The sequence below is a fragment of the Epinephelus lanceolatus genome, chromosome 18 (genome assembly GCF_041903045.1).
Source record: "Epinephelus lanceolatus isolate andai-2023 chromosome 18, ASM4190304v1, whole genome shotgun sequence".
Taxonomy (NCBI): domain Eukaryota; kingdom Metazoa; phylum Chordata; class Actinopteri; order Perciformes; family Serranidae; genus Epinephelus; species Epinephelus lanceolatus.
The window spans coordinates 3212974-3357152 of record NC_135751.1 but is presented as its reverse complement, the minus strand read 5'-3'; the positions used below and the strand labels follow the sequence as shown (position 1 = coordinate 3357152).

Below are 144179 nucleotides of genomic sequence, written 5' to 3'. Positions count from 1 at the left end.
GCTGTGATGTGGAAACGGGTGACGGTTAATAAAGGCTAAAACAATATGGTACCACATTCTCAAATCAAATGAGATGGTTAATAGCCTAATTATGATGTGTTTTGGTAGTTTTAAAATGTTCCCAAAGACACTGCTGAAGCTCAGCTGGGACAGAGAGAACAGCAGAAAACGAATGCAGCACGGCGGTATGGAAGTTAAATCTCTTGACTTAATGACAGCTGATCACTTGTCCATACTGAGAGAAAGCATTTAGGAAAAAATTATGTGAAGAGAGGTGAACTGTGATAGGCGTAATGAAACATTGTTAATTAACCCAAACTGTCTTCACGAAAGCTAAAAGGTGAGAAGTAATTCGGACAACGAAAATATTAAATTAGCGTACTTAATCATCACGGAAAATGTGAACACTAAAATTCTAAATGAGAATAATAATTTAGAAAAAGGAAATAGTGACAGTATTTTGCAAATAACATGCCAATTTTTTCCCATCCTATTTTTTAGTCATGATCGGCCTTTTATTTTGTGATATGGAGAAAAGAACATTTTTAAATCAAATTTGTTGCAAGACAGCTGGTACAGAAATAGCAAAACTAAAGCTCAGCCTTTGAAAACGATATTTTTCTCACAGAAAAGGTAGAACCTGATAATAAAAACAGAAATACTAAATAAGACCAAAAAAAAAAAAAAACAATCAAAAAACGTGTCGTTAAAGGGCCAAAACTTTTCAATGGAATCAGTTAAAACACCAACAAATTATTTCAAATTCGATTCAACACCATTTTTGTTCAATATATATATATAATAAAAATCAAATGTTTTCAAGACTGAGACAAAGTAAACATTATTACAGGAATTAGTTATAAGTTTGTCACAATTGTTAGACTTTAGTTCACTCACAAGTAACAAAGACATTTTAGTAAAACGCATGTAAAGCTGAAAATGACTCATAAATATTCCCAAAATGAAATTAATATTTATGAAAATGTAAAGTGATTTTCACTTAAGCTAAGAGTTTCTGACGTATGCTCAGGCTAATTTGTTGGAGTAACAAAACAAAAAAAACATAAGAGAACATTAATAACAATGTAATCATGCGCATTTGATATTCATGTAACTTCACAAATTAAATGATGAAATGTGATTTTTTTCTAAATATTTGAATTTTTCTCTGTCTCTATCTGTTAAAAAAGTCAGAAATTCAAAGCCAGCCATCTTTGTGCTGTTTAAACTAAGACAGAATGTATGCAGACCTCGTTTGACGGGCTCAGAGCTCAGGCAGTTTGCTTTGTTCTCTACACAAAAAATAGTTTCCAGTGAGAAGCAGAAGTGGCATCGTCTAAACAGCCAGTAGCCTGTACAGTGAACGGATTACTAACTGGCCTATTTGCAATATAACAACAAGCCCTAACTTGGTCAAATAGTGGACTGATAATGTTTCTGCCATCAAGAAAATTACATTTGAATTAAGTCAGAACAACAGAAGTGTAATAATTCTCTCCACAATACTGAGGCAGATTCTGCACAGTGAAAACGGTATAAATCTTGACAAACAACTGATCTTTATTAATGTAACAAAATTCATTCTAATTCACATTTTATATAGATTTCCTGACAGTCAGAAATTAATATTAAAAAGGGGAAAATTCTGTTGGATTTCTTAATTAGGCTACACAAAATCAGAAACACACAAACTCCTTAACAGCAGCACAGGCGCTGTCATTTCCTGACAGACAAGCTGCTCATATGAAAACAATTAAACAGGTTTGCATTGTTCTCCTTTCTTTCTTCCCAACTAAGTAGAATTCCTGGGACCGGCCTCCGAGCTCCTTAAAAAACAAAATGGGGGAGAAGGAAGACAACGGGAGAGAGGGAGGGAGTTCCTGCTTTGTCTAAATGAGAGCGAGTGTGTGACGTCACCCTCCACTTTGTTTTGAATCGCCAAAGAAAAGGGCGGGACCAGCAACAGCCAATAGAGAAGCAGTAAGGAAAGGGGCCCGTCTCTTGTACCCCCCCCCCCCCCCCCCCCCACACACACACACACACACACTGAGCTCCCTCCTTGCATTTCATTCTTGTTTGCTGCTTTGAACAGCAGAGGGCCAACCGAGTCATTCTGTCCTCTCTGCTCCAGCCTGCTGCTTTAACTTCAGCACAACACACACTGACACACTTCATTCACATCAGCAAGCCAGTGACTAAATAACTAGTCCTATCAGTTTAAGGATGACAATAATAACACAATAAAATATATTAATAATTGAGTGTTTCTGACATCAACCGCAGCAGCTCACTTCAAACATTTATGAGGGTTCTTTGGAAGATTTCAGTGTCACTGTAAATAAGTCCTATAATCATTTATACAGCCATAACAAGACCAATCTACAAACAAAAAGTAACAGTGTTAACACAAAAAATATAGGCCTAGCCTACGTCATATCTGCTTACTAGTTTTTTCCACAGCTTTTAACCAGTTTTCTTCAGTGAGTAGAGTCAGCTTGCCTGTACCGAAAAGAATGTCTAAGCTAATTTTTGGGTGATAGATAGGCTAGGAAAAAACTAGAACAGTACTTCCCCAATTCATTTTCTGGTGACACTCAGATTCTCCCATCCATTCCAATGGACAGATATTTTGTAAAAAAATCCTGAATAAAAGCTGTATACATCTTTCAAATGATGTTTTGACATGTATGAGTAATATAACATCTCATGTTTACTTTAAACAGATTATATAAAAAATATGTATTTCAAGAATATGATTAATAGACCTAAACATGCTTTGGCTTCCTCCTTGCCTCATGGTCGGCCATGCTTGTTTAAGAAGGGGGCATGCTCTACTGCACTCCATTTTAGATGATGTGGAACACTGTGATTGGCTTATGAACATCCCATCAAATAAGTCTGTGCACTTGGAATGAGACAGATAACAGTAATGATAGATCTAGACATCCTGGAAATGTTATATCCATTGACATGGAAGGGGGATCTGAACAGGTTAAGACATATAATAATATTTTTTTCTGGTGTTTTGTTTCACAAACATTTCTCATAATAGTTAAAAAAAATGAAATACATCTACATCTTCACTCCTCATTAAGAAACCCAGACTCTATATGTAAATAATTTGTATTTTAGTCTCAGACACAGGAATGAACAGTTCATTCTCAGTGTGTGTGACCTGGAGATTCATCTGTGTGTATAAGAGGCATACTGAACCATGATTAGTTATTATAAATCCTGCAGGTATTAATCTGAGAAGGTGAACTCAGAGAAACTTTGCCTCTAAGAAGATGAAATAAACTCTGCACAGACATCACTCAGCACAGTGGAGCTCAAACATCCAAATAACAATAAGAAGGTCTAAAACACATTTTGGACTAATGGGAGACTTTAAATAAAGATCATATTCTATTTAAAATAATTTTCTTTGGATTAAAATTTATGCACAAACCTGATTAGCATTCAATTGACAGATAATTGCTGCCACAGATAATTCTATCTGCTGTGCGAATGTTCAACCCGTTGACTCAAATTGCATGAGATGGGGTGTCTTCACTTCTTTAGACATTCTGTGAATAATGAGTACTTTTATAAGTTTTAAGCTGCATCGTCTAAGCCTACAGCGGTTGTAACTTCAAAGGTGTACTTTAAAAAGTAACATTAGAAAGCAAACAAGTTGTTCAAAAGTTCCAATTAACTATTTCAAAATCAATCTTGAAATGAGCAAATATGTCAAAAAACTACAATTAAAATAACTAAAAGAAATGGAAAATAAATTAACTTTGTGTTGTGCAACATCTGTTCAGTAGAAACTCCTTTTACAGAAATGAAACTGTTCATTAAATAAATGAAAAGTATTTGTCACATTACGATAAAAGTCTCCTATCACTCAATTCAAACAAGAACAAAGAAACACAAATGAGAAAAGTTTTTCATCATCAATGACATTTAGAACCTATGACAGTAAAGCTATTTTCAGCAGCAAGTGGGTCTGAGGTGCTGAGAGGAGCTCCAGCTCACTACTGGCACACTAAAGTTTTACCTTCACTGCTATAAAATCCCAACATTTCTTCAGCGTTATCATTTAGGATTTCATCAGTAAATTGCTGTCATTTTGTCAATCAGGGACTTGAGCTTCTTAGTGGCCTAAAAATACATTTATGGTAGCTGTCGGTCATCTTGTAAGAGTAGGTGGTGTTTGTTTCTTTCCATACTGTTAGAACAAGTCTTTCATTTTCATCTGGCCTGAGAGCCCATCAACCCGTCACACACTCACATACACTCACACACAAAGCTCCAGACCACGTGAGCGAGTGCAGTGGATGTAATATGGCACACCCCCTGCTTACACACACCCACTTTGGAGAGAGGGGAGGAGAGGCAGTGTGCGAGGGGGAGGTCCTGGGGGAGGCGACTCTCTCTCTATGCAGCTACATGTCTGCTGTGTGTGTGAGTGCATCTGTATGCGGGGGGCTGCAGCACATGCCTGTGTGTCAGACATGTGACTGGCAGGCATCGCCTCCATTTTAACTCTTTGAGAATAGGATGAGGAAGAGAGAGCAAAGGATCATGGGAAAAACAATAAGCTGCTGTGATTTACTGTCATGGAGGTACAGGGATTCACCATTAAAGCAAGTACTGAGATTGCTGCTCAAGTCTACCACCAACTACAACCAATTTCAAGTGTTCACACTAAGGGCCTCAGTGTGTGGCCCCTACACATCCACAAGGTCCACATAAGGCTCTGTTCACATCTAGTATTAACATGTGTCCTGGGTGACTGGATCACAAGTAGACAGCTCTAGTGCAGGTGTGAATGCACCAAATGCATCCTCAGTGTGTCTTGAGATCTGACTACACAGACCATATTTAAAAGAAGTCTGGGCTGCATATAGCCACATTCTTTAAACAGTGTGAATATTCATGTGTCCTGGGCCTCACAGAAGGATCCGCCTTGGTCCATGCTCATGTGACGCCCCACCTGGTAAGCAAACTTCCTGTTGCTGCCATTAAACAGACACAGTGCTGAAGGACTGTCTCAAGAGTTGTACTCCTCCTGAATGGTCAGTTTGACATCTGCCCAGTTAGCATGAGCCACCACAGCAGCAGCTGTTCAACAGTCCCAACAAACTCATACCGACACCAAAATGGCCCAACTGATAATCTTTTAAGGGGCATTCAAACAACACATGCCTTAACTGGCAGTGTGGAATTAATGAGTCACAAACAAATCACTCATTCAATTTTCTGTCAAAAGAAACATAACAATATGTAAATGAGAATGTCTATATTGTGAATTCAGATGTATTTAATATACTGTACTTTTAATTTATAAAAGAGAGCAGGAGGGAGCTGTTTATTCTACTCCAGACAAGATGCTGGCTGACCAGAGGAGGAAGATGAGATTTAGATTTTGTTCTATTGTTGGACATTTTAGAGTCCACAGAGATCTTTACAAAATAACCTCAAAGCCCTGCTGTAGATTCACTGCATTTCACAATAAAATAATCAGAATCATAACATCAGCTTCATTCAGCTTTCCTTGTCCACTCCCAATGTAGCATCTCTCAGTAAATACATGGACCATACACAATGGTGTAGTGGAGGGTATACCCGCCAAAAAGCCACTGGAATATATAGGAGGATAAAACCATTTCCACCTACTGAACCTATGGTAACCTACCCATCTACCTAGTGATACACCCATCTCATCAACTACCTCTACAGCACTGAGCATACATATGTTGCTGCAGTGCTCTCTGCTTTCTGCACCTGCAGATATACTGTAGAACTGATCTCTTTCCTCTTTGGCTGCTGTATGTCATTTCCAAATGGAAACATGACTCATGACTTCCATGAAATGTCAAATGTGTTTTCTCTCAGTGGATAACACACATTCTGTTCTCCTCTTCCGTCTTGTAAATCTGAAGGTGATGAAGCTCATGCTCCTGCAGACTCTCAGCAGTGGAAACATGCTGGAGACAAGGCACACACATAGCCAGCCAGCCAGACAGACAGTCATGGTGAAACCATGTTGGAGCAGACAGGCTTGATCGGTCAGTCATCTGAAAACACAGGCCTCCAAAACACTACACATTATTTTTGGAGTAAAACACATTATTCTGTGTCTAAATATAGAGCATCCAGTCTGTCAAATCAAGGACACAACTTACCTACCACTACGTTATGTTTCTTTTGTCCAAAGAGAGACTTTCTATTTCCTTCTCCTACGTGCACACACTGGGAGTTCAATGACTTGCTCAACAGCAATTCAACCAGTGGACAGGAAGCACCGGAGCTCCCACTACCAACCAGCTTCACCTAACTGCTGCAAGAAAAGACCAGTTTTCTCTGTTTGTAACTGACCTGGCAGAGTCACAAAAAATAGGAAGTGCACTGTTAGCAACAGTCTCTGCTCAAAATGTGTTCATCATATGGAGATCACACTATGGACGCAGTGTTTTGCTTTAAAGGGCCAGTGTGTAAAATGGGTTGAAAACAGTGACATCAGTGGTCAAATTCTAGATTGCAGGGCTCACTCGCTCACCCCTCCCGTCGGGTAAATGACGGTGGCCTCGTAGGGACAAAAAGCCTTGCGCTTGAGTTTTTCAGGAGTAGGTCTATCTAGCGATGAGGTGAATATTTATTTAGAAATCTAAACCATGTTACGATATTGTAATGAATCCCTCACGAGCAGGAGACCAGTGGAGCGTTTGGGAAAAAGGCCCGTTTATTTGAGCACTCCAAAAACTCCAGTAACACTCCAGGGGGTAAAAGACTCTGTCCCAAACTCTGACTCTTCTAGCATAACACACACACTTCACACATACATACTCACTTACAGTACCCAGTGGGGCAGCCCTCCCCTCTCTGCTCCACCAACCTCCAGCCCGCACACTGACTGACAGCGTAGCCTGTAAACAGAGCTCAGCTGTTTATTTAGCCTAGCAATATCTCCGGACTATAGTAGCTGCAATGGACGACTTTGAACGCGATTTTGAAGAGTTTCTTGTAGCAGACACAGACCCAGAGCCATACCTGTTTGAGCCTGAGCATACAGATGAGGAACTCCATATGTTTGATGCTGAGCGGGCGAGAAGAGAGGCTGAATCCTCCGCTCACATTTTGCTGCACAGAATGGGATTTGGTGCTACCATCGTTGGGGAGATATATCATCAGGAGGAAAAGCGCCGCAGAGAGTGCATCACAAGGAGTGAAGTTGCGCCTTCTTTTCCTCGCAGATGACGGTTCGGGTTCATTCTCTCCTGTTGCGTGGTAAGTGTGGTCCATTCGCAAACTTTATAACTAAAACAACTTTTCACTACTCCCTATCGACGAACTACTAACACTCTCTGCTGTTTCCTCCTCCTTCTTCCTTAATTCCGCTGTCTTCGTTGGTTCATTTATACACGCGAAACGCGTTCTCTGGCTGGCTGGATTGTCCGCTCAGTCTGTGTACATACATGGCGGCGCAAGATGGCGACCTCTCTAAAGCAAGGCCCTTGCTATATATATATATATATATAAAAGCATAATTATAAGAATACGAAAACCAAACGAATTTTATTTTATAATGATTATACACTTGTATAAACATATTAATGGGTAGAATATTCAGATTCAGATTCAGATTCAGATTGACAATAAACCATGCCAAATATTACACACTGGCCCTTTAAAAACACAATAAAAGGAAATAATTTGGGTTCATTTTTGAGGTTGTTTATTTGTAGATGATTTTCTTTGCATTTAAAAAAGCAATAAACCACTTGTACTGTTAAACACACAATCCCACAGTGTTATCTGAACAAAGCAGTCATTTAGGATCCTTCGAGCTATCAGGCAGGAGATCGCTGCAACATGTGATCCAGAAAAAAATGCAGAAGAACATGACAAACTGCATATCTTTATGTCTTTATGTCCTGCAGGACCTCTGTAAACAGTTATCATTCTAATAACCATTTCTGCCTTCAAAGCAACAAAATACACTGACAGAATGACAAAACACTTCTCATCACCTTTCTTTGTGGATTTGGAAGATTAGATGACTTTTCACAGAGGATGGTGGTAGTTTTCAGTGATCAACTTTTGGCCTGGGTTTGGCCTAAGGTTAAACAGAGGCTGATGTGATCTGATTGGTGGAGCTTGTTTAGGGCTGTCCTGGAATGATAATGTTTTGGTTTTGTTTGCACTTCTTTTTTTTGTCTTTAAAATTTTATTCAATGGATTTCAACAACATAACCACTGTAAAATATCCAGAATGGAATACCAAAATACAAACATTTGTATGTTGTCCATTTTTTTATACCCCCATCCCCCCACCTCCACTGACAATGGAAAAAAGGTTGTATAAGACTAAAATGAAAACTAAAACAGCAGTATACATACATGTATACATGGGAGGATATAAATTTCAGACATACATAAGCAGACAGCCACCACACAATCATACAAATATATTTATACATCAGTCACAGTTGTCTAAGTAAGAATCAATTATGAAACATCACACAGTGCATAGGCATTTCTAGCCCATTTTTTTCAATTTTTTGTTTTACTGTATGTCCTTTTTTAACAAGCTAGAAAAAAATCTACATACTGTAGCCCCCCCCCCCCCCCCTTGCCTCAAAACTGGTTTGATCCATCCCATCCCTCCCACCTTTCCCGACCCGGGCTCTGAGCGCTCTATCTGCACAGAGCAATGCGCTGCCTTCTAGAGTGGGTGATATGCAATAGTGGTGTAAGTACCTGGCTTAAACCAGGATATGCGGCACATTTCTTAACTTCTACCACTCAATACCAACACATTATTATCATTACCAGTCCTCATTTTTGCTGCATTTAATCGTAGGTCACTCTTTATGTTGTTAGGTAGGAGTTAGCTGACGTTTTTTCTAGCTAGGAAATGTTACAGGTGGTCAGTACCACTGTCCTCTGTTTGAATTGGAATGAGAGAAGCTAGCTGTTGTGTCATGTGCATGTGTTAATATTAAAGCCAAGGTGCTACTGACTAGCTAACTGACTGGATGCCCATTTACATTATAACTCCTATTGTGTGTATTTATTATTATTATTTTGTAGATTTCAAGCACTTTTCTTTTTTGAAGTGTATTTTTATTTATGTATTTGTATTATATAATACAGACAAGAAGGAAAAAGGCAGAGACAAACACTGAAAAAGTCAATAACTGTTAATGTGTTAATGTTACATGTTGTGCATTGCATTTCAAATAAAAGTCCAAAAAATAAGTCCAAGGTCCATTTTTGGTATTTTTGGTATTTTTGTTACTCACTATAGGGGGCTGGTTTACTCCAGAAACATACTGTTTATGTGTATGTTGAGGAGCTGCTGTATCAAAATGAGTTATCCTCCCCCAGAAATTAGGGTTATGATATGTTTGATTTATGATTCCAATCCAGTCCTCTTTTGCTGTGGCTCAGCATTTAAATAACCTTTATCAGATTTGATGGTTTAGTCACAGACTTTCCCAAAAAGTGTTGTGCTTTTCTTTAACAAATGTGGGAATGAAATTGAGTTAAAATGTACAATACAGTAAAATTTATCTTGCCTGGCCGGGCAGCTCTCTGGGTGCTCAGCACCCCTAAACCTCTGATCCTAGAATCGCCCCTGACACAGTGTTTTCATATGTTAGAAATGGTTGCCATGTCCCTGTAAAATTCACCTGTAGAGCCACCCAGCGTACACCTTATTTTCTCCAAGTGTAGAAAACTCATAAGATCACCAGCCCATTGGGCTTATGTGGCAGATGCCTTCTGCTTCCACTTAGAAAGTATAAGGCATCTAGCAATTAAGGAGGCAAAGGCAATAGCATTTGTGTAGTGTCTAGGAAGAGGTATGTTCTCTGGAACTAATCTGAAAAATGCAACTAGTGGGGAGGAGGTAAATCTGACTCCAAAAATCACAGAAAATGTATTAAGTATCAATGTCCAATAATTATTAAGATTTGGACAAGTCCAGAAAGCATGAATGAGGGATCCTGTTACTGTTCTACACCTGTTGAATAACGGATCTGGATAAATCTTGGCTAACTTTTCTTTGGAAAGATGAAAGCGGTGCAAGATCTTGAACTGTAGGAGGCCATGTCTGGCACAAATTGAAGAAGAATGAACTCTTTGAAGAATGGACTGCCAATTGTGATCTGTGATTTTGGAAGCCAAATCATCCTCCCACTGGGATCTAATAGTGGAGAGAGAGGGAGAATGTAGAGTTGATAATATAGTATCACTTTAATTACTCCCCTGTTTGCACATTAATGTCGAGAATTTTATCTAAAGTCGTTTCATCTGGTAAATTGGGGAACTGGGGATACCTGCTTCACATGAAATTTCTAATTTGTAAGTAACAGAAGAAATGGGTTCTCTGTAGGATATTACACGTTTGAGTCAATTGAGTAAATGAGGCAAATACCTTTTCTACATACATGTCCTTAAAATTATGTATACCATTACTGTTCCAAATCTTAAAGGCAGACTCTTTTAAAGTGGGTGGAAACATAATGATTGGAGTAAACTGGTGCCAGGATTGACATTGAATGTAATCCAAACCTTTTCCTACACTCCACCCAGATTCTGAGAGAATGATATACCAAAGGGTTGCACTCCTAAGTGTTCAATTCTAATGGAAGAGCTGACCCAAGCAAAGCAGGTGGTTTTACCATAGTATGATGATTCAATATGGAGCGATGTTGATACCTCTAAAGATTAAACACCCAGCCAGTAAAGCATATTTTGTACATTCACTGCCCAATAGTAGAACTGAAAATTGGGTAAAGCTAGCCCCCCTGATTGTCTTGTTCTTTAGGCTAGAGCCTATCCCAGCTGACACTGGGCGAGAGGCAGGGTACACCCTGGACAGGTCGCCAGACTATCACAGGGCTAACAAATAAATACCACACACATAAACATAGCTCCTACATCCACAAACCTCTCATGTATTTTAAAACTACTTTGGCACCGTGTCATTAACACAGCTGATGGAGGATGCCAGAGGATGCCAAACATTTCCATTAACATTGTAAAGTCTAAAAGTGAAAATGAATTGAAAAAAAGATAATGTAATCATTTCCAAAATTCGTAACATGATTTTATCGAATTAAATATTCTGCTTCCGTCCATATTTGATGGTGTTTGATGGTGACACCTGTACTGACAAACATGCTCATTTTATACAAACTTCCTGCATTTATTGTATTCACTATTTGTGTTAATAATATAGTTTATCAGTTGTTATGTGCTGTTATTGTTATGCAATGAATGTAATATATAACATCCATAAAATATGCCATCAACGTCAGGGGTTGCCAGTTTACTCAGTGATAGAAAAGGGGTCCCCAAAGGAAAAAAGGTTGGGAACCATTGCTGTATTGCACCGTTGGAAATATAATAAATAAATAAATAAATAAATAAATAAATGATGGGGTAATGGCTGCTGGCAGGTGAAATAAGACCAGGGGGCAGTCTAAATTAAGACAAAAAAAGATAACAATAATAAAAAAAAGCAAGAAACAAGCAGAAGTGACAGCAACAGGCTGCATGCACAGTTGGCACATGTGCACAAAAAAGGCACAAGATTTATTCAGATTCATTATTGTATGTTTCTGTTGGAGGTACAACATATTTTTTTAGAGTAAAGGAAGGCATTTTTCTTTTTGGTTGATGTCATCAGTAAGGTGAAACAACATCCTCAAGAATCATGAGAGCAAACAAATAAAAAAACAAACATCCAAACTCACTCACCACCTAAACATATTCATCAGTGTCACCCACATATCCACACTCCTACACAAAGACACACACACACACACACACACACACACACCTGTTCATACAGCTTTGCAATGTACTTGTTATGTACTAATGTACTTGTCTACTGCTTGTTCCTTTTATATTGTTTTATTTTGTTCTGCATTTAGTTGCTCTTTATTTTTATTGTAGGTCTCTCTCACTTTATGTAATCTTCTTTCTTACAGTAACTGTTCATATGTCTCTACACCTGTTTTCACGTACTCTGTTATCGCTGCATTACACACACAAAAAAAAAAAAAGAATCATGAGAGCAAAAATAAACAAAGACCGTCAAACAGACAAACTGCTGGAAGGCTGACACACAAACAGAAACCAAGAAGACAACGGGCCAGGACGTTTGATATGTGAAAGAGTGACTATAGAACTCCTCCCAGCCAATCAGAGCTCAGCGCAGTACACCAGCACAAACTCTCTATAGGCTCCTTAATCTCCATTTTCTTTCTCATTACTGCTGAAAAATGTCAAGAATTTAGGTCCAAGATGCAATGTCTCTCTCTCTCTCTCTCTCTGTCTCTCTCTCTCTCTCTCTCTCACACACACACACACACACACACACACACACACACACACACACACCTTGCTGGTAGTTCAGCTACTTTCATATTTACAGTGATCCAAGTGGTTAAATTCTTTTTTTCCTTTTTCTTTTTTTGTGTAGTTAACAAGTGAAACTACCATAATTTAGGGCCATAAAAGGAAAGGTAAGGTTTAGGGTTGATGGACTTGCAAATGTTTAACACCTGTCTAGTCTTCCAGCTGCACTACGAGTCACATTCATACACTTCACAGTTTTTCCCAATCATTTTGACATGTTTCCTGAAACTAAGCTCAGTTTCTCAAATGTCTTGACACAAAACTGAAAGAGTTAACCATTTTGTCAAAACTTCACAAATCTCTTGCAAATAAAATACTGCACTCTTAAACATGTTCTCTCCTCTCACAACTGATTCTTATATAATTATTATTATTATATAAACAGTAAAACTGGTGAGATCAATTTAAAGTACTACCAAAAAAATACAGTTTACGTTTTGGCTTCATAAGGCCATGTTACATATACAAATGTATAAACCTGTGTAGAAAAGTTGTTTTTTTTTCGTCCCAAAATATGCTACCTTTTTGGCACATACAGTATAAAGAATGATGCCATATTGTAATACAATACTGTGAAAAAATTATAAAAAATATTACATTGACAAAATCATTATCACATTTTTGTGTGTGTGTACAATGGAAAATAACGGAAACACACTGGTTGCTGAGGCTACCAGAAAAGGTGCCACCTGCTACTCAGTTTAAAAAATATCACACACACACACCAACAACACAGCCATCAGGAGCAACTTGATGTTTAGTAACTTCAGTAAAAGGATACCTCTTTATGCAGACTGGAGGAGCCAGGGATTGAACCACTCTGCATCCCAAGCCACAGCTGCAATAAAGGAATTCATTCTATTTTATTTTACTTTTGATTTTCTACTGTCATTGAACCCCCTTTGATCACAACTTGTCCTAAATATTGATAATTGCTATTTATTAATAAATGTTAAGAGAACATGTTGCATGCTATATTGGAGGTTACCTGAGTCATCCTGCTTGGTCCAAGCCCCCAGTGACTAATAGACACTGGATACGAAACCAAAGCTGACACTGTCCCATTAACAGGGGCGCAGCACCAAATTCTGGGTCCTATGCGTAAGCAGTTCCTAGTGCAGGAGTGGACTAAACCATTTTGCTCCTTTAAGCATTGAGAGGGGCTTCACAGACCTTCCACTAATTTTTGTTGTACAAAGTTCAGTCTTTCAACCAATTTATTCAGTCAATTTTTAATTTTGTTATATCAATTAATATTTTTTTAACTAACAATTGCAAACAAAACCAAAATCCAGGCTTATCGAGGGCCTTATTCTCATTAAGGCCCAGGGTAATCAGTCCCACTTTTCCCTCCACTACATTGCCCCTGCCCATGAAGAATGGGCAATTTTAATTTTTTGGTTTATGACCTGTGAACAAGTGGACACTTTCTGCAATCAGCTTAATTAGGTAGCATGTTTTGCTGGCATTACTTTTAGTATAATATTCTGTTATTTCATGATCATTTTCTACCAAGTAGTCTGAACTCCTTTTTCTAAGAAGCTTTAGTAAACTAGATTTCACTGTGGGGTAGCTTTGCTGTAGTTCAACTTCTTCTGATTTGAAGTAACTGGTAGCTTGCAAAGTTTGACTTTCAAAGTGGCAACAGCCGAAATGCCGAACTCAAGCTTCAGAACGAGAATCAACAAACCAGTGGGTGATGTCACTAAATCTATGTCCATTATTCATACAGTCTGTGGTCCAGTGTCATTCAGAGTGTTTCAGTGTGACACATTTGACTTCCATCAACAGAAATACTGCCCAAACATGATTGTGAGTTGTAAATAAATAGCAAAAAGTTGTAAGTGAGGACCAGTCCAGAGTGGAGCCACCTCTCAGTGATCTGTTGAATGAGTCACATGAAAAGAACTGTAGGGAATACATGATTCATTCTTCAAACGTGCTCCTCTAATACGTCTGCTGTCTCTCTTCACATTCATTAAAGCTAAAAGGCTTTCATCTTCTTGATTTCATATTTCCACTCATTTCAATGATATATGTAGTTGCTGAGGTGAAGGTGTGTGACTCAGGACACCAGGACACACCAGGGGAATAGTTCTGAATCTCGTTCCTTCATCTGCTTGATATCAATGACTTTACAACCCATAACATCAAATCAAACCGTTTTCTCTTCTTGACTGATATCCTATTGGTTCATAATTCTGACTGGTTCCTCCATGCTTGTTTCTCACCCCAACCCTGTCTCCTGGATTACAGTGGTGCACAGGAACATGACTTCATTACAATTTTAAACATGTAAAAGTTACAACATGTTCATAGTTGTCAGTGAGTGAGGGATCATATCCCTGTTTCCTCCCCCAACTCACTACACTACAATAAAGAACTGTTAACATTTTCTGAATGCATTTAGAGCAGCATTACACCAATACATGCATGTGTTGCCATGCATAGTAGTGCAGTGTGAATGTAAAGACGGGGGGTTGGTATACTGCTTCTGCTACATGCAGAAATGACTTTCTGTGTACAACACAAGCAAACTTTGATGATAAAACTGTTGTGAGACAGTCCTTGAAGCGGGACCTGTGGCACTTCTTACTTCAGGGCTTCTGCATGACCAAGACATATTCTAGTGTGGAATTCATTTGAACTGAAGCCGATGGGGTTAAATTCATGTGTTATTAAATATCAAGCATCAGTCAGTCATATCAATTCAGTTCAGTTCAATTCAATTCAATTTTATTTATAAAGCCCAATATCACAAATCACAATTTGCCTCACAGGGCTTTACAGCATACAACATCCCTCTGTCCTTATGACTCTCACAGCGGATAAGGAAAAACTCCACAAAAAAACCTTTAACAGGGGAAAAAATGGTAGAAACCACAGGAAGAGCAGGGGAGGAGGGATCCCTCTTCCAGGACGGACAGACGTGCAAGCAAAAGATGTCGTACAGAACAGATCAACATAATAAATTTGCAATAATCCATATGACAAAATGAGACATAAAGAGAGACAGAGATAGAGAGAGAAATTGAGACATAGAGAGATGCAGGGCAGACAGTAATGACAATAGCTACAATAACATTAATTTAAGTAAAAAATATTATAATAATAATAACAGTAACTGTGGTAGTATATGTTGTAAGTATATATAAATATATGATAGTATATGTATGTGATAATAATAATCTATGTGTATAATAGTAGAAGTATGACTAATAATAACAGCAGTACTGGGAGGCACCAGGCAGGACCTGATAGACTCCAAGTTCACGGTGTTTGTCCCAACTGCCCAGAAAAATATTTTGTTTCATTTTTTATTTTACAAATGAGACTTTGTTCAATTGCTTCTTTATGTAAAGCAGGAGAGCTGTAAGAGCTTCCCTTACACAATGTCACAGTCCACAAGCTCATTCTCAACGGTAAAGTCATCAACAGTAAATATTCCATTTTAATAAACTCAACCAGATGTTTTTAGTTATTAACACATAATTTTTGGGATTAAATTTGATGTAATGATTTTGGTTAAAGATGGTTCTGGCATTGTTTCATTTAATACAAAGCTGTCAGGCTGGAGCCCGCTCAAGCCTTTTTTGTTCACTCCTATCAGGCTAAATCATATTTTTGTACAGTTAAGTGGAAATGTACTGAGAGATCAGACTGCCACTTTATAGCTATGTTTGTGGCATAACTGTTAAAGACATAAATGATGACACCAGTCATTCTGACAATATCAGCTCAATATAGTAAAAATTCACACTCACATCATTGATGGAGTCTTTCCAGGAAAAAAGCTTCTATTCATTCAGATCAGTGCACAAGACCTCAGTTATCCACTTCAGCAATAAGAACATAAATGAAAGATATTGTAATCCTTTCAGAATGATTGTTGGTATAAAAGGGAACAGAAGAGAAAAGTATATTTCATTTGTTTATTTCAAGATCTCATTAACAAAATGGTACAGTGTCACGTAGTGCAGATGTGGTGCCATAAAGTTTTACTTTAAATCACCAAATTCCTATTTTGAAAGAAAAATCTTACCTCCAAGGATTTCAAGTATTTTCACTCTAAGTTTGCAATAACAACAGAAACACATTGATAGTTCATGTAAAAAAAAGTGATGAGTCCAAAGTCTAGAAGCTGATGCTGATTTACTAAGGATATACTAAGAAAGATACAACTTAGAAATTTAACACACATAGACACACAGACACACACTTTACAATGTAACGTCTCTCATGTGCACACACATTCTGTCTTGACATACCCAATTGCACAAGGAGCCCCCCCCACCCCACCCACCCACCACCCCCCACCCTGTGTCTCTTTTTTGCTGTCTTTCTTCAATTCTCGGTCCTTCCTTTTACCCCTCACTGCTCAGATTTTTTCATGAATTCAGCAGTGTGGCATGCATGTACCCAGATGTGCCTGTGTGTGTACGTGTATGTGTGTGCGTGCAGTTTATTTTTAGTGAGCCATGAGAGACGGCCAGAATGAAGGAGGAAAAAAAGCAAGAGACACAGAGGAAGAGTAAGAGATGGAAAAAGAGAGGACAGATGGTCTGAACCAGAGAGAAGAAACAATCAGAAAGATGGGGCGGAGGAGGGAGAGGAGGGGTTTGGAGGGGTCTTTTAAAGAGACAGCACTCACTTACCCCTTCACCTACATAAGATTATTGGTGAGGGTGTCATTCGTTGTCCATTTATCTCCTTTTACCCTTGATGTTGTAATTTGCCTATGGCTCTAGCATAACGGGCCTTTGTCATCACATCCTTCCTTCATATTTGTCTTAGATTACGTTGAATTGTCTGTCATTTTTCTTTGTGGCCACCACTGCTTACGCTGACTGCCACTTCTTAATTTTAGGTCATTATTATTATTATTATTATTATTAGCATTATTAGAATTATTATTAGCATTATTATCATCATTATTTAAGAAAAGCAACTTGAACCATTTATTGGATTTAATGGTTAAAGGCAAACTTCAGCAACTAAGTATTACTCTTAAGGTTGGGAAACTTAATTAAGACACAAATCAACAAAAGAATTTTTAAAAATGGAAGCAGTAGGGATATCCTTTTAGTCCCTGATATTTGCCAAGCTTGAAAACCTACTAAATAAATTCAAGTAAAAATAAACCTTAGTCCTTAGTTTGTAATGCAGGCTTCCTGTTATAGTGATAATACTAATAATTCACAGTGGCGTCATTAGGCCTGAGCGTCCAAGGCTTCATTATTAATAGCCCTGGATCTAAATACGTAAGCTATGTATATATTTCATAAAGAAGAATAGGCCTAGTGATAATAAGAAAAAGCCCTCGATCTGATAATCTGTCATTCAGTTCAAGCTCTCAAAAATAGTATGAAACTGTTGGACAAGTCATTCAAGCAGCACTTTTTGTGTGCCTGCACATGCAGCTGGTAAAGATGGAGCTCATTTTATCATGCTATATATTGCTGCTGGGTAGTTTAATCTATAATTATATATCACAATTTCTTGGTTGATTATATTTTGGATTTTTAATCTGAATCTTATAGGCAAATAAAGCAGAGACAAATAAACGCAATCCCACAGGGATCCATTCTGTGACATCTTCTATTCCTTATTTACATCAACAACCTGGCTGCAGCATCACTCTACATGTTACAGGTACTTTTTGACAACACTACCAATTTATTTCTCTCACAATCTAATTTTTCTGTACTTATGGCCAAAGTTAACTCAGATTTAGCAAAAATTTGGTTCAAATTAAACAAATTATCTCTAAATGTTATAAAATCCAATGCATATTTACATAAACAAACAAGAAATAATACTGTTAATCTTGCTCTGATCGCTCCATTGGGAATGACCCAATTACCCAGGTCTTACCTACAAGTTTCCTCAGAATACTAACTGATGAAACTCTAAGCTGGAAGCGTCTCATTCAGTTTGTTTGCAATGAAATGTCTAAATGAAATGTAGCTACTTTTCCCACTCACCTTTCCAAACTTTCTATTCTACAAAAAGACTTGTATAAAACTGTCACATTTGGCAGTAGGGCAGAACACTCAGCTAGTCTCTTGAATCACCTGAATCTTCTATCAGTTTTTAACATAAATAAATATCAGCTTGTATTTTCATTTATAAAATTTTCATCAGCCTTCTACACTTCTCATACCTTGTTAAGTAGCCTATTTTTCCAGCCTGATTGTGACGTACAGAACTATAACACCAGACATGCCACCAGACATGCCACATGCCATTGTTCTATATTGGCCTCTATCATTTCTTTAAAAGACATAAACATGCTTTATTCAGACCTGTTATTATAACTAACAAAACTAAACATACAGACATAGAATATACTCAAATTGCATTGCTGTCCCCCTCAAATGATTAAATATAGGCTTAGGTCCTGTCTGATGAGCCAAACTATAGAGGCGATTATATCTGACTATAAATAACTCTCTACCATGCACACACACACACACACACCTATGCAAATGCACACACTGACTCACAACATAATTTTAATTATTTTATGTTTTTGCCCAACTTATGTTGCTTAATGTAATGTTTGCTCTTTGATTCTATGTCTGTTTGCTAGTTCACTTTTGGTGATATCATCGTTGTTGAAATTACTCACAGCTGTTATTGAGGTGAGACTCCTTCTATAAGCCATGAGAGGTTTTTTTTAAATCTCCTCTGCACAACTTGCTTCTTCTTTTGTTGTTGTATTTTAATGTTTTACTTCATTATGCAAAGAAACAAATCAACAAAACAAATCCTTTATTATTATAATAATAATTATTATTATTATCATTATCATTATTATTATTAATAACAAGTTTATTTACAGAGCACTTTTCAAAAACGAATTGAGTTAATTAGCAGAGGTTGTATTGAGTGAAACAGGATGATTTATTCATTGTAACACGTCTACCTTGCAAACAAACTTCTTTGTAAATTGTACATTTTTGTCAGTGTTGCATTGCTGCTTAGTTTTGAAACTTTGGTAAACTATGCAATCCTTGTTTTAATCTTTTTTTTCTGTTGTAAGTGTGACTATAATTTATAGGGACATAAGATCATAACCTCTCCTGCATAATGTCCTGCAGATTTTTTTTATATATATATATATATGTGTATATGCAAATAAACTAAACCAAAATATCTAATTCTGCCTAAGACACAAGTCATACAAACTCCCATTACAGAAAATCACTGCCATTACAGAAAATCCTAAGATAAATCATAAAAATCATACTGTAAGAAATATGACAAAATCCACAGTCCCTGTGTTCTGTGCAAAAATACACAGTAAAGTCAAAAAAAGTGGTGGAAGCAGTACAATAAATAAATGTAGCAATACCATAAACCAAAAAATACTAGCTAACTATTATTACTCCTAGTACTAGTATAATTCATTCCATAAAGTACAATACGCTTTAAAAAAGATGTGATGGAGTAGAAAGTAGAATACCAATTGGCTATACAATATAAAAATACTTACAATTTTTACTAAAAGCCCAATTGAGTCAACTTTTGACACTGGCAAAAGCCAATACCGTAAGGAGTGCAGCTAATAATTACTTTTACTATTAATAATCAATTGATTATTTTCTCAATGCCCACTACAGTTAGTCACAGCCCAAGGTGATGGATTCAACCAACTGTCTCATAACTTTTACATTGGCATTATAAGGATCCTACGCACGTAGCCTTCGCATGTCGCCTACACCGTTGGAAGCATTAATACTTGTGTGGACGTTTGTCTGTGTCACTCTACAGTTACACCTCCAAAACGCTAGTCATCAGCAGAGGTTTCTGTGAAGTGGTGTAATGTTTAGTTGATTCAAAACACACCCATAACACACATTAAACACACATTAAATATGGCTTAATAGAGACAATTTCAAACACAAGTACACAAATTGGCTTCACTATAACTCGAAGCATTCACAAAAAAACACCTGTCTTTATCTGGACACATCTTCCTCATAAATATAACATGCTATCGTTATTAGCACAAGTCTATGGCATTTTACATTGTATAAATTAGCCTAGCAGCTGGCGATCTTTTCCTCTTCTCTTATAATACCAGGAACAACAGCAGCATTTAACAAAGGTAACGGTACATGCTAAGGTTATTAGCACAAGCCTTTGGCATTTTACACTGTATAAATTAGCCTGGCGACGAGCAGAGATTTCCTCTGCTCATATTAAGCCAGGATAAATCCCGAAGTATACATCCCTGAAGGATAAATCACACACAAGACTTAAAATGCTATTGTTGTTGAGGCTTTATTGTCTCCGCAAATTATAGTTTGTTATATGTGAAATAAAAGTAAATAAATGCCTTGTTTTCACTGAGGGAAATTATTTCAGCTTGCAAAAATAGACAATAGGTCTGCGTCGCTGCGACCTGTAGTTACATTTCTGGGGAGGTGCACGTCAGGTTACGGTGTAGGCTCTATGTCATTGTGGAGCCTATGCCATAGCTATGGCGTCCATTCAATGCAGAAGTATAAATTCCCTATAACCCATAGCTTTACAGTAATGTAGTTAGACTGACTTCAAAATCAGTTGATGACACCGCCGCTCAGTACACATGCTGCAAAAGAGAGATCCTCTACAACAGCTGAAACAGTCCACCATGTCCTTTTCACTGAATCTCACAACTGCAACCACTTGTGTCTCTGTGTTCTGAAACAAATGCTGCTTTCATGCAAACCAAAGCACTGAATATATTCACTGGCCCCAGACCTGCATGAGACAAACATGGAGAGCAGCAGAAGGCTGTATAATCTGGTTAAAAACAGTTTGTGCAAGACACTCAGCTGACATTAAATTTCAAACACATGCATCCATGTTTCAGTCACTCCCACTGGATACCTTTATTCTGCCTTTACTTCTATCAGTCATTCTCCACAGAACATGGCAACACACTGAATGAGAGACAGTGAGAGAAGGGAGGAATAAGAAAAGAAAGGGAGAAAGAGACATTAACATACTGTAACAGAGGGAGGGAGAGAAGAGGCGAGAGAAAGAGAGACAAATAGAGAGAGAGAGGTAGGATAAAATAAGAGCATGCGTTTGGGCAGGAAGGGAGAACCTATCGGCTGCTCTGTGTGTGCGCAGAGCGACCGCCTCCCTCACAGCTTGCAGGTGCTGCCACCAGACGATTGGTCGCACCCCCCTTGCTCCCTCCGCCCACCGTCACCTCCCTCCCCCCTCCTGCCAGCAAGGAGAGGAGTGGAAGACACACCATGGTGTGCTGCTTCTTCTGCTGCTGCTGCTGCGAGAAAATCACAGCTCCACTCTCATGCATCATACAGTTTGAATGCATCTAAAGTCACAGCACACTTCATCATAGAATTGAATAAAATAGAAGAGGCTTAGTTACAAAAAGGCTACAAATACAAAGTAAAATTGGAGAGAATAGAGAAATCTAACAAATGCACAGTAAAAGATTTGCGGTTTGATCCCCGGCTCCTCCAGTCTGCATCGGCTCGGCTACCACTGTATGAATGTGTGGATGAATGGGTGAATGTCACTCGTAGTGTAAAAAGTGCTTTGAGTGGTCGGATGACTAGAAAGGCGCTTTACAAATGCAGATCCATTTACCATTTACCAAATGAGCAAGTTCACAAAGTAGCACAGCCATGCATTCATTACTTTGTAAAGTTAAGGCCCACACACCAAACCCACATCAAACAACTTGTACTGTCGAAGGCCGTCTGTGCGTCACCAGACGTCACGTCACCTGTGTCTCAGCCAGAAAGTTGTGCTTGAACACATTGCAAAGACTACAGCCAACAACCAACCAGCAGGAGGTGGTACATTGTATTAGTTATTCTAGAAGAAAATCAGGAAAACCAACAGGACAGATTCAAGCTACTAGTTCACCAGTTAGCACAACCTGATATTGAAAAAATAAGTGATATTTACCATCTGCTAGCAAACACTGACTGTCAGCCTGGTGTGTCAGGGCCTTAAGGCTGAGTGTGAGTGAGGCCGCTAGTTAGAGATCCTATGGAAGGTAACAAAACTCCTTTTACACAGAAATTTGGTGAGAGGGCCATAAGAGGACTCTTTGTTGCCAAACAATGGCAGCATCATGCTGCTCCAGTCTGTGATTTTAGACAGCACGCTGGCATTCCAGAAGCAAAGGAAGTGTGATAGGCATGACATGTAACACAGCAGGGTCGGTCTCTAGTGTGACATACAACATACACATCAGCAGCATAAACAACAACAATGACATTAACATGACAATAACAATCATTTATTGTCCCTGTTATATGGTGGCTGATCTCATCCTCTGCTTGGAGGGTAAAGAGCTTGCGGACCGTGTTTGCAGATATTTACAGCTACTGTTCTTTTTTGAGTTAGTCGCTAACTGCTAACAGCTACTTTTTAAATCTCCAGCAGTGGGTTGCATGCATATCATGTTGTCAAAACATCATGCCCGTGCTGCTCATCATCCCATCCTGCCACCAGGCACCATTTCAGTGCTGTAACTATCTCCCGTGGTGAATTAAAGGCGAGACCCCTCGGCCCCCCATTTCTTGGTCAAACCGTATACAAATAATAGTGAGGTGGGATAACTGTGCAACTTTACTACCCTGAACAGACAGTGTAAAAGGGGCTATTGTCTTCACAATCTTTGGACATTTTCAGCTGCTGCCCCTATTTTGAGTTAGCTGCTAACTGCGAGCTGCTTTATTAAATTTCCTGGAACTAAATTGCACATTTCATACATCATCAAACGTCACACCTGTCGCATCCTGCCAGCTGTCTCTTTTACACAGATGTTGATTTAGCACCATTACTGCCTCCATTACCGGCTTCAAGACGAGACTACTTCATCCCCCATTCCATGATTGTACTTTTTATACGGAACAGTGAGGTGCAATAAGAGGTTTACATTCCCACCTTGCAGGGGCACCTCCAGAAATTTTTCATAGGGGTGGCCAGATGGGGCCACTTAAAATCTTGGGGTGGCACACACGTAACACGTTAGGTTACTCGTTACTGCAAAAAGTAATCAAAGTACTCTAACGCGTTACTTTGTAATGCGTTATACCCAACTCTGATGGGGAATACCAGGATGTGTTATCCAAATAAGGGCATGTAGGTCACATATAGCAGATGATGTGATTTCCCGTCAATGAGATAAACGCAACTGTCCTCATAGTAACATTAAATGTAACACAATAAACCAAAGTATGTCAGTAGGTGTTTCCTTAAGTCTTAAGTACTTTTGAGTATTCTACATTTCCTATTGGGCAATGGACCACAGGGCGCTAAGCCAACATTTTTTTGTCTCCAAAATTAAAGTTATGGACCACTTGCCCTTCACTGAGATCCAATTCTCCCATCACAGACGTCACTTTGACCAGTAGAAACACAGAACGATCTGCTGCCGTAGACAACTGTATGACAACAACACCCAAGTGTTTTTAATATTTCCTCTAGGGATGTTACCACACAGAGTAAAGGAGGAAATGATGGTGTGAAACAGCAGAGGCACTTTGTCAACCTGCTGAGTTAACGTTACTGTCATTAGCATCAAGCTAGCAAACAATAGGCCCGTTTCCACCGCAGGAACTTCGGGGTAATTTTACGGGGCCGGGGCCGTTGGTGCGTGTCTCCACCACAGGAACCACCCCCGAAGGACAGAGTTCCGGAACTTTTACAGGGGCTAAACAAGTCCCTGCCTCAGGGTAGGTACTCAGAACGGCCCCGAAAGACTCCTGGCTGGGGCTTGGGGATTACTTGGTGCTGATTGGATAGAGGGATGTGACGTGAACAGAAAGCTACAAAATAGCCGGCATTTTTAAAACTCAGCAGACGAGGGTTAGCTCGTTCATATAGCTTCTGCCGCCATGTAAAAAAAAACTCACTAAATGGCCCGTGAAAAAAAATATTTTTTCCAGCGGATATCTTAGTTACAACATGATTGAGCTAGCAAAGCAGTTTTATGTTGATGTGTGTAGTATGTATTCAGTTTCGGGAAATCACAATGTCTAGAAAGCATCAGTGGCTGCAGCTGACAGGGACAGCTCACAACAGCATCTGTTAAAAGCCTCCCGTTGTCAGATACGACATGAAACTACTCCAGTTAGCTCAATCATGTTGTAACTAAGACATCCGCTGGAAAAAATATTTTTTTCACGGGCCATTTACTGAGTTATTACAGACACTGCTATCGGCTAACAGCTAACAACGTCCCTACGTTGCCCCAGTCAAAATGGTCGCGCAACAATTACGTCACATCCACAGCCCGTAATTTTACAGGAACCTTCCTCGTACTCCGCTCTCTCAGTGGAGACACGGCGGTTGAGAGAGCCGAGTGAGAGGACGTTCCTGTAGTAGTTCCTGCCCCCCAAATAGTACCAGGAACTTCTTCAGTGGAAACGGGCCTAATGGTACATCCCCACGGTCGGACATAAAGTAATAACATTAAAGGTAGGATCTGGAGGATTTTCAAACAAAACAAAATATAGACATATACAAATGAAATCCTGCTTAATCATCACCTATGGGCTTCTACTCATGCGTGGTGGTGACTCTGTTTGCAGAGCTCCTGCCCTTTAACTGTATTTGATGTTTTTGTGAGCTCGGACTGCTTCTGGGTGGAGATTTCCCCAGCCAATGAGAGAGCGCAGATGCCGTGCCCGAGCGTGTCCGAGCGTGTCCAAGCGTGCACCAGCGCGAGCCTTGCCTGAACCTCTTCTGTGAAGCCTTCTTCCGTACCTCCGGGCTCCCTACACCCGGGAGAGTTGAGCCTGATAGGAGGGGCCGAATTTGAATGTGTGTTTACAAACAGCAACTGGAAAATCCTCCAGACCCTACCTTTAACAAATAGCGGCGGGGCTTTTACTCACCACAACTGCAGAGGCTCCCAGCTTCATTTGAAACAGACTACATTATAGCAGTCCATTATTCATTAATCCCTCTGTGTGTTTATATATTTACTTTTTATCCACTCCGTTGTCTTTATAAAGTTAACATATCGCACCATCATTTCAAACTCAACACTTGTTTCAAATTAAAAGCCCCTTATAACCGCGGCTGAGAGAATGCCTCCATTTTCTAAATAGGCTTTTATTCTGAAACATTTGTCAGAACTTCCTGTGGAAGATACAGTAGCTTGAGAGTTTACGTATGGCGCTTCAAATGTAGCTCCTGCCATCTGCTGATGCTTTTAGGTGACTACAACAACATTTCGGCTGGCACATGAGCAGACACAGTGACTCAAATAATAGTAAAAGTGATAAAAATAAAAAGAATAACCTGATGACATCACACACGCCGTGAAAGACGACCGGGGATAATTGGTGAGTGCCAGCGTGTAGCGTGTAGCAGGCATAATGCAAGTCCTGAGTCTGAAATATGTCTGTCAGCGAGTCCTACTCCACCTATTTAGACTCCACCATAGACAACGGCAGCATTTCTCCGACCACGTAGTGAGCCACAAGCTCCGTGGCTTCTTTCAGACTGATAGGTTTAACGTTATCTCCGTTATTAGAACCAAACCAAACCCGTTATACCCAACTCTGGTTGGCACACAATAAGCTTCAGAGCAGGCTAAAAAAAGTGACTTTGCTTGCACTGAACATAAGGGTTAAGGGCTCCGAGCAGACATGACTTTGTATTAGAAGCCAGAGGTTGGAAGCCACTGGTGTGTTGGCTTGTCTTATCATCAAATAAACAGCTTTGCAGTATGATGTAGTAGTAGTGATGTATAGTCTACACTTTGGGCAGAGCTATCAAGCTATATACTGTGTGATACTGTTTGACATGTGGATTTGTAGGTGCAACACTGGTACCAGAGTTGATAGTTGGTCCGTGTGTCATTCGTTCATTCCATTTTCAATTTAAAATGAAAAAAACAACAACGAAAAAACAGTTTGTTTTTTCATTATTCGTTTAATAATCAAATTCTAAAATACAAAAAACGGTTTGTTTTTCTCATTTTTGATTTTATGCTCACATCAAAAAAAGCAAATCGAAAAATGGGCCATGATTGAAATTTGATTTTTCATTTGATCCAACTTGCGTGATCCAGAACTATTTTCTACGGAAGTGCATTGCATTCACTGGATAAAAAGAAAATTAGACACCTTTTCTCTGAATTACGAGCTAAGGATCTTGTAATTACGAGAAAAGATCTCGTAATTACGAGATCAGGATCTCGTAATTATGAGATCAGGATCTCGTAATTATGAGAAAAGATCTTGTAAATTTTGAGATTAAGAAAGGTGCCACATTGGCCACTGCTTCGCTCAGAACCACATACTGCACATCCACGAAGGGAGGTCGGAACTACTGTAACCACCTGCCACTCAGGTGGTGCCATCTTGACTATATCCCATATCTTTATTATAATGTGTATATATTGTAAATTACGATGGAGTATTACACTAAGCAAGGAGATGTTACAACAGTGCACACCGTATATATGTTGATCTATTTCATACTTCAGATTTATATTGTTTAGCATTAATTGGTGACAGAAAAAAAAGAATTTCATTCTGCAGGGAAACACGTGTCTGTACTGTACATACTGAATCTTTAATCTATGTTTTATGAATACCCTATGTGCGGTCAGAGCTGTAGCAAAAGTTACACACCGAAATTTGGCGGAAGAAAAATAATAATAAGATGAAAAATAAGTATGTGTGTGACTTATGTGCTGATTAAGTGGTGGGTAATCAATTTGCCTGACATCGATTGATTTAGTTTCAGCACCACAGTAGTGGCCAGCTCCTGTTAAGATATAAACAGAATAAAAACAGACAAGGTAAGTACAGAACTTGTTGAATCAGAGATTAAATGCATTTTCAATAGAGGCAACTTTTTAAATTAGGCTATTGCTTTCTTTTCACTTTCTGCATCCATGTAAGATTTTACTTGAGATCGCTCTTTAAAAAACTCTTAACAGGAGCTGGCCACTATCGCGACGCTGAAACTAAATCAATCGATGTCAGGCACATCGATCACCCACCATTTCATCAGCGCATGTCACACACACACAGCCTACTTATTTTTCGTCTTATTATTATTTTTCTTCCCCAAGATTTCGGTGTGTAACTTGTGCCACAGCTTGGAGTGCACACGGGTCTTCATAAAACATATAGATTCAAGATTCAATATGCACAGTAAGGACACGCATTTCCCTGCAGAATGAAATTCGTTCTTTTCTGTCACCAATTAATGCTAAACAATATAAATCTGAAGTATAAAATAGATCAAAATATATACGGTGCGCACTGTTTTGACATCTCCTTGCTTAGTGTAATATTAATGTGCCAGCCACGGCTAGATGTGTGAGCATTTGGTCGCTAAGAAGACTGTTAAGAGTGGGTCAGCTCAATCTTACAACTCCTTCTTAGTGAAAGATCTTCTTAAGCTAAGAGCGATCTGGGAAACGCGGCCATTATCATGTCAACATACAGGGAACATGTGTCCAGAGTTTATGACATTTACCGGGAGAACTTGAGCCATTTGACTAAAGCTGACGTTATTACTGCTGTAGCATGATGTTATTAGGCTAAATACTAGCCTACATTTCTAACAGTGTCTGAGCTGATTTATTGACACAGTATGCTTGTAGGCTGCTGTAACGTTAGGTTTACAGAGGAAATTATGGGATGTGACTTAATCGGGTGAAAATATCGTTAGTGAAACAGAAACAAGTGTTAGTTAGGGGACAAGAGTCAAGAGTCACAAAGACTCATGTATGTTAAAAGTTACTTACAACCGGTGTATTTAGGCTACTGTATGTGTCCGGGGTCCTTCGCCTGTGGAACAAGTAATGTGACCACTAACTTGTCCCCAAACGAATGCATATTTCTGTTAGGCCTATGTGTTTCACTAACGTTCTATATGAATTATGAAGAATGTCAGACTGGCCAATCAGTGGCAGAGGTGGGCCCAGAGTCACAAACAGCGCATTTTGACTGACACAGAACCGGCACGGTGCCAGTTCCCGAACCTAATTAAAGCTCCAGTAGGCAACATTGTTTTGGTATAATTGAGTAAAAATTTTATAATATCCTCTAAGTATAATGTGAATCAAGTGGTCTGAGACAAACAATAGGTTTCTGCACCTCACCATGGCTTTGTGTTCAGCCTCTAAAGAATCAGTATCGTGCCGATGTGCATCAACCAATCAAAGGTCAGCTCAGACCACTGCGTTCCTATTGGCTGTTCTACTGCATATGTGCGTTCCGTGCCACCGGCAGAAGGGGAGAGCATGCGGCAATGGCAAACAGTGCACCAGGTAAAATAGCTATTCCAGCATTGGCTACAACTGCCTACACGGCTAAACAACCCAAAAAAAGGGAGGGAGAGCCAAGGCTCGGGAGTATGTGCAGGTAATTACGAGATCAGGATCTCATAATTACGAGATCTTTTCTCATAATTACAAGATCTTTTCTCGTAATTACAAGATCCTTATCTTGTAATTACGAGATAAGGTGTCTAATTTTTTTTTATCCAGTGAATGTAATGCGCTTCCGTAGAAAATAGTTCTGGGTCATGCAAGTTGGATCAAATGAAAAATCAGAATCAAATTTTAATCATGGCCCATTTTTCGAGTTGCTATTTTTGATGTGAGCATAAAATCAAAAATAAGAAAAACAAACCTTTTTTTGTATTTTTGAATTTTATTATTAAACAAATAATGAAAAACAAACCGTTTCTTCATTTTTTAATTTTTGATTTTAAATTGAAAATGGAATGAACGAATGATACATGGACCACGGTTGCCTCCTTGTGATAAAAAAAAAGTTTTCTAGTTGACTTGGAGAAAACCAGTGACAACTCTGAAGCATTTCAGATGAGAAGGCCAGGGTGGGGAAGGTTTGATATTGCTAGTATTCATGGTGTTGAAAACTGAAGTTCAACAAAATATCTATCAAAATATCTTAATTTGATTTCAAGAGTTACATGTAACAGGAATAAGAAGCAGAAATAAGTAAGATGATGGGAAACTGTTGTCAGCATGAATGTGTCAGGATCTATCAAACTAATGGGCTGGAAATGATGGAGGACAGAGGGAATGACTCACTAAACCAAGTAGAGATGCTTCAGTTTGTGATGAACTTTGATGGATGGATGACTGGGAGGTGGGAGGCCTATTTCAACCTTTCAGTCTGTTCCCATCTGGCAGTGGAATGTTTCTCCACATGCGTCTTGAGTGACCTCAAGTGAGGTTTGTCGTGCTATAGACACTCTTACAGTCATAACTATTTAAAATGAGTAAAACCTTTTTTATTGTCAGGTTGTGCATAGTGTACTGATTAGCAGCTCTCTCTCTGTTTATCATGAGACAAGCACCGTTAAGAGACTACTGCTGTGTCAAACTACTGTGAGTCTGCCTAAACACACACACTGACAGGGCTAACTGTAAGCATCACACAACTAGCATAGCCTTAACAGGTTTAACAAAAGTGTTGAGCCATTTTGATGTCTGAGTTTGTTGAGACCATTTACCAGCTGCAGCTGTGTTAGGTCATGCAAATTGGGCAGTCACTGAACTGACCATTCGCTGAGAGGAGAGTGGCTCCTGAGACGGTCCTTCAGCCCTCAGCTGTGTAACTGCACCAACCAACCGTGGTCTGAGTGATCAGATCTCAAGACACACTTGGAATGCATTTTGTGTGTTCACACCTGTACCAAAGGCTGCCCACATGTGATGCAACCACCCAGGACACATGGCAATACCAGATGTGAAAAGAGCCTATGAAGGTATGTAGGGAACAAGTGAGATATAAGAGGGAGAGGTTTGGATGAATTCTGTCTTTTGAATACACATACAGAGAGTCATGGGAAGCTGTTAGTGACATTCAGCGGGCTGCAGGGTTGCTTGGCAATGTATACTCAAGCACCTTGAATTTACTTGGGATTTTTTAAATAGAATGTGTTTTTGTCTGAGTGTACTGAAAGTGATAACTACAACAGATGATGTAGTTATCACAAGACAACTGTTGCATGAGGCAGCTACATAAGAGAAAATATTCAGTCCAAAAGCAAATTTTTTTTAAAGCAAGATTCTCCATGATTATTTCTTATCAAGCTCTGAAGCAATAAAACTACATTTAACTGTTTTTAAATTTTTGTCATTTTTGAATTTGATCTGTGGTAGAATAAGTATTAGCTCCTTTTTGGCTCCAAATGCTACAGTCAGTGGCAACTGACTGTGGCAGAGGTCTGTCCATCACTGTCCTACACAAGAAGTTGGAAGTAAGGAATTGATGTTGCAAATAATCCAAACTGAAGACAGGATGAGCTCTGTCTGTGCTATCAGTTGCAGCTAATGAATCAGGGGGAGGAGAATGCTAATGAAACCTGGGAAAACAAGAGAAAGGAAGATGGTGTCTTTCTTCTATGAACCAAACACAGAGATGACTAGTCTCTGCAGTATGGATGAGGGGGGGGTAAACTGGTACGGTTGATAGTTAAAAAGATGCTCAATCTGATCATGATCAAAAATAAATTAATAATAATAATCAACTCTGTGTCAGTCATATCATTACACAAGAAATGTATTTCAAATGCTATGTTGTGGTGTATCTTGTGTACAAAACACACTTTGTATACACACAAAACTTCTTTGAGTCCTTTTTCCCTTACCCTTGTGCTTTATTAAGATTGGCCTTACTTCCTCTTTGTGCAGGGTCCCACTGACCCCACTGTTGCATATCTCAAAATAATAGTAATAACTAGAAAATTTCCCCATATTTCAAGAAATTTTAATTGGGTGCCTGAAAAGCATCATTAAATGTAAACTGTGATTCTGTCAAAACCATACAAGTTATCATAATGCCCAGCAGGCCTACAGTCCCAAGTCTCATGAGCCATTTAAGCTTTTAATCAGTTTCTATGTCAAAGTATGGTGATCTCTTATGCCCCCAAAGTGGAGTGGTTTTGAGCTCTGTTCACATCCATTTCTCATTGTTTTCTATGGGAAAATTGACACCAGCGTTTTGCAGTTTTCCTGCAAATGGCTTGTCGAATCTTTGAGGAAAGTCACAGCACACCATTCCCAATCATTCTTTATGTTTTGATTTTTTTTTTTTTTTTTAACGACTGTTTACAAGTAACATAAGTAGCATGCCAAAGAATTACCATTAAGGACTAAAAAATATTAAGAAATAATCCAGACGAATTTTGCACATCAGGCATCTTAAATATTATTGTCTTTATTACTATTATTATTATTATTAGTAGTAGCAGTAGTAGTATTGTTATTATTATTATTATTATTATTAATAACAATAGCAAAAACAATGAAAAGTTTTACTTTAAATATTTTTGTTGGGGGGATGTATTTAGTTTTATTCTAAGAAATAGAGAAATTAATCACCATATTGATTTTGTTAGAGTGATGTTACCTGTGTTTGGGGTCAGTTACCCCTAACCAGTCAGCCCCCGTTTTAGACCTCTGGATGAACAAACTGTCTTTAAACTCCAATCCAACATAAGACAAGGAGATTTATTTGAGATTAGGGAGGTTATTGCTGTAAACACTGATCCCAGATATTGACAGCATATATAGCATGTCTCAGCTGGTGCAAAAGTACAGGTATGAAGAAGATCTTAAGTTTAGTATGTAGGAAAAAAACTGTCATTACTACTTGTAAAGCAGTGTTGGTGAAAATGAAGCTGTACAAGGTGTCCAACAGTCTTGATAGATCCTTAAGAACCTCAATATACTTCATATAGAGAATGGATGTCTTTTTAAGTGAAATGTCATCGATTTATCTTAAGCCCCTTTTACACTGCCAGATTTTCGGCGAATATTGGGCCATTTTGCAGGCAAGCTGCAAGTGTTTATACACACAGAGCCGGATAGGCGAGTTAATCCGAGGTGCCCAATTTTCTTCGCTGCACTCCCCGATTTTGTTTTTATACAGCCAATGCTGAAAGAAGACTTATTGGGCTTTCCTGCAAATTTGCCCAATTCCTATTTAAAAAGTGCTTTAGTAACCTATCTCAATCCGACCATCTATCCAACATTGGGTAAACTAGGAACAAGAACAACAAAACAACACATGATATAATTAACAAAATTATTACATTTCTGGAGTCCTTTGTGGGCATTTGAACAAAAAATCTGACTTAATACTGGAGCCAATATGCCGTTTTTTATTTTTCAGAGCATACTACCAGCTAAACATACGAAGTAGGCTATAGATGTCAAAGATGAAACCTTGCCACAATCGCTCAAAGCACTGGTAGCAATCCCTGTTCACAAAGCAGCTCCTCTGAACAGTACACACACTAGCATATACACACCGAAAGCACAGAGTGAGTGCATGTTGGCAAGCAAAACTCTGGAAATATCCAATAAGTTTGGAGGGGGGAAAGCAAAAATACCGGTTAAGCAGTCAGAATTCTAATTGCATCAAATCAGATGTAAAATAGGTGGAAAAATATAAAAATAATTTCACTGAAAATAATTCTAATTATTATTTTCTGTGAGTGTTGGTTGTGTTGCATTTACAGGGAAAAGGTGCTATTATTTTGGGACACCAACCCTTACTTGAATTACAATACAAGATACTTATATATGCCTGTTACTGTAACAAAATATGCTTTTGCAGACTGAATAGGATTTCAGTTTTTTATTAAATTAAAATACTTTAAACAAACTTCAGATGGACAGTTTTCAGCGTCACACACTTAAGAAGTTATCAAGGATTTTGGTGGGTGTTACTGTTTGTGTTAGGTTTACTTTACCCTCACACTCAAACTCACTACAAGCATTCTATACATTTTTTCTCTCCGGAGAGGATAGCTTGCTCCCTTTGAATACCCACTCCCTGCCCCACAACACAAACAAGATTCAGCACCCCACTGCTAAACCCCTCCCGACTATTGCATCTACTCCTCCACCACTCCTGCTGACCTCCAACTGACACAAATTTCAGTCAGCTTCATGGTGAATATTATGGCTGCCTCTGAAATTTAAAACCCCTCCATCTCACAGCAGTCATATCTGTCACATACAGACGTACATGCATAGTGGATGTCAACAACATAAGGGACAGCCATGGGCAGCGCCCCCTGCAGCCTATAAGGGGTTCTGCACAAACACTTAAAGAACAGAAAGAAGGGACTGAAGCCTGGTGGAAGTTCCCGTTACAGCACAGACCCCTTCCCCCTCATTCACAGGGTACCCAATACCCCCCCCCCCCCCCCCCCCCCCCCCCCCCCCCCCCACACACACACACACACACACACACACACACAACACACACAACAAAAAATACTTTCAGAGTGTGATGAAAGGGAAAAGATTCAAATTACATGAAACAGGAGCCGCTTATGGGGAAAAGTCATCAAAAACAAGAAAGCTGTTTGCGCTATGTGTTAAACAAAAGGGATGTGAAGCACTGACTGAATGATTTTGTGAATTTGTGGTAACTCAAACATCACACGGAGGAGCGGAGATGTTAGGCGTGAAAATTGGAACACATTTGTGGCATAATTAGCTTATTGCTGGCTGTGTAGGCTATATGAACAGCCATTTTAACAATGAATGAATGAATCCACTCCTGCTGCATCCGCTCCTATACTGAACTACTAGAAGGAATGAAAAAGACCAGTTGTGCTCGTACAGGGCGAGCCGATTACACACGGTGGAGAAAGCTGCAGCCTGCACAGTTGCGCTCCTTTCAGAGCTTCGCCATTTTGCCCCCACTGCCTGACGTTACTCCTCTATGCGTGGACGCACCACGTGTTGTGGAGCCACCGAAGGCCCTAGCTCGCCCATGGTGGCCCCCTTTTCACAAATCACCTTTATCATTATGGTTCTTCAAGGTTATCACAGGGAAGGTGTGGGACACAAACACAGCGCCATCAGAATTATTTTAGCGACCCGCAGGGAGATTAGAAGAAACTACAGCCTGCCTCCTTTCCTTAACATGGCGAGTGACCTGCCTCTGCAGTTTGACAAAAACTGATATTCAGCCTCACAGTGCCAAACGTCGAGCATCTACAGAAAAAACTCACTGCTGGGATTTTTGTGGCACAGCCATGTTGCAACATTTCTTCATGGTTTGCTCTAGTGGCGCAAGGCGCGCGCTCCAAACAAGCTTGGATTGAAACATTTGGCCACATTCATACAAAACCACATGAAGATCGATTAAACAAATTGTTACGATTTATTTAAAGCCAAAACTGATGCAGCAGAATGAAATCTGTAGCTGGCCTTTTTGATCATGAGATCCACACATGTACACGCGTGTGGCCAAATGGTGAAACATGAAGAACTGCGCTCACTGTTCACCTCGTATCTGTGCCAAAGGTTACAGGCATGAATGATGGCCTATAGGCGAATACCATAATACTGTTTAAAGCAGGTCAAGTCTGGCTCTTAGCACAGAGCAGCTGACCTACAATGGACCCCAGTTTATCCTTTGGACCGAGGAAATTCTGAGCTACAGCTTAATTTTTATATTCAAATGCTTTGGAATCAGGATCAAACTAAGCTTTTTATATATGACTATATGTACACCACTATCCTATTTTATTTTCACAGCTAGCAACAACACCAACAAAAACAAAGAACAAAAGAGCTCAAAATAGTAATAAAAATATCAGATTTGTTATCAATAAAAAAAAATCAATAGAAGTGTTTATACATGAAATTCATAAGACCCCATGGAAATAAGAAATTTATTTAAATAATAATAATAACAATAATAATAATTAAATTTTTATTTAAACAATTAGAACTCTGTTAAATCACCGTCAACATTTACATTTTGCATTCTGGGCCTAGAAAAAATAAATCAAGACCATACTTATCAGGCTGCATTTTCACGTGAAGTCGTCATAACGAATTTTATCGGATTTGAAAATCATTTGCAGCCAGAAATGAATATAATCAAAATATTTTCGCGCACGGGAAACCAATTTTGTCGAAATCTATGCGAGTAAATAACATGTCTGCTTTACACAATTAATGCATGAGTTCCAAACTCAAGCGTTTAAAAAAGTTGCTGGACACAGAAAAACCTGCAAGACACTCACGTCCTAATTATTTATTTCCGTGTTTATTCCAAAATCCTAGGCTGTAGTGTAAAAAGGGGAGCTAAATGAAGGGCTGGGCCTGCAGCCTGCTCGGCTAAAGTTCCTGCTTCAGCCTTTGGAATGTGTATTATCTGTACATGCTCACTGGCATCACACACCACTCAACCAACATCATCTTAAAGTGAAGAGAAAAACACAAGCTGAGTCCACAGCACAGCCGGCAGCTGGCTGAAGCTGTCACACACTTCACTTTCACAGCAATGGCCGACAAGTTGAGGCTCCACAGACAACACCAGAAACACAACCGCAAAGCTACTACTGCACCGAATACGAGCTCCACGCGGCTATGGAGTCAAAAAGACACATGGGAGCATTTCAAAGTATCACTTAATGCAAAATGAGCAGTGAAACCGTTGTCCTCAGTAGTGACTTGGAGAGGGTGTGTGTGTGTGTGGGGGGGGGGGGGGGCGGGTACAGTGCTCAATATTGTTTAGTACCTTTGCTTCTTGGGAACGGAGTGCTCCACCTCAATACGTTTCCCATGAAGTTCCACTTTACCTGAAATACAAATAAAAATAAATAAATACACACTTTGGCTACTTGCTGTGTTTACATGCTGCTGCAGTTCTATAGGGGGTTATGCCCAGGGAACTTTGCTTTGGGTGGAGAGCTAACTTTTTTTAAACTTAACATTTTCAGAGAACTCAGAGGGGAAAAACAAGCTGATGAGAGGCCGAGAGGCGGACTCACTGGTCCCAAGGCCCAAACATCACTCACAAGTGAACTGTGGAGGTAGCCTACGTCACTTGTGTCCCATAATGAGCTACTTGGAGCTTCAGCGTTGCAGAATGACAACCACACGAATATTATTGTTACTGTGTGTCATTCAGAGTCCACATGCTGTATCAAAGGGCTAGGGCTATCCTGGGAATTTTGGTGTGTCATGTAGGCTAGAAGAAGCAAAGGGAGCTGACATGGCGATCTCGCCTCCTCATGTTAACCTTACATAGGCCTATGTAAATCATGAGAAACAGGCCAGGGCTAAATCGAGCTTAAACATGAATGTTGCCGCTCATCGACGATTGTGGATTGATGTTGGTGTAGAGCATATTTTAATAAATACACAGTGGATGAGATTTTGCTATCTTTGTCATAGTGGACTGCCGGCTTAAAGGGGGAGGGGAGGCAGCAATGCTTCGTACTATATCACAGGAGAGTACTCACATCAATGCTAGGCGTGCAAGAAATAAAGATACCATTCACACGCACACATTTGGTTGAAACGCACACGCCACAGTCATCACAGGAATGTAAGTCATAGCATTGGTTATATAGCAATATTGTCAGGTAATGCTTTACGTTCTCTACCGGTCGGGCTTTACGATACAGCTTTACGTTTAGGCTATACTACGTGTGTTCCTCCCCCCGCAAAAGTTGAATGGCTCCCCGGGCGTATAGCTCTCCACGCGCCATTAAACTAGTATCAGTAAAATAATTGTGTGAATTTAATTCTATCTGGCATGTTCACATAGAAGCCTCGGAACTGGACGGAAAGTGAAACTGGGGAACACCGTTGAAGGTGGGCATGCAGCCGGTGCTGTACACCGGCGTCAAGCGTTACCATTCCCTTTTAGAATGAATGAAACTAAAGGTGGAAGGGCGGTTTGGCGGTCAGTAGTCCACCTTAACTTACCAGAAAACGTCTCGATAGCCTTCATAGCCCACTGATCGTCCGGACAATCCACAAACGCATAGCCGGTTTTCATTAGAAACTGTCCGGAGTAGGGGATCTTGTGGTCGTCAAAGGTTTTTCCCAAGTCCTCGGCAGTCACGCTGTCGCCTAGATTCCCAATGTATAGCTTGTGCATGGTGGAAACTGTTTTTCTCAAGTCCAAAAACAACAATAACAAAACAAAGCCCTAAATAACTAAAATTGAAGCCAGCGCAAAAGTTTCACTCCTGAATTTGCTAATAGCGCAACAAGATATTGTCACACTCGCCAACCTGAAAGTGGGAATCGCGCTAGAGGGCAAGAATATCTAAAAAGAAAAAAGAAGATCTTAAAGGAAAACTAATCGAAACACGTGTTAATTCTTAGCAGCAAACTAAAATAAAAAGAAAAGTGAAAAGTGTAAGAAACAGTCGCCAAGGTTGAATTTCGCTGTAAATCCAGCTGAATAAGTGGAGCAGAGAAAGACTTGCAGTCGGCCCCAGCAGGAGAATAAAGCAGCAGCCTACAGCCTCTCTTTCGCTCTGTGGAGGAGGTGGGTTGGACTGGGTGGATTTGGTGATGGGTCTATGGTGGAAGAGTAGGAAAAACTATGGCGGGATCTGGTCGGGGAAAATTGTTCTCTCTCTCTCTCTCTCTCTCTCTCTCTCTCTCTCTCTCTCTCTAGTCTCTATCCATCCCTCTTTCGGCGATCCGCTTGCTGCCGGCAGAGCGGTGACGCCGCCCCTCCACCGACTCAAATTCACATTTTTTTCATTTTTCTTTTTTTTTGTTTGCAAAGAGGAAAACACGTGGTGTATTTGGAGTAGGTTAGGGAGAGTAGGAGGGGGCACCCCCTTCTCATCCTAGGGTATTCACCAGATGAGCGCGTGTGTAGGCGGCATGTATGCGCGTATGGGCACATAAGCAGAGATCCCCGATTCCGTACCGTGCTCGCTCCATTCTGTACTGTACGTGGTCACGGTGCAAGGCAGGTTGTGTGCTGTACTGGAGCTTTTATGCAACACGACGTGGCTTTACATGCGCTTAATGCGCTTCTGTAGGCAATTATGAGGCTCTACAGAAGACAGGACACCGTGATGTCAGCCAGGCTAAGACCGGACAACCTGTTTTATTGCCTTCTCTAAGCTAAGACCCTAACCCCCGGTCTTGATTTGCTGAACGCCTAGGTGGAAAACCCTTCACATTTAAGTAACAAGGCACCGCCTGCTAATTCTGTAGCATAGCACCCCCACCTCTCTGCTGCCCCCACCCTGATGCGTGGTAAAGAAGTTAGTCGTCATGATGTTACATAAATGACCTATGATGAACCTTGGGCTGTTGGAGCGGGGAACAAAAGGCCCAGGGCCCCATTTTGCCTAAGGGGCCGCAAGGGTTCTGCTGCTGGAACCCTGGGAAACCCTCTTCACTTTGATAAATTGTTACGAGAGCCCCGTTAACTGAAACAATGTATTCGATTTAGAGGCGTCCAGTGTCAGAGCAGAGTCCGGTCTGTTGTAAACTGCACGGCCACTCTGCTCTCAAGACACTTTAATAAAAATGGTTGTAGCTACTTGCTCAGAGGGCGTCCACTGCCCACAGCTGCAGCCGCATGCGCCAATCACAATGGCTCATTAGCTTCTATTTCTTCCGGTTTCTTTAGTTTGTCTTTGTGGGGCGCAGAGGAAATGACAGTATGGCGCAGTTGCTGAGCCATAGCGCCACTCACTCACACACACCACACGCCTCTCTCCGTGGACGGAGCTCAAAATGGAGGCAGTCGCCGATGCACAGGCCTGCCTCTCCCATGTACACATACACAGTTTGCGCATGGTGTGTGCCTAAGTCACACTTTACTATTTTAGGATGCATTTGGACAAGTAGCCTATGGAATTGCGTGTTACAGGTTCCTTCCTCTGTGTGAGAGACCATTTAGGCTTTGTAGCCACGCTCGCGCCCGTGTAACGTGCCACTCTCCTTGGTTAAGAGAATGGCTCCTGTGTAGACAATGTTTCCTGTCCCTCAGACTTGTTGTACAATAACCTTTGGCTCATCATGAATGATATTTACAAACGAGGAAACAACATTTCCGTGCACACTGTTGTGTCCATATTTGGTGCAGTAGATAAACTACTGTCAATAAATATCTTATTCTCAACTGATTTGGTGTCATGATAAAGAAGGCTGCCTTTGGTGTAAGTTATGTTTTTGTTTCGTAATAATTTATCTGATTAGCCTGGAAGCACATGAATATATGTTTGGGACATGTAGTTAAATAAACATATGGTGTAAACAGTTTACCATACCATATGTTCATCTTTGATTAATCTATATTCAACATTTAAACCAAAAGCATGACACATCTTATCCACAGCAATATATTTATTAGATGAAAGAAATTGGAGTGCAGGATAAATAATAGGAACACAGGGTAATGCTGTAATTATATAGGCCTAGTAGTCACAACTTCAGGATGCTTCAATAGAGATTCTTTTCATGGTAAAGCTTTAATATATTTTTGTTAAATAATCAACCAAAAGTCTCATTCAGGGCATCAGGAATTTTGATTCTTGCTCTAAAGTTGCTACAGATTCATTATCCACCTCCAGCCTCCTGTATCTCAGAAAACACATGCCTCATTTTCCCCTTGTGCTGAAATGGCTTGAAGTCACCTTCCCAACCTCCCTTTCTCTATTTCTTTCTCTGAACACACACACACACACACACACACACACACACACTTATTGGTTCTTAGTCACTGATGAGACTGTGACTATATAGGAGTCAAACAAAACTCATAGGATACAACATATTTTAAATGACTGTGAGTGACCCTTTTGAAGTTATGTAGAAAAAAAGATGTTCTTTTTCATAAATGTGAGGTGGCGTTAAGTTTAAGATTTGAAACTTAAACCAGGACTGCTATGTCTGGCTATTAAAGGTTTTAACATATTGTCAGTGGTTTTTTTTTATATTCTACAAAAACTATACATTTCTCACAACTTAAAATGTGTAATGACAGAGGGTTTTTTTTCCCAAACTGTTTGTATAAATGCTATAATAACCAAATGACAATTCGCTATAAAAAGCTACAATATACAGATATCTGTTGATCATAACATTGATTCCATGTGTTTTTCAGTTTTACACAACAGTGACTGTGTTTACAAGGTCTTTAGTATCCCGGTTTTGAGGCTTATCCCGGCTTTGAGCATATCCGGGATATGATGTTTACATGGAACACAGAGAAACCTGGTTATTCATATCCCTGTATACATGATAAATACCAGTAACCCGTTTTCTGATCACTGCGCCCTATCTGCGCAGGCGTGTGTTACGTCTTTTACGTCTTTTGTTTACAACAGATTGAGCGGGAAATGTGATATATTTATTATATTTACAAGTAAGACAAAAATGAGACCTCTGTGGCTTCTAGCGGGCTTAGCGTTAGTAAATACTCACGTCGCATTACAGCTATGGCTCATCCACTTCATCTTCAGCAATGGGAGGAGAGAGTGACAACAAATATTGAATACGTCACCAACTTTGATAGGTATTCGGCTGTTACTGCCACCGCGCAATATAAGGCAACAGTGGATGAAAAGACGTAGCCATGACTGGTGGGAGAGGATCGTTCTCATGGAGTTTACAGATTCAGAGTGGAGAGAAACCTTCAGAATGAGTAGGGCATCCTTCAGCCGGCTGTGTGACGTAGGTTGAATGGTTGAACCATTCATGAAACCGGGATAAGGTGTATACATGCTCCAGTATCCCGGCTTCTATCAGAGTACTCCAGGTGGCAAAACCGGGTTTCTTGAAACCGGGAAAAGGGCATAACCCGGTTTCTGAATTCGGGATATGGTGTTTACATGCACAAACACAAAAACGGGATACTTAAAAAATCCAATCAAAACCGGAATACTAAAGACCTTGTAAACACAGTCAATGTTTTGCCAGTAAATATTCAAAGACCACTTACTGAGCCAGTCACCTGAGGTAAATTATCCAGTAAATACAGTAGTCAGTCACTCCTGTTTACATTCAGTGTATTAATTGGCAATTTCTGTACACCTGTCTAACACAAATTTAAATTTATATTTTTATTTTATATTTCATAGATATGTTATATTCTTCCTTTTATTGTAATTTTGTCTTTTACTATTTTCTTTCTTTGATACTTTTTTACTTGTGTTTTGTTTTCCTTATATATATTTAATGAGCATTGTTAGAGGGAGTCTGAGATTCAGCATTGTCACTTAAAACAACTGTTTCTCTGTAACTGTTGTGCATATGACAACAAGTCACTTGAACTTGAAGCCATAGTCCTGAAACACATCTGTAAGAAGTTTGAATGTTTTCTTGAAGTCAGGGACTGAGGAACAAATTCAGCTGCTCTAAGACACCAATGGACATTATTTATGAAAGCCTGAAATATTTGAGAAAGCCTTATAGCAGATGTTATAGGTGAAACTTATGGCACTCTTGTTTGTTCATCCTGATATCTGGAAAATATGTTTCCCATAATGGTAAGTGGAGAATGAAAATTATTATTATTATTATTATTAATAATAATAATAATAATAAAGAAATGTGGAGGTTTCTGACCACAGATGGATTCTCAGAGTCACCATCCATTTCCTGTCGTGAAAGTTTTCATAGTGTCTAATTTGTCACAGGATCAACTCCATATATCAAATCTATGGTGCAGCAGGTTTTACAGTTTCATGGTTTGATGGCTAAAATAATTACAACTAATGTTAAGTTTTTCCTTTGTTCATGGCACTCGGCTTGTGGTGCTCAAAGTGCCAAAAACACATTGAAAAACTCCACAGCAATGTCTCTTTCCAGAAATCATGATGCGGTTATTCAAGATTATCCACAACCTTGTTGAAAGCAGTTTCAGGAACTATTTTCTTTCCACTGAACTATGCCCGCTAACCGTACAACTGCACAGAAGGGAGAGTGTGTCTACTCATGGTTGACACTTGTGCTCGTGACAGGTGAGATGTAAACATTAGTGGTGTCCTTCTCAGCTGAACTGTAATGTAAGCTAGCTCAGTGGTGCTGGGTAAGCTAGCAGTAGATGCATGCTTTCTTGTGCCGTAATATGATTTATCTGTTAAGTAATTAAAATCATCACATGCATGTATTGCAGTAAAAAGTAAAATGTTTACCTCTGAGATGTAGTGGAGTAGACGTAGAAAAAAAAGCATAAAATACACCAGTAAACTACAAATAGGTCAAATTTATTCTTAAGCACAGTATTTGGGTAAATTTACTTTGTTACATTCTTCCTCTAAACACCTTGGAGGAAAATGAGTATGTTTTGCCCTCATGCACTTCCTAAACATTGCCGTCAGTGTGTTTGTGTGTGTGTGTGTGTGTGTGTGTGTTGGCAAAAATATCAGTTAACTGAAACAGATTGATCCTTATTTCCTCAGTATGGATACACCAAATACACCAATACATGCTGTACTTTCTTGCTCTCCTGTACTGTTACTGTTTTCTACAGTCATTCTGCTGTTCTCTGCTTCTAACAAAAAATCCTCAAGATCATGTTATAGCCCTTTAATATGTATCTTTTAAAATAAATTTAATGCCCACTACTTTTTTTCTTGTGATATTGAAATGATATCAAATATCAATAGTTTTCAGGATGTTGTGTTTAAGTTAGAAATTTCAGTTTCATGTCAATACTACTGTGTGTGTGTGTGCGTGTGTGTGTGTGTGTGTGTGTGTGTGTGTTGGGCGAGGGGTGTGTAGGTAAAAAGGTGGATTGTATATGTATGTGGATGTGTAGAAACAGGGTGAATTGGGCAGAAATGCAAAACAAGGAGACAGGGTCCTTCTCCTGATGGCCCTGTTTAGACCTTGATTAACATGAGTTTGGGTGATCCAATGACAAGTGTACAGCACTAAATACAAGTGTGAACAACCACCAAGATTGTGATCCGATCACTCCAACCACTTAACCAGTGGGGGTCTGGGACACATCTGACCACATATCCTTTATAGTAAACACTAATGTGTCTCTGTGCGTCCCCAACAAGGACGACATCATCAGCGCAGGATGTGGTGATTGTTTCGTTGACAGCACGCTTATGCTCTATAACTTATACATTTTATGCTGAGTTGGATGTGTTACATGACTAGCCATCGTTTTTATTATTATATTTATTATTATTATTGTTATCATCTTTATTTAACCAGGGAGTCCACTGAGATTGACTGAGATCTGTTTTACAAGAGAGAGATCTGGCCAAGGTAGCAGCCAATCAAAATACATTAAAATGCAACAAATATAACACATAATACAAAAATCCACAATAAAACAACTATTAAAACATAGTTGCCTTTCAAGTAAAACAAGCACATGTCTCTCTCATCACATTCTTTCATGTGTAATCAGATTCATCAATGGATATAAGTGTATCTAATTTTAGATTTTAGATTGGTAAAGATTTTACTCTGCACCCATAGTGCAAGGAGTAGGAAAATGCAGTTTTTGTCAGATCTGTACATTAAAAAGCAGCCACTTGGAGGAGCATAGCTGGTTATTACCTGAGCTGACACACTGAAGGGTGCAGAGGTAGGCTGGAAGTTTGCCCAGTTTTGCTTCATAGATAAAAAAATAAATAAACCAGTGCTGTTGTCTGTGAGTGGTCAGTGACGTCCAACCCGCCAAATTTATTAAGAATGCAGAGATGAGTAATCACTGTAACTGAATCTGCTGACAGCGATATCTCCAGCTGTACTGACACAATCACTAACGTGACTAGTTAGCATGCTTCAGAGCAGCTAGCAAAAGTGTGGACGTAACAACTGTGTAATGTAATCTGAACATAAGTGGTCAGCTGAAGAAGCATTATAGACATAGGTGTGAATGGCAATGTGTCTCAGCTGTCCACTTGTTATCAGATCACCCAAAATACAAGTTAATGCAAGGTCTAAATAGGGCCTTAGAAGTAATAAGGCTTTGCATGGCTGTTAGAGAAATATACTCACCCTCACTTTAACTTTCCACTAATCTGCAGAACTGCTTCAACACAAAAAAAGTAGCTTACATTGTCCCCTCACAGTTCACACAGCATACTACTTTTTTTTTTTTTTTTTGAATGCAGAGAAGAGTTTTTAGCTTGTGCCTGTCTCGGTGCACAGCTTCCTTGTGAAAGAAACAATAAACTCTGTTTTGTCATCCAGGCTTATGTTGAAGATAATGGCTATACTTACCTGCCAGAGGGGCCAGGAGAGCAGACATAGAAACAGTATGGATATTTACTGCCAGTTTAGCAACATCGTCATATCATATGTTAATTTGTCACCGAGCTGAGGCAGCAGGGAAATGTAATGTAAGCTCAAGACAATCAAAGTGTCCCCATTATGTGAAACTTCAAAAGAAAGATGAGAAGAATCAGTTCCAACAGTCATTTGAACCATTTACAGATTGACTAAACTAATCCCATGTTCAGTCTCAGCAGTGAATGTATCCACTAACAGGTGTTCATATCTTCTTCCTTCCTCATATCTTATGTCGTTGTTAAAAACCCATCAGTGAGCCACACCATGTCACTGGGTCACATGTTTCCTCATTACCATGAACACATACACTTCTACATGCACCGTCCTGCTGACACAAATACTCACCAGAGCACCAAATGTGGATTCATCCATCACTGAAAATAATCAATTTACTATTTCCTTTTATTTGATAAAAACTACAATGAGCAGCTGTTTAAGGGAATGACTGAAGAAACAGCCTGTTCTCATTATGAGGTTGTCAAATAGCATTGCTTGGTCGTTGATGTCAGCATCAGATACTGACAAAAACAGACAACCTTTGGCGGCAGTACAATACGCTGCTGGGAGGTGTCAGTTCATAACACTGCAGGACAGTGTCAGTTCGAAACACTGCCACACAACAACGTAGCCAATGTAAGTTGCTGGAAAATCCCCATAGGGCAGGTGGGAGTGGTGGTGGATGGGTCCAACATCACCAGACTTTCACCCGGGAGCCCAGTGTTTACCTCTCGTATGAATGTAGAGCCAAACCATAATGTTTTTTTCTAAACCTAACCACATGCGTTTGTTGCACAAGGAAATAAACGGCAATACAGGGTGTTTTACCAACGTCGTAAGCATACTTTGAAAAAGACTATATGCATCTAAGGAGCAGAAACTGTACGTTTCCTGTAGGGCCTACAGGATGGGGAGGGGCGTAGAGAAAGATGGGGAAATAGTTTTAGTGCATGTCAAGTCATTTTTATTCATATAATGCCAAATCATAACAAAAATAATCTCTCTCATTTTTCATAGAGCAGGTTATGGACTATACTATTTTAATTTACAGAGGCACCTGTTCAAATGAATTCCACCAAGAGCAAACTCACTGTGCAGCAACTTCCCTTTCAAGGAACACTTCACCCACAAAATGACCATTATTGATTATTCACTCTGTGTTAGCTTGAATTTGTGAAGAAAATTTTGGTTCTCTCTCATGCCTCCCATGACCAAAGAGTACAAAAGCAGCAAACAGTACTTGAAGTCACTGTAAACTACTTTTAACAACAACAAAGCTATATCAAACTCACACAACTCGTGCAGTGAAATCCAAGTCTCATATATCCAGTGCTCAATGCTTCCCAAACACACTGCAGTACGTTGCCTCAACCCTTTGTGACTGGAACTCAAAGTGAAATGTATCCATGCTTTCACTTTCAGGCTGTCAGAGAGAACAACCATCTGCCTCTACCGGCCAGCTGGGCTGAGAGACAGAGAGAGGGAGTTGCGCTGCACCAACAATAATAACATTAATAACTGTAATATTAATAGAGATATGACTATAGCAGTGAATATGATAGAATAATATTAAGAGTACCAACAAGAGTAGTAATAAAGATAGAAGTATGACAAATATTATGACTGAAATTAAGATAGTGTCCAAAAGTGTTAGCTGAGGGAAGGGAGCAAAGGAAAAATGCAGGAATTTTAAAAACACTGTTTATAGTGCTGTTGAGACACAAGAAGTGTCAATACTGAGACTGAAGTCCCTTGATATTTTAACTACACAACAAATCTCAATTCATATTTTCCCTCTGTGACATACTGAAGCATGATGTTTCCCCTCCATAAGCTGCAGGTAGAAAACATCTGGTGTAACATCTCTGCCTTCCTGCAAAAAAAAGAAAAAAAGAGCCTGCAAGGAACAGTTGTCACTGGAAGGCCTGCAATGAAGGGGCGGGAAAAAGTCACCTTATAATCCAGAAGAAAAGCCCTTGTTCTAAACCATGTCATTAGATACAGGCATAGTTTTTACATAACCAAATGAGAACATTTACAGTTTTTCTCCATTGTTCACATACAAAAATGAAACTGTGCACACAGTTCTGAAAACTTGAAATTCCAGTATTATCAACAGGACTGCTCAACTCTGAGCACTATTTCATTGTTTTCACAATGTTTTTTGTAAAACTCTTAGCACAAATAACATCATTAAGCACAATTTGGTGACCTGGAAAACACTGGCCTTCAAAGTGCTACACCCTAATTATCTTTTGGTTTGACATCTAAACTCAATAAGTAAAACACTCTCGTCATATCTCATAGCATAAAAAGGCTTCAAGTGACTTCTGCTGTGTTGGGGAAAAATTTTACTGAATTACACTAGGTATGAATATTTTCTCTGTTACATGTTTTTATATATTTGTGCCCTGCTTTCATCATTACATCCCCAGAACGTTTTGCCGAAATAGGAAATGGGTGTATTCTCACAACTCTGACAATGCTGCATCATCAACTCATACAGTATGACTCTGTGAAGGTCAGTTGTGAGTTTAGCCCAGTGGGAGTTTATTGGCTAGACAAATGTGCACTGTACACAGTGCTGATACAATGTTTTTGTCAATGCAATATTTATTTAATATTTTCACAGTATTGTATTACAATATAGCAACAGTCTTCACATAGTATGTACAAAAAAATTGCAGCCTATTTTGGGAACCAATAAAACTACAAGTTGTTGTAAAAAGGAAGAAAAAAAACCCAATTTCTACATTTATACACAATTGTAAGCCTGAACACACACAAATATTATTTTGTTGTTGTTTCTTTTTCCAAAAAAAAAAGTACCACACCAGTAAACCAGCCATTGGGGCGGGGGCACTTTCTGTGTACTCCTGATGCCGGTCAAGCCCAGAAAAATGGTGAGGGTTGCATCAATAAAAATAAAACTTAGCAGTATAACTAAAACACAAGACACTCTTGAAGATACTATAAACCTATGCACAATCAAGGTGATCAAGGTGCATGTTAGAGCAGCCTATGAGATGTACGTAATGTACATGTAGTGCAAATGACCAACAGCAGCAGATATGATATAGAGTGGTGCAAATGGTAAAGGTAAAGTAAAGTGCACAGTGTTAAAACAGACAGTCAGCAGCAGTAGGGACTCTGAATGTAGTGATGATGACTGGTAAAGGCAGAGAGCTGGCAGACATGATGGAGAAAAGGAAGGTAGATATTTTGTGTGTTCAGGAGACCAGATGGAAGGGAAGCAAGGCCAAGAGCATTTAAGGTGGATTCAAATTGGTTTACCATGGTGTAGATAGGAAGAGAAATGGAGTAGGGGTAATCTTAAAGGAACAGTTTGTTAAGAGTGTTCTGGACGTGAAGAGAGTGTCAGACAGGATCATTAGCTTGAAGCTGGAAGTTGAGGGTGTAATTTTGAATGTTGTCAGTGCATATGCACCACAGGTTGGTTGTCAGTGAGAGGAGAAAGAGGAATCCTGGAGTAGGCTGGATGAAGTGGTAGAAGGTGTCCCCAGAGAGGAGAGAGTAGTGATTGGAGTGGACTTTAATTTTTTTAATTTTTGTGGAAACAGCTAAGAATAGTTTGGGAAAAACAAATTATACCAAGAGCATGGCGTAGGGCAGGGGGTGTCCTCATTCCTAAGGAGAAGGAGTCTGTGGACCTTAGCCAGTTCCGGATGATTTCTCTCTTGAATGTGGAGGGGAAGATTTTCTTTAGTGTAGTAGCGCAGAGACTAGCTAGCTACTTAGAAAGGAATAGCTTAATAGATACCATGGTGCAGAAGGCAGGAATACCAGGTTTTTCAGGGTGTTTAGAGCATACTAGCATGATCTGGCACCAGATTCAGGCAGCGAAGATTAACAAAAGGGACCTACATGTAATATTTTTAGATCTTGCAAATGCGTTTGGTTCAGTACCGCACAGCCTCATTTGGAGTGCGTTTGACTACTTCAGAGTGCCACAGGTAGTTGTTAACTTAGTGAAAGCATATTTTCAGGATATTAGGTTGTGTCTAAGTACAGCAGGTTTCACAACAGGTTGGCAGAGGCTAGAAATAGGCATCATGGCAGGGTGTACAATTTCTGGCAATGGAAGTAATCATCAGGGCTTCTAAGTGGGTGGTAGGTGGGGAGAGACGGCAGAATGGGTTGCATCTTCCACCAGTTAGGGCTTACATGGATGACATGACACTGGTGACCACAACAATGCCATGTACAAAGAGGCTACTAGAGAAGGTAAATAAGAACCTCAAGTGGGCCAGCATGAAAATCAAGCCTAGTAAATCTAGAAGCATCTCGATGTGTAGAGGGAAGTTAAGTGATAGGAAGTTTGTCATAGATGATGAGGACATCCCAACAATTAGGGAAAAGTCAGTAAAGAGCTTAGGTAGGTGGTACAATGTAGAGTTGAATGATAAGGAACAGGTGGTGAAATTTAGAAAAGATGTGGCTGAAGGATTGGATAGAATAGATAAATCAGAACTTCCAGGAAAGTTGAAGTTGTGGTGTTTGCAATTTGGGCTATATCCTAGGTTAATGTGGCCATTGTCAGTTTATGAAATTCCAATATCTGTTGTGGAGAGAATGGAAAGGTCGGTTAGCTCTTACATTAGGAAGTGGTTGGGCGCTCCTAGGTGCCTAAGTAGTGTTGCATTGTATGGAAAAGGGATACTTCAGCTGCCAGTATCTAGTTTAACAGAGGAATTTAAATGTACCAAGGTCAGGACAGAGCTCTTGTTATCTGGGAGTAAGGACGTGGTAGTTAGGAGTGTGGTTCCAAATCCAACCAAGGGGAGGAAGTGGAACCCAAGATCGGCAGTTCAGGAGGCAGAGGCAGCTCTTAGACATGCAGAGATTGTAGGTAATGTTCAGTTTAGCCGGGGAGGCCTGGGGCTTGGCTCAGGTAAACCGGTATGGAATACAGCAGGCCTCAAAGATAAAAGAGAGCTGGTTGTAGAACAGATACGCAGACAGGAAGAGATAGTAAGGGGTGCAAAGGTAGTGGCCCAGGCTAAACAGGGACAGTGGTTGAATTGGGAAAGTGTAGAGAAGAGGAAGCTTAGTTGGAGGGACCTGTGGAGTATGGAGGAGAATCGTATTAGATTCCTGGTAGGGGCTACAGACGATGTGTTACCAACCCCCCAGAACCTAAAACTGTGGGTAAATGAGGACCCATCATGCCCATTGTGTTCACGTACCGCAACTTTAAAGCATATTTTGTCAGGCTGTAAAGTTAGCTTTTCACAAGGCCGATATACAGTATAGGCCAAAAGTTTGGACACACCTTCTCATTCAATGCGTTTTCTTTATTTTCATGACTATTTACATTGTAGATTCTCACTGAAGGCATCAAAACTATGAATGAACACATGTGGAGTTATGTACTTAACAAAAAAAGGTGAAATAACTGAAAACATGTTTTATATTCTAGTTTCTTCAAAATAGCCACCCTTTGCTCTGATTACTGCTTTGCACACTCTTGGCATTCTCTCGATGAGCTTCAAGAGGTAGTCACCTGAAATGGTTTCCACTTCACAGGTGTGCCTTATCAGGGTTAATTAGTGGAATTTCTTGCTTTATCAATGGGGTTGGGACCATCAGTTGTGTTGTGCAGAAGTCAGGTTAATACACAGCCGACAGCCCTATTGGACAACTGTTAAAATTCATATTATGGCAAGAACCAATCAGCTAACTAAAGAAAAACGAGTGGCCATCATTACTTTAAGAAATGAAGGTCAGTCAGTCCGGAAAATTGCAAAAACTTTAAATGTGTCTCCAGGTGGAGTCACAAAAACCATCAAGCGCTACAACGAAACTGGCACACATGAGGACCGACCCAGGAAAGGAAGACCAAGAGTCACCTCTGCTTCTGAGGATAAGTTCATCCGAGTCACCAGCCTCAGAAATCGCAAGTTAACAGCAGCTCAGATCAGAGACCAGATGAATGCCACACAGAGTTCTAGCAGCAGACCCATCTCTAGAACAACTGTTAAGAGGAGACTGCGCCAATCAGGCCTTCATGGTCAAATAGCTGTTAGGAAACCACTGCTAAGGAGAAGCAACAAGCAGAAGAGATTTGTTTGGGCCAAGAAACACAAGGAATGGACATTAGACCAGTGGAAATCTGTGCTTTGGTCTGATGAGTCCAAATTTGAGATCTTTGGTTCCAACCGCCGTGTCTTTGTGAGACGCAGAAAAGGTGAACGGATGGATTCCACATGCCTGGTTCCCACTGTGAAGCATGGAGGAGGAGGTGTGATGGTGTGGTGGTGTTTTGCTGGTGACACTGTTGGGGATTTATTCAAAATTGAAGGCACACTGAACCAGCATGGCTACCACAGCATCCTGCAGCGGCATGCCATCCCATCCGGTTTGCGTTTAGTTGGACGATCATTTATTTTTCAACAGGACAATGACCCCAAACACACCTCCAGGCTGTGTAAGGGCTATTTGACCAAGAAGGAGAGTGATGGAGTGCTGCGGCAGATGACCTGGCCTCCACAGTCACCGGACCTGAACCCAATCGAGATGGTTTGGGGTGAGCTGGACCACAGAGTGAAGGCAAAGGGGCCAACAAGTGCTAAACACCTCTGGGAACTCCTTCAAGACTGTTGGAAAACCATTTCAGGTGACTACCTCTTGAAGCTCATCGAGAGAATGCCAAGAGTGTGCAAAGCAGTAATCAGAGCAAAGGGTGGCTATTTTGAAGAAACTAGAATATAAAACATGTTTTCAGTTATTTCACCTTTTTTTGTTAAGTACATAACTCCACATGTGTTCATTCATAGTTTTGATGCCTTCAGTGAGAATCTACAATGTAAATAGTCATGAAAATAAAGAAAACGCATTGAATGAGAAGGTGTGTCCAAACTTTTGGCCTGTACTGTACATGGCGACATAATCAGGTGTTGAAATGTTTAGCTGCAGGCATCGAAGGGAAACGAAGACAGGTGAATTCAGAAGGTGTTAAGGATAGGGGCTTAGTAATTCAGTTTGCCCGTGAGGGAGAGAAATACAGAAGGGATAAGTTAGTGAGGAGGCAAGGGTGTGGCCGCCTAGAAGGTGCTTGTGATTGGGAAATGCAAGTAGATTTAGGGGGAAAGCTTGTTGTTCCTCAGGAAATAGTCTGTACCAGGCAGAGGCCTGACTTAGTGTTGTGGTCAGTGAGTCAACAGATAGTTTATTTCATTGAGCTGACAGTTCCTTGGGAAGACTCAGTGGAAGAAGCCTATGAAAGAAAAAAGCTTAGATATGCAGACTTAGGAGCAGAAGCTGAGCAGCGAGGATGGAAGACTAGGATTTGTCCAGTGGAAGTGGGGTGTAGGGGATTCATAGCAAGATCAACTGAATCACTCCTGGGGGAACTCGGAGTGCGGGGACAGAATTTGAGGAAGACAGTGAGGGAAATGTCAGATGAAGCAATTAAATGCAGCCAGTTTATCTATTACAGAAGAAATAATGTCAGCTGGGGGCCAGCAGGGGGAACTACTAAGCAGGGCACATAACTCCTTGAGATCAGGTGGAGAGATCCACTTCCTGTCAGGAGAAATCCAGGAAGAGGAAGTATTTAAGTGTGGGAGTGGCCTATTGGAATCCATTTTGTTTGAGGCCATGCGGCAAGGTGAGTGTGCTTGCTGATCCTGTAAGTCCAGTTAGCTCCTTTAACTTTAGCTTATATTGTAGTTATGCTATGTAGTGTGTGAAATAGAGTATGGTGAATGTGACAGGAAAGCTAGTATCAGCATTGCTTCTGCCTGGAGCTCGCATGTATGGAGCCTGGGTTTGGTTGAAGATGGCAGTGCTGTTTGGGCTGAGAAAGCCATGTGTAAGTAAGAAGGAAATCCAGGAAGAGGAAGGTTATTTAAGTGTGGGAGTGGCCTATTTGAATCCATTTTGTTTGAGACCATGCTGCAAAGTGAGTGTGTTTGCTGATCCTGTGAGTTCATTTATCTCCTTTAACTTTAGCTTACATTGTAGTTATGCTATGTAGCGTGTGAAATAGAGTATGGTGAATGTGCTAGTAAAGGTAGTATCAGCATTGCTTCTGCCTGGAGCTCGCATAAATGGAGCCTGGGCTTGGTTAAAGTTGGCAGTGCTGTTTGGGCTGAGATCACTGTCCAGCCTCCTGGAGGTGTCATTGTTGTGAGGGCTCGTCCTGGGGAGGTAGACTGTACAGCCTAACCCGGCGGGGGAGTGTGATAGCCTAACAAGGCTTCCTTCCCTGGGTCTACCTCCTCTGTGGTAGTATAGGTAAGGTAAAGGAGGTTGTTCGGTTAGTGTGGGGAGCAGTGAGACCTGGCATTAGGGGAGTGTCTCTGGGACGCCAGAGATCACTGTCTAGCCTCCTGGAGGTGTCGTGGGACTAACTAGACAAAACACCGGTGAAAGGAGGTTCCCACCCGATGACCCCAAAGACATGTTAGTTATCACTGCTCACGGGTCTGTATAGTTAAGCCTTGCCATAATAGCTTATCGTAGGGCTTAGGAGGATTATTCACTGAGTGCTGATCCCTTTTTTGTTTTTTTTTTATTAGAGCACAAACTTCTTGTGTTTATTTGAATGGTCATGTCGGTGAAAGGAACAGAGGAGGTGAGGAGGTGCTGGGTAGGTATGGTGTGAAAGATAGGAATGCAGGACAGATGGTTGTAGATTTTGTAAAGAGAATGGAAATGGCCGTGGTGAACACATATTTCCAGAAGAGTGAGGAACACAGGGTGACATACAAGAGTGGAGAAAGGTGCACGGTTGATGAGGACAGTGAGACAGTGGTGAGGTGTGCAGTCGGAATGACAAATGGTTTCAGGGTAGGGGTGGGGTTACATCAGGGATCAGCCCCTTCTTGTTTGCAATGGTGATGAACAGGTTGACAGATGAGGTTAGACAGGAGGCTCTGTGGACCATGATGTTTGCAGATGACATTGTAATCTGTGGTGAGAGTAGAGAACAGGTGGAAATGAACCTGGAGAGATGGAGGTCTGTACTGGAGAGAAGAGGAAAGAAGGTCAGTAGAGGCAAGACAGAATACATGTGTGTAAATGAGAGGGAGGCAGGTGGGAAGGTGAAGATGCACTAGAGGTAGTGAAGGTGGATGAGTTCAAGTACCTGGGGTCAACCATCCAGAGCAATTGACAGTGCACAAAAGAGGTGAAGAAGAGAGTGCAGGCAGTATGGAGTGGGTGGAGACAAACATCAGGGCTGATGTGTGACAGAAGGATAGCACCAAGAGTGAAAGGGAAGGTTTACAAGACAGTAGTGAGACCTGCTATGATGTATGGTTTGGAGACAGTGGCATTGTCTAAAAGACAGGAGGCTGAGCTGGAGTTGGCCGAGATGAAGATGCTGAGATTTTCATTGGGAGTGACCAGAATAGACAGGATTAAAAATGAGCAGATCAGAGGAACAGCTAAGGTTGAGCAGTTTAGAGATAAAGCCAGAGAAGCCAGGTTGAGATGGTTTGGAATGTGTTGAGGAGAGACAGTGGATATATTGGACAAAGGATGTTGGAGATGGAGCTGCTAGGCAGGAGGAAAAGGGGAAGACCCCAGAGAAGTGAAGGAGGACATGGAGATGGTTGGTGTAACAGTAGAGGAGGCAGGGGATAGGGTGAGATGGAAGCAGATGATCTGCTGTGGCAACCTCTGAAGAGAGCAGCTGAAAGACGAACAAGTATCACACCAGTGTTTAATTTATGCTATGTAGCAAATATTCATTTGATAGCTGTGTGTATCATTTGGTGAATCAGTTGTAAGAGGAGAGAAAATGTTTTAGAGTGCAGTGTTTTATTTTGCAAGCGATTTGTGGAGTTTTGACAAAATGGTTAACTCTTTCAGTTTTGTGTTTAGAGTTTTGAGAAACTGAGTCATAGTTTCTGGCAATGTGTTTAAACATGGGGAAAAACTGTTGCTACAGATTTCCAGTTTTTATAAAGAATACAAATCATAACATGTATTTTGTAGTGTCAAGGCCCACAGTCCAACGACACAGATCTGCTTCTATACTGGCATTTTATGTTGCTTGAAACTCCAGTGTCAACAACAGGTTGGTTGTTATTTTAAAAAGCTGATTTCAGACATGTGTGTAAACCCTATATTCGTGGCCATTTTCATCATCACCTAAATATCATCTTCCCATTATATCATTTTACAAGGAACAGTTCCATTTATACTAAAACAAATTTACTCCCTCTCTTAATGTACCACCTCTCTTCTCATGCTGTGTCAAATGTGGAAGGAAAACAAGATCTGTTTAGGAGCCGTTCTGTCTCTTAGGCTCATATCACATAATCTTCATCAGGAGATGGAGACGGCAAGAAGTCCATTAAGCACTCAGAAAAAAATGGTAATGGAAAATGGAATTTCAAACATCTACATTTTATTTTTGATGGGCCATCAAAACCAGGGATGAGGAAATGTGGAGGATTACCCACCCAGCTAGAAGGAAGTGGACATGGATAGGTCACACCCTTAGGAAGGACGCAAGTAACACAACAAGACATGCCCTGGACTACAACCCACAGGGACAGGAGGAAACAGGGTAGGTGATGGATTTGGAGAAAATCAAAGTAAGGCCAGGCCCAGATAAAGTGGGATGGCCAGCTCTGGTGGACGTCCTATGCCCCTAAATGGCTTAAAGAGGTTTAAGTCATCAAGTCAAGTCACATTTAATGATGACTGGGCTTCTGCTGATGGACATCATGTAATATGATGGAGAGCTCCAGAGCAGCCTCTGAATAGATTTTGTGGTTCCCAAGGTCAACCTCAGTTTCTAATTACCTATTGTTTTTCCCCCAGAGCTTTAAAAGCACTTGTCAGTTATTTGTTTACCAACGTGATCATGAGAAAGCTAGGGAGTGGACCTACACTGTACACTTTTTTACTCCACTACATTTATTTGTCTACTTAAGTTATTTTGAGGACTTAGCTTGTTAATACAAAATATAATCAACTTATTAATGATGCATAATTATAGATGAAACAACCCATCAGTATATAAAGCATTTAAAATAAACTGCACCTTTATCAGCTGCAACATTAAAGCGATTACCGATGCACTCTCTCTCTCTCTCTCTTGCACGAGACACACAGAGTCTGCTTAGATTCAGGGCTATACATCAAATAGTGGCTGAAGCTTCGGACACTCAGGCCTAACAATGCCACTGTGCTTATGTGATGACATATTTCTGTGATGATTAATCAAGCTCCAACAAGGCCTCACAGCCTGTTCTTCATTTTGTTATAAAGGGAATCATAACATCCATTCATTTTGCTAACAAAACTAAATGTGATCACACAAAGCATTAGATAACAATAATTAGATAATAATAATAATAATAATAATAATAATAATAATAATAATAATAATAATAATAATGATAAAGTGCAGTACCAGATCAACACTGGATGAAAAAGGGATTAAAAATGTGTTATCTTTCCCAAAGGTGTAAAGATAAAACAAAAAAGTGAATGTTTAAGCATGTATGGAGCAGCATGGGCTGTACATGTATTTTGTCACCTTTGGACTTTGTTTCTGTACACAAGTATTTATTTATTTATTTTACCTTTACACTAAGCTCAGTTTCTAAAATCTAAACAGAAAACTGAAAGACTTGACCATTTTGTCAAAACTTCTTTCTTTTAGTCGGGAGCTGAGCAGACTGCAAGCTCTTCCTCACTGGGGACCCAGACTGAAGCAGTAGAGAGTTGTTCATATTTTTGTTTCACTGTAATTTCCAAAATTTAATGAGTATGATTTGTTTCTGCAGTTATTCAGGTGGTGACAAGCGCAGAATGGACAGTTAGTGAAATGGTGGTCAAAACAGTTTGAAATGATTTACAGCCTTAACATGTATTCATATGCACAAGCGAAGACAGAGGGGTGTAATAATCGAAACAAACTTAATCAAACCAAAAAAAAAACTGACTTAAAACAACCACAACAACAACATGAATGTCATGAATGTGAAATGACCCTTGCTCAGTAGGAGTTCTTCACTCCACAGGCCCTACTTCCCTCTCAAAACCATCATTCTTTATTTGATCACAAAACTGCTGCTACAAATGCAGGATCTAAGGCCTAAATTTATCTCAAACAATTCAGTTTCAGTTCCAATCTTACACCTCTGAGAATATGAAATATGTCTGGCAAAACTGTGGAGGAATGTGTGCAAAAATGATTGAAAAGTCATGTAGAATATTTGAGACAAACTGTTCAGTGTGCAATACAAAAAAATGTTTTCAAATTCTGCTTCTTTGAAGAATGCTGGAAATATTTAAGTTCAAGCTGTTAAAAAAAATTACAAAATGAAATACCTTATTGCATGTAGGCTACACTTCCTGTGCTGACATCATGGAAATAAGATGTGCTCCAGAAGCAGCCTCACTCGTCGGATAGTAGATATGAAACAGTCGATGTTAGTGAATGACTATATTTTCTTACAGACAGGGGCGTTGTCATGGAAGGAGAAGTGGGACTGATTACCCCAATGGGAAGGGGCCCTTGAAAAGTCTGGAATGAAAAGTTCAGTTTTGTTTGCATTTTTTAAAAATTCTAATTAATTACTTCCATATCTAAAATTGGCTCAATAAATAGGTGGAAATGGTTTAGTCCGCCCTTACAGTAGGATTCATCTCTAAATACAGTGAGAGCTGATTGAGTGACTGCCTCTGCTGCTGAAGCATCAACATACTGTCACGTCTTTCCCAGAGGAGGGGAAATCAGGGTTCCAAAAAAGAAAGGAATAAAAGAAAGGAAAGAAAGCAAACTAACTTTGTTAAAAAACATTAAAATGGGTGAGAGATAGACATGTTTCAAGAGAGGAAGGGCAGCAGCCTGCAAGAAATGCTAATAAGTGCATAGGGTCCACAGTTTGGTTCTACACCCCTGCCAACAGATTCTGTTTTCGTTTCATCATATATGCTCATGAATCTGTTAATAAAAGGCCACAAACCACCATGGAGGGTAGAAATGTGTATACATGCATTTCCTAAAACCAGAAAGGATTCTGATCTCTTACTCAAGTACTAATCAAACTATGGTAAGACAAGAGTTTCCATCTAAGCACTGACTTCTCAATGTTGGAAACATTTATATTTTCAGAATACTTGATGATCGACATGTGGTAAAATCTAATTTGTTGCCACGTGTTGCTATAAATTATGTGAAATATATGTGATATCAGAACATTACAGAGCAGAGCAGGAGTGGCTGCTGAGGAGCTCTGATGTGGAGTTTAAGGCCCTTTTCACTTATGTCCAAAAAACAAGTGAAAAGCACAGAACGAAAAAATGAGTAACAATTCTACCATCAAACCAAATAAGTTTTACGAGACAATAGCCCAACATTAAAACTCATTTAAAAGCCAATTAAATCCAGGGGGCAAATTAAATGTGTATAGGCCTATATGACCTTTTTTTCTTTTAAAAAAAAAAAAAAATTAATTACATGTAAGTGTTTTCCACAAAGATCAAGTACAAATACATCACAGCGTAAAATTTCGGTAAGAATCTTTTTTTTTTTTTTTTTGCATGAACTAGTATCAAATAAGACCTATTGTAAATATGTAAGAAAGAACGTGAAATATAATTATTAAACCAGCTAACAGGACGGAAAACGTAGGCACAAGCTGCCATTTAACAGTGAATGAACCACAGGCTGACACTGGTTCGGTTCACTTCAGTACAAATTGAGCACTCTAACGAGTGAAGTGTTTTTTTTGTTTGTTTGTTTGTTTTTTGCCTTCTAATGTTGGTTTGTACATTTGGAGGAGCTGATCTCCTCGTGCAGCCTGGATCTCAGTCACACTGTATGTTTTCATAACGGTCGCGCAGGATTGAATATTTTTCAATTTAAAACACACACACACACACACACACACACACACACACTGTCGCGTGGAGTTAAAACATTTGTGAATCGGACTCATCGACCACGAGCTCACTCGATCAGCGACACGAACCTCACTAAAGCAGAAGATTTTGTCCACTTGGTCAGAAGGTCAGACAAAAAATAGCATCAAGTAGCATAAGACAAAAGATGTCAGTTGACTTCGTCCACTGATGGTAGGCTACTTGTAAATCTACTTTGGAGAAATTGATTTGATAAAAAAAAATCTTATTTCACAACGTTTCACTTTGCATAGACAGGCTACTTTATTATTTTTATTAGTTCACTAATTATCGAAATCTCACTTTTTCAACAGCTATTGACTTTTGTTAGTGATGTCTTAAATGACATTAGCTGCTTATTCTGGTTGCGGTTGGAGGCTGTGAAGTAAAAATAGCCTGCAGTTAATTCAGCCGGTGCCTCAGTCTCTCCCGGTCCGGGTAACTACCGCCACCAACCGGCCGAGACGGGCCACTACTCCCGGGCCTGTGTTCGGTATGGGAGGGACGCCTGGGCCTTAAACTGGGAGGCCTGCTGAGACGCAACAAGTGCTAATTGTGATAAAATAGTCTCGTTTACATTCAAGTAAATGTCTTCAAAATACATTTTTATTTATGCGTTCACTGGTAGCCTAATATGCTTGTGACATAACTTAATTTTGAAACGATCATCGTCAGCTTTTATTTCTTTCCTCCGTAAAACTGCCAAGGCCAACATTATATTATCGAAATTAATATGACCCAAAAACCTTCGTTTATCCATAGCCTATATAAAATTAAATCAAATCAAAATTAGGCCTACATGGATTCAATTGTTGATCAACAAAGTGTGATCCTGTTGGGACTAAAATAACGGTTGGCCTGCTCCCATGCACGGACACAGTTGTTACTACTTAACGCACTCAGAGTGGACGTTATTACCGTCACACATAACTGACTGCGTGTTGGCCGCCGGTGTGTACAGAAACAAGCTGCCAGTTTGGAGGCACGGGGGCTGGACCCGCAGAGGCCCTGACAAGCCCGGCCATCGAAGAGGCAAATTATTTTCTATGAATAACCAGCGTCGGCACCGAAAAGACGCTTCGAGCACTGACGAGCGAATATTAATTCGCTGATATCCGCATCCGAGTCTCGCGTGGTGGATTACTTCAGAGCCGTTAATCGTTCCGAAAAAGGCGCGTGGGTCGGCCCGTTCATTTCTTAAAGAGTTAAATTATAGTACGCGTTCCCGCCGCGAACAAGCAGTTGACGAAATGTGTTAAAATTGTAGTATGAAATGGACTACAACTGTTGACTTAAGGGTGACACGGGATAAAAACCTTTGTCATGTGATTTAATGATAATGTAATGTCGTAGTAATATTAATAATAATTAATGGCATTTAACATTTTGATCCAGTCCCATAGTATCTTTTTTAAACTTAAGAAAAAAGCTAGAAAGAAGTGAAACATTGTGAGGCTGATTATGGAAGTAGGATCACATGAAATCATATCATGAGGGCTCAGTTCACCTCATAAACACAAGACCAGTTCCACTATCCCATCAGATCATGTAATGTAGCCTAACCCAGGAAAAATTCCTTTCAACCAGATGTGGATCACAATTATAGCAGTCAATGTGAAACATTGTTGGAAACGTTTGTCGATCAGATGAGGATACCATCAAGACGCATGACAGGCGTCTAACATCATCAGACCGGCAGCGCCTTCACTGGATGCGCAGAAATAGCCTACGCGTTTTAATGTTCATGACTAAAGTTTAAAGTTGTAATGTATCTGTAATGGTTAGTACATTAGATAAAAGAAATACATCAGTCTGTCCTCTGTTATCAAAAACTCACCATGGGACTCAATAGTGCTCGAATCTGAAGTAAAGTTAAAAAAAAATCCAATGACATCTTAGCAGGTTTATCAGAAGGACTGTGGGATTCTGAAATGTGCTCGGAGCTCCAACAAAATCATGTTAAGTCATGTTTCAATCTGAACCCAGAGGTAAAATATTCAGGAGAGTAAGAGAAAAATGTTTCTCATGAGAAAAATAGTCTGTTGACATATGGTATAAAGCAAAACTATGAACTTATTGTCTCATAAAAAATAGCTACAGTGTGGAACATTACGTGAAGTATAGGCAAAAGGAAAAGATCTCTGTGCACAGTGGCACTCAGGAACGTTACCATTAGAGACTGTAAGGTTTAACACTAACCCAGAGAAGGACACATTTTGTTCGTTGTGTAATTTTGGTGAAGTTGAGAATGAGGATACTTTCTTGTTTTACTGTCTTGTGGCTTATATGAAGACATAAGGGTTGTACTTTTGTGTCAAATGACCTCAATTTATGTTGATTTATTTTGGTTGGATGATCATGAAAATTTTCAGTTTTGTTTCATCTTTTTTTGTGGCAGAATTTCTTTTGGGGATAGAAGGCACAGTATTTGACATAGTGGTGGTTGACAAGGAGCAGAAGAGGACAGTTGTGGTAGATGTGTCAATCCCTGCTGACAGTAACATCAGCAAAAAAGAGCATGAAAAGACTGAGAAGTACCAAGGGCTGAAGGACCAACTGGAACACATATGGATACTGTTAATTTATTGTTTTTTTCCCCATTGAAGGATTTTTTTGGGGGAGTTTTTCCTTATCCGTTGCGAGGGTCCTAAGGACAGAGGGATGTCGTATGCTGTAAAGCCCTGTGAGGCAAATTGTGATTTGTGATATTGGGCTTTATAAATAAAATTTATTGATTGATTGAATTGAATTGATATGGAAGGTGATGCCCGAAGTGGTGCCCCTGGGTGCATTGGGGGTTGTGACCCCCAAACTAGGAGAGTGGTTCCAGCAAATTACAGGTACAACATCTGAGGTCTTTGTCCAGAAGAGTTCAGTCCCAGGAACAGCTAAGATACTGTGCATAGCCCTCAAACTCCCAGGCTTCTGGTAGAGGACCCGAGCTATATTTACATACACCTGCAACTCTACCTGAATAGCCATTGTCATATCAAATTCCATTAAGGAATCAGGAGTCAAATTGCACAGTGAGGGTTTTTGTTTCCACAACTTTATGCAAAGACTTCACATGTGTGTGTCCTGATGATTGGCTGTACTTTGAATGGACAGGTGTTACTTGATTGAATGGGTAATGTGCTCATTGTTTGCCTGTCTTTTATCATCAACAGTAAAATGTATTAAGTGTGCCTATGTGGGTTTGATCCTTCATCAGAAGAACATAGAGAATCATCAGTGGTATAAAGTCCAAATGGTTTTAATATTCTCTATTTCTAATCAATTTAAAATGATAGAAATAGACAGAAGTCATGTTGCCCCCCTGTGGCTATTTTCAAACTGTTTACCACTGGGATATGAACATAAAACAATGCTACATCAGGTTGGGACTGCAAAAATGGTCTGTCTGGTTGTCTGGCAAGGTCCACTTACTTGTTTATTTAGGAGCATTTGCCCATATCACAGTGTTCATTATCAGATGAAGTTTGGTCAACTGTTATTTAACTATAAGTGTCCCACTGTACATTATTCAGAGCACTTTTAGGACACATTTGCTCACGAGCATGAGTTCATTCTTGACCTTGGAACAAGTTGTTTAGCTTCAGAGAAATCCTATTTACCTGTAAAATATCTTTGTGCATCTTTTCAGTTCTTAGGGGGGAAAAAAATCAAACAAGGATTATCATTAAAAAAAAGACTACAGGCTCAAAACAATCATCTTGACATATACATAAGAAGAGCAGCACTGATGGTGATAATAATAAAACATTTTATTTGTATAGCACTTTTCTAAATACTCAAAGACACTTTACAAGGAGAGAGAAAGCAACAATGAAAACATGTCATGAATAAAAATAGAAACAACTTTAAAAAGAGAAAAATACAATGTCAGTAGAACTGTGGGTATTTCAATGAACACCAAGTTAGCAAGATACTGTAACAGAACATATTGGAACCGTGATTAAACTATTATTCAAATTGAGGTTTACAAAATTCACTTGGTCTTTTTTGTTTATCTGGGGTTATCTGGTGAATAGTGATTGGCTCCTTATTGAAACACCCTGCAGGTAGGTGTTAACTAAATCCATCCTGCGAGCAGTGAGACGGAGCCATGACATTTTCTGAAGGAAAAGCAACACTGAAGGGAGTGTGCACATGGGAGAAGTTTGCCTTAAGACTATAAGTTAAACCATGATCTTTTTCTTAAATCTAACCAAGAACAGGCTTTCTGGCAGAAAGCCCTGAAGGCAAACTTCTCCCAATAGCAGGGCGTGCTGGAGCTGTGGTGGGGGTGGAGGTGTCCAGAGCTGCACATGTACTGTACTTTGGCCACTGTAGCTTCCAGCCATGATATGGGCTCAAACCGGCCCAATACTGCTGATAAGTCACTGTTGATCATGTGAGTGAGTAATGATGAGGGGTTGATGTAAGGCAATATTACATCTTCACAGCCAACACAGCTCTTGATAAAGGGTGGGGGTGGGTGGCAGAGACAGTAAGAATTATACAGCACTTTTCTTAAAGTGCTTTAAAGTGAAAGGAACAAAAATGTTACCAGTGAGTTTGGAACAAAAGAGACAGAGACTTGTACTGTTATCTTATAGATTTGATTCCCAGCCAAGAGATTATTGAAACTACAGTAACAACAAGCCACCAGTCAGATGCAAGTTTAGAAAAAAAGTGAGCTTTCAGTTGTGTGTTAAAGAAGGTAACCACTCCAAACTGTCAATGTCTGTGGTGGTGGCTGCTGGTAACATTGAGGTCCTTACCAACAGCAGGGTTCCCGTCTTCTCAACACAGAGAAGCCAAACTGGCGGGTACATGTCAACATGTTGTGCAGAACAACAGTCAGCTGGGCTGCATACGTTGTGTTCCTTGCTGATGATGCTTGGAGTTGAGAGGTGTGGGTACTGTGACATCAGGGACAATGAAAAACGGCTTTCAGAAATAGTCATGACACCTCCTAACACACACTATACACAAACTTCATTCTGGAGCACGTTGAAGGGGTACGTTTTAAAAAAAAAAAAAAAAAAAAAAAAAAAGACGACGAAGAAGAAGAAAAAGAAAGTATCCCCTTCTCCTTTCAGAGGCCTCATTTCACTAAAAAGTTGGGCCTTATGTTCAAGAACATATCAGACTGAAGGGTGAATTCTGTCACATTTACTTTGACAATGCAGCTTCCTGGCATCCCTCGTTGTTCAAAGTCTGGAACATACTCTTGATAAAAACAGCCTTCTGTTTCATTCAACATATAGATAAAGGGCGGGGCAGAGAGAGACACACTATTTATAATGGGAAGGATAGATATTTTCATAATTAGAGTGGAAGAGGAGGATGGGCAGATAAATTCTTGGTGAGAGGACAGATCAGGGGGCAGACATTTTAACTTATATCCAGTACATGGCATACATCATACATGAGGGTCAAGGCAACACATTTTTTTTAAAACTAACTACTCAGTTATCAATCTCAGCTAGTTCTCAATGGTGCCCATCCCTGTTCCCAAACACAACGTTCCAGAGGAGGGTAAGAGGTTGGAGGGGCGTCCAAAGTCCTCCCTCCTTGATGCTGGGTCCGAAAGGGGTGGGGAGATGAGGAGGGTGTGTGGGGGTGGTGCTGGACGTGACGTGAAGGGGGGGCGGCTGGTTCCCAGGGGTCTCATTGATTGTAGAGAGAGCGCTGCTCCCAGGGCATGGCCTGGATGGTGCGTGGCACTGGGGAAGGCTTGAGCGTGGGTGCTCCATTCGGATGGAGAGAGTGGCCGATGGGGTTGATGGTGGTGAGGGGCCGCTGGGGGGCCAGGGAGAAAGTGTCCTGGTGCTTTGGCTGTAGGGGGAAGTGGGGGAGAGACAAGGGAAAAGAGCCAGAGAGAGCGAGAATCGGAGTGAGACAGAGAGAAGAAAAGCACAGTTTGAGAAAAAGCAGAAGGAAGGGAGAGAAAGGGTGGTGAAAAGAGAATGAAGAAAAGAGTAAAACATCAATGTCAGCCTTACATCACATTAGTAACACTGCATGGCACTGGTGAAGTTCAGATGGATGAGGAGTTTGCAAAATGGCTATATAGGTTGACTATGCAGAAAGCAACAATGAAGCCATAGTTAGAGTTGCGCGCAGACAGTCTAAGTAGAGCTGCACACATCTGAGCAGTATGTTATTTTTATTTTCTGTGCCTCAAATGTTTCACTGAGGGTTTCCCTGGATGTCTGCAGGTTTTCTCATGTAATAAAAATGATAAGGATACAGTAACTGTTATCGAACCGTGTTCCGATATTAAGTGAGGTAGTAAGGTGCTCAGGGTAAATGACGTGTTTAAATGATAAATGGTGTTTTGGTAATTGCTCTTTCCATTCATTATGCAATGTGACCACAACAGAGTGAGATGCAGCAAGAAACATGCAGTGAGATGATCAGACAGGTTTGTGGTGCTACTGTATGGCAGTATCATTGCAGATAGGAAAGATGGCTTAATGAAAGGATGACCAAAGTCGCCCCAGTTGCCAGTACAAGATGTTGTCAATGTACATTTCTGCAAACCACAAATACATTACATCTGCATGTTACATACGAATCATATCAATGTTTCTAAAGTGACCTTCCTCATCAGGAGGTGGAGGGGATGGTGACACCTAGGCTTGGCGCCAAGCTGCAGACCACAGACTACTGTTCAAGACCGGCAAACAACAAAACTGCTTGTGTTTTACCTGTCGCTGTTTTTCCCTAGTGTGGTTGTTTTTTACTGAGACACCACTGCCTTATCAGCAGTAATGCCAGAAAAAAATGTGTATTTTAGCCAAACATGATTTTCCTAACCATAACCAAGAAGTTTTTCTGCCTAAACCTACCCACACCTTAACAACAGAATAATTGAAACGCAAAGAAATGCGAAGTTTCAAGTACTAAAAGTAACATACAAATGTAACAAATCCATGATTTGCAGAAACGTACAATGCCAATATTTTCTGTGGTGATTGCGTTGCAAAACAGAATTGTCCTTTGAGATCTGTGTAAGACTCAAATTTCATTTGAACTGGCTAATTTAGGACTGGGTGATAAAACAATTTTGATGGGGCAAGGCTATACAATTTATGTAAGTAACAATGATAAACTTTGGAAATTTTTCCTCAATATAAAGAGATACAACAGCCTATCACACAGCAATAATAAATTAAAAAAAAAAAAAAACACATGACCACAGCCAGTCTGCTGCCTGTTTGCAGGAAGTTGGGGCTGAGCTCCACACACAGAGTGGACAGCAGCATAACTTCAAAGTAGAGCCCACAGCAGAGAGAATTAAACAGACTCTTGGATATATTTTACTAGGGGCTTTGTGATAAAATATATTGAATAACATCTAAATGTAAACATTCACCTTTGCAAACATGCTTTATCTGCTTGTCTTACAGCATATTTAAGTAATGGTGTAGTTGCTGGGATGGGTCCTTTTCAGGTAAGGGAACTGATAGTCATCCAGATTTCCTAGAACCATAGTAACATCCATAACTCTCAGTTTGTTGCATTTTTCCGTCTGGGTTGGCACTGACTGACAACATGTTTTCCAGACTGTTTTATCAATGCGTCCTCACATTTTAGATTTCCAAACCACTTCACAACTGACGAGGTGTAAGCCATTTTGTCAACAATTTCCGCAGCCCTGGAGGATGACGCAAGTTCACGTCCAGCACTTTAGCACAACAAGCTGTGTCAAACAAACCAAGTGTGGATTAAGAGGAAGCAGAAAGTTACTGTGGACAGAATGGCCAAAATGCCACACTTCTGCATGTGTGTTCAGCTTGTTTAGCATGTGTTACATAGATTGATCATACGGTCAAATATATCCTAGACTCTGTTTCATTCCCTCTGCTGTGGGCTCTTCTCCGAAGTTATGCTGCTGTCCACTCTGTGTGTGGAACTCAGCCCCACCCTCCTGCAAACAGGCAGCAACACAGAGCAGAGGTAAAGAAGAGAGGCACCTGACTGACTGACTGACTGACTGACTGCTGTTGCATTTATTTCTGATGTGTAATAGGCTAGATCATTTCATATCAAGTAAAAAATGTCCAAAGTTTATCATCATTACTGACATATACTTTATTGCAAGCCGTAGGGCAGCAGTGGCTCAGTCCATAGGGATGCCTGTTCGAATCCCCGTCCGGACCAAAATATGGAGCGTGGATTGGTGGCTGGAGAGGTGCCAGTTCACCTCCTGGGCACTGCCGAGGTGCCCTTGAGCAAGGCACCGAACCCCCCAACCGCTTGGGGCACCTCACCAAGGGCAGCCCCTTCACTCTGACATCTCTCCACTTTGTGCATGTATAGGTCCTGTTTGTGCATGTGCGTGTCTTTCGGACCTGTGTGTAATTGACAAGCAAGAGTGAAAACATTGAATTTCCCCTCAGGGGGATTAATAAAGTAAATAAACTGAACTTATCGAGATCATTTCATCGCTCAGCCCTACTTGGGCAGTACACGACTGCTTGTGTAAATCATTTTTCAGTCTCTTATGTGGTAGCTAGACTGTCAGCCAACACCTAAATACTGACAGACCTACAGTTGCAATCAAATTTATTCAACCCCCATTGCATATTAGGCATATTGGCAAAATATACAATTTCTCAGCTGTTTGCAATAAACAAATTACACAAGAACTGTTTAAGTAGTTCAATGAAACTAATATTACAAGGGTTTTGATCGAAATTCAACACAAAATGCTACTTTTAATGACTACTGCAGTCTCAAAATTATTCAACCCCTTCATGACAAGCATCTTCAGTACTTAGTAAAGCACCCTTTTGCTGTTATGACCTGCTGCAAACGTGATGCATAGCCAGACACCAGCTTCAGACAGCGTTCCTGAGGAATCTTAGCCCATTCCTCATGGGCAATGGCCTCCAGTTCAGTAATATTCTTGGGTGTGCGTTTTGCAACCGCCTTCTTCAAATCCCACCAGAGATTTTCTATGGGGTTCAAGTCAGGCGACTGTGACGGCCACTCTAGAATCTTCCATTTCTTCTTCTGAAACCAAGCCTTGGTGGACTTTGAGATATGCCTGGGATCATTGTCCTGTTGGAAGGTCCAGTGACGCCCAAGCTTCAGCTTCCTCACAGACGGCACAACGTTTTTACCTAAGATTTCCTGATACTTGACTGAATCCATCGTGCCCTCCACACGCTGCAGGTTTCCAGTGCCAGAGGCAGCAAAGCCCCAGAGCATCACTGAGCCACCGCCATGCTTCACTATAGGCAGGGTGTTCTTTTCAGCATATGCTTCATTCTTCTTCCTCCAGACATACCGCTGTTCCATAGGCCCGAAAAGTTCCAGTTTTGTTTCATCACTCCACAGAACAGAATTCCAAAACTTCTGTGTCTTATTTATATGGTTTTGAGCATATTGGAGCCGACTTTTCTTGTGCTTTTGGGTCAGTAGTGGTGTACGTCTTGGAGTCCGGGCATGGAGCCCTTCAGTGTTTAGTATGTGCCTTATTGTACAAACTGAAACCTCAGTGCCTGCTGCCACCAAGTCTTGCTGCAGGTGTTTTGCAGTCACTCGAGGGTTTTTGACCACTTGCCTCCTCAGGAATCTGGTGGCAGCCGCTGATAGTTTACTCTTTCTGCCACGTCCAGGTAGTGTAGCCACTGTTCCTTTAACTTTGAACTTGCAAACTATGCTTCTAACTGTATTTCTAGGAACATTCAGAGCTTTTGCTATCGTTTTGTATCCTTTTCCTTGTTTGTGCAATGCAATGATTTATTCTCTGAACTTTTTGGACAACTCTTTTGACTTAGCCATATTTCTAACATGCAATCAAACGTCACTCTCAACAAAACCCTAGCCAGTCCAGGTATTTATGTGTTCTGTCTCAAGCACACCTCAATTAATAAAGCCCTTGATTAGTTGCACCAGGTGTGCTTGAGACAGGGGGTTGAATAATTTTGAGACTGCAGTAGTGATTAAAAGTAGCATTTTGTGTTGAATTTGGATAAAAACCATGGTAATATTAGTTTTATTAAACTATTTCAACTGTTCTTGTTTATTTTTATTGCAAACAGCTGAAAAATTGTACATTTTGCCAATAAGCCTAATATGCAATGGGGGTTGAATAATTTTGATTGCAACTGTACCACTCTTATTAATGTCTATTTATTTGCAAAAAAGACACAGTCCACTGGCTATTTATCATGACAGCCACAAAATTAACACTGACTATAGCTGCTAGAATCTAAAAGTAAGTAGGTTGCTGACAGTATTACCCTGATCTTGAATTTATGGAGACAAGTGGGCACAGGGAGGACGTAGTGAATGGACATTTTACTTGTCCTGTCAATATAATTTATTCCAATTACATAGTAGTAACCCATTTCCATCAGTGCCCAAGAAATATTTTTCCCCCGTTACAGTTTTTTTGGGGGGAGTTTTTCCTTATCCGCTGTGAGGGTCTTAAGGACAGAGGGATGTCGTATGCTGTAAAGCCCTGTGAGGCAAATTGTGATTTGTGATATTGGGCTTTATGAATAAAATTGATTGATTGATTGATATTTGAGATGAAAATAGCAGAGTAAAGCCCTATCTTGCACCTATCTTTACCCTTACTTACTGCTACAAACAGTTACGTGGCCTATCTACAGTCGAGAAGAGGAAGGACATGTGCTGTAAGCAGAGGCTCCCAGTGGACAAAGATAGCATTTAAATATTAGTCCCTCTCTCTTGATGTTAGTAGCCAGACAGGGAGAAGGCAGCTAGCCAGCAGACAGCGGATGTGTGGCGGTTCTCTCTCCTACCATGGGGTTGGCGCTCAGCCTAGTGTATCCCGAGCTCAACTCCTTTACCTCAGGCACCAGGGGCTGGAGCAGGGAGTAGGAGGAGGACGGGGTGGCACTGGAGGAGGAGATGTGTTTGTTGGAGGATGAGCTCCTCATGCTCTGCTGGCTGCTCTGGGAGGACACTGAGCTGGGACGGCCCTGCTGGAACAGACAGATTATCAACCACTCTCTCATAACAACAATACTTCTATTAAAGGTCTGTGTGTAGTATTCAGAGGGATAGATTGGCAGGAATGGAATATAATATTCATAACTATGTTTCCAATAATGTGCAATCAACTGAAGCTGGGAATGCTTTTCGTTTCTTTAGAATGATACACAGCAGATCCTCTTCCACGGAGTCAGCCATGTTGTTTCTACAGTATCCCAGAGAGAACAAACCAAACACTGGCTCTAGATGGGGCCATTTGCGTTTTCGCATTGGCCACCATTGTTCTCTTGGCACTAGGGGTGACCCCGAATAATTGATAATTCGGTGATTCGATTCGGAGAAGTCTGATTCGACTGCCAGTCTCGCCGTCGAATCATCGCAAAATGTGGTTATGAAACAAGACCATAACATTCTGACTATATGGGGGTGCTCACTGCTGCTGAACATCTTGATTTGACATAGTATGTATCTGTTTTCTAGTAATTCATGACATATAGCCTATTTTGATACAAACATCAGCCTAATTTCTGTTAATAAAAAAACTGAAAATGACGCGTGCGTTTAATCAGTAGGCATAATCATTACTACGCATGAATAAATCACCCAGTTGCTCGATCCAAATAAGCGGAGGTGAGTCAGTGCGCTGCAGGACCATCAGAGCAGCATCGAGGCCTACAGTGATTTAAAGTTAAAGTCCCACTGATTGTCACACACCTGAGTGTGTGAAATTTGTTCTCCACATTTGACCCATCCCCTGAGGAAGCAGTGAGCAGCAGTGGTGCCGTGCTCAGGAATCATGTGGTGATGATTTACAGTGGTGGAGCGCATAAACAAACACTTTGGAGCAGTAGCGGCGCCAGGATTTTGATTGTGGGTGGGCCTCCAGAAAACTGGATGGGCCAGTTAAAATAAGCAAAAAACGGGTTCCCCTTTATCTCCGTTTCAGCGCTTTTCTGCGGCATTGAGGACAGCGACGCCGGTGCACCGGTGTGGCTCCCTTGTGTCGCTGTCTTCAGCTCAGTGCTGAAGTTTGGAGGAGGTATGTGCTCTCAAATCAAAATTTTGAAGGATTATTCGTTTACCTGAAGTGTCTTGAAACGAATTTCACCGCTGATTGTTTTCTTGATAGACTCTTATTTTTTATTTGGCTACTTTTTTCCGACGACTGAGAGCGGTGACGCACGGTCCGTGTGGATGAACTTGTATGAACCTGAGCTGATTAATGAAGTAACTTGAAGTCAGAAAGAAGGAAAACTGTTTTACTTTTATTATTATTATCTTATTATGTCAACTGAAGAATTAAATTTGTTTATTTGGGTGTTTGAGCACTTTTCTCTGGAGCGGAAACTGACGCAAATGAGCTCATTAATCAATGAGGGGGAAAACAACATGATTCGATGATTAGTCGGCTCAAGGAAAAATTTGTCATCAGATTCAACTATGAAAATTCTGAGTCGGGGACACCCTCACTTGGCACATGAGGTAAGTTGTAGTCAGTTGTAATCTTCAACCTCACCACCAGATGCCACTAAATACTACACAATAGACCAGGTATACTCAACTCGCTTTGCCCGGGGCCACTTTGCAAATTGACAGAAGGCCAGGGGCCAACCGCAGCAGCCCTGAACAGAGTATGGTGTATGCAGGGGTGTTTTAAGGACTTTGGGGGAATAGCCTGGATCTCTGATGGGTTGTTATGTGGGGTCCTCTCCTGGCATTCTTTTGGTAAACAAGCTCTATTTTTATGCTTTTTGGTAAACTATGGCCTCTTATTTAAAGTAAAGGTACAAAAAATTGCCAGTGTGAACTTAGAAAATGGTTTGTGGGGCCACCTAACACACTATTATGAGCTACATTTGGCCAAGAGTTGAGTATCACTGCACTAGATCTTTCACAATTAATGGTTCGTCAGTGTTTCTCCTCCCCTACCTGGTGGGGGTCAGGCACAGACTGGCTGGTCACGCCACCCTGCCCTCCCTGGGACATGGGGGAGACGCAGTGGGAGGGCAGAGGTTCTTGCTGGCCGTGTCCTCCATGCTGCGGTTGCATCATGGAGTTGGCACTGTTCTGCTGTTGCTGTTGCTGTTGCTGCTGCTGACGGCGAGGAGTGGCGGCAAAATTGGAACGACGACCACCAGACTGTAAAGGAGGAGGGAGGAGAGCAGGGGGTGGACAGAGAAAGACAGAAGGGAAGAGGCATTTTGTAAATTATTTGTCAGAGCAGAGCAGTGGTGACAGATGAATGTGATGAACTTTGTTTTCCACACTTAATCATATGTCTCTTCTTGTGCCATTCACTGTAAATGTCTTAAGTTTCTTTATTTCAGCCATGTCTTACATACTCATTTCCTTTCATTACCCTGTAGATGTATTTATATGAGGAGATGGAGTGGTCAACTTATACACACAAACACATACAGATGCACTCACACAAACATTAATCCTACCAAACCTAGAAATTATAACTATATATAGACTGTCAACTCCAACATTAACATAAATCCAATCAGAGTGAGTCTTCTGTAACCATGACAGTTACAGAAGATGCTTGCCTTGTGCACTTGTCCTCTAACCCTGACATCTATAGTATTTTTGCTGAAATTAGTGTTAAACCTAAACCTAGTCCCAGAATATTTGGAGCTGCAGTAGACCTCTGAACTTTAATTTGGCCTCATCATTCCTCTAACATTCAGCCTGGTTTTTTGTTTCACAACTTAGATTATCTTCTTTCAGACCATTATCCGTAACTGGCACGTTTTAAAGGGAAATTTCAGTTTATTTCAGCCTGTCTCCTATCGTCCTAAATTTGTTTCAAGTGACTAGTGACATAAAAATGACAAAGTGACATAAGAAAAAACAAGCTTTTTTCCACAAAGACCGCCTCATATCGTTAGGACAAATGTCAGAGAACATATAGAAAACGACATGTAAACGTGTTGTCTTACCTTACCAGTGTGCTGCCATGCTTTCCAAAGTGCGGCCGAAATATCGCGAGAACAAGCAGCGATCTCATAGCATGCCTGAACAACCACCAACAGCTGGAAGGATACACTGACGAAGAGCTTCATGAAATTGAAGAACGGAGGAGGAGAGAGAGAGAAAGGCGCAACAGGTAGAAGACGAATGGCTGCTGCAAGGCTGCGTAGCTCTGGAGATTGGTGGAGTAGCTGTGAATGCTGTACCCCAGTGCCCACAGAAGAGGAATGCCTCTGTTGTAAGGAATGGGACCGGTTGCAGCCTTATTTTCAAGGTCTGGATGTAACCGAGGACGAGACACCTCCTCCTGGAGTGACGTTAGCATCCAGCTGGGCTTTATCTAGAGCTGGCGAGATATATTTCGGCCGTGCTTTGGAAAGCAGAGCTAGAGGGATAAACAAACACGACACCACACCGGTAAGGTAAGCCAACACGTTTACATGTCGTTTTCTATATGTTCTCTGACATTTATCCTAATGATATGAGGCGGTCTTTGTGGAAAAAAGCTTGTTTAGTGGACTAACTTTGCACTTGAAGGTATGCCCGTTCTCTTACGTTTTAACAGGTCTGACGCTACTAATGCGCCCCGGCTGTATCTAGGCTAACGGCTAACATGCTAACTATTATTTCTATGTCACTAGTCACTTGAAACAAATTTAGAACGATAGGAGACGGGTTGAAATAAACCGAAACTTCCCTTTAATTTTACAGACCAAAAAATAAATAGGGACTGAGACAAACCCTGTTTACCAGCTGTTTAGAACAGTAACTTGGAAGTGAAAACAAGTTCATCAGCTGCATTTTCACGCACAACTTCAGTTGAAATAAAAAGTGCTTTTAAATGCAGTGGACTATTAAAATACATTTTGGGTGACATTTAAGAGTAGCTCTCAAAAAACAGAAATTTTGTCCCCCCCCCCAAAAAAGAGAAAAAAAAAAGACTACGTCATATTAGCTTCAGCTTAACTATGGGATGTATTTTTTACTGTGATTTTATCCCCCATCACTTATGTTGGAATTGTGGTAGAGGGGACCTATTAAGATCTGCCCTTCAATCTAACCTTTACTTTTCACTTCCAAAATAAGTGGTTTTAATAAACTGATCTGTTCAAACAAAGTGAAGACCTGGGGACTTAAACATGTGTTTACTGGTCAGGGCCAGTATAACTCACTGGTGCAAAATGAGCTGTGGGCCCCTTTTGACGCCCTCCACTTCTCCCATTCTCTGTGCATTTTGTATGTCGTAGTTAGTGATTAGTAGGAATTATTCCAGAAGAAATTTTTATTTGTGCATGGGTTTTAGATGTAACTGTCAGACCTGCTCTGACAGTCGTTAACAGTTTGTCCTTGCTTGAATGTCAAAGTCAAGTTAACACTGCCATCAATGCAGTAACACTGAGACAGCACCAAGGGAAAACATTTGCAGCCAGAATTTGTCATGACAATCATTTCCTGTTCAAAAGCCACATAAAAGCAGTTTGAAGCATGTTGATTTCAGACAGCCTCAATCGAAAGTGTTTTTGCTCCTGATCATCATGTCTAAAACAAGTTGGCCCTTACTCACAGCTATGGTTTCATCTGTTAACTCTGCCTCACACACACACAACACACACGCTCACTCACGCTCACACCAACCTGGTTTTTGGCCGCGGCGCTGCAGCGGTGCTGGGCCAGGTCCAGCATGGTTCTGTAGCTCTTAAAGCAGGACGGGCAGTTGAACCGGTTCTTATGAACCAACCCCCCACACACACACAGACGCACACACAGACACACACACATAAATTTGGATTACTATACTTGTGAGGAAAATCCACTGAATTGTGTTCATTCCCTTACCTCTAAGCCCTGACCTTTTCCCTAAACTTTGCCTAACCCTGGTCTAACCCTGACTCCACAGCACACTTTTCACTTCAGTTGGCTAATACTTTGAACAGAAGACAGAGGGTCAAGGAGAATGTGCTACAGTATGTAGAATTGCATCGATTTTCTGTTTTTTCCTGTCCGGTGTAGAAGCTTTGCCCAATTTGATTTTATGCAAACAAGCTGAACCAGTATTTGTAATTATGATATGCCTATATCAGCAACCTGTGCTGATGGCATCACAGCACTAAATCAAACTTGTATTGCATTAGTAATAAGCAATATGACAACATGATTAATATATCAGTATGTTGATAATCGGACTAATGGAGCTACTGAGTAATATTTTGGACATTTAGGATATGAAGCCGACAACAGAGGTATTTTATTCCTGTTACCTGCATTGAAAGCCCCACAACTAACAGGGAACAGCTGATTAATGAAGTTAAAATGAGGAGTTTCTATACACCTATAGGAGATCGCCAGGAAGCTAAGTTTCTGGTAAGATAAATGACCAAACTACTTGCTGTTAATTGTATTATGCTCTAATAAATGTCCAATTTCCAGTAGGTTAAATATCACTATAAAAAAATGTGGATTTTCTGTTTAAAAAGTCACCTACAAACCGAGGAAGACAGCAAGTACTCGTCCATCTTTAAAGTCAGGCTTGTCCAAAGTCCTGCCTGGGGGCCATTCTTGGCCCGCTTACCAATTTTAAATGACCTGCAGTGTATCTTTCATAAGATATGTGGCACACAACGCAACTGGTTAATCAAGCAAGTTCACTGCATTTTTCCATTCAACTCATAATGGCCAGACTATCTTACACAAATCTGTCAAATTGCACATTTGATTATGTTTCACAGTTTCCACGTTTAGAACAGGAGAACTAAATACATTGCATGCATATACTGACACTGTCAATGTCAGGCACAAAACTTATGAAAAGTTTACATCGAGCAAATTCAATGAAAAAGATGAATATCAAACAATATGTTCTCATGATGATCACCAAAAGCTAAGGAAAAGAGATAGGTTTTTAGCCAGGCTTTGAATATATTTAAAGAGGGTGAGGATCTAACTGTTTCTGGCAGGCTGTTCCACAGTTTCGGACCAACAACTGAAAAAGCTCTGTCACTTCTGCTTTTTAACTTTTTAAGTGGGATAGAAAGCAGTGATTTGTCAGTGAATCTGAGGGGACGAGAGGTGGAATAGGGAGTGAGGAGTTCTGAAATATAATCTGGTGCTGCTCCATGCAGTGCTGGTACCAGTAATGAGTCTTGCTGCTGAATTCTGAACGAGCTGCGAGCGTGACAGAGCTGACTGGTTGATGCAGGTGTAGAGGGAATTACAATAATCTAATTGGGAGGAGATGAAAGCATGAACCAGAATTTCTCAATCTTTTATGGACAGAAATGATTTAAGTTTTGCAATGGATCTTAGATGGAAGAAGCTTGAGCTGACAACTGAGTTGATCTGCCAGAGTCAAAGATGACATCAAGATTCTTTACATGAGATTTTAAATGTGAAGACAGAGGACCAAGAGCACAGGTAGTGCCCTGCACGGGCCTATTATCTGGGCCCGGGCCCAGCCCGAGGGGGTGGAGCCCCAGCCCGGCCCGGCCCGACAGGTTTTCAGAATTCTCATGCCTGAACCCGAAAAAAAAAAATGATTTTTTTTTTTTTTAAACCTCCCATAACAACATGTAAGCTGTTAATGTCGCAGACATCAAAATAGTTTAATTGGGGTTTCTAGCATGGTATTAAGCTATATTCATTATATTTCGATTGAAAGGATAAAGTTAAATATGAATTTATTTAACTTAATGACTGTATTCTCCTATTTAATGAGAATTGTCAACTGTTGCTGTGGCTGCTGCGCACTGTTGCAGTTGCATCGCGCACAGTCACTTCAAAAAACAAAATAATCAACCCCAAAAATGCTTCAAACACTTTTCTAAATAATCTTAATACTGAAAGGAAACGAAATATACTCAGATAAGGTCGGAGGCAGAGATGGGACCAAGTCCCACATGTGCAAGTCTCAAGTAAGTCTCAAGTCTTAACCTTCAAGTCTCAAGTAAGTCCCAAGTCATTTTTTCTTGGGCAAGTCAAGTCAAGTCACAGGTTATGTCAAGTCAAGTCAAGTCAAGTCCTGTAATAGGTCAAGTCCAAGTCAAGTCACCTTATTATTGTAATTTTACCTGCAGAATCTGATCTTAATAAAGTGAAAAGTCAAGATATAAGTAACTGTCAGTAAACACTGACTTCATCGCTGCAATGTTTACTTTGCAGGGACGACCCCCATGCGCGCGCGCGCACACACACACACACACACACACGCGCACACACACACACACACACACACACACTAACCAAGGCAGCGGCCAAAATCACCCATTTAGCTCATTTAAGCCTGTGTTGCTCGTTCATAAAACATACAGCCGGTCTTGTGATGAACCGGTCGGAATGTTCGCTCACGTTTTCTGGGGTTAATGTTAGCAAATAAATTAAAAAACAAGTTCCACCAAACCGACCCCCATCCCCACCCCACCCCCGTATTGTATCAAGCTAACGTTAGCTAACTACCGACTAACCAGATAATATTAGCTAATTGACAAGCACTTACTGGGCAGAATGGCTCTTCAAATGACGAACAAAGTTTGAAGTTGTCGTCTGGCTGTCCGAGATGTTTATGCCGCATGTCTTGCACTGAGCTGTTTGTCTTTTGCCGTAATAATGGTAATTCTGAAGACGATGACTCTTGGTACCCCTCCCGCTGACATGTTGATGCCCATCTGATGTAAGAGGGCGTGTTTCTCCAATAAACACATAAGGTACGTAGAGAGGGCATGACTGATTGACAGGGCAGTGATCCAATCATGACAACGCAATTTTCAGCTTGCGCTCCTACCAGGTAATCGACATTATTTTTTAAATTAATTTATTCATTTTATATTCTAACCGAAAACATGATGTGAATAACACTCAAGTCATTCAAGTCATCGTGTCTCAAGTCAAGTCAAGTCCCGAGTCTTTAACTTCCAAGTCCGAGTCAAGTCTCAAGTCTTTTATTTTTTGTCAAGTCAAGTCACAAGTCATCAAAACAGTGACTCGAGTCATCTCGAGTCCAAGTCACAATGACTCGAGTCCCCATCTCTGGTCGGAGGTCTATAACTGCACATATATATGTGCAGTTATAGACCTCCGACCTTATCTAAGCACTTTTAATGGCATAAGTGGGTATATTTCGTTTCCTTTAAATATTAAGATTATTTAGAAAAGTGTTTGAAGCATTTTTGGGGTTGATTATTTTGCTTTTTGAAGTGACTGCACTGAACAAACCCGGTTGGCTCACATTGAAGGGTTGTAACAAGTTAAACTTTGTCCAATACTGAGCTTTTCCCTTGGTGTTGTTCACCGTCTTAAGTTCACCATCTTCAATCTTTTTCTTTATGTTGTCCATGTTTGTGGCAGGACCTGTGGGCTGGACACGCGAATGGGATCAGTAAAATGTGATGAGTGACGTGCAGCGGAGAGGGAGAGGCACAGCGGCTGCTGCGTTCAAGTGTTGCCGTTTAAATTGGTTAAACACAAACACACACCTCTCTAATTGGCAGGTTAAAAAAAAAGCCAGAGCCCGGCCCGTGTCCGAGGTAATGAGGTTGTAATTGGCCCGAAGCCCGGCCATGACAAATTCTTAATTATTTCCCCCTCTTGTTAATTTGGCAGATGTAACGCATTAAATAGATCCTTTCTTTCAGTGTGCTGCAGTATCAGTGTGTAGGCCAACATTAATGCTTATAAAACTTGCTTTGGTTGTTCTCACTATCTGTAGTGTCTGACTACCAAACCAATTAACTCTAAATCAGTCTGACTATCAAACATGAGACTAAGTTAGTTTCACGTCATGTAGGGCAGCAACGGTATGAGATTTTTATGGTACAATAACGGTTTCAGAAAATATCAAGATTTCACGGTATTAAAGAATTACAGTCAGGTCCATAATTATTTGGACAATGATACAGTTGTCATCATTTTGGCTCTGTACACCACCACAATGGGTTTTAAATGGAACAATGAATACCTGCTTAAAGTGCAGACTCTCAGCTTTCATTTAAGGCTTTTTTCAAAAATGTAGTATGAACCGTGTAGGAATTACAACCATTTCTTCACACAGTCCCCCGACTTTAAGGGCTCATAGGTATTTGGACAAACTAACATAATCATCAATTAAACAGTCAGTTTTAATACTTGGTTGCAAATCCTTTACAGTCAATGACTGCCTGAAGTGTTGGACACATAGGCATCATCAAATGCTGGGTTTCTTCCCTGGTGATGCTCTGCCAGCCCTTTACTGCAGCCGTCTGCACTTCCTGCTTGTGTTTTGGGTGTTTTGTCCTCAGTTTTGGCTTCAGCAAGAGAAACGCATGCTCAGTTGGATTCAGGTCAGATGATATGACTTGGCCATTGCAGAACATTCCACTTCTTTGCCTTAAAAATGTCTTTGGTTGCTTTTGCAGTATGCTTCAGGTCATTGTCCAACTGCACTGTGAAGCATCGTCCAATGAGTTTTGAAGCATTTAGTTGAATCTGAGCAGATAATGGTGCCCCAAACACTTGAGCTTTCATCCTGATGCTCTTCTCAGCAGTCACATCATCAATAAATACAAGAGAACCAGTTCCACTGGCAGCCATACATGGCCATGACATAACAGTACCTCCACCATGCTTCACTGATGAGGTGGTGTGCTTTGGATCATGAGCAGTTCCTTCCCTTCTTCATTCTCTTGTCTTCCCATCATTCTGGTAGTTGATCTTTGTTTTATCTGTCCATAGTATGCTGTTCCACAACTGCACTTCTTCCTTCTCTTGTCTTCCCATCATTCTGGTAGTTGATCTTTGTTTTATCTGTCCATAGTATGCTGTTCCACAACTGTACAGGCTTTTTTGATGTTTTTTGACAAACTCTAATCTGGCCTTCCATTTTTAAGGCTAACCAGTGGTTTGCATCTTGTGATAAACCCTCCGTATTTATTCTAGTGAAGTCTTGTCTTGCTTACAAGAGCAGCAGGATGAAAGCTGAAGTGTTTGGGGCTACATTATCTGCTCAGATTCAACTAAATGCTTCAAAACTCATTGGACGATGCTTCACAGTGCAGATGGACATTGACCTAAAGCATATTGCAAAAGCAACCAAAGACATTTTTAAGGCAAAGAAGTGGAATGTTCTGCAATGGCCAAGTCATATCATCTGACCTGAATCCAATTGAGCATGCGTTTCTCTTGCTGAAGCCAAAACTGAGGGCAAAACACCCAAAACACAAGCAGGAAGTGCAGACGGCTGCAGTAAAGGGATGGCAGAGCATCACCAGGGAAGAAACCCAGCATCTGATGATGCCTATGTGTCCAACACTTCAGGCAGTCATTGACTGTAAAGGATTTGCAACCAAGTATTAAAACTGACTGTTTAATTGATGATTATGTTAGTTTGTCCAAATACTTATGAGCCCTTAAAGTCGGGGGACTGTGTGAAGAAATGGTTGTAATTCCTAAATGCAAGCCTTAAATGAAAGCTGAGAGTCTGCACTTTAAGCAGGTATTCATTGTTTCATTTAAAACCCATTGTGGTGGTGTACAGAGCCAAAATGATGACAACTGCATCATTGTCCAAATAATTATGGACCTGACTGTATATTATCAGTCAGAATGTCCCTTAAGGGAATGAAAATGGAATTATTTATGGTTGAACAAACGCTTTATTACTGTAACTGAAAGAGAGTACAAGGTTCTCTCAGGGATGATTTCCACATTTGGGGTAACAACCAAAAAGGCATGAGGATTTGTAATGGACTGGGTCTCTCTTTTTTTCTTTTTAGATTTTTTTTTTTGGCATTTCTGCTCATTTAATAGGGAGAGAGAGAGACAGGAGAAGCAGGGGAGAAAGAAGGGATGACATGCAGCAAAGGGTCCGGGCCACTGCAATAAGGACTTGACCTTAATGGAACGTGTTCTACCAGGTGAGCTGCAATATATTAGCAGTTGTAGTTTATACATTCGCAAATGGGCAGTTGGATAGGAGGTTTGTAAATGCTGCTCAATGCACCTCTATGAAGTTTGAGAACGGCCATGATGTACTAAGACTACAAAGTCTACACCAACGAAATGTAAGGAAATTAGTAGATTCTTTAAATTCCCCCCCCCCCCCCACTTTATCAAATACAAACATTCAAACTGGTATCTGTAAAACATGATATTCAGGGCTTCAGACTAACTTGTTTAGTGGGAGCACTGTAGCCCCTGATTGAAAATTAGGCGCACATGCAGAAAATTTAGGGGCACACCTTAAATCCTCCTGCAACACAATTACTCATTTTTTTCACATTTTAACTGTATCATAAACTATATGTAGTTCAAATAAACACAAGAAGTTTGTGCTCTAGAGAAAGGATCAACACTCAGTGAATAACCTAAGCCCTATGATAAGCTAATATGGCAAGGCTTAACTATACAAACCAGTGAGCAGTGATAACTACAGTAAACAAAAATATAAATGCAACACTTTTGTTTTTGCTCCCATTTTTCGTGAGCTGGACTCAAAGATCTAAAACTTTTTCTACATACACAAAAGACCATTTCCCTCGAATATTGTTCACGAATCTGTCTAAATCTGTGTTAGTGAGCACTTCTCCTTTGCCGAGATAATCCATCCCACCTCACAGGTGTGGCATATCAAGATGCTGATTAGACAGCATGATTATTGCACAGCTGTGCCTTAGGCTGCCCACAATAAAAGGCCACTCTAAAATGTTCAGTTTTATCACACCGCACAATGCCACAGATGTCGCAAGTTTTAAGGGAGCGTGCAATTGGCATGCCGACTGCAGGAATGTCCACCAGAGCTGTTGCCCATGAAGTGAATGTTCATTTCTCTACCATAAGCCGTCTCCGAAGGCGTTTCAGACAATTTGGCAGTACTTCCAACCGGCCTCACAACCGCAGACCATGTGTAACCACACCAGCCCAGGACCTCCACATCCAGCATGTTCACCTCCAAGATCGCCTGAGACCAGCCACCCGGACAGCTGCTGCAACAATCGGTTTGCATAACCAAAGAATTTCTGCACAAACTGTCAGAAACCATCTCAGGGAAGCTCATCTGCATGCTCGTTGTCCTCATCGGGGTGTCGACCTGACTGCAGTTCGTCGTCGTAACCGACTTGAGTGGGCAAATGCTCACATTTGATGGCGTCTGGCATGTTGGAGAGGTGTTCTCTTCACCGATGAATCCCAGTTTTCACTGTTCAGGGCAGTTGGCAGACAGCGTGTGTGGTGTCGTGTGGGTGAGCGGTTTGCTGATGTCAACGTTGTGGATCGAGTGGCCCATGGTGGCGGTGGGGTTATCGTATGGGCAGGCGTATGTTATGGACAACGAACACAGGTGCATTTTATTGATGGCATTTTGAATGCACAGAGATACCGTGGCGAGATCCTGAGGCCCATTGTTGTGCCATTCATCCACGACCATCACCTCATGTTGCAGCATGATAATGCACGGCCCCATGTTGCAAGGATCTGTACACAATTCCTGGAAGCTGAAAACATCCCAGTTCTTGCATGGCCAGCATACTCACCGGACATGTCACCCATTGAGCATGTTTGGGATGCTCTGGATCGGCGTATACGACAGCGTGTTCCAGTTCCTGCCAATATCCAGCAACTTCGCACAGCCATTGAAGAGGAGTGGACCAACATTCCACAGGCCACAATCAACAACCTGATCAACTCTATGCGAAGGAGATGTATTGCACTGTGTGAGGCAAATGGTGGTCACACCAGATACTGACTGGTTTTCTGACCCCCCAGACCCCCCCAATCAAGCAAAACTGCACATTTCAGAGTGGCCTTTTATTGTGGCCAGCCTAAGGCACACCTGTGCAATAATCATGCTGTCTAATCAGCATCTTGATATGCCACACCTGTGAGGTGGGATGGATTATCTCGGCAAAGGAGAAGTGCTCACTAACACAGATTTAGACAGATTCGTGAACAATATTCAAGGGAAATGGTCTTTTGTGTATGTAGAAAAAGTTTTAGATCTTTGAGTCCAGCTCACGAAAAATGGAAGCAAAAACAAAAGTGTTGCGTTTATATTTTTGTTCAGTGTAGCATGTCTTTGGGGTCATCGGGTGGGAACCTCCTTTCACCAGTGTTTCGTCTAGTCGACACCTCCAGGAGGCTAGACAGTGATCTCTGGCGTCCCAGAGACACTCCCCTAATGCCAGGTCTCACTGCTCCCCTCCCCGCACCAACCCAATAACCTCCTTTACCTCACTTACACATGGCTTTCTCAGCCCAAACAGCACTGCCACCTTCAACCAAACCCAGGCTCCATACATGCGATCTTCAGGTAGAAACAGGGCTGATACTACCTTTCCTAGCACATTCACCATACTCTACTTCACAGGCTACATAGCATAACTACAATATAAGCTAAAGTTAAAGGAGCTAAATGAATAATAATAGGGAGAGAGAGAGACAGGAGAAGCAGGGGAGAAAGAAGGGATGACATGCAGCAAAGGGTCCGGGCCACTGCAATAAGGACTCGACCTTAATGGAACGTGTTCTACCAGGTGAGCTGCAATATATTAGCAGTTGTAGTTTATGCATTCGCAAATGGGCAGTTGGATAGGAGGTTTGTAAATGCTGCTCAATGCACCTCTATGAAGTGTGAGAACGGCCATGACGTACTAAGACTACAAAGTCTACACCAACGAAAATGTAAGGAAATTAGTAGAGTCTTTAAATCAACTCCCATGGTTTGGGAGTTGAGGTTGTTAAAATAACATCTGTACAGATGTGAAGCCCTGACTATATCTGACTGATCTTTAATGAAAGCTATTGTCTTGGGTTTTTTTTTTTCTCTGAAAATAGTTACCTTATGGTCAGTCACAATTTATTCAGACTGTGTAGTTGAGGGGACAGGTCTGCTCTGCAGCAGCAAACTCTTATGATGCTGATTTACATGAGAATTCATGTAAAAGGAGGTTGAAACATGAACATAAATTGTAACTTCCTGTAGGCTGCTGGAAACTGTCAGGAAACTGTCGGGCTGAATCCATTTGTCCACACTTCACTGCAGTTGCAGACTCACAGACTTTGGAGGTGTATTCCCGGGAAGTCTGGGAGTAAGGGGCCTCAAGCAGACTTTCTGAAAACATCCAGAGAGTCTGCTTGGAGTGCAGACTTCACTAATTTAATAACCAACTATTCATTGCAATACGGACGTGAGGTGGGTTTTTCAACTGCTGGAAAAAACAAAAAAACCTTAAAGGAGTTATTGATAGGCCTATTAAAAAGCTACTTGTAATTGTGTCGGCCAGAAATAATATTCAACATCAACATCATGATACAGAAATATGTTTAAGTATAGGCCGTAGAGGGACTGAAAATGCATTTTATTATTGCAGCCTATCAGGCCGCGCAGTGTAATAATAGGCTAGAATAGAATAGAATAGAATAGAATAGAACAGAATACAAAGAATTTATTCATCCCCGGAGAGAAATTCAGCTGTCCAGCAGCTCATAAAAGACAAAGAACAACAACCACACTTCCCCTCATCAACAACAACAACAACAACACCACCACCACAGTGGTATTAAAACAGTCATAAAATAAAATATGTTAAAATAAGTGCATCAATAGAAACTGAATTAAAATAAAATTGTCCATCCCACAGTGCAGCCAGTTGTGGCTAATGCGATGTGTGTTAGTGTGTGTGTGACTGGATTTAGGAGGTGTTAAACAGTCTTATTGCTGTGGGGACGAAGGATCTCCTGAAATGCTCTGTTCTGCAACACAGTGAGATGAGCCGACTGCTGCAGCTGCTCCTTTATTGAGTTATAGTCCTGTCCTTACTTACAAACATTTCTGTTTTTCAATGTGTGTAGCCTGTTGTACACAGATATACTGATACATTTTTGTTTAGTCACAAAAAAGGTTATACATGGGATTTATATTTTGTTGTCTGCAGGAACAGATGAGTAGGCACTGTTCATCAACTTATATAGCATATATGTGTATATGACAGCAGCAATAGTTGAACGTTTCCATGGCAACGAGTAAAACAGTCGAGGGCTGTCTATCAGCCACTTGCACTTACTGTCCTCACAGACGTTATGTATGACAGTAAATACGTCACACTACATTCAACTGAAGTCTGCGAGGACTCAGTCTGCAAATCTAGAGAGTGGACATTTGACTTGACCGCAGCTTGTTGTCGCCATCTACTGCTGCAGCCACCTGCTCTCATCCACTTTCCAGGTGAGGTGCAGTTCATCTTGAACAAGCCTAATGATGAGTGTAGATGAAGTGATCGTTGCAGTTAACTAATCACTCGCTCCCAGACATCCCTCCTCTCACACACGCTGGCCTACGATGGCGGACTCACTCCCTTGTTTCACAACATGGAAAAAAAAGACGTCTGCAAATTTGCGGGTCGCACACCAGCGAGTAGTTGAAAAAAATACTCACACTGACTCCAAAATTGTGACCATTTGGTCGCAGTCTGGAGCCTTGATATTAGTTCATTACATTACATGAAAACCTAACTGCCACATAAAGTGTACTGATAAAATTAAGTTATTAAAATTAGAAGGTAAAATTATCAAAATTAATTATTAACAAAACAACAGGCTGTCTTGTAACGGGAGAGGGGATTATTTCAAATACAATTATTTATGGAATTACTCTTTTAAATTCTTAAAAAACAAGAGATCTACATTTGTATCTTATCTTACTATATAATGACGAAAACTCTGAGTGTGTGTGTGTCTGTGTGTCTTCCACGTTTTTCTCCTCACTGACTTGGTCAATCCATGTGAAATTTGGCACAGTGGTAGAGGGTAATGTGAGGATGCGAATGAAGCAATATTACATCAATTGGCCAAAGGGGGGCGCTATAGCAACCAATTGAAATTGCAAACTTTGAATGGGCATATCTCATGCCCCGTATGTTGTAGAGACATGAAACTTTGCACAGAGATGCCTCTCCTCACCAGGAACAAATCTGCCTCAAGAACCCATAACTTCCGGTTATGTAGATTTTCCGGCATTTTGAATTTTTGAAAAACACTTAAAATCGATCTCTTCCTAGGAAGTTTGACCGATCTGCATGAAACTCGGTGAACATAATCTAGGGACCAATATCTAAAGTTCCCTCTTGGCAAAAGTTGGAAAACTTACTAAAACTGAGCTTCTATAAGGCAATGAATATTGCGGAGGGCGTGGCTCATCACATAAAGGTGTATAACATCTCAAGGGTTTCACCAATCACCACGCAACTTTGTACGCATATGACCACACATAATCTGAAGGGACCCCTCCATTATTGACCCGCTCAAACAAAATGGGGGCGCTAGAGAGCTAATTGCTTATCTAAGCCTAACCCCCGTATCGATTTTTACTAAACTTAGGAGATATGTAGAACAGGACCCCTCAAGGTGACTGGAGAAATTTACCTTTATTTGGCAACTGGATGGCGCTATAACCGCTGCAACAAGGGCTAGCCGCACCTTTCCCATGTGAACTACCAGTGCGCCCTCACATATAAACACTTTAACTATCTGCCTTTCATCGTGCTACCTTGAATACTAATGTATGGTTTTAACCCACTAACTATCCCACTATTGGCAATGGTACTACTGTACTTTCAATAAAGCAATCGTACTATCAACTTCACAAAAACTCTTGTCTGAATACATTGCTCTTCTTAATGGGTTCAGTTGAATATTTAATCTGCAATTTCCTATGACCTGTATCCCAAACACACACCATGTAAAACTGTACGTGGGCAACTGTGCACTCAATGGGTATAGATTAGTAAATAATACTTTACAAGCAGAATAAAATAGCTTTAAGAGATAATCAGTATATCAGTATTTTTGGACATATTCTCAGTCTCAATCTTAACCAGGTCGTGTGAACTGCTTCTTCAGAACACAAACAATTATTGCTGGAACCACAGAAAATCACAACTGACTAATTTGGCCACAGTTTATTATTAATTGCATGTTTTTCCCAATCACATAATTATTAGTACGCCTAAAATATGTTGCTCATTACAAGTTTTTCCTTGAGCCAGTTGAAGGCCCGTTACACATGCACGTGTGTGTACATGATCAGGATGGTACCACCTCTGCCTCATTTTGTGACAGAAACAACCCTGTTAAATTGCAGTAATATTAATAACCATCTTGATTTTGATCACATAGAGTTGCATTACATTAGTATTAATGTGCTGTATGAGAGGGAAACAATGCACACAGCCTCTCACCAAAGAGCAGAACATAGCATCATACCAGCCACAGCAAAGTCTTATCATAACTGCAGCTGAGGCAAGGTGTCAGTTCACAACACAGACACACAGACACACACACACTATTACAGGGTTACTTTAGAGCAGCCTTTCTCAAGGAATGGTTCGCTGACCACTGGTGGCTGTGAGCGCCATCTAGGGCTGTCAACGAATATTCTAAATTCGAATTTAAATTTGAATTTGAAAAAAAAAAAAAAAAAAAAGGACCTTCGAATGTGAAAATTGATATTCGATTGTGGAGAAAAAAAAAAAAACACCACCGCAGCTGTCCTCTTGGCGAGTGGGCGTTGGCATCAGATGCGCATTTCTCCAGCCTGGTCGACAAGCGGTTCTGCTCCCAGCTGTTGTCTCCGTCACCCGGCTTGACACATTCGCTCGTGGCTCGCGCAGAAAATAGACCAGACGCCGAAACGATCGCTGCAGGGCGCGAGCTGGTCACGGTCCGGCGCTTCGAGGCTATTTGCAGCGCTTCCGTGGGCGGTGTGGCCACGGGTCAGAGAGGGAAGGGCGAGCGAGAGGTCCGCGGTCGTTTATAACGTAATGTTATAGATAATTGTTTTATGTGTTTTAATGTGTAGGTATGTAAATGTTTTCAAAGACGTTTATGTTGAAATAAAAATACCTACAAGTAGTTATGTTTCCTTGTATTAATACATTTACAAGTATGTTTCCTTGTATTAATACATATACAATGTTTCCTTGTATTAGTTTGCCCTTTTGTGGACATAATGCGGAAAAAAACATATTCGAATGGTTCGAACCTATGAGTTATTTTTAGAAGGAATATTCGAACGTCATTTTTGAGCAATTTTGACAGCCCTACTAGTGGTCCGCAAGGTAACATGGTAACTTCTCATGTTTTAAAATTTACAGTTTTTCTCAAACTGCCTGCAGCATAGGTGGGTTGATTTCAAAATAAAATCAACTACTATGTAAAATCAAAACTTGTTTGAATTTGCTGTTTTGTGGCATTGTCGAACTTAAGCAGTGCAGCGAACAGGTTTGTGACACCGCAACCGTTTTATGTCAAAACAACTGTGAATCTGCCATGACCTCAGGAATGTGCGAAGCTTAGAGTTAGCCCACCTTGGGATTGTGCTAATGTTTAAGTTAATTATGGATCAGTGGCTTAGGATAGGGTCACTCAAAAGAAAACCACATGAAACCTCTGACACAACTGGAAGGATGCAACTACTTGATGCAAATGCAAGTAGCATCAGTTCAGTTAACATCGCCCTGGAGTCCCAGGACTATGGTTTAACTTTAGCGACGTCCTCAAAAGAGACCCTGCCGCAAAGTTGTGAAACTCGACATGAATGCGTAAAATCCACCGCTGAGGTGAAACGAAAATACCATGGCGACTACATACAGTTCAGGTTTTTTTGGACTGGGCATGAGGAGGATACCAAACCACACTGTTTTATGCTATGAAATGTTGGATAACGAGGCTATGAAACCTGCAAAGTTAAAGCAGCATCTGGAAACTAAACACAAGGAGTGAAATGAAAATACCACGGCGAGTACATACAGTGCAGGTTTTTTGGACTGCGCATGAGGAGGATCCCAAACCAAACTGTGGTTAACGAGGCTATGAAACACAAGGAGTAAGTGGGGAAACCTACTGGATTTTTTAAAAGAAAACGAGTATGATGAAGGAGACTTCACAGTTTTTTGCACCTGGGGAAAATGCAAAAGCTCCAGAGGCTAGCAAGGTATCCCTCTTGATCGGCAAAGCACGAAAACCTCATTCAAAAGGTGAGAATTTAGACAAACCAGCTGCAAAGGTGATGGCTAACATATGGTTTGGGGGACAAGCCAGCGATGAAATGAACAGGATTCCTCTCTCCAATGACACAGTCCAGCAGCGCATAAAATCTATGGCTGAAAGTGTCGAAGATCAGTTGGTGACATGTTTATGCCAAAGCCAGTTTTTTTCTCACTACAGCTGGTTGAGTCTACCGACATGGGGAATGAGGCAAATCTGCTATGTTTTGTGAGATACCTTTATGCGGTGGAGTGCATGATGACTTTCTCTTTTGTTGTTCCTTGCCGACCAACACCACAGGAAAAGCAATTTTTCACTCACTCAATGTTTTCATTGTGAAGAATAACCTGGACTGGTCACGATGTGTCGGCATTTGCATTGACCGTGCAACTGCAATGACTGGAAAACAGAAAGGACTAGTAGTGCGTGTTGATGCAGTAGCACCGTCTGCAGCAGCAACACACTGTTGTATCCACAGAGAAAAACTGTCCGTGAAAAAAATGCCACAGCGCCTAAAATCAGTACTGGACGAGTCAGTGAAAATAGTCAACAAGATCATAGGTAAACCACTGAACACGTCTTTTTAAAGCTCTGTGTCAAGAAATAGGAAGGGAACACACAAAACTCCTTTTTAACACTGAAGTTCACTGGTTGTCACACGGAAAGGTTCTCACCCATCTATTTGAACTGCAAGACGAGATAATGTTATTCCTGCACCACAGTGATGAACTGTACGACAGAATGCATGATTTCCGCTGGCTCACAAAGTTGGCATACTTGGCTGATATTTTCAGCACTCTCGATACTTAGAATGTGGCACTGCAAGGGAAGACTGTCACCATCTTCATGTCCAGGACAAAATTTAAGCCACACACCTCTAGATGGAATTGTGGTGTGGCCGTCTCGATCACAGCAACATCTGTAAGACCTCCACCCCCAGCTGGGAATATATTTCCCAGGATTAGATGCAAGCTTTGAGTGGATCAAAAATCCATTTGTGGACATAACGCACATTGAGCAAGTCAATTCCGAGCTTTCACCAAGAGAGGTTGACAGCCTTGTGGACATTGCATCATATGGGACACTGAAGTCAACTTTCAGGGAGAAAGGTTTGACTGACTTTTGGCTCCACGTCCAACTTGAACATCCTGAGCTGGGTGACTCTGCTCTGAAACTGTTGATGTCATTTCCAACCACCTACAACTGTGGTGTTGGATTTTCTACACTTGTTGGCCTGAAAACAAAGCAGTGCAACCGGATCAGTGTGAACTACGATATGAGACTGAAACTCTCCAGTTTGGAGCCAGACATTGCTTCACTCAAGGTCTAGAAAAAGCAGCACCATTCTTCTCTTCAAGATGGCAAAAGAAGACAACAATGAGTGAGTACAGAGACTGATATTGGTAAAGCTCTCATTTTAGGTTGTAATTAGTGAACTATTGAAGTTGTCATATTCTTTTTGGGGGCTATTTAGAGTCTGTGAGTGTTTGTTTTATGGGTTAAGTGGTCCTTGGTCTGAAAAAGTTTGAGAAACACTGCTTTAGTGGTATTAATAGTAATTAGTAGATTTTATTATGTTTGATTCTGAAGGGAACTTTAACTTGAAGTTCCTTTATAGATTCATGGTACTTCACAGTGAAGCTGCTGTTAAGTCAGTTATTTTGTTCCTTGAAAAGGGCTTGGCAATTAATATGTGTAGTAGGGGTGTAACGGTACACAAAAATCTCGGTTCGGTACGTACACAAGTCACGGTTCCTTTTTTTTCGGTACAGTAATGAAAAAAATAGACAACTATTAAATATCTTTTACTTATTGGTAACCTTATTAAAAACATACCACCACAGCAGTTACCTCTTTTTACACAATTTTTGAATGAAACAAATATATATAAAATCCTGCTTTTTCACATTGTTTGAATGAAAATAGAAATATAAAAGTGAAAAATAAAATCCTGCTGTTTTTTAACACATTTTTTGAATGAAAAATATAAATATACATTTCTGCTTTAACAGTTTTACTCAATTAAAATAAAAAGTATAGTGCAGCTGGTCAGCTTTAAAGCCTGCTCAGATTCAGTTTTACTAGGAATTTACTTAGCTTTCCCACTTCGTTAAAGTGCAGTAAACAAAACATGCTTATATCTAAAGTGCAGCTTAAACAATTTTACTCAACTCCAATGGCATTGATTATTTCTTTAGCGCGATGGTCAGGGAAACGCTCTTTCTTTTTAAACGACGACGATATCGTAGTTTGCACGAGATTGCTTTTTCTAGTCGTGCCGGTTAACGTTGAAACTCGGGTGGTGTCGCTTTAGATGCGTTAGCATGTTAGACGTGTTTCCAAGTACATACCCGACCGCTGTTCTGCAGTGCCGGCACACTGCTTTTGTCTTGTCCACTTGTTTATTTCCATCTTCATATTTTACCCTGAAACCAAAGTGTTCCCAAACGGAGGACTGTTTGCGGGTGGGTCTTCAGGTTCGTCAGGCTCACTTGCCATGTTGTCAAAATGCGAGAATACGCTGCACAAAGTGAAAGCGGAGATTTACGGGACTCGGTCCGTCACTCAATTATGTCCGTCGGGGAACTAGATATTTTAAATGGTTCGGCTTGCAAAAACGTAATTAATATAAAACAAAATAAAATAAAATAATATCCTGTGCCCAATAATTCGGTACAGGGTCGTGCCGAACCGAAAGTCGCGTACCGAACGGTTCGACACAAATACATGTACCATTACGGCCCTAATGTGTAGCAATAGCCACACACATTTCTCCAGAGAGTTTCTTCTTCTTTCGGCTGTTCCTTTTAGGGGTCGCCACAGCCAATCATCTGCCTCCATCTAACCCTGTCCTCTGCAACCTCTTCTCTCACACCAACTGACTTCATGTCCTCTTACACTATAGCCATAAATCTCCTCTTTGGTCTTCCTCTTGGCCTCTTGCCTGGCAGTTCCAACCTCAGCATCTTTCTACCGATATATTCACTATCCCTCCTCTGAACATGTCCAAACCATCTCAGTCTGGCCTCTCTGACTTTATCTCCAAAACATCTAACATGAGCTGTCCCTCTGATGTACTCATTCCTGATCCTATCCATCCTCGTCACTCCCAGAGAACCTCAACATCTTCATCTCTGCTACCTCCAGCTCAGCCTCCTGTCTTTTCCTTAGTGTCACTGTCTCTAAACCAACATAGCTGGTCTCACCACCGTCAGCGTCTTTTCCCTGTAAAATATGCTGGGAACAATGACCAGAGGTGTAACCCGAACAGATACCTGATTAACACCGAACGTTAAACCTAAAGCCCTGACACACCAATCATCATCAGTGTTGGTGCATCGGTGAACGTCTGTCGCCCTAGTCAGTGCTGTGTGTCCTCAACCATTGGCCCTCGTCAGCCCTTGTTGGCTTGTTTTTGGCTGATTCTGCATGTTGAATCAGCATCAGAGACGGCAAAGCCAGTTGGTGAATGATATCACTCTGACTGGTAGTTCGGCTCAGCGCACAAGACAAGAAACGGAGGTGAGGAAAGTAAATGAACAGATACAGTCAAGAGGGTGTGAGACCAAAACAAACTTGTTATATAAAGTAAGATTATTTTTCTTTATCCATTTAGCTCTTTAGCAGAAACCTTTCCCGATGGTTTGTGTTATTATTTACTGGTGCACAGTAAGTAAGCTCTGTTTTTTAAACATTGAATTGTGTTGTTAATGTGCTTACTGGCTACTAGACGGTCTTTGGTTTCTCTTTTTGAATGACGATTACAGACCACCGCCGAGTTATTTTCCTGTCACACAGGTGCAGGATGTACGTGGTGGTTGGCCATCGACTGTATTATTTGTGTTCATTGTGCAACTTTTTGGCCGAGACCGGCTTTCGTTGCCACTAGTTCTCTGAAGTCCATTTGGTGTGTCTGAGCCTTTACGAAAAGGCATTTTGGGGATCTAACAGAATCTAGAAACTTCTCTAAAATGAAGGTGAAAAGGACAGAGGATGTCATATGCTGCACAGATTGTAAAGTGCCTTAATGCAAATTTGCGATTCGTGACACTGGGCTATATATAAAATTGACCTGGACTAAAAACGACAGCCTTATTTCTGTCCCCTCTGATTCTTTGTGACTGGTCTTTGGTTGGTCGGACCCTACACAGTCTCAGATGTTACATAAGGGCACAGACTCAAGCAGTAGTTTCACTCAGATGAAACAGACCAGGTGAGCAGATGCAGTCTAATATTAACTTAAATAATACATTTTAAAATGGTGCTGCTGCAGCACACTGCCCCCTGTCTGCTTTATTAAAGCAACAACATGTCAAACTTGGAGTCACGAGGCCCGTTTCCACCGCAGGAACTTCGGGGTAATTTTACGGGGCCGGGGCCATTGGTGCGTGTCTCCACCGCAGGAACCACCCCCGAAGGACAGAGTTCCGGAACTTTTACAGGGGCTAAACAAGTCCCTGCCTCGGAGTAGGTACTCAGAACGGCCCCGAAAAACTCCTGGCTGGGGCTTGGGGATTACTTGGTGCTGATTGGATATACTCAAGACGGGATGTGATGTCAACAGAAAGCGACAAAATAGCTGATATTTTCAAAACTCAGCAGATGAGGGTTAGCTCGTTCATAGCTTCAGTAACTCATTAAACGGTCCGTGAAAAAAATATTTTTTCCAGTGGATATCTTAGTTACAACATGATTGAGCTAGCAAAGCAGTTTTGTGTTGCTATGTGTGTTATTTATTCAGTTTTGGGCAATCACGATATCTAGAAAGCATCAGTGGCTGCACATGACATGGACAGTTTACAACAGCAGCAAAGGTAACATCAGGACGTCATCTGTTAAAAGTCTCCTGTTGTCGGATACGACATGAAACTACTCCAGTTAGCTCAATCATGTTGTAACTAAGACATCCGCTGGAAAAAAAAAAATTTCATGGACCATTTATTGAGTTACTGAGTATTACAGACACCGCTAAGGGCTAACAGCTAACGGCATCCCTACGCCCCTACGTCGCCCCGGTCAAAATGGTTGCACAACGATTACGTCACATCCAGAGCCCGGTAACTTTACAGGAACCTTCCTCCTACTCCACTCTCTCAGTGGAGACACGGTGGTTGAGAGGGCCGAGCGAGAGGACGTTCCTGTAGTAGTTCCTGCCCCCCAAATAGTACCAGGAACTTCTTCAGTGGAAACGGGCCTATGGTGTGCTGCACAGTGAAGTAGTTTTCCCTTCAGGAAAGTGCAGAGGAGAGTGATGCAACAAAGGAGTACACTAGTCAAGGCTTTTTGGACTCAGCCCAAGTGAGACATGCTGAGGGTTTACTAAGAAACACCTCTGAAGGAATTTTTGGATCATAACGAAATAACTGACTGTTTCTCACAAGAATGTTTCTTTATGCACTGACATAGTTGGCCTGGGAAAAATCAGTGCCCTTTGCACTTAGCATGTTTTATTTAGAGAGGCCTCTGCCTGGAGGATAAGGAGTCTACCTTATAAAGTTTTGTATGTCTCTGTCCATGCAGCAAGGTTATAAGAGTGAACTTTAACTCAGCTATAAAGTAAAATAGGTGTGAAAAAAAACAAAAATAAAACCCAGACTATATGAAAAAAAGGGAAAACTAACTGAACCAATATTGTGTAACTACAAAACAAACTAAAATAAAATAAAATAAAAATACAGTTTTTCTACTCTGATTTTTTCCAGCAGCAGAGCTGAAGTGCATCAGTTTTATTTTGCGCCACTGGAAGATATTTAGGGCATCGGCTCACTCAAGAAGAGCTTTAGACACGCATCTGTACACAGTTGTAGATGTCAAATTGCTATTAATAAAATTAGGGTTCCCACATATTTTTACAATGGAATTTTCAAAACTTTTCCATAATATTTTACTCTATTTCCATGACTTTATTTAAGCAGTTTGAAATAGGTTTAAAGTAATATAGCAATACTTTACTAAACACGAACTTTGCAGGCATTTGCTGATAAGCAAACTGCTAATGATGCTAACTTTACTTGTTTGTTAGACATTCTTGCTGTCAACTACCTGCATATAGTGATGGAGCAGACTGGCACACTAGTACTTTGCAAAACATCAAGGCCACACTCGTTTTTGGGGGATAGAAAACCAGATCTCATATATGGTATGCAATTTGATGCATGTTTGAATTACAATTTTGAAAAGTCTGTAAGCATTCATTTCTTGTTGAACCAACATTGGTTTTATTGTCTGATAATTGTCTTGAACCTTGCCTATACCTGAGGGTACACGATACCTCTATAAATTAAGCTTGATCACCACCATGTCCCGTTTTCCCCTGTCCAAGTGGATCAGCGACCCAACACTGTTGCCAGATACTGCTTATCAATTACAATTAGTATTGTTAGGCTAAGTGTTGTCTCCTCCAGTAATACCACCACTAGAGCAATCTCAAGAGGAGACTGAAATTCCATTTAGACACACTTCCTTTTCACAAACTGTTCTGTCAATCAGGGACAGTAAAACCTGGAATAGTCAGACAATCTCAATAAAGGAATGCTCTACCCTTTCTATCTTTAAAAGACACTTAAAAGACTGGCTCAAGTCCAATCAGATCTGTAACCATTGTTAATTTAATTTAATGTATAAAGCGCCTCTGTGCTCATGTGCAGTGGTATGGGCACACTAGCACTTAAGTATGAATATTGCATCACTTTCAATCCATCTCAGCACAACTCCAACAAAAATCCTGTACTGGTCTTTGCATTGTTGCAACCTCATTTTCCATACACACCCTTGACAGACTCCTCCTCTCTGATTTAATGTAACTTTAATGTAACTCATTTTTTTACACCAACAGCTATTAATGTTCATATGAGCACTGCAGCACTTTGTAATCTTACTCATTCATATCCATTCTTTCAATACAGCTTAACAAGAATCATGAACAGGACTTTGCATTGCTGCAGTCTCATCTTCCATCTACACATTACTGACAGTCCCCCACTCAAACTCCTTTTTGCATTGTATTTTATTGCACTGAATGTTTTGGTCTTGTCTTGTACTGTATATGCTTTTGACATTGTTGATGGACTCACCTGCGGTCACGTGCAATGGGGTCATGTACAATATTACAATATCCCTGGTCAACTTCTGGTGTTGTCATGGGCTACACTTGATGTATTTCCGAATGTATATTGTGCACCTCTTGTGTCTTCTGTTTTGTCTACACAGTTGCTATGAATTTTAACTCTGTCTTTTGTCACTGCTGTTAAACTACATTTTTACATCAACCTGCCTATAGGGATAACAGATGGAAGTTAGCCGTGGGCTACAATCTGGCGTATTTACATATACTCATGTATTTGTTCATTAATATGCATCCCTATTTTTAAATAAATTAATTAATTAAATTAAATAAATACTGCAGAAACCTCCAATTCAAGCTTTTGTGCTTCAAATCTCTGTGTGAAAGCCTTGGTTAACCTGCTTCACAACAGCTTTTTGGCAATTATCCGTTTCTCTCCTAATATATATTTGGACTGCTTCCCTCCTATTAACCTTCAACAACTAACCTCCTCTTAAACATCAACGCATCTCTTAAACCCCACCCCGACTAGACTACTTAAAGAAGTTTTACCTTTAGGTAACACTTCTATATTAGACATGATCAATATGTCTTTATTAATAGGCTATGTACCACAGTCCTTTAAGGTAGCTGTAATTAAACCCCTTCTAAAAAAGCCTGCCCTGGATCCAGAGGTGTTAGCCAACTATAGGCCTGTTTCCACCAAAGAAGTTCCTGGTACTATCTGGGGGTCAGGAACTTCTACAGGAACGTCCTCTCGCTCGGCCCTCTCAACTGCTGTGTCTCCACTGAGAGAGCGGAGTAGTTACCGGGTTCTGGATGTGATGTAATCGTTGCGCGACCATTTTGACCGGGGCGACGTAGTGGCGTAGGGACGCTGTTAGCTGTTAGCCGATAGCGGTGTCTGTAATAACTCACTAAACTCACAAAGTGGCCCATGAAAAAAATATTTTTTCCAGCGGATGTCTTAGTTACAACATGATTGAGCTAACTGGAGTAGTTTCATGTCGTTTCCGACAACGGGAGGCTTTTAACAGATGACGTCCTGATGTTAGCTTTGCTGCTGCTGTTAGCTGTCCCTGTCAGCTGATGCTTTCTAGACATCGTGATTTCCCAAAACTGAATAAATACCACACATAGCAACACAAAACTGCTTTGCTAGCTCAATCATGTTGTAACTAAGATATCCGCTGGAAAAAATATGTTTTTCACGGACAGGTTATTGAGTTTGTTTACATGGCAGTGGAAGCTATGAATGAGCTAACCCTCATCTGCTGAGTTTTAAAAATGCCAGCTATTTTGTTGCTTTCTGTTGACGTCACATTCCGCCTTGAGTATATCCAATCAGCACCAAGTAACCCCCAAGCCCCAGCCAGGAGTTTTTCGGGGCCGTTCTGAGTACCTACTCCGAGACAGGGACTTGTTTAGCCCCTGTAAAAGTTCCGGAACTCTGTCCTTCGGGGGTGGTTCCTGCGGTGGAGACACGCACCAGCGGCCCCGGCCCCGTAAATTTACCCCAAAGTTCCTGCGGTGGAAACGGGCCTATTATACCCATATCTAATCTTCCCTTTCTTTCAAATATCCTTGAAAAAGTAGTTGCAAACCAGCTATGTTACTTTCTCCATGAAGATAATATATTTGAGGAATTTCAGTCAGGATTTAGAGTTCATCACAGCACAGAGACAGCACTAGTAAAAATGACAAATTATCTTCTAATTGCTTCACACAAAGGACTCGTCTCTGTACTTGTTTTATTAGATGTTAGTGCCGCATTTGACACAACTGACCATCAAAATTCTGCTACAGAGACTGGAACATTTAACTGGCTTTAAAGGTTCCGCACTAAGCTGGTTTAAATCCTATTTATCTGATCATTTTCAGTTTGTTCATGTTCATGACAAATCATCTTTGCATACTTAAGTTTGTTTCAGAGTTCCACAAGGTTCTGTGCTCAGACCAATTCTGTTCACTTTATTTATGCTTCCCTTAGGTAACATCATTAGAAATCACTTTGTAAACTTCCATTGTTATGCAGATGATACACAATTATATCTATCAATCAAGCTAGAAGAAACGAATCAGTTAACCGAACTAGTTACCGTTCTCAGCCCCAAACACCTCAGAAATTCTCTATCTGAACATATAGTTTCTCTGGATGACATTGCTCTGGCCTCGAGCACAACTGTAAGAAACCTTGGAGTAATATTTGACAAAGATTTGTCTTTTAACTCTCATATAAAACAAACTAAATGGACTGTGTTCTCTAATCTGCATAACATTGCAAAAAATTAGGCACATCCTGTCTCAAAAAGATGCAGAAAAATTGGTCCACACGTTTGTTACCACAAGGCTTGATTACTGCAATTCCCTACTATCAGGGTGTTCTAACAAGTCTTCAGCTGATCCAGAATGCGGTGGCACATGTTCTGACAGGAGCTAGGAAAAAAGACCATATTTCTCCTGTTTTAGCTTCTCTGCACAGGCTGTAAAATCCAGAATTGAATTTAAAATCCTTCACCTCACTTACAAAGCTCTAAATGGTTAGGCTCCGTCATATCTTAGAGAGCTCATTGTACCCTGTTGTCCCACCACAACACTGGGCTCTGAGAATGCAGGATTACTTGTGGTTCCTAAACATGTATGTCCTATTACTGCATGTCACTAACTCGGCTTCCTCTCTAGAGCATTTGTGCTCCACTGTCTCACAGGTTCCCATGAATCACGGCTACGCCTGAATTGTGATTATGCTGCTGTCATGGTCCTGCCTGATGCCAACTACTACTGCTATTATTATTATTATCATACTTCTACTATTATTGTACGGATATGATTATCATTGTCACATACATATACTGTCATATACTAATATTCATTTATAACATATATTCTACCAAAATGTTAATACTGTTATTATATTGTTACTAAAATCAATGTTATTGTAGCTATTGTCATTTCTGTTTGCCCTGTATCTCTCTCTGTCTTTCCCTCTCTTTTTGTATCACTCTGTCATATTAATTACTTTAATTTATTACGTTGACCTGTTCTGTACACATGACATCTATTGCACATCTGTACGTCCTGGAGGAGGAATCCCTCCTCAGTTGCTCTTCCTTAAGTTTCCACCAATGTTTTTTTTTTTTTTTTTAAAGTTAAGGGGTTTTTGGGGGAGTTTCTCCTTTTCTGCTGCGAGGGTCCAAGGATAGAGGAATGTAGTACTGGTGATGATGCTATGACACAATCCTGCAATCTGGTCTGGTCTAAGTGTATCATGTAATACTAGTGATGGTTCAATTGTCACACAGTGCAGCCAAATGGGCTGTGACAATCCATCAATATGGGTCGATATATCGATTCAATGATCAACAATCCAGTATCATTGAAGCAAAGTGAAAATATTGATCCATATTATCATCTTTAGAACACACTTTTATTTTGAAATTCCGTGTCACCATCAAACAGCAGCAGGCAGCAGCCAGGAGAATAACGTTATTTACTCAGGAATAAATTATAAGGAATAAATTAATAAGTTTCAATTTTAAAGATATACAGGTAAACAGACAAAGCATATGCCAAATGTAAATAATTCTGTTATCGAGATAAAACACAACGTACCTGCCTGGAAGGCACCTCAGTTCACTAACTTCTCACTTCAGCATCATTAGCTGCTCTGTTTCAACAATGTCCAGCTGAAAAAACGTGCATGCAGGCTGAAATTCAACCGAGCTGTTCTGTTGGGAGATACAGTGACTTAAACCAATGGTAAAAGAGATAATAATGTTACATGTAATTCGTTAAGCTATGAGAAGAGGGAAAAAAAGTCTGCTAGGCAATTTATGCAATGTAAACATGCTTAAGCTGATGATGTGTGACTAGCAAAATACAATTGTTTTGTCTGAACTCTAACAAATGCAGGTAGATGTTCTGTTTGGCGAGTTAATCGCAAAAGGGTGTTCGCCACACTGGTGGGTAAATGTCTAAAATAGTAACGTAGTAGCTCAATCTCTACCGTATTTTGGTGTCATTTACAGGAGCACTGCTCTGCCCCTTCTCTGCTGTCAGTGTTGGAGTTTTATGCACAAACACACAGACATATAGACATACAACAGATGTGTTTTACGCACATCTTAACAGTGACATGACACTGAGTGTCTTGAGCACTCCTAGTTTTGCGGCACTGTTTACCATACTGGACATCAGCTAATCCGCTAAACTATAAATTACACTTAAGTTACAATAGCAACACAATTCAGTATTTTTTATATCTAAACATCAGAATAAACCTATAGCTGTTTTGGTCCAGGTGTTCTGCTTAGGACCCAAAGAAGTATGGTGTTGAGTGAAAAGTTGTTTTGATGAGTGTTCTCGAGAAAGCTGCAAGCAGCTATACCACAGGCCAAACAATTATTGTTGCTGTCACAAACAGCCATGTTTTGAACGGGCACTGCACTAGTAGCAATAAAAGTAACTGTGTTATTAGATTGTTCTGATAAATAGCATCTAGTGATAATCTTTATTTTTTTTCCTGTGTATTAATGAGCTGCTGTAAATAGTCCCCAACAAATGCACTATGTTAAGTTGTGCCATAGCTGTACTGGCCAGCTGTTACTAAATTACTGTAATTACTGACTCTTTCTTACTAGATTTTCAAAGGATGTCAACACACCAAGTATTGTTATTGGTTTAGGTCATTTCAGACTTAATTAATCCACTGTCCACTGTCTGATGACTGAGGCCACAGCTATTTATAAATAAAGTAAGGGGAGAGAGCTTTTGTTACCTCAAGGCTGGATTACTCTCTCTATTATCAGGTAGCTCTAGTAAGTCCTTAAAAACTCTCCAGCTAATTCAGAATGCAGCGGCACGTGTACTAACAGTAACTAAGAAACGAGATCATATTTCTCCTGTTTTAGCTTCTCTGCACTGGCTCCCTGTAAAATCCAGAATTGAATTTAAAATCCTACTGTTAACTTATAAAGCTCTAAATGGTCAAGCTCCGTCATATCTTAGAGAGCTCATAGTGCCATATTATCCCACCAGAACACTGCGCTCGGAGAATGCAGGGTCACTTGTGGTCCCTAAAGTCTCCAAAAGTAGATCAGGTAGTTAGGGCTGGCTCAGGCTTGCCTTGTACCAGCCCCTAGTTAGGCTGACTTGGACTTGGGCCTAGTCAACCGGAGGACCCCCTATAATACACCGGTCTCTCTCTCTCACCCTCGAGTCCTATTACTGCATCTTACTAACTCGGCCATTCTGGATGTCACTAACTCGACTTCTTCTCCGGAGCCTTTGTGCTCCACTGTCTCTCAGGTTAACTCGTATTGCAGCGGTGCCTGGATAGTGTGGTGTGCTGTGGTGTGTGTGTAGTGGGTTGTGCTGCTGCCGTGGTCCTGCCAGATGCCTCCTGCTGCTGCTGTTATCATTAGTCATACTCCTACTGTTATTTTACACGTGATTATTGTCACATATGTATACTATCAGATATTAATATATACTTTCAACATATTGCACCACAGTAGCCAGAACTATAATTATAATATTATTACTTTCATTAATGTTATTGTAAGCATCTATTGCACGTCTGTCCGTCCTGGAAGAGGGATTCCTCCTCAGTTGCTCTTCCTGAGGTTTCTACCGTTTTTTGCCCACGTTAAAGGGTTTTTTTGGGGAGTTTTTCCTTATCCACTGTGAGGGTCCTAAGGACAGAGGGATGTTGTAAAGCCCTGTGAGGCAAACTGTGATTTGTGATATTGGGCTTTATAAATAAAATTAATTGATTGATTGATTGATTGATTGATTGATTGATTGATTGACTGACTGACTGACTGACTGACTGACTGACTGACTGATTGATTAGGGTACTGCATGCGCTATGAGCAAACATTTTGTTCATGTCCTCAGCTAGGAGCTGTGCTTAATAAACTTGATCATGGTATCACATTCAGAAAGTATTTATGCAGCAAAATACATCCTACATTTAAATATCTCACTACGTTTCATTTCATTCCAATACAAAATGTAAGCTCTCCCACAGCCACAAAGTGACTCTAACAGAATTGTTATATTAGCAATACTGATGTAGCCCAACACAAACCATCCGAACATCATTCATTCTTTTCAAAGCACCATCTCTTGCATACCCACCTGGTTGGATGCAGCAGCAGTACAGCGGTGCTGGGCCAGCTCCAGCATGGTCCTGTAGCTCTTGCAGCAGGAGGGACAGTCGAAGCGGTTGGGCCCGTCATCGTGGATCCTCTGGTGATTACGGAGGTACCGGGCCAGACGGAAGGCCTTCCCGCACAGGTCGCACATGTAGCGCTTCTGACCGTGGATTCGCATATGGTTGCGCAGGGACATGTAGTTGGTGTAGGGCTTGCTGCAAAAGTCGCACCTACATTTTAGAGACAACAATAGTGTGGAGGTTAGAGGTAAAAAGGGGTAAATGACAATGCAGGCATTCACCTGATCCTCTCCACTTAAAGTGGCCTGCAATGATTTGAGATGGAGGGGGCTCTGTGTCTGAAACTGAAAACAATTAATATCTGGTAGGGATGTCCCGATCCGAGTATCGGCGCTGATCACGTTATTTTTACAAAATTGGAATTGGTATTAAAAGATCGGAGGAATCAAAACAACAAAAATGGCCAGGTTTTTCATCTATGTTGGTCATTGTTGCCTCCGCTTTCCAATGTATAAAGTGTGGCGATCCTGTATATTATATACATATATTTTTTTTATAAGACAGTGTTTATCAGCTGATGGCTTGCTCACCTCCAGACACACCCACCGGTGCTATCAGCCAGTGGGATGGCTCGATCAGCTGAGCCCAGGTAGACCATCCCCTACATTATACCGCTCCTGGCAGTATGGCGAGAGACGCCGGAGAGTGAGAAATGAGCCAGAAGTCCTCTGTGTATTCGGCCCACCACGGATATCAAGGGATCCTACGGAGCCACCACACCCGAAACAACGCCGGAGCATTACGGCGTTCACCCACGGTCCCATGAGTTGGCAAAAGCCTGGGGTTACTTTTCATTTCATTATTCCTTTTTCGGAACCTTCGGGCCGGGTTGATTTATTGTTTTGAAACTGAACTGAGTCAGAGCAAACAGTGGATTTTCTTTACTTCCTTGTTTACGGGAAAACCTGGGGTGGAGTTTTCTTTTGTTTAGCAAACTGTGTGGATTGAACTGACTTGAACTGTGATATGTTATTTGGAAATCCCAGAGTGGAGTTTTTTGTTTGAACTAGATTGAACTGACTAAACCGAACAGAACATTTCTTTTCTTTGGTGAAAAAAATATGTTCTTTCTTGAAACTGATTACAGTTGTATTTGTATTTCTGAAAATTGAGTATAATTCTTCTTCTTCTTCTTCTTCTACAGAAACTAGGGATGTCCCAATCCAGCTTTTTCACTTCCGATCCGATACCGATATTACAGCCTTGAGTTTTGGCCGATACCGATCCCATCCAAGCACGTATTATACATATTCACTTATTTTGTTGTCAGTCATGTTAGAAAAGGTTTGATCAAGCAATATTACTCTAACAAGAACAACTACTTAATCGGGTTAGTTAGAATGATCCACAACAGTTGGTATGAGAAACTGACCTGTTTATTGTTCACAGGGTTAAATAAACAAACTTTAAACTTGAACATTAACATTAACTAAAAAATATAGCTGGTTTGCTTTGGCCCCTTAATAAATACAAAATAAATCATCACAAGAAATCTTTAAAATGTCTAACACTGAAATTAAAATAGCAGCAAGACTCCACACACTTGTGCTTTGGCCCCCCTAATAAATAAAAAATAGATTAACACCACAATACAGTACAGGCCAAAAGTTTGGACACACCTTCTCATTCAATGCGTTTTCTTTATTTTCATGACTATTTACATTGTAGATTCTCACTGAAGGCATCAAAACTATGAATGAACACATGTGGAGTTATGTACTTAACAAAAAAAGGTGAAATAACTGAAAACATGTTTTATATTCTAGTTTCTTCAAAATAGCCACCCTTTGCTCTGATTACTGCTTTGCACACTCTTGGCATTCTCTCGATGAGCTTCAAGAGGTAGTCACCTGAAATGGTTTCCACTTCACAGGTGTGCCTTATCGGGGTTAATTAGTGGAATTTCTTGCTTTATCAATGGGGTTGGGACCATCAGTTGTGTTGTGCAGAAGTCAGGTTAATACACAGCCGACAGCCCTATTGGACAACTGTTAAAATTCATATTATGGCAAGAACCAATCAGCTAACTAAAGAAAAACGAGTGGCCATCATTACTTTAAGAAATGAAGGTCAGTCAGTCCGGAAAATTGCAAAAACTTTAAATGTGTCTCCAAGTGGAGTCGCAAAAACCATCAAGCGCTACAACGAAACTGGCACACATGAGGACCGACCCAGGAAAGGAAGACCAAGAGTCACCTCTGCTTCTGAGGATAAGTTCACCCGAGTCACCAGCCTCAGAAATCGCAAGTTAACAGCAGCTCAGATCAGAGACCAGATGAATGCCACACAGAGTTCTAGCAGCAGACCCATCTCTAGAACAACTGTTAAGAGGAGACTGCGCCAATCAGGCCTTCATGGTCAAATAGCTGCTAGGAAACCACTGCTAAGGAGAAGCAACAAGCAGAAGAGATTTGTTTGGGCCAAGAAACACAAGGAATGGACATCAGACCAGTGGAAATCTGTGCTTTGGTCTGATGAGTCCAAATCTGAGATCTTTGGTTCCAACCGCCGTGTCTTTGTGAGACGCAGAAAAGGTGAACGGATGGATTCCACATGCCTGGTTCCCACTGTGAAGCATGGAGGAGGAGGTGTGATGGTGTGGGGGTGTTTTGCTGGTGACACTGTTGGGGATTTATTCAAAATTGAAGGCACACTGAACCAGCATGGCTACCACAGCATCCTGCAGCGACATGCCATCCCATCCGGTTTGCGTTTAGTTGGACGATCATTTATTTTTCAACAGGACAATGACCCCAAACACACCTCCAGGCTGTGTAAGGGCTATTTGACCAAGAAGGAGAGTGATGGAGTGCTGCGGCAGATGACCTGGCCTCCACAGTCACCGGACCTGAACCCAATCGAGATGGTTTGGGGTGAGCTGGACCGCAGAGTGAAGGCAAAGGGGCCAACAAGTGCTAAACACCTCTGGGAACTCCTTCAAGACTGTTGGAAAACCATTTCAGGTGACTACCTCTTGAAGCTCATCGATACCGATCCGCATATCGGATCGGGACATCCCTAACAGAAACCAGGTAAAAACAATTTCATTTTGGTGTTAAGGGACCTGCTTTATGGGTTTCATGGTTTCTTTGTGGGGTTTGACTGAGTAAAAGAAAAATATTTGTTTCATGTGTCAAACCACTACAAAAGATATAGGCCTATTTTGTTTGTTGAAGACAAGAAGAAGATATTGAATTTGTTCACATTTTGTTTTGTTGAACCACTGATAAGCTTTTTGGATACTATCTAAATAAAAAACAAACCTTATGGGACAACTTGGATTCATTCTTTTTTTTTTCTTTCTTAATGCTTTGCAAAGTAACGGATCAGACTCGGTATCGTCTCGGTTTCAAAATAAAGGACTCGGTATTGGATCGTATGCAAAAAAATGTGATTGGGACATCTCTAATATCTGGAATGGAGGAAAATCTTAATCATCTGTACAAAAGAGCCTTGAATCTCTACCTGAAGTCTCCAGTCTTGTGGGTGAGCTTGTGGTTGAGCAGGGAGCTCGCATGCTTGTAGGCGCAGGTGCACAGGTCACAGACATATGGCCTCTCATCTGATTCCATGTCATCTGACGCTGTTGTCGCTGGTGCTTGTGTAGGTGCTGGCGCTCGGGACTCCATGGAGAGACTGGAGCTGGAGAGTGACGCTGAGGAGAGACTGGAACTAGAGAGTGCTGCTGAGGACGAAGGGAGCTGATCACACCAGCTGATGGTCGAACTTGGCTGTCAAAGGGGAGAGAAGTACATCAAAGATGAGTACTCCAACATGAGTATATCGACAAGTCATTGACACATTCATGACTGGCTATTTGATAATTTCCTTGGTAAGTGGTAATTTTGATATGAAATTATATTTTCTCCCTTCCCATTTTGAAATACAACAAAACATTTGTCAGTATAATATGGTCCAGGGCTGGGCAATATGGCTTAAAAGTAATATTGCAAATTTTCTAAGCTACATCATGATACACAGTATGTACAGACCTCTTGAAATCTCCTCCAAAGTCCTGTAGACTACAAAAATACAAATGTATTAAATGAACTATAGTTAGAAAAAAACTTAAGTAGCTACTGTTAAAATAAAGCTAAAGTACTGTTTCAATAAAGTTAAAGTACTTTTTTAATAGAATTTAATAAAATACTGTTTTAAATAAGTTGAATATTGTTATAATTAAATAAATAAAAGTAAAACCACTGGTGCTTTTATTTTGAAGCACACAGTTCATCTCAGGCAGGAAGTGAGCTTGAAGCTTCTGTTTAAACGCTAATTGTTAGCAGTTGGCACAAAGTTTAACTGTTGTCGCAGTGCCTTTTCAACATGAGGATTTATTCACTGTGGCTGGAAAAACATAATAACAGCTCTCCTGTGTATGTATTAATAATATTTGCAAATCAGAGTGACAAAATAGTAACGTTAGCGTTCTGGAGCCCTGCAGACAAGAAACACACCACACTTGCTATGGCTCAGGAGAAAGTGGATGGTTGGAGGATTGTGTGTGACGAATCAGTCTGTGAGTCTTTTTTTTTTTTTTGGTGTGCATGTCTCTAAGAGAGAGAGAACCACCGGAGAGGATGAGAGAACCAAAATGCAGAAGTGAGTCTAAAGCCAGTGGCTTAAAAAAATGATGTGACCACTTATGCTCAATGTTCGCAAAATAGTCATTTTATAGAGCTCACGTCAAACAAGCTGCAATACATCGAGTATATTCAATATATCACCCAACCCTAATATGGGCCAAGGTTGCTTAAACTACTATAGATGCACTCATCAATCAACGTGACGGGATTTGGCTAATGTTCTACTTGACCAGCAGTGACCAGTGACTAGCCTGTCACTCTGCAAAATAGTAGATCCTGTGCTGAGCAAAATAATATGCATAAACTGCACAACCTCTTCTCATTACCAGGTTGTCAAATACCAAGGCTTTGTCACGCCCCCTTGTGAGTGACTTTCCAGATCATCTAATGACTTTATTTCTAAATATCCACTAACAACAAAATTCGGAACTTATTCACAACATTGGGAAAAATGTTATATTTCATTCACATGCATGCAGCTCAGAGTTACTGCAGTGACTGGCTCTTCTGCCATCAGCGTGGGGTCTCTCTTTACCTCTTGTGCCATGCCAGGAGGACACTGCTCGCCACAGGAGTGGGAGTTTCTATACTGCCTACTGAACACACACCTCTACCTTCCTCTAAAATAGTTTTGTATACATAAATACATAGTTTTAGATAGATAATTAGTTGACTATCATATTCCTATATACACTATAGATTAATATTTTCTCTGATATGTAACATATGTATGGGGCGCCTGTGGCTCAGGCAGTAGAGCAGGTCGTCCTCTAATTCGAAGATCAGCAGTTTGATCCCCCAGCTCATCCAGTTCGCGTGTTGAAGTACAGGTGAGCAAGATAGTGAACCCCAAATTGCTCCTGATGGTTGTGCCATCGGTGTGTGAATGTAACAGGAGGCACCTTGTATGGTTACCACTAGTGTGTGAATGTGTGTGTGAATGGGTGAAAATGACTTAGTGTAACAGCGCTCTAAGTGGTCAGACGACTACAAAGTCAAGTTTAAGAGCAAGTGCATTTACCATCCATTTAAAACTAAAATTATAATAAAATAAAATAAAATGTATAATTCATTTGAGCATATGGATCTGTTGCACCTACTTTCTTGTTAGATAAAGTGGGATATACTGTAATTCATTTTCAGTTGAATTTTATTTATACAAAAAGGCTCTAAAAGAACAAAAATTGTTGGGTATGCTGTTAAATCGTACAATTGGAATCAGCCAAAATTGGAAATTGAGGGTCAGACTTTTTAAAATGTTTTAAATTCTCTTAAATTTCTCGTATCATTTCTCTTAGTTTTTGGTTAAAAGAAAAAAATAAGTCAACTCCAAATGCACCAAAAGTTTTTAAACATCCAAACTTGCTCTGACCTGAGTGTACTCAAGTGATGAGCCCCACTTGATCACAAGCCACTTATTAGAATAAGTAAAGCCCGATCACCATTCTGTAAGGGCAGGTGTTGTTCCATGTGTAAATACTCTGGCACGTGCCCAAGAATCTTAGATGCCACCAAAAAAGGTTGTAAGAAAAAGAACTTCTGCATTAATGAAATCAATAGGGGTGGGAATCAGCAGAGGCCCCATGAAACAATATCATCACAATACCTCAGTCATGATACACTAGTATTGTGATTTCAAATGTGTTGCGATATGCTGAGTATTGTTGTAACATGTACTGCAAAATACTGCGATTTATTACATTTATCAACTGCAAATTATGTTTCAAGAGAACTTTTTCAACATCTGTTTAAAGATATAATTTTCAGTCATTTAGCTAATTTCATTTCAATGATTTTGATTGCGGCAAACTGTATCTAGTGACCTGTAAAAGCAATTGATCATATTATCCTAGAAGGCTACCAAAAGTTAATTTGTATTTGTAATTTCAATAATTTATGTCATTAAAAAGTGATACCTCGGTCCATTGGTCAATACGATATTTCCACGCCAAAAATATCACAATACTATGCTGTATCAACTTTTTCCCCTACCCCTAGAAATACTGTGCTGTTAAATAAACTTAAACAAAGTAAACATGAATTCCCAGAATGTCAGTACTGGTGTTACTAGAAAATTAAAACCCAGCAACGACAATGACATTAGTGATGCTGTTAATGCTGTATCAGCAGCAGGCGTGGATAAACTACTAATATCACAAAAATTAAATACTCTGCTACCATTAAAAGGTGTGCATTAAAAATGTTACTGAAGTAAAAGTATGTAACTGCAATAATCATCATAATGTATTTATGTATTCAAAGTAAAAATTTAAAATAATTATTAAAATAATAATAATAACCAAGTCCTCATACTTGAGAAGCTGGAACCATGAAATGTTTTGGGGTTTATTTTGCAATAAAAATGACTTCAACAATTATCAAAATGGTTGCCAATTAATGCGCTTATCAAATCACTAATTGTTTCAGCTGCACATTTTCACATGGTTTGTGTCCAGAAATATTAATTCGTAAAGTAACTAAAGTCATCACATAAATGTAGTGGATCAAAAATGTAAAATATTTCCCTCTGAAGTGTATTGAAGTAGAAGTGGCATGAGATTAAAATGCACAAGTAAAGTAAAAGTACCTCAAATTTGTACTGATGTACAGTACTTGAGTAAATGCCCTTAGTTACATTTCAGGACTGGTCAGCAGAGGGATGCAAAGTCACTGAAATTACAGTAATTTGCATCAATGGACCAGGTATGGTGGTATTTCCTAAGCCCTAAAATTTAAAACCCAATCATTATAATTACTCAGAAACATAATCTAAGTTTGACCATGTCAAATTCATGCATTTTTTAAAAATTGTCCCAAAATTTAAGTTGTGTTTTTTCTCACACAGTTTGTGGACTGTGAAAACAAAATGTTTTTGTTTTTCTTATCTTGGTTAGGGTTCTCGACCAGAGCAAAACTAAGAAAAAATGGTGAATATCTGAAATCAATGGGTACTTACAAAATAAGAACAAATCATGGATACGAACAAAATAAAGAGAAAATGTGTATTTTTCTTGCATGAGTGCACATGCAACTGAGTGCATACACTGACACTATGAGGTATGTCTTAGTATGTGTCATGAATTCCTTAAATGATGATCATTCTACCAAGCCCTGCTTTAGTCAGTGGGCTTAACATCTCATTCAAAACATAAAACATTGCTTTACATTGGCCTGTCGTAGAATACATGACAGGTGAAAATGATGTGCAAGTGTAAAGCTTTGAAAACAGGCAGCTCAGCACCACGGACAGCAACTCTGCCCAATTTATAGATCTGCATGGGCCTTAAACTGAGCCAGTCTAATGCAACACATCATCTGCACTCTGTATATTTTGCTTCTATTACTGAGCATTGCATCTACTTGCAACACATAACCCAGACTTCAGTGATAGGCCCAGTCACAGAGGAGCCGAGAGAAATTTAAAAATGACATTTGACAACAACCAAACCCAGCCTGAGACTAAAGCTTCACATGACAAAATGTCCAGAGCTAGAACTCTAGCCTACATCACCTCAGTAGACACAAGCTTCTTCCTGCCCAGCGCTCACATGTCTGCAGATGAAGACGCAGTCTCAAAAAAATTGTAATGGTACAGTATAGCACTATTATCTTTTGCAAATACACTTTCTTTGTTCCCATTTGTTCAGTGTGGACTCTGTACTCAGTGTAACTTAGGAAAACAAATGCAAGTGGACAACAACACAAGAAAATGAAAAAAACATCTTTGTGACTTTAACAACATATCAAGAACAACTGCTGCAAACTGAGAAACACACTGACCTAATATATGTAAATGTGATTGACAAATCATTAAAAACACCACTCAATAAAATGCACTTCGGTTCAACACCACTGCAAACTTCAACCTCCATAACAAACAAATAGGTTGGTTAAATTAACACCTCTCTGACAGTGTCAATCAAATTGAACTGAACATTATCTTCGTTAAGGCAGAATATGAGGCATGGTGTACAGAAACTATAGATGTACCGATACCACTTTTTCCTTCCCGATACCGATTCCGATCCCTGAACCTTAGGTATCTGCCGATACCGAGTACCGATCCGATACCAGTGCGTAAAAAAAATGGATGGGATATGAATTGTTGTATGTCTCAACTCCTGGCAGTCGGAGGCATTTCCGATACTGGTATCGGTATCCATACAACTCTAACAGAAACACACTGAAAAAATAAAAACACAAGCTATTAAGTTTCTCATGTCGCCAAGATACTTCTGCTGTTGTGTCTGACTATCTGCATTTGCTTTAGGATGCTTCTTTACTTGCTGCATCTATGTGGTTACATTTTGTCTTCCTATGATGCAATGCATTGAGCTGCCTTGGCTGCATTGGTTAAGAGATCAGAGAACTAAAATAGCAATGGGGAGCTTTTGAAAGTGTCTCCTTATCAATGGCCTCTAAACCACTTTCCTACACTCTACATAAAGTGTGCCTCCTAACACATCAACTGTGAAGGAGCGCCACAGCTCAATGGCTGGGATGGGAGCCACTGTGCATAAGGGCTGCACGATTAGTCAAAAAAAAAAAAAAAAAAAAAAAACAACACGCACACACGCAGACACACACACACACACACACACACACACACACAATCTTAATCCATTATCTACGCGATCTCATTTCTTAAATGATGACAATTCACTTGCTCCTACTTCTCTGCAGGACTCTCATGTGTTGACTTATTTGCTGCGGAACTATCACAGTTGCAGTCAATTGTTTCTTCTACCAACAGGATCACTCAGCCCTGAAAGACACTAAATATTTTATTTATGGGTTCTCAGGGTGAGAGCCTTTACTGAGCTTTCCTGTCACTTAGCTGCGTTTCTCTCCCTCCTCTTTTCTCTTCTCTGCTGTGTGCTTCACCAGTGCACACAGACACGGGGCAGAGAAAAGAGGAGAGAAACGCCACCAACACACATGATGTTACTTGAGGTAACAAACTTTCGTTAGACTATTGTACGTGCAATTACATCTTCCAAGTAAGTGTAACTTATTAATCTACCTAAAAGCAAAGATAGACACGTCAACCCCAAACTAGTCAAACCTAAGCTGACAGGCTTCTGTGTGTTGTGGCTCAACTCAGGTCTGTGCAGCAGCCCCAAGTTTTCAAAGTGTCTGTGTGTTCAGAACTTTTATAGTTTTGAACTGAATCTCTGAGTTTAAGTGTAGCGTCTCTCCTATGTTCAGATATCTGCATTATTTTACTGTTTTATGTTCACACTCAGGTGGATAGGATTAAGTCACCGCAGATAAAAACTCAATATTTTCTGTTTTGGCTGCTTTACAATCAAATCTATTAAATAACAAAACAACATGGGACTTTGACTGTGAAGAATTTATGGGAAATAAAACGTCCACTGTTACAGGCACTTAACTCAAGACAGGTGTGTCATGTAATGGTCAGTGTGTGTGTCATTTATTCTAAAGCTGTAACTTTACATTATTTTTTAAAAATATCCAGCAGCATTGAAGTTCATCATCTTGATGTTCTAAACTAAAATACTAAATTATTTATAAAATAAAAATTTGAGGTTTCCTTTTGTTACAAGAGACTTTTATGTCCAGCACTGTGATATATGTTACATGTAAGTCAAGCACTTGGATATGTCTTACGTGTATGTCGTCTGTTCAAAGGCCTGTCTAGACAGCAAGCAACTCAGACATGTATATTCACTTGAGCATATAAGAGAGCAATAAATGTTTTTGTTGAGAAAAAAAAGTATTAATGTGAGAGAATCGTGATCTCTATTCCTAAGGAGAAAAATCATGATTCACATTTAAGCAAGAATCATGCAACCCTACTGTGCATACAACAACTGTTACCCATGAGCTATTGTGTGTCCCACAGCATCACACAAAAGCAAAACGACCATCAATGATGGTAAATCATCATTGTGAAGATGTTTGAATACACCCATCTTAGAAAGACACAGGAGAGTGACACCTGGAAAGTGCTGCCAAATCCCCTGAATGACACAAGAGTTCTGGCAGTTAACTACGCAACGGAGAGTTAGGGGAAATTAAAAAACTCTGTGAAATTTGCTAAGATCCCCGTTCACACGCTTTAATAAATACTGATTTATCTTGCATGCGTGTTTGACAACTAAAGATACTTGGCACAATGAAAGTGGCCTGTAAGGCCGCCCACAATCAAATCAAACACAAAAATTAATGTGTGTATGAGTATGTGTGCGCGCGCTGTGCAGATAATCTGACCATGAATGAACCGCACAGTCTGGCTTCACAAAGAGGTCTTTCAAAGTCCTCCGCGGGGCGTCTTCCGCTCCCATTTCCTGTGGGACAGTCCGGTCCTGTTTACTTTGCGCTGTTCGCCAACAATATTCCAGGCGTCGTGCAAACACCTCTGCGTTCATTGATCAATAGACCCTTTACACTTCACGACATTGGAACAGACCCTTTAATATGCCGTTTTATGCAAAATTGGACCCAAAAGAAAAACGCTGCCATGTTTTGCATGGGCTCTAGCGTAAGCTAAGCGCACGGTGTTTGACTGAGGCAGCCAGTGTTGCCTGATGTTAGCATTAGCTTGGTGATGCTTGGTTACAATAACATGTATTTTCCTAACCCTTCGGCGTCTCACACAACACAGCTGTGGCACAGCGCTGGGCATACACGTCCAGTTTCACTAAACCCTATATAGGAGGTGTAGCAGATACAATATGCAGGAGCTAATGGTTACTAGCCACTTAGCATAGCAGCTAAGAGTGAAAGTAGGCCATGAGCCGCTCAGCATGAAGACTGGTACGTTAACGCTAGCAGATAGCTACCGAAGCTGTTCTGGAACAAAACTTTCAGCTTCATATCAGTATTACTAAACTGGTGGTCAGACACTCATTTAACAACCCCGTGTAAAAATCAGGATGTGCCCAGTGCTTAGTTAGTAAAATGTTGCTCCATTAGCCTTTTGATAAAGCTATTTCATGGCTGGGTTCGCCAACGTTAGCTAACGGGAGTCGCAGCTGGCTTTCTTACTCCGGAGTCGTTGGGATCCTTTTTCCAGAACAATTGAGAGCAGTGGCCGAAAGACTCTGTCGATGTCACATAATTCACTCCGTTTCTATCTTGAAAGTCTCCGTGTGTGCTGCCGGTATTAGTCCTGGCGTACATCGTCGGTTTTCGGATTCTTCGACTTTTTCTGGCTGAAAAGAAATAGGGCCGCTTTGTCGGGATCTTCTTCCGAAAAGAAAAATATTTCTTCTGTGAAATGAGAGTTTTGGCGGCGGACATATTGAAGCATATGAAACATTACTGCCGCCTGCTGGACTGGAGTGTGAGAACACAGACTGAGCGTGGTGAGCGAACACTTAGTAGCAGGGGTGTCAAACTCATTTGACTTCATGGGCCACATACAGCCCAATTTGACCTTAAGTGGGCCGGACCGGTAAAACCAACTAACCTATAACTAACAACACCTCCGACTTTCCCCCTTGTTTTAAAGTAAAGAAGTATTTTCTGAAAACATTAATCTGTTAACAAAACAGATTAACAGCCTGAAATATCGTAAGAAAATAAGAGCAATTTCAATAATATGTTTTAGGGTTGTTGTTTTTTTTCTCGCATTAATCGAATGACACATGTCAAACATTTCTCCTTACATTTTCACTCCTGTGTTGTAATGGCTGACATCACCACACAGGTTAGGCTATCCCCTGTCCGACAAACTTACAAATTAAAAGTTGTGGCAATACCTTAGCAATAGAGTTCCATCAATGTTGTTTTAAGATAGGAGTCTGATACACATTTTTTGTACTGAAGCTGCTGATATGATAATATTGTGCACAGAGTAGCCTACTTGTTGCTTTTCAGAAATGTATTCTGGTCAGGGTGAAAAGCTTCTGAAGCAGCATTTTACATGAAGCAGGTTACTCACTGTTTAACTTACTCCTGAAACCTGCCACCTCTTAGCCTTCACAAGTGTATCAATATCAGGTATGCAAAGTCATCCAGTGGGCTGGATTGGAGCCTTTAGCAGGCCAGTTCTGGCCCGCAGGCTATATTTTTGACGACCCTGGTTTGTAGCCTTACGTCACACTTTATGGCTATTCTCTGTTCTCCTAAATGTTTTTAGATCGAAGTTATGTGTAAAATAAAGATGCACATCATTTGTACAACAGGCTAGTAGTAAATGTTTCAAATATCATCATTTTCATTTCATGCTAGTTTATATTTCTGCTGCAGAGAGAATTATTACATGTTTATGTCTGATAGCTATTAGTCTACTTTACAAGTCAAGATTTTGTATGCAAAGTGTGTGATGAGGTAATAAAATATTACACATTTAAGCCACCCATCAATATGACTTTTTTTTTTTTTTTTGCCTATAGCCCCTTTCCACTGCAGGAACTTTTATCAATTACCTGGAATTTTGAAAAACCTCTACACATTTCCACCAAAATTACCTGGGTAAAAAACTTTCCCTCAACCCCAAATTTACCCTGGAAAAAAGTACCTAGCAGAGGGGTAGGACCAAAGATACTGGATTACTGCTACTACTGGTTTATCCACTTTCTTTGGTAGGACTTTTCAGATTACCCGGAATTCTTGAGGGGCGGGGCTGTGTGCCGAAAACACTGATCGGTGGAGCACACACTTGCAGCGTTCCGCACTTCCTGGTACAGGCAGCCACCACAAGCTTTATTTCATTTCTACAAGCTTCACTCACAGACACTAACGTTATGTCCTACCCAAGGACAGCACGCTAGTTCAGCTGATAGCGAATTGTTACTAATAAGCTGAAATGACAGCTGTCTGTATGTAGACTAACTTTGACACTTATCTTAAAATACTTTTAAACTTAGCTGCTGGCTGAGACAAACAGCCCCAACTCTCCCTACACCGACATGTAGCCTAACCAGCCAAGCTGACGGAGCCAAATACAGGACACATGCCGAATCACCTACGTCATCACGCTAATTTGAATACATTTTCCGGAACTTTGAGGTGAGGTGGAAACGCAAACCACACAGATTACCAGGAATTATTGGTAAACAAATTCCTGGAAATGTTGGTGGAAAAGGGGCTTGTGTTACAAACTTTTACTTATGTAATTATGTAACTAGCCTACACGTACTTGTAATGGAGTACTTTTACAGTGTGATAGCCCATCAGTCAAGCAAAGTATCTGTATACTTCCATATTTTCTTTAGGCCTAAATTTTTGTAAAAATGTAAATAAAGATTTTCTGAATAAGTTCGTTGAAAGGACTAGATGTTGCAATCCCTCTTGTAGCACCACTTCTAATTCATGGGAAGTTCTTGAAAGATGGCTGCTATGAGGCTTTACCACCGGGACACATTGTCAGTTGTGTACCTCAGCATCGACGGGTGGCCATTTAACACAAGACACCCTCCACTGAGGCAGGCCCACCACGGGTTGATCAAGCCTGGGTGTGTGTCCCAGGGTTAGCTGTTTGCCTTAGTCTTTTCTTTCAAATTCATCCATAGGTGGAAATTCCGGGGGAAAGGGACAATTTTAAACTATATAATAATAAAAACTGAAAGCACTTGGGCCAATTATATACGCAACACAATGCATTCATAGCTTTAAAAAGATTGTTGTAGCAGTGTAAAGGAAACTGAGCTCCAGTAAGTAGGCTAACTACTTTGCAAAAGTTCACTTAAAACAAGAGACATGTTGGACACCTTTATTTACTTCTACTTTTCAACAGAATAGATTACCAGTTGTAACCAGACAGCATTTTGTTCACTTCATTACTTCATGGTTTAATCTTCCGTGTGAACGCAGCAGTCATACAAACAGCCCAGCCGCTAAAAATCATTCTAAACTCAAAGAATTTGGGACCAATTTTAGAGCAGTTTGGATTGTTACAATTTACAGAAGTGTGTTTATGAAAGAGAATACTTCATTCTCATACCAGTTTTTTTTTTTATCATCTTTTGTTAATGGTAACTGTAATATTTCTATATTTAAAATCAACATACCTTAAACAATTAAGCATTTAAAGTCATTGCCATGGTGCGATTTTGTTTATAATCTTTTAAATAAATGAAGAATTGATTAAAAAAAATGACATAATTACAGCAAACACTTATAAAATCAAGTCTCTGGCAGCCTTTATAGTGATGTGAACGTTTTTTGTTTTTTTTTACTGACATTAAAACCAATAAATCTGCTTTGGGAAAATTAAATATATATTCACTGAACAGGTTTTGCCTCTCTCCTACTACTGTAAATAACCAGCATGGTGTGTGTGTGTGTGTCTTTTTTATTTGCCAAGTTTTAGACTTGAGTTGAAAACTTGCTGAAACACTCGAGATATTAAAGTCCAGGGCTTTATAAATGAATCTAAATGAATTAATATATCACTGATGTGTATAGGTGCCACAAACAATTAAACAGGTTACTGCCCCAGACCAAGGACACAGTGTAAACCATGCTCCATGTGTGCTGACTCAACAGAGATGACATTAAAGTTGATTTACAGGAGACCAAAATATTAGACAGCAATACAGAATTCATGAAAGCCTTACTGCATAATGTTACATCATAGCCCATTTTTGTATTCTGAATCCTCACCTGCTGCCTGAATTTTCTTTACATAGACATTACCACCATAAAATGGTGCATAAAACTATACCAGAATGCAGGAAATAAAGTGTTTGATGCTACAAAATTTCCTGGGGGAGGTTCCTCCAGACCCCCACATCATATGCATCCCCACCAATGTAGAAATGAAACTTACATCTTTGGTGAAGTGTGTAACCATAAAAGGCTTCCAGTAGTACCAAATGTCAGCTCAATGCAGACATGACACAGAGCTAAACTCCAGTGTCCTCTTAATGTAGCAGAGATCAGTGGACTAACATTTTAGGTTAAAAAAATAGTTCATTGCATTTTTGTGACCATTTTTGAGGCCACCTCTCTGTTGAGGCCTAAGCCCTCCTCTCATAAGAGGCCCACGACCACCTCTCAGAAGGGATGCGTGACCCCTGCCAATCCTTTGACCACCATGTCTTCCTTGTCTTCCTCTTCCCATTGCTTGACCTCTGTTGTGATCACCTGCCAGCTCCATGTTACTGTACTGAAATCGCTTGTGCTGTCATGGATCCCACTCATTTATACTCATACCACAAGGTGAAATCAATCATCAGTAACGTGTTGAGAGTGTTGGAAAAGCAATTACAAGGGCCTTTCATGATCTAAACATTAAATATTGTTCAGCAGTTTCCATAAAAGTGTGTGTTAAGAGAAATGCAAGTTTAACTTATTATTTTGGGCAGTTGTATACATTGATAGTTAGATCATTGTAATGAAATGAATAGACAGTCATCTCAGATGTAATGTGTGAATTGCATTTTGAAATGGTAATACTTTAATGTTAAGTTGTGTCATTTTGAACAGGTGATTTTAGTTAAATGAACAAATGATCTTGGGTTAGTGTGTATAGTATCCAAGCAATTGGAAAAAGTGTTAGCAGTTTTGAAAAAAATGTGCATTTTGATAATTAGTTTTGAGTTTTGTGTCTAGAGATGTGCAAAGGGATATCAAGGTTCTGAAATTAGAGCTGAAGTCATTGTAAAAAACTGTAATACATTCCATCACACTTTCAATCGGCCAAGGCTCATTTTACACTACACATACCCTCAACACACACACACACACGCACACACACACACACACACACACACACACACACACACACATAAATACATGGACACACTCACATAGGGAGAGTATTTCTAAACACCATGTATCATCATGTAAAATGCAGTGTTTTATGCAGTGTAAAACTGCAGTTTTGTGCCTCAAAACATGTGTGTGTGTGTGTGTATGTGTATGTGTATCATTGCAAATTTGCAAATCGTTGTTTTCAGATTCCACCAGGAGGAGACAGAGGCTACCAACAGTGAGCCTGTATAGGAACATCAAATTGATCTGGAGTCCATATTTATGGTTTGTTAATGTTAACACAATATGAAATAGGCTACAATATTGATTAACATCAACTCCATGCTACTCTTTCTAAAAGACAATTCATATCAAGGTGTTGTGATGTTGTATTTCACAAGGTCATTCATTGTTCATTGTTGCAGCTGCTTTAAGAGAATGTGATGACGTTTATGAAGAATGAGCTGGAAATCTTTCAGAGCATCCTTTGTTCAGATTGTCATAAAGATTCAGAGGGTCAGAAGAAAAGGGGAGACATGGTGGACTGTGAGGAGGAAGAGCAGAGCAGAAGCAGCAGAGAGGCTCTTCTGAAGATTTTACTGCACTTCCTGAGGAAAATGAAGCAGGAAGAGCTGGCTGACTGTCTGCAGAGCAGTTAGAGGATTAATATCCTGTAAAGACACAATTGTGGCAAATAGGCTGTATTCATGCACAGGAGTGCTAGAGTAAAAATTCTACCATCAGCATGCTATCATGCTCACATGTTTAGCAGGTACTGTTTACCATGGTCACCATCTTCATTAAAGAGTACCTTAGCACCAGGCTGTAAAGCAATGTTTTGTTTGTTTGTTGACCTATACTTTGTTGCACCTGTAACCCAGTGGTAGACAATCAGGGCCAGCAAGGCCTTCTCTGCTGGCCTAAACATCACCAGAAAATAAATTTCACTTTCTTTAATATATGTATTTTTTATTTATTTATTTCATAAATATGTATTAAATCATTTCCGGTCATCTATTATCCTCCTTCATAGCTTTCCTCTTGGTTGCGTTGCTTCCAGTGTTGTATATTTATGTTAGAGCATTTATCCAATCAGATCTGAGCTATCATGTGTTGCCAAGTCCAAGAAATCTGCCCCAAGGCCTTCAAAATCAACAGTGAGGGCCCCTGTACACTGTAAGTGAATGAAAAACAGACAGTTGCCATAACCAATTAGATTTCGAGTTGGCTCACTGGGGCCTTCTAGCAGGCCCCAGAGCCCTTGAATAGAGAGTTGCGTCTTCTCCGTTCACTCTAATGGGCCATTTTTTCACAGCAATGGCGGATCGCGGAGCCTCTCATTAGTTCCCACAAGTAAGTGGTACATGCTAGCAGCGCAATGGAGTTACAGCAGAAAAGACTGGCTGTGATGTACTTTTAACGGGTAATATGTCCAAAGACTCAAATTTTACATTATCAGCACAACTTATCTAAATTAACATGTGTATTAAAGCTTGTTAGTGGATTATCTCCCATTAAATTAGTAGATTTATGTAATGTTAAAAGATAAGATAACAGATTAGGCTAGGACACTGTACATACTGTACACACCATACAAGTAATGCTAACCATGAACAGCCTGTTAGTTTTAAATTGTCTTCTCCTAAACCATTTTATCTAACACTGGGAAGTTAGAGTGCTTCCAGTCCTGATTTTTTGCGAGCTAGTCTGAGTTAGATATTAGCTCAGTTAAATATGACATTGCTGCGTGATTGTTGAGTGGAGGAGGTGAAATGAAACAAAAATGGAACTTATGGTCTGTTTTTTAGGCTTTGTGATTCTGTTGAGTATACCTGTCTATAATATGTTACAGCTCAGCTGATATTACATTGATAGTGAAGTGAGAGGGAAGTTTGAGGACCTGAATGAGATTTAAAACACAAGATAAGTAATTTTGATAAATGAAACATACCAGGCTAAATGGGGAATTATTCTAAATACCAAATGTATGTATATGATCATGCTAAATATATATTCTATCACAGTATTAGATATGTAATCTTGTATATTTGTAACCTGCTGTAGGAGCACTGGGTGGTGGCGGAGCAGTGATGCTGCAGGACCACTGTGTGAGAGAGGATGCTGCAGATAAGTGCTGAGTCGACCTTGGTGAGACTTAAAACTTAACAAGGTGTGTTTCAAGTAGTTCCAGAGATAAGGAATCATACTTAATATGTATTATACTGCATTTTATATTAATTATATAAGTAATTATATTGAATATATAATATATGATATACAGTGTTGGGCAAGTTACTTTGAAAATGTAATACATTGCATATTACCAGTTACCGTCATTATAATATTATAATATTAATAGGCATTATAAAATAGAAGAGGGTCATGTTGTTTCATAGCGGCTAATTAAAGCACAGAGAGCTTTAATTGCAGTTCATTAACTTACAAACCCAGTAGTGGGCGATATTGCATAGTCTAATCTAATGAAGGCTCTCCTCTGGAGTGCAGATCTGACCAATTCACGCATTCACATACAGTGGTTACAACTTTGTATTAAAATCCCCTGCTTATATAAATAACAGTGTGATGACATTAAACAATTAAATATCCTAGACCTTTTCAAATGAACAGATAACTATGGACACAGGGACGACCAGACACAGGATCAAAGTCTGATAACTTATGAGATAGGGATGAATATTTGAGAGCCAGTCATATGAAACACAGTAGGCAAATGCTGAGGTTAGCACAACAAAAGCAAATTGGCTTGCCAGTCAGTCACTATGACTAGTGCAAATTAATACACCAGAGCTGGTAGAGCCACCTGCTGGTTTCCAGTGTGCTGATCAGTTACAACAGCACCCAACACTGAAATATAAGTAAACATTTTAAGGAATTATACTGCAGTGATGCTGCGTGCCTCGTGTCAGGAGTGCTGCAGGATGAGGACCATTAATGTTACAGTTCAGGAGTGGCAATAATAATGATGTTACAGGTCCAGGGGTGCATTGTGGTGCAGGGGCGCTCACAGCATGATGCACAAAGATGGTGGGAATTAAATCTGCTCTAAGCCTTGTCTTGCCCTTTTTGGTCTGCATCAAAATGTGCCTGCAGTGACTTCCCACATAAAACTTACTTTTGTCTACCCATAGACATATCCCATAGTGGTTGAATGCATACAGTATTCGGGAACACTTTATACTTACTGAACATGTATACACTCATTACATATCCATGAGACAAATGCAATTAAAACTGATGCCACTTGTCATACTTGTGCCTTATCTCACAAGGCAACATCAGACCCAGACATATATACGTGTGCCTAACCATTTCTCCTCTTTCTTTTTTTTTCTCTTTCAGCACAAGAACAACAGGGGGATGCAATAGAGCCTGAACTCACCCCGCAATGAAACAACCCCCTTAACCCTGAGTCTCAACTCCGTGGGTTTTGAAAGCCTTTCCCTGTTCCTTATTTTTAATAAACCAAACACTGAGCTTCCCAGTAGTGTGATCTTTGTTTGTGGAAATGTGCTAATGCAGTATTTGAGAATGATAACCTTACATATTTTTGTTGTTATAGTCTGTAGTGAGTCTCAGGTTACTCCTGCTGACTTAAGCCAAAAAAAATTTCTCATCTCTGTGTCAATGAAGAAATTGTGCATGTGTACCTCTTTCTCTAAACGATTGGAACATCCCCACACAGCACCATGGTGGAGACTGTACGAGAGGACAACACGGAAGGAAAGGCACAGACAAACTGCTTGACATCCAAGTCACGTTTCTGAGTTTATTAAAAATTAATTTGTTATAGTAAATAAGTACATAGTGAAAAGACAAAGATACATAAAATATATATGTCTATAAACTGCTGCTGCTGCTGCTGCTAGCCCAGTGAACCATTGTGCTGTCACTTGACAGTCATTGGTAGTCACCCGTCGGTCTCCTTCTGTCCCACTGAAAGTAACATTAGTTATAAATCATTACAATCATTACATTATCAATAAATGTTAGGATGTGATTACTCCTAAGACTAAGGACAGAATTGAAAACATGATTTAAAGCAATAAAAGCAACACGTTTCACCAAGGTAAGGAAAGACTAACATATTTAAACAAGGCAGACAATAATATATGTTATATACACACTACACATAGTTATACTGTGTAATAATACATTTCTATCATAATTATGCTATGTCATTAATATACTTATACTGGCCCATATATAAATACATATCCTTATCCACATCCCTTAGGCCTATATTTAAACTCTGCACTGTGTACATACTGTGTAATATTCCTGTGTGCAATATTTTGCCACTTCCTGGGGGGTATCTATACATTCCTATATTTTTACAGTAAAAATACTACACATCATGTGTATTAAGATGCTGTAACGTGAATTTCCAAGGTTGGGATTAATAGAGTCTTACCTAACCGTATTTACTTTAAAAAACAACATAAAGATGTAACTGTTTATGGCGTGCTACACATATATTATAAATCAATGTAGTTATTGACAGCTACACCAAAAATAGGAGTTCTGTCTCTCACTTCTGGGAACTATCCGAGGTCTACATGAGTCACGTGATGCACAAGCATTTTGGACTTCCGTTGTCGCGACTCTTATATTCTACGGCACTGGCAGGCCCTAGCTATTCACGTCCTTCGATTGGATACGCACTAGTGAGAGGGAGGGCTATGCAGAACAACCAAACTGAACCTGACCTGTTGACCTGGTGGACTGTAGGCTAGTGGTAGCTAAAAGCGAACAAGCTAAACGCTGTTTTGTTTAAAAACTCCGCAATGGCTGAAGGAGGAAAAGAGGTTGATTTGGTGGCAGATACACTTTCAACGCCATTTTCAAGACGGACCTTTCAAGAAAAGTTGGATATTGTGAGGAGAGGTCGGCCAACTCCCACGCTAGCTACCCTGTCCCAGGCGGGTAAAGGGTTTGTCCGCCACTTTCAAATGGGAAACTACGAACGGTACTCCTGGCTCACAGCTTCCGAGAGGCATTGCGAATTGTACTGCTGGGAATGCCTGTTGTTCGCAACCGATTGATTTGGTGTTCGGTAGGGTGGCCATATTTTGATTTCCAAAAAAGAGGACATTCGGCCGGCCACGACATAGCCAACTTAAATGATACTCGCAGTTTACTCAAAGATGCCTTATAATTTTAATATATTTAAAATTTATATGTATGGATAGAAAATTCAGTTAAATTAGGCTACAAAATAATATCTCTCAAAGACAGAAATTCAGATAGGCCCCAATAGAGGACACATACACACATTAGAGTGTGGCGATCCGAGCCCGACGGTACCCGACGCGTCGGGCCGGGTTTGGTCAAAAATGTAGCTATAAATTGTATTCGGGCTCAGGTCGGATTCGGTCAGCTTTCAGTGAAAATGTAGTGTAAAAATGAATAAAATCCTATTGTCTGTCCTGTTTATTGCTTGGGCACTGTTATTTACGTGACAACACCTGAACATAACACACACAGACACACATTTGCTGTTTGTTTCTACCTCTCCCCTTGCTAGAAGTCTCGGACCTCCCGCCGGCCGCCTCCGCCTTGATTAAACGCTGAAAATAAAATAAAAGAGGGAGACAGGTTTTTCCTATTTTATCTTATTTTGTTTTATTTCTCCCTCTCCTCTCGCTAGAAGCGTCGGACCTCGCGCCTCCCGCTCCCGTCTCAAACACGGAGGTCTCCCTCTCCGCAGCTGAGCACCCACAGCGCACGCCAGGCCTGTTGAATAGCCTGTAACCACTGTGTGACACAAACTCAGTGCTTTGGTCATTAAATAATGTCGGGTTCGGTTCGGGTTCGGACAGAAGTATGCTGCCCGTGCCGCACTCAAACATACACACACAAACACACGGAAAACTGGACATTATCATCAGTTTATAAAACCCCCCCGGACGCCCCGGACGGGACGTGAAAAGTGGACATGTCCAGGCAAAAGAGGACGTTTGGTCAGCCTAGTGTTCGGAGCCACACTGGGTTTGCAAACTTGAGTTGTTTAACCAAGGCAGCAACGAGACACCAAAGCACGACTGGGCACTTGCAAGCAACCATGCTGTTAAAAACATTTGGGGATACACGAGTGGATCTACAGCTCAACCAAGTGCGCAGGGAAACGGAGCTTCACAACGAAAAGGTGAAGAAAAACAGAGAAATCTTGAAAAGACTGATAGATTGTGTTGTGTTTTTGGGTAAACAGAAACTTTCATTTCGGGGACACCATGAAAGCGCCGAGCCCACAAACAGAGGCAACTATGTGGAGCTTCTTTCTTTTTTTGCTGAAAACAACCCAGACTTACATTACCACCTGTCCACTAACAAAGTGTTTACTGGGACGTCAGGCAAAATACAGAACGACTTGATTTATGCTATTGCTGAAGTGACGGGAGAAGAGATCAAAATGGAGATTAAAAAAGCACCCTTTGTAGCTGTTATGGTGGACGAGACGACAGACGTGGGTAATGTAGTACAGCTCGCACTTGTCCTGCGTTATGTGACGGACACAAGTGTCAAGGAGGGTTTTGTCAAATTTGAAGATGTCACTAGTGGCAATCGAGCTGATGATATTGCCGCTCTTATTTTCCGTTCCTTTGAGGAATGTGAATGTCCTCTGGACAAAGTTTGGCACAATGTTATGATGGCGCAGCGGTCATGTCATCTGGACTTAACGGGGTGCAGGCTAAAGTTAAAGAGAGGGCACCTATGGCCTTATTAATTCACTGCTATGCACATCGACTAAATTTGGTGCTGACTCAAGGAGCCTCAAAGCTTAAAGAATGCAAGGGTTTTTTTGCCAACCTGAATGGTCTCGCTGCATTTTTCTCCAGATCCCCTAAACGCACCAAACTACTAGATGACATTTGCAAGTGGCATCTTCCTCACGTTGCACCAACGCGGTGGCAATATGCATTAAGATTGGTCAATGCAGTCTTTGAGAAGAGAGTTGCACTAAAGGAGCTGTTTGACCACATACTGGAACACCATGATGAGTATGACGAGGACACTGTGCTTTGTGCTGATGGATTTAATGCACGCCTGTATGATTTTGAGTTTGTTTTTTGCTTGACACATTTAAGGGGATTTTTGAGCATGCTGATGTGCTTTTTGGAATACTGCAGAAGAAAACATTGGATGTACAGTTCTGTCTGGCAAGGGTGAAGGAGTTTTGTGACACAGTTGAGTGAGAGAGGGGCCGCTCTGGTCAGATCTACGAGGACGCAGCGCGCATCTCCGGTGGTCCGAGCGCTCGCAGAGGCCCACGCGCAGCACAGAGAGACCTTCGCGCACACTACCAACAACTCCACAGCAATATTCTGGACAACATTCTTTGCCAGATACGGAATAGGTTTCAAGACCACGAAAAGCTAATGTTTCTCTCCCTTCTCGACCCCCAGCACTTTCAGACATACCGGAGAAAATTCCCGCAAACAGCCTTCTCCAGTTTAACACAGAGTCACGGAACACTGTTTGATCTGTCCCGACTAAAAACAGAACTGACTGTAATGTAGGCTATGCCATGACTGATTTTGAAGGGAAAAGTCCCGCAGATCTCCTTGATTTTCTAAAGAAGAATAATCTGAGAGCATGGAGCAACTCTAAACACTGGCCTGTGTGGCAGTGACTATCCCTGTGTCCACTGCTTCTGTAGAGCGGTCATTCTCGGCCTTAAAGCGAATTAAAACGTATGCCAGAAAAACGACTGGACAGACTCGGCTTTCAGCATTAGCTTCCATGTCGATAGAGAAGGACTTACTGGTGGAACTGAAATGCACAGATAAACTGTACGACAGAGTCATTGAAGTCTTCTTGAGAAAAGAAAGGAGGATAGATTTCGTGTTCAAATAAACTCCAGCGGGGCAGGTGCTTTGGGGGATAGCCGTTTTGGTGAGTACAAAGCATTTTATTATTATTAATTTTTAAATATATTTTTGTCATTTTATTTCGTTAGTATTAAATCATTATTAACGAAACAAAATGGCAAATATATTTAAAAATAAATGATTGATGCTTCTGCAAGATATAGGTTAAAGCAGCTGTGCGGAACTTTTTACCATTAATAAAACTGTCCCTAGTTCGTATCACACTCCCCCCCCCCCCCCCCTTGAAGATCCACATATTTATTTGAACCCAACAGAGACAAAAAAGCCTTTCTCTATATGGCTATTTAGCATAACCTCACGATGTTTTTTTTCATAGGATGGTAGGAGAAGGTACCGCCTTTTCCGCCTGTGATTGGCTAGAAGGGCTCTCCTCCGATTGTTTATTTGCGATATGCTGTCAGCTAGTCTGTTTTGATCGTCTTTACCACCAACAGAAGTAAACGAAGTCAATCCAACAGTGTGATAAGTGCGTGCCATCAGATTTATATTAATGGAAAGCAGTGCACATCGCCGAATTTGGAAAGCACATCGCCGAATTTAAGGTTGACACCTAATGTGTATGTCCACATCTTAACATATGTTCTCATAGGCACGTAAAGTATCCAAGAGACGAGGAAACGGTAAACTAAGCGATTTCTCAAGGCACTTTGGCAGCACACTCTGGAGAACAGACATGTGACAACACACGACAGTAACACTGACTTCAAAACAGGTTAGTCCAACTTTAAGTTCCGTTACAGTTCTGTTATCTGGTTTGGAGACTTGTGGAGTCCAGCCTTACAGAGAAAAAGTTGCAACACATGTCTGTCCTCCAGAGCGTGCTGCCAGAGTGCCTTGAGAAATCGCTTAGTTTACCGTTTCCTCATCCCTTGGATACTTTTCGTGCCTATGAGAACATATGTTAAGATGTGGACAATCACTTTAGGTGTCAACCTTAAATTCAACGATGTGCTTTCCAAATTCGGCGATGTGCTTTTTATTAGTAATTTAAATCCCTGACAACCCAGAGTTGAGATCAGGACTCAGAGTCGCAGTCCTATACGCCTCTCTGAGCTTCTAGTTCAGTTACCCAGCCATAGTTTTCATAGTTTTATACAAACGATGTCTGTCCCCCGACCACCTAAATTATTTAAATCTAAAATTAAACGAAAAGGAGTTGTGCATAACAACCTCATAAAAATCAAAACCTCTTCTGTGACAGAAAGACAAAACAGGAGAATTAAATGCGGACTGTTAAATATCAGGTCTCTATCGTCTAAAGCAGTGTTAGTAAACGAATTAATATCAGATAATCATATTGATTTATTCAGTCTCACTGAAACCTGGCTGTGTCAAGATGAATATGTTAGTCTTAATGAGTCCACTCCTCCCAGTCATAATAATACCCACATTCCTCGAGGCAGCGGCTGAGGAGGAGGATTTGCACACATTTTTAACTCTAGTCTGTTAATCAGCCCTAAACCTAAACTAGATTATAATTCATTTGAAAGCCTCGTTCTTAGTCTTTTACATCCGACCTGGAAAACCTCGCAGCCACTTTTGTTATAGTGTACCGTGCTCCTGGCCCGTATTCTGAATTTGTATCTAAATTCTCAGAGTTTTTATCCAGTTTAGTTCCTAAATCAGATAAAGTTATTATTGTAGGCAATTTTAACATTCATGTCGACGTTGATAATGACTCCCTGGCTACCGCGTTTATCTCATTATTAGGCTCCATTGGCTTCAGTCAGGGTGTACATGAACCCACTCACTGTTTTAACCATACCCTCGATCTAGTTCTGACGTATGGAATTGAAATTGTTAACGTAAAAGTCTTTCCACAGAATCCCTCGCTATCAGATCATTATCTGATTACTTTTGATTTCTTTTTACTCGATTACACGCCACTCAGCAACAGTTACTATACTAGATGTTTATCAGATAGTGCTGTCACAAAATTTAAGGAAAAGATTACTCCGTCGTTAAATTCACTACCAAGTCCCTCAGTAACAGAGGTTTCCTGTACCGACTTTAACCTCTCCCGAATTGATCATTTTCATATTCATTCCTTTAGCCCTTAGCAGTAATGATTTTATGAGCATTTTTAATGACAAAATTCTAACTATTAGAGGCAAAATTCATGACCTCCTGTCCTCAGATAGTACCTATCTAACCTCAAACACAGCTGTAAAACCTAATATATATTTAGATTGCTTCTCCCCAATTTCTCTTCAAGAATTGACCGCAGTGATTTTTTCGTCTAAATCATCAACGTGTCTCTTAGACCCCATCCCAACTAGGCTACTTAAGGAGGTCTTTCCTTTAGTTAACACTCATATATTAGATATGATCAATCTATCCTTATTAACAGGCTATGTACCACAGTCTTTTAAGGTAGCTGTAATTAAACCTCTACTAAAAAAGCCCACCCTGGATCCAGAGGTGTTAGCCAACTATAGACCAATATCTAATCTTCCCTTTATGTCAAAGATCCTTGAGAAAGTAGTCGCAGACCAGCTGTGTAATTTTCTCCATGATAATAATTTATTTGAGGAATTTCAGTCAGGATTTAGAGTGCATCATAGCACTGAGACAGCACTAGTTAAAATTACAAATGACCTTCTGATTGCTTCAGACAAAGGACTTGTCTCTGTACTCGTTTTATTAGATCGTAGTGCGGCATTTGACACAATTGACCATCAAATTCTACTACAGAGACTGGATCACTTAATTGGCCTAAAAGGTTCTGCACTAAGCTGGTTTAAATCTTATTTATCTGATCGTTTTCAGTTTGTTCACATTCATAATGAATCATCTTTACGTACCAAAGTTTGTTTTGGAGTTCCGCAAGGTTCTGTGCTCGGACCAATCCTATTTACTCTATATATGCTTCCTTTAGGTAAAATCATTAGAAATCACTCTATAAATTTCCATTGTTATGCAGATGATACACAGCTGTATTTATCGATGAAGCCAGAAGAAAGTAATCAGTTAACTAAACTCCATAACTGCTTTAAAGACATAAAAACTTGGATGAGCACCAATTTCCTGATGTTAAATTCAGACAAAACTGAAGTTATTGTTCTTGGCCCCAAACAACTCAGAGACTCTTTATCTGATGACATAGTTTCTCTAGATGACATTGCTCTGGCCTCTAGCACTACCGTAAGAAACCTCGGAGTAATATTTGATCAAGATCTGTCTTTTAATTCTCATTTAAAACAAACCTCACGGACTGCATTTTTTCATCTGCGTAATATTGCAAAAATTAGGCCTATCCTGACCCGAAAAGATGCAGAAAAATTGGTCCACGCTTTTGTTACCTCTAGGCTGGATTACTGTAACTCTCTATTATCAGGTAGCTCTAGTAAGTCCTTAAAAACTCTCCAGCTAATTCAGAATGCAGCAGCACGTGTACTAACAGGAACTAAGAAACGAGATCATATTTCTCCTGTTTTAGCTTCTCTGCACTGGCTCCCTGTAAAATCCAGAATTGAATTTAAAATCCTACTGTTAAAGCTCTAAATGGTCAAGCTCCGTCATATCTTAGAGAGCTCATAGTGCCATATTATCCCACCAGAACACTGCGCTCTGAGAATGCAGGGTTACTCATGTTCCCTAAAGTCTCCAAAAGTAGATCAGGAGCCAGAGCCTTCAGCTATCAGGCTCCTCTCCTGTGGAATCATCTTCCTGTTACCGTCCGGGAGGCAGACACCGTCTCCACATTTAAGACTAGACTTAAGACTTTCCTCTTTGATAAAGCTTATAGTTAGGGCTGGCTCAGGCTTGCCCTGTATCAGCCCCTAGTTAGGCTGACTTAGGCCTAGTCTACCGGAGGACCCCCCTGTAATACACCGGGCACCTTCTCTCCTTCTCTCTCTCTCTCTCTCTCTCGTATTCTATTACTGCATCTTGCTAACTCGGCCATTCTGGATGTCACTAACTCGGCTTCTTCTCCGGAGCCTTTGTGCTCCACTGTTTCTCAGATTAACTCATATCGCAGCGGTGCCTGGACAGCGTGACGTGTGTGGTTGTGCTGCTGCCGTGGTCCTGCCAGATGCCTCCTGCTTCTGCTGCCATCATTAGTCATTAGTCATACTTCTACTGTTATTATACACATATGACTATTGTCACACATGTATACTGTCAGATATTAATACATACTTTCAACATATTGTACCACAGTAGCCAGAACTATAACTATATTATTACTTTCAATAATGTTGTTGTAAGCTACTGTCATTACCTGCATCTCTCTCTCTCTCTCTCTCTCTTTCTGTCTCATTGTGTCATACGGATTACTGTTAATTTATTATGCTGATCTGTTCTGTACGGCATCTATTGCACGTCTGTCCGTCCTGGAAGAGGGATCCTCCTCAGTTGCTCTTCCTGAGGTTTCTACCATTTTTTTCCCCCGTTAAAGGGTTTTTTTGGGGAGTTTTTCCTTATCCGCTGCGAGGGTCATAAGGACAGAGGGATGTCGTATGCTGTAAAGCCCTGTGAGGCAAACTGTGATTTGTGATATTGGGCTTTATAAATAAAATTGATTTGATTGATTGATTGATTGATTGATTAATATAAATCTGACGGCACGCACTTATCACACTGTTGGACTGACTTCGTTTACTTCTGTTGGTGGTAAAGACGATCAAAACAGACTAGCCGACAGCATAAAGCAAATAACCAATTGGAGGAGAGCTCTTCTAGCCAATCAGAGGCGGAAAAGGCAGTACCTTCCCCTACCATCCTACGAAAAAAAAATATCGCGCTCGGGTCGGACACACAGCGGAAGTCAGCAAACCAGAATACGGCACCCGAGGCGGAAGTGATTCTGCTCGCCCGCAGCGGCCCGCAGCAATTAAACCACAGAAGAAGGAGCCGTGTTTACAGTGTTCTTTGAGTAAGCAGTACGCAACGGACATTGCTGAACACATAACACCTAACAGTTTTACCAGAGATGTATCTATGAGGACTTGGTTGTACTTTTGATGTCATGGCGGATAACAAAGGAGCATCATCTAAAATTATCTGTGACTGTGACCATGAACACAAACATACAGCAGGCAGTTGTCCTCAGAAATTCAGAGCTACACCAGAACATTTATGAACAGGTCTTACTTTACTACTAATTTGTGTGTAACATTAGCATGTTTCCACTAATTACTTGGACTGACCTAACGTTAGTAGTGTTAGCTTTGCAAGCGAAGGCTGCAGGTAACAGCTTTGCTGTGTTAGGATTATGTTATGTCTTCACTGTGTATCTTCACATAAGAGAATACTCCGACGATTTGGGAGTTATGCCCTTTCTCTATCATTTTCATATTGAGACAACATGATCGATATCTTTTTTGTGTCTGTACGTCCAGTGGCTGGGTCACAGCGTTTAGCATTGCGCTTATAGGGGGTCAGTACGTCCTGCGCTGTGATCCGCGGAGGGATACACCGGTGAGCAGGCACAGACGTAGCCTGTAAACAAAACTCAGCTGTTTATTTAGCCTAGCGATATCTCCGGACTATAGTAGCTGCAATGAACGACTTTGAAAGCGATTTTGAAGCGTTTCTTGTAGCGGACACAGATCCAGAGCCATACCTGTTTGAGCCGGAGTACACAGATGAGGAACTCCATGTGTTGGATGCTGAGCAGGCGAGAAGAGAGGCTGAATCCTCCGCTCCCATTTTGCTGCACAGAATGGGATTCGGTGCTACCATCGTTGGGGAGATATATCATCAGGAGGAAAAGCGCCGCAGAGAGTGCATCACAAGGAATGAAAACTTTGCAGCAATCACTAATCCTGGCGTGACTGAAACTTTTTTTCATGTTCCTAAGATGAACTGGAAAAAACGCCCCAGGCCTGCAGGAGCTGATGGACAGCTTTCAGTCGGGTGAGTAATATCGTCCGTGCCGTCTCTTTGTTTGCTTTTACCGAGTGGCCTAGCGTACCTGTCCCAGAGCCAGCTGCAGCTGTTGTTCACCGGTGTATCCCTCCGCGCAAGATGTACTAACCCCCTAGAAGTGCCACGCTAACTACTGTCTCAATATGAAAATGATAGAGAAAGGGCATAACTCCCAAATCGTCGGAGTATTCTTTTCACATAATAATGCGGACTCAGCAGATGACTTGTTAACTGTTTATTCCTCCTTACACCGAACGTACACGGCTGCTTCTTATTGTTTCCAGTAGCACAACAACGGTTACTACATTACCCAGAATAACGTGAGGTTCACACTACTACGGTAGCCTTAGTAGCTCAAAATACACAACAGATTAGATTAGATCAGAACAGAACGACACGACAAGAGAATTTACTGAGTAATTTTGCTGTTTCCACTAATTACTTGGACTGACCTGACGTTAGTTAATCCTCTCGCTCTCCAAAACAAATGCATGCGGTAATTGCTGGCTGCAGTCGGAATTTTACAACACCAGGCTGTGGGTGTCATACCGCTTCGACCAAAAGGGCGCTATAATCAAAGAAAACGAAAAGTTCCGCACAGCTGCTTTAATGTAATGTACATGCATTCAATCACTACCCAAACAGCACTCACTGGTTCTTGAGAGAGTGCTAGTGCATTTTGTCATAGATATATACATAGATGCCGCACCCTGGCTTGTGGGCTGCGTCAATACCCCCGCCATCTTGCCTAGGTGCTCTGACCGGTTCAGACCCATGTCAGACTCGGCAAAAATGCCAAATTTTTGCTCTGCATTTGGGTGTACAAACGAGAGAAGTGTTAAAACCAAGCAGAAGGGAATAACATTCCACAGGTAAGAAGTTGTTTTACAATATTTTACTGTTACGAACATGTTTAATGAGATATATATCTCAAAAAGTGATCCTTTTAAGCTAGTCAAGTAAAGTAACTGTCCTGATCTGGTCCTAATGCCAAATTAAGCTAACGCTATGTCACACAACTTAAAGAAAAAAGGTTAACATTTATATAATATTACTTATAAAATTATGATGCTTTGTCAAACAGCTATGTCGGTGTATGTGTTATTCCAAATTGTCAACTATCTGTTTCATGGCACCAACGTGACATAACGCAGTATAACGTTAGTAGTTAACTTGTGGCCTGAATTGTAACTACAAATTATGGGGAACTGCATTTTTCTGACACACTTATTTTGTGTGTAGTTTCCCAAAAAACACAGATAGAAGACGGGCATGGGTAGCAGCAGTGAGGAGAAAGGACTTTGTCCGGAGTGACTCCTCAGTCATCTGCAGCTGTCACTTCAGACCTGAGGACTTAGACAGGACTGGGCAGACTGTCCATCTAAGGGATGGAGCGACTCCCTCTGTATTATATTTTTGTAAATATGACCTAATAATGTAAACAGTTCTGTGTCTGGCTCCCATGAGCACTGTCGTGTTATACATATGAGATTAAAGCAAAATTTTGTGTAAACATGCAGCCACTTTTATTTGTTATAGTGTACCGTGCTCCTGGCCCGTATTCTGAATTTGTATCTGAATTCTCAGAGTTTTTATCCAGTTTAGTTCTTAAATCAGATAAAGTTATTATTGTAGGCAATTTTAACATTCATGTCGACGTTGATAATGACTCCCTGGCTACCGCGTTTATCTCATTATTAGACTCCATTGGCTTCAGTCAGGGTGTACATGAACCCACTCATTGTTTTAACCATACCCTCGATCTAGTTCTGACGTATGGAATTGAAATTGATAACCTAAAAGTCTTTCCACAGAATCCCTCGCTATCGGATCATTATCCGATTACTTTTGATTTCTTTTTACCCGATTACACGCCACTCAGCAACAGTTACTATACTAGATGTTTATCAGATAGTGCTGTCGTAAAATTCAAGGAAAAGATTACTCCGTCGTTAAATTCAATACCAAGTCCCTCAGTAACAGAGATTTCCTGTACCGACTTTGATCATTTTGTCGATAGCACCGTAGGCTCGCTGCGAACAACACTTGACTCTGTAGCTCCTCTTAAAAAGAAGTTAAAAAAGCAAAGAAAGTTCGCTCCTTGGTATAACTCTCAAACCCGTAAGTTAAAACAAATATCGCGAAAATTTGAAAGGAATTGGCGATTGACCAAACTGGAAGAATCTCATTTAATCTGGACAGACAGTCTCAAAACTTATAAGAGGGGCCTCCGCAATGCCAGAGCAAACTATTACTCAGCATTAATAGAAGAAAACAAGAACAACCCCAGGTTTCTTTTCAGCACTGTAGCCAGGCTGACTGAGAGTCAAAGCTCTATTGAGCCTTGTATTCCTTTAGCCCTTAGCAGTAATGATTTTATGAGCTTTTTTAATGACAAAATTCTAACTATTAGAGGCAAAATTCATGACCTCTTGTCCTCAGATAGTACCTATCTAACCTCAAACACAGCTGTAAGACCTAATATATATTTAGATTGCTTCTCCCCAATTTCTCTTCAAGAATTGACAGCAGTGATTTCTTCATCTAAATCATCAACGTGTCTCTTAGACTCCAAAGTTTGTTTTGGAGTTCCGCAAGGTTCTGTACTCGGACCAATCCTATTTACTCTATATATGCTTCCTTTAGGTAACATCATTAGAAATCACTCTATAAATTTCCATTGTTATGCGGATGATACTCAGTTGTATTTATCGATGAAGCCAGAAGAAAGTAATCAATTAACTAAACTCCATAACTGCCTTAAAGACATAAAAACCTGGATGAGCACCAATTTCCTGATGTTAAATTCAGACAAAACTGAAGTTATTGTTCTTGGCCCCAAACAACTCAGAGACTCTTTATCTGATGACATAGTTTCTCTAGATGGCATTGCTCTGGCCTCTAGCACTACCGTAAGAAACCTCGGAGTAATATTTGATAAAGATTTGTCTTTTAATTCTCATTTAAAACAAACCTCACGGACTGCATTTTTTCATCTGCGTAATATTGCGAAAATTAGGCCCATCCTGACCTGAAAAGATGCAGAAAAATTGGTCCACGCTTTTGTTACCTCTAGGCTGGATTACTGTAACTCTCTATTATCAGGTAGCTCTAGTAAGTCCTTAAAAACTCTCCAGCTAATTCAGAATGCAGCAGCACGTGTACTAACAGGAACTAAGAAACGAGATCATATTTCTCCTGTTTTAGCTTCTCTGCACTGGCTCCCTGTAAAATCCAGAATTGAATTTAAAATCCTACTGTTAACTTATAAAGCTCTAAATGGTCAAGCTCCATCATATCTTAGTGAGCTCATAGTGCCATATTATCCCACCAGAACACTGCGCTCTGAGAACGCAGGGTTACTCGTGGTCCCTAAAGTCTCCAAAAGTAGATCAGGAGCTAGAGCCTTCAGCTATCAGGCTCCTCTCCTGTGGACTCATCTTCCTGTTACGGTCCGGGAGGCAGACACCGTCTCCACATTTAAGACTAGACTTAAGACTTTCCTCTTTGATAAATAGTTAGGGCTGGCTCAGGCTTGCCCTGTACCAGCCCCTAGTTAGGCTGACTTAGGCCTAGTCTGCCGGAGGACCCCCCTATAATACACCGGGCACCTTCTCTCCTTCTCTCTCGTATTCTATTACTGCATCTTGCTAACTCGGCCATTCTGGATGTCACTAACTCGGCTTCTTCTCCGGAGCCTTTGTGCTCCACTGTTTCTCAGATTAACTCATATCGCAGCGGTGCCTGGACAGCGTGACGTGTGTGGTTGTGCTGCTGCCGTGGTCCTGCCAGATGCCTCCTGCTGCTACTGCCATCATTAGTCATTAGTCATACTTCTACTGTTATTATACACATATGACTATTGTCACACATGTATACTGCCAGATATTAATACATACTTTCAACATATTGTACCACAGTAGCCAGAACTATAACTATAATATTATTACTTTCAATAATGTTGTTGTAACCTACTGTCATTACCTGCATCTCTCTCTCTGTCTCTCTCTCTGTCTCATTGTGTCATGCGGATTACTGTTAATCTATTATGCTGATCTGTTCGGTACGACATCTATTGCACGTCTGTCCGTCCTGGAAGAGGGATCCCTCCTCAGTTGCTCTTCCTGAGGTTTCTACCGTTTTTTTTTCCCCGTTAAAGGGGTTTTTTTTGGGGAGTTTTTCCTTATCCGCTGCGAGGGTCATAAGGACAGAGGGATGTTGTATGCTGTAAAGCCCTGTGAGGCAAATTGTGATTTGTGATATTGGGCTTTATAAATAAAATTGATTGATTGAATTGAGCTCTAAGTCATTTATTTTCACTTGTACAAAACCAACATTTGTTAATCAGAATGTGTAACTACACTGCAGCTTGGCACAACCCTGCTGATACACTATTCTTTGCACATTTTGTGACTTAAAATGTGAATAAACATTTATAATCAAAATTAATAATTCAGTGACATCATAGTGGGCATTGTACATCTAGTAAGAAAAAAGAATATTTATTACATGGATAAAGTTTAGTTTAAATGTCTTTATCTACATAAGATCAAATATTTTGGTATGAAAAGCTGCATTTTTTATTTAACCAAGTATCCTGTATCATAACTACATGTCTGACGATTGTAACAAACCAAACCGCATGAAAATCGGTAGAGAATTCAGCGAGTAATGATTATTTTAATCATAAATAGTCTCCTGCCTCAATAGACATACATGCATTAGGCAGCACGGCTCCACCTGGGCAAGATGGCGGCCGCGTTGACGTATTGCTCCAATGACGAGCGCCGTTGAATGCGGCATCTACGTATATATATCTATGGCATTTTGTGGCTGCGGTGGCTCGTCGCGGCACTTCCGGTGGCAGCTCCAGCTGCCGGATGAGCTGCCTCGCCAGCTGCCACCACCGCGGCAGCTGCCTCGGACGCTAGTGGCAGCATCCGAGGCATCTGACGGTATTTCAGCAGCTGCCGCAGCACTACCTCTGCTTTTACTTACTGCCACGGAATGGCAGGGTGTTTGCATGTGTTTATAAATGAAGTTGCCATTGTCAGCGGTCAGTGTATATTAGTATGTATATTATACAAAGCTAGATCCTCATCATTCCACCTGTTTTAAACTACAAATTACAATAACGAACTGCCTCAGTGGGACCTCGAGCTGCCGCTGTCGAGACAGCTCCCGAGGGCAACTGGCGGTACTTCTCCACTTGCCGGTTACAAATTCAGGTGTTCCCATTGCTGCCAGTGAGTTGCCATGGCAACTGCCACTGTTTTACCTACACTAGCTGCCACTAGCCTCCGAGGCAGCTGCCACTACTGAGGCAGCTGCCTCATAGGCTAGTGTCAGCTGCCGCTGTCGACAGGGCAACTGACGGTACTTCGGCACTTGCGGGTTACATCTTCAGGTGTTCCCACAGCTGCCAGTGAGTTGCCATGGCAGCTGCCAGTGAGTTGCCATGGCCACTGCCACTGTTTTACCTATGCACTTTATGTTTTTTAATTTCCAATTATTTTTCAGACCCAGATAAGTAGAACACCAGGAGGTCTAGGGCCACAACACCATCTACAGGTACCCTACATTAACAGCAGCATGACAGGGTGTGATAGGCTACTGGCCAGTAGGCCTACATATATTTATGAGGAAAAAAAACAGGGAAAAAAAACGGTAGAAACCTCAGGAAGAGCAACTGAGGAGGGATCCCTCTTCCAGGACGGACAGATGAGCAATAGATGTCGTACAGAACAGATCAACATAATAAATTAACAGTAAACCGTATGACACAATGAGACAGAGAGAGAGAGAGAGAGAGAGAGACACAGAGAGACACAGAGAGACACAGAGAGATGCAGGATAGACGGTAATGGCAGTAGCTTACAACAACATCAATGAAAGTAATAATATTATAATTAATAATAATATATTAATATCTGATAGTATACATGTGTGACAATAATCATATGTGTATAACAGTAGAAGTATGACTAATAATAACAGCAGCAGTAGGAGGCATCTGGCAGGACCACGGCAGCAGCACAACCACACACGTCACAATATCCAGGCACCACTGCAATACGAGTTAACCTGAGAAACAGTGGAGCACAAAGGCTCCGGAGAAGAAGCCGAGTTAGTGACATCCAGAATGGCCGAGTTAGCAAGATTCAGTAACAGGACACGAGAGAGGGAGAGAGAGAGAAGGAGAGAAGGTGCCCGGTGTATTATAGGGGGTCCTCCAGCAGACTAGGCCTAAGTCAGCCTAACTAGGGGCTGGTACAGGGCAAGCCTGAACCAGCCCTAACTATAAGCTTTATCAAAGAGGAAAGTCTTAAGTCTAGTCTTAAATGTGGAGACAGTGTCTGCCTCCCAGACCGCAACAGGAAGATGATTCCACAGGAGAGGAGCCTGAAGGCCAAAACACACCGGAGGCGTCATATGACGGCGGCGTCATTGACGCGAGTCAAGTGCTGCCCCCAACACACACAAAAAGCGTCGCGCTGCAGGGCGTCAACCGGATTTCTATTGCACACTCCTGTCCGCTAGGCTGGGAGGTACAAAATAGCACTTTTTCAAGGGCGGCGACACTGGAAAAATAGGACAATAGCGTAAAGTGCCGCTGTGCGGCACGTCGATGCGCATCAAGCCGCCGCCGGTGTGGGTTTGTAAATAGAAAATTATGGGGGCGGCTGTTTTGACGCGTGTCGTACGCCGCCAGTGTGTTTTGGCCTTGATAGCTGAAGGCTCTGGCTCCTGATCTACTTTTGGAGACTGCATTCTGCATTCTCAGAGCGCAGAGTTCTGGTGGGATAATATGGCACTATGAGCTCTCTAAGATATGACGGAGCTTGACCATTTAGAGCTTTATAAGTTAACAGTAGAATTTTAAATTCAATTCTGGATTTTACAGGGAGTCAGTGCAGAGAAGCTAAAACAGGAGAAATATGATCACATTTCTTAGTTCCTGTTAGTACACGTGCTGCTGCATTCTGAATTAGCTGGAGAGTTTTTAAGGACTTACTAGAGCTACCTGATAATAGAGAGTTACAGTAATCCAGCCTAGAGGTAACAAAAGCGTGGACCAATTTTTCTGCATCTTTTCGGGTCAGGATAGGCCTAATTTTTGCAATATTACGCAGATGAAAAAATGCAGTCCGTGAGGTTTGTTTTAAATGAGAATTAAAAGACAAATCTTGATCAAATGTTACTCTGAGGTTTCTTACGGTAGTGCTAGAGGCCAGAGCAATGCCATCTAGAGAAACTATGTCATCAGATAAAGAGTCTCTGAGTTGTTTGTGGCAAAGAACAATAATTTCAGTTTTGTCTGAATTTAACATCAGGAAATTGGTGCTCATCCAGGTTTTTATGTCTTTAAGGCAGTTATGAAGTTTAGTTAATTGATTACTTTATTCTGGCTTCATCGATAAATACAACTGTGTATCATCTGCTTAACAATGGAAATTTACAGAGTGATTTCTAATGATGTTACCTAAAGGAAGCATGTATAGAGTAAATAGGATTGGCCCGAGCACAGAACCTTGCGGAACTCCAAAACAAACTTTAGTACGTAAGGATGACTCATTATGAACGTGAACAAACTGAAAATGATCAGATAAATAAGATTTAAACCAGCTTAGTGCAGAACCTTTTAGGCCAATTAAGTATTCCAGTCTCTGTAGCAGAATTTGGTGGTCAATTGTGTCAAACACTGCACTAAGATCTAATAAAACAAGTACAGAGACGAGTCCTTTGTCTGAAGCAATCAGAAGGTCATTTGTAATTTTAACTAGTGCTGTCTAAGTGCTATGATGCACTCTAAAACCTGACTAAAATTCCTCAGATAAATTATTATCATGGAGAAAATCACACAGCTGGTCTGCGACTACTTTCTCAAGGATCTTTGAAAGAAAGGGAAGATTAGATATTGGTCTATAGTTGGCTAACACCTCTGGATCCAGGGTGGACTTTTTTTAGGAGAGGTTTAATTACAGCTACCTTAAAAGACTGTGGTACATAGCCTGTTAATAAGGATATATTGATCATATCTAATATATGAGTGTAAACTAAAGGTAAGACCTCCTTAAGTAGCCTAGTTGGGATGGAGTCTAAGAGACACGTTGATGATTTAGATGAAGAAATCACTGCGGTCAATTCTTGAAGAGAAATCGGGGAGAGGCAATCTAAATATATATTAGGTCTTACAACTGTGTTTGAGGTTAGATGGGTACTATCTGAGGACAGGAGGTCATGAATTTTGCCTCTAATAGTTAGAATTTTGTCATTAAAAATGCTCATAAAATCATTACTGCTAAGGGCTAAAGGAATACAAGGCTCAATAGAGCTTTGACTCTCAGTGACTCGCACTATTGACAAAATGATCAATTTGGGAGAGGTTAAAGTTGGTACGGGAAACCTCTGTTACTGAAGGACTTGGTATTGAATTTAACAACGGAGGAATCATTTCCTTAAATTTTGCGACAGCACTATCTGATAAACATCTAGTATAGTAACTGTTGCTGAGTGGCGTGTAATCGAGTAAAAAGAAATCAAAAGTAATCAGATAATGATCTGATAGCGAGGGATTCTGTGGAAAGACTGTTAGGTTATCAATTTCAATTCCATATGTCAAAACTAGATCAAGGGTATGGTTAAAACAATGAGTGGGTTCATGTACACCCTGACTGAAGCCAATGGAGTCTAATAATGAGATAAACGCGGTAGCCAGGGAGTCATTATCAACGTCGACATGAATGTTAAAATTGCCTACAATAATAACTTTATCTGATTTAAGAACTAAACTGGATAAAAACTCTGAGAATTCAGATACAAATTCAGAATACGGGCCAGGAGCACGGTACACTATAACAAATAAAAGTGGCTGCGAGGTTTTCCAGGTCGGATGTAAAAGACTAAGAACGAGGCTTTCAAATGAATTATAATCTAGTTTAGGTTTAGGGCTGATTAACAGACTAGAGTTAAAAATGGCTGCAGCTCCCCCTCCTCTGCCGCTGCCTCGAGGAATGTGGGTATTATTATGACTGGGAGGAGTATTCATTTAGACTAACATATTCATCTGGACATAGCCAGGTTTCGGTGAGACTGAGTAAATCAATATGATTATCTGATATTAATTCGTTTTCTAACACTGCTTTAGACGATAGAGACCTGATATTTAACAGTCCGCATTTAATTCTCCTGTTTTGTCTTTCTGTCACAGAAGAGGTTTTAATTTTTATGAGGTTGTTATGCATAACTCTTCTTTGTTTAATTTTGGATTTAAATAATTTAGGTAGTCGGGGGACAGACACCATTTGTATAAAACTATGAAAACTATGGCTGGGTATATGTATATATATGCTGTTGACCTCAGCATTTTCCAATCATGTACTACAGGCTTTGTATCATTGAAGAGGAATAAAGAGACTATACAGCTGTTAAGATTTTTATGTAACGCCTTTATCCAATCTGTAATAGAAATACTGTGATAAAATATTTCACACCAAGTGAAAAAAAAAAAAAGTTATGTGGGGATATTGCACAGTTATTGCATGGTCCACAAAGAAAAAAAATCAGTCTTGTTCTTCAAATCTGGCAAAAACTTTGTAGTTCTTCACCTCGGCAACTTGTGTCCAGAAATTGTCACAGTCCTTTTGAATAATGAAAGTAAACATTTCTGCTGGAGAATCAACATAATGCTCATCTTCCCAACTACGAAGGTCCTGGAGGATTTTAGTTTGCTCCTCTTTGTCCATGGAAAGGACCGCTGGTATTTCAAACTTGCTTATAATTTACAGCAAATTAACAAATTGATGATATAATTAGAAATGCTTATTACTTTATTGTCAACAAACTCCCTAACCAGAGATTTATAGATACTCTTTATTAAGTAGGCTACCATTGTTCACAGTATTGAATTTGCTATATTGCCTTACGATAAAAGCAAGATTGTATATTTTATGTGAAAGTGGCATTCATAAGCTTGGTAATGTTAACTATTTCAGTACTTCCTTCTGTGAACTGTTTTGTCTTGTTTTTAAGACCCCACACTTAACTGTTATTTAAGTTTCATTGAAATAATATTTAAACCTCATTTGTCTTCTTTTTTGTGTATTTTGTGTGTTTGTTTGTTTGTATATAATTCCATTGTTATTCCTTTACATGCATGCAAATCATAGAAACAAAAAACCAAAGGGTCATAATTTTATATTAATAAAGTTCCACCACAAGGTGTCACCTTTCTGCAAGTCAAGTAGGCTGTGCTGCAAAATAATAAGTTATAGTTGTGTAAAGCATTTCACAGTAAGATGCAATGTTACTTTCAGCAACAAAAAAAATGTGTGGAGTGGATGAGATCATATATGCTCAGCTTTGTTTTTATTGTCTCGTGCAACTAAAGCCACTTCAATAATAAAATTGCACTTTTCAGGGCAGAAGTACCATGCTGTTTTCTTATGCTGTCCCAAATTACCTGATGTCCCAATATACCTGAATTCACCCTACATTAACTTTGATCCTCTTTGTCTCCTGCCGTCTCTATCCCGAAAATGGTTAGGAATAACAACTTATTGTGTAGGTCTTACATCGCTCTTTTCCAGTGTGTGGCCTTGTCATGTTTGGAGAATTTTTGATGTACTTGTGTGTACCTAATGTACTAATTACACTTTCATGCACAACATGGATCAAAATTACCTGTATTCATGTAATGTCATACATGCCTGAATGTTCCTTTTCTTTAGGCTATATTTGAAATGAATGCATTCTAACTATATAACTATGTTACTATATACATCTTTTCAATTTCCAAAAATCTTTACTTTTCATTACTTTATTTATTAAAAGGCTAAATTTACTTTTTTTTAATATTGTTTTTTTTTTTGGGCATTTTATGCCTTTATTGATAGTCCTCATCTTAGATAGTCCTCATCTTGGAGAGAGAGACAGGAGATGGAGGCAGAGAGAGGGGGAGAGACACGCAGCAAAGGGCCGTCCGATGCGGGACTCGAACCGGGGCCGCTGCAGTGAGGACTGTAGCCCCTACATATGGGGCGCCTACTTATCCCACTGCACCATCTCTTTGACATATATGTATGAAAAAATGGTCCATGTATTAAGAGCGATTTCAAACAAGTAACGAGATTCAAAGTGTTTATTGTCATGTTCAGCAAGAAAAAACAAGTTTCTCTGTGCAATGAAATTTTTTCTTTGCTGTCCACACTGATGCCGAGTTGTACAATAGTATAAAATTACAGTATGAAAAAACAGAAATTACAATAAATAAAGAATACAAATCTTATATATCTGGTATATACAAAAGTGAAGTGTCTGATGTTAGCAATGCAATGTGCAAATTACAATGTGCAAATCAAATGCGCAGATTATTATGTGCAAAATGTAGGCTACAGTGATGAGAGAGTCCATGGTTGTGACTCCTGTCATCTGTTCAGGAGTCTGATGGCAGAGGGGATGAAAGAGTTTTTCAGCCTTGATGTTCTGCATTTCACACTTCTGTAGGCTAGGCTTCACCCACAACAGTCCGTGTTGTGGGTGGGTGGGGTTGTAGTCTTGAAGCAGGTGGGAACAGTGTTCTGGCTGGACCTCCTGGTGTTCTATCTGGGTCTGAAAAATAATTGGAAATTAAAAACATCAAGGGCATAGCTTTAGTGTAAGTAAAACAGTGGCAGTTGCCATGGCAACTCACTGGCAGCTGTGGGAACTCCTGAAGATGTAACCGGCAAGTGCCGAAGTACCGTCAGTTGCCCTCGGGAGCTGCCTCGACAGCGGCAGCTGCCACTACTGAGGCAGCTGTATGGCAAGCCGTTTTAACATTTAATCGCTAAGTTTGACTATCTGGAATTACCATTATAGATATCAATAACGTCATTTTGACTAGTAGTAATGTCATTGTGACTAGTATGAATTTTAATTGAAGATATCTATAACGTCATTCTGACTAATCAAAACTGAATTACAGATATCTACAACGTCATTTTGACTAGTCAAAACCGAATTACAGATATCTATAACGTCATTTTGACTAGTAAAAACTGAATTACAGATATCTATAACGTCATTCTGACTAGTCAAAACTACAGTTACAGATATCTGTAATTCAGTTTTGACTAGTAAGATTCAAACTATTTTTGCCATTCATGTGTATGGCGTTTGTCATTATAGATATCTACAATTACATTATGACTATCTATAATTCCAGTTTGAGATATCTACAACGTCATTTTGACTAGTCATAATTCAGTTGCAGATATCTACAACGTCATTTTGACTAGTCATAATTCAGTTGTAGATATCTACAACGTCATTTTGACTAGTCATAATTCAGTTGCGGATATCTACAACGTCATTTTGACTAGTGAAAATGACGTTGTAGATATCTACAACGTCATTTTGACTAGTCATAATTCAGTTGCAGATATCTACAACGTAATTTTGACTAGTCATAATTCGAATTCAGGATATCTACAACGTCATTTTGACTATCTGAAACTCAATTCAAGATATCTAGAAAGGACCATGTAGATATCTTCAATTG

The 144179-nt window shown here is 40.5% G+C and overlaps 2 protein-coding genes and 2 long non-coding RNA genes across 10 annotated transcripts in view; 1 reads left to right on the top strand and 3 right to left on the bottom strand.

The window, feature by feature from the left end:
- The window catches only part of igf2bp1 (insulin-like growth factor 2 mRNA binding protein 1), a 103701-nt gene extending 65900 nt beyond the window's left edge, over positions 1 to 37801 (bottom strand). For both annotated transcript variants that reach the window (XM_033645701.2, XM_033645702.2), the window contains exons 1-2: positions 37151 to 37801; positions 35955 to 36015 (exon numbers count right to left, since the gene is read on the bottom strand). In XM_033645701.2, the coding sequence (XP_033501592.1) occupies positions 35955 to 36015; positions 37151 to 37325 (236 nt within the window). In that variant the 5' untranslated portion in view covers positions 37326 to 37801. The remainder of the gene's footprint in view (positions 1 to 35954; positions 36016 to 37150) is intronic.
- Positions 37802 to 62097: 24296 nt separating this feature from the next.
- On the bottom strand, positions 62098 to 113433 carry LOC117268513 (uncharacterized). 6 transcript variants are annotated; one of them, XM_033645049.2, is made up of 7 exons: positions 113199 to 113433; positions 105064 to 105329; positions 101502 to 101748; positions 73931 to 74020; positions 71249 to 71458; positions 69175 to 69309; positions 62098 to 64177 (listed from the first exon to the last, which is right to left on the bottom strand). In XM_033645049.2, exons 1-7 carry the CDS (start codon positions 113331 to 113333, stop codon positions 64010 to 64012), a joined length of 1251 nt encoding a protein of 416 aa, XP_033500940.1. In that variant the 5' UTR covers positions 113334 to 113433; the 3' UTR covers positions 62098 to 64009. The 6 variants fall into 6 exon arrangements, with proteins under 6 accessions (XP_033500940.1, XP_033500938.1, XP_033500939.1 ...); XM_033645047.2 differs by having other exon boundaries at positions 69127 to 69309; positions 113199 to 113432; XM_033645048.2 differs by having other exon boundaries at positions 69127 to 69306; positions 113199 to 113432.
- Positions 113434 to 119158: 5725 nt separating this feature from the next.
- Positions 119159 to 121314, top strand: LOC144458704 (uncharacterized). Its single transcript, XR_013488088.1, has 3 exons — positions 119159 to 119277; positions 119919 to 120024; positions 121215 to 121314. It is a non-coding gene; the product is annotated as an uncharacterized LOC144458704 (long non-coding RNA).
- Positions 121315 to 142764: 21450 nt separating this feature from the next.
- The window catches only part of LOC144458628 (uncharacterized), a 4798-nt gene continuing 3383 nt past the window's right edge, over positions 142765 to 144179 (bottom strand). The window contains exon 2 of the long non-coding RNA XR_013488021.1: positions 142765 to 143248. This is a non-coding gene — a long non-coding RNA (uncharacterized LOC144458628). The remainder of the gene's footprint in view (positions 143249 to 144179) is intronic.

Bases quoted from the DNA above. Each gene is read 5' to 3' on its own strand.
- LOC117268513 (XM_033645047.2), bottom strand. From the start codon at position 113,333: ATGTACGCCAGGACTAATACCGGCAGCACACACGGAGACTTTCAAGAT. The intron at 101,749-105,063 runs GTAGAGATTCAA...TCTAAAATGTAG, and splicing joins CACAAGACTGGAGACTTCAG to GTGCGACTTTTGCAGCAAGC. The intron at 71,459-73,930 runs GTTGGTGTGAGC...CCTCCTTTACAG, and splicing joins GCGCCGCGGCCAAAAACCAG to TCTGGTGGTCGTCGTTCCAA.